Source organism: Desmodus rotundus, chromosome 2 (assembly GCF_022682495.2).
Source record: "Desmodus rotundus isolate HL8 chromosome 2, HLdesRot8A.1, whole genome shotgun sequence".
NCBI lineage: Eukaryota > Metazoa > Chordata > Mammalia > Chiroptera > Phyllostomidae > Desmodus > Desmodus rotundus.
The window spans coordinates 117,801,321-117,945,499 of record NC_071388.1 but is presented as its reverse complement, the minus strand read 5'-3'; the positions used below and the strand labels follow the sequence as shown (position 1 = coordinate 117,945,499).

The following is a 144,179-nucleotide window of genomic DNA, read 5'->3' as shown; positions in this document are numbered from 1 at the left end:
GGTGGAGAAGGGTAGAGAAGAAAGAGAAGAGAAGTAAGTAATGAGGGAAAATGTAAACCAAGTGTTGCCCACCTGGGCAACCCAATACCTGAACATAACTCCAGGACTTTAGATGACAGAGCTGCTCTGGTGACCACTGAAAACCAAGAAACAAATATAAAACCAAACTGCCAAAACAGATAAAGTCAGAGAAAATCCACAAAACAAGTTATGAAAATTCAATAAATCTTGCCTTGTCTTGAGATAAAATTATCTATTTACCCCAGGAAAGACTGGAGCCAACTTCCCTCCTGGGCCATTCAGCCTGGTCCTGAGAAGAGATATCCACTTCTGATTCTGGTTCCTTAAGTCTCTTTGTACTAGCAGCAAAATTACTATCCCATCAGGGGTGCCAAATGTTACCAATATGTTTGGTTTCTTTTCTCCTGATATAAAAGAATTTACACCAGGGACACTGATAAAAAGCAAAGGCAGATTTATCAAGGCTCTACAGAGGATGAGAACACTGACATAGGGCCTTAGCATCTGCACCCCAAACGTGGGGCTTAGGGGTTTTTATGTCTTGGGAACATGGAATTTGCTGGGGTTAACCAGTCAAGGAGGAGGTTAGCAGGCCTTTCCTTCTGGGGGCACACTGATGTCTGGGTATATGTCAGCAAAGCAAAGCATTTTGGGATTGTGCAGCATTTATTTATGGGATGCAGAAAGGGACTTTCCTAACCGGGTATTGAATTTGTCTCTATGATTTGTGGCTTGGATTTATATCTGAAAACCAAACTTAAAAGGAATCGGGCTAGTTTCTGGACCATTGTTTTATAGCCACTTACTGATAACTTCCATAGTTCTGGTAGGGCTTGACTCAATGGAGCAATATTTGGGAACATTTTATTCTGCCTGTTTCACTCCTGCAAGATCCTTCTACTACAGAATCAACCTGTAAGAAGTTTTACCTGAAGCCCAGGGATCCTCTGAGTGAAGTGTGCTGTGTTCAAAGTCAGGTGTTTAACCAGCGAGTCACTTATTCTTTCTGTAGGCCAGGGTAGCAACCAACCATACTCATTTTGGTTCACCTTCACAATTTCTGCCATTTCCAAATATTGTATGAGCATGCTTTTTTGTATCAATGTTTTTTTCAAGTTAATTAACTTTTTTCCTTGACTACATTCATTTTTAAAGTGTTCCTTCTGGAGAGGCAGCATAGTACAGAGGTTAAGAATAGTCTAGAGCCAAATTGCTAGGGTTTCAACACTAATTCCACTGCTTTCTAACTTAATTTAACCCCTCATGCCTCAGTTTTCCCATCTATGAAAGCAAGTGATTATGGTTTTTGTCACAGAGGTTTGTAATTAGGTTATGAGAATCACAGAAATTTCTCTTTGTAAAGTATTTCAAACAGGCCTTCCACAGAGTAAGTGTTATATAAGTGTTTGCTTAACAAACACTGCTAATGTAAATGGAAAAGCAGAATTACTTGCCACAAAAATCCTAAAACAGCCCTGGCTGGTGTGGCTCAGTGGATTGAGTGCTGGCCTGTGAACCAAAGGGTTGCCGGTTTGATTCCCAGTCAGGGTACATGCCTGGGTTTTGGGCCAGGTTTCCAGTAGGGGACATGGGAAAGGCAACCACCCCTTGATATTTCTCTCCCTCTCTTGCTCCCTTCCCTTCTGTAAAAATAAATAAATAAAATCTTTTTTAAATCTTAAAACAAATAAAGTGTTAGGTAAAAACAAAATGGTGTTGTGGACAAAAACAGAGCCGCATAGGAAATCTGACAAGCTGAGGGGAGGCTTACATGGTGGACTTACAAATTCAGAGACTGAAAGTAACCATGTAGAATGGTCTGAAATTAAACTTTCTAACTAAAAGCAGTTCATGGCAGGTAATCATGTCCTAAGGCATCATTTTTCCCTAACATTTTCCCCATTTTTCACCTTAACTGAGCCTTAAAAGACCTGTTGTCTGTTTTGTTTGGGTTTTTTTTTTTACATCCATGATAATATACCTGATAACATACCTCTGGAATATCAAAGTAATTTCCTTTTTTCCAGACCCCTTAAGCCACAACCACTGCACCAGAGCAAAGACCATCAATCCCTTCATTGTTGTTATTATCATGCTAATTGTTGACTGTTAACGATCCTATACCCACAAAAGAAATATGTGTCTATTTGTTTTACTTTTTATCCAATTTTAGAAATTTCCCCACTTTTCTTTCTCCCACTTCCCTAATTTAGCACCAATGATTTCATGTAACCACCTTATGCTTCAATTGTAATATATAAAATAAGTGGTAAAACTGTCATTCTCTGGAGCATTTTCTTCATCAGTTGAGATTTTGCTTCCTGGCAATTATGAGCAGTTTGTTTTAAATAATCTCATAAAAATTCTTACAGGTTTGGATGTTTCTTACATTGACAGAGTTATTAAATTCTAGCTACATATTTACCTGCTAAAATGCGTAGTGTGGTAGCCCTGGTCTCTCTTTAAAAATATAAAACAGAGAGGAGTGAATGAGGCTAAGGAAATCCTAAGGACAGGGCAACACCTAGCTGAGGCCACCTCCTCCAATCAACCCAAAGACCTGGCAGAGAACTGAAACAACCTGTTCACTGTGCTACCACCTGAAATCACCCCTAGGCCCAGTAAGAGTATATGCTTTGGAAAGCTCCAGAAAGTCCATTAATGTGTAAAAAGTTGGAAAAGTAAGAGGTGTCCTGAGCAGCACATATAAATGAAAAATGAAACCAGACCTTCCTGTGCCAATCTATTTATCACAGGCATCCCTGAGTTGAGAGTGAAATATCTTACACTCATAGGTTGGCACTGATGCAGAGAATCTGTTTTCATCTTGAATTGAAGTTTCACTGTACAAGGTGCTGCTGGTAATGTTACAGAGCAGAGGGGGGGTGGTTCACGATAAATTATTACAGAAAGGATTCCGCCTTTCTGTCTCTGGAGGTTCCTTCCCCCACGCCTCCACCTGCTAGGTTCGCAATGCCCGCCGCCAGAGGAAGGACGTCTCTCAATGCCAGAGACTGGTGAAAAGGAAAGGAATTGTTTATTCAAAAGTTACACAAACTTAGAATAATGACCTAATGTCTTCAATAAGATACTAAAGTCCTCTAGAACACCCACAGATGCACAGTCCTTCCCTCTCCCTGTGCCCAGTCCGGGGTACCGTGTCACAGGAAAAGATGTAGAAGTCCGTGATTCAGGCTCCCGGCACCATCAGCTGTGTGGCTGCTGCAATCTCCAGTTAATCCAAAGCCATGTGGCACCTTCTCACGGCCCACCAGCAAGAGTCCTTTCTCCCCTTTTCTTCCCAGCAAAGTCTCTCCTGCTGCCTAAGCCGCGTGGCAAGAAGCAGCACTCCAAAACCTCGTGGTCCTCTCTACTCTCCTTCAGAACCGCGTGGTCCTTTTCCCCACTTCAGAACCTCGTGGGTCTACTCTTTCCTTCAGAGCCGCATGGTCTCCTCCTTTCTCCCCCCAAACCTTGTGGTCCTCCCTACTACTTTGAAGCCGCGTGGTCTCTCCTTTCTCCCCCAAAACCTTGTGGTCCTCCCCATTCACTTCAGAGCCGCGTGGTCTCTTCTCACTCTATGGCTGCCGGGCCTAGGTTTAAATCCCAGCGCCCATCTTCCTTTGCAGCCCCATTTCCGACTCCTCCTACAGTCAGTTACGCCTGCCAGCATCCCCGTATTCTTCCAGCTTTACTGGGCTGCCATAGTAAGTCTGGGCAGGTGTGGCCCCATGGCATGGAGCCAATCATCTCCATGCTCTCACGCAGGCCCTGTAACCAGGGGGAGTTGCTTCCCAGACCCATCTTGGGTGGAAGTCACTCCCATCTCCCTGGCTCAAAGCAGGGCCACAGCTATTTAACATATCCATGAAACCAGTTAAAGGTTATAGATATGTTAAATGACTGGGCCAGGGGTTAGCTGCAAAGCTCTTGCTACCCAAAACAGCTCTGAATGGCCCTGTTCCATGTGTCCCATCCCCCTTGGCTCAGGCCTGTGGGGGTGAGGACATCCTACATACATTTTTCTAATATTTCCTGGACACCCCGAGTCCTGGACCCCATTACAAATCCCTTCTTGGGGCCCTCCTCTTGGCTGCACCCTGCTTCAGTAAGACTGTCACTCACCAAGCTTCCTCTCTGTCTTTCATCTCAGGGTGACTCAGCACTTCCCAATAGGTGATTCTAGGTGACAACCTACAGCCCACTTGAATTCTACTCTCTTTCATAGGCAGCGCTGGCTTAATTTTTATGTATTTATTCATTTTTAACCACCATTGTAACCTGAGACCGGTGGCTAAAGAGGTGTGCAATAGACTTGGGATCTTGGTGCCATGAACCTCCTGTTTTGTGTGGCCAGGTTGCAAGTGCCCCTGTAAAGTGTCTATCTCAGCAGACCTTGGTGGACAAGGTAAGCACCCTGGTCCAGTGTCCCTATATGAGAGGAATAAGGGTAATGTTTAGAAGACAGAGCTCCAGCCCTCCAGGGTGCAGGTACCACAGAGACATCAATACACAGTTCTGCATAATCAGCTCAACAGCAGAACAACAAAAATGGGAAAGGAATATTTTTAAAATATTTCAAATTCCATAGTAAGGAAGGATGTGTGATGAATGGGGAATAGGGTGAAAGCATGAATCTCGGAATGACAAAATGCTCATTTCACTCTTAAACGCTCAAGGCTGAGGTAGGAAACAATATTCTTGCCCTTGGGAGAATTCTTCTAAGTCTCTCAGAAAGAGTGTCTGCTTCTGAGGTTCTCATTGTGGATGAGCACTCAGAGGTTGGATGCAGAAGCGGGCAATGTGAAAGCAGGCCGCCTTAGGTAAGAGTCAGGAATAATTAAGTATGACATGCATTGACCGTGGCCCTCGTAGACCCCCTTCCAACCAAGGAAATCTTTCCCCAGGGTTCTTGGTGGGAGGTCCTGGGTCCCTGAGAGATGCTAGTGACCATCTCCCTCAAGGTTTCAGGTTGGATGCCAGTAACCATCTCCCTAGAAGCTTCAGGCTGGATGCCAGTGGTGGAACCAAAGAGTGGCATTGTACCATATTAGTTATCCTTTGTTGTGTAACAAATTATCCCCAAAGTTAGCTTCAAACAATAAACATTTATTATCTCACAGTTTCTGCAGGGTAGGAACCCAGGAGCAGCTTAGGTAGGGGTCTTGTTTAGGGTCTCTCATGAGGTTGTTTTCAGACATCAGCTAGAGCTGCGGCCTTCCCTGAGGCTCATCTGGGGCTAAAAGGTCCACATGCCATTGGCAGCCTCGGTTCCTCACAGACTGTGGACTGAGGATCTCAGTTGCTCATAGTGCAGGCCTTTCTACAGGGCTGCCTACATGTCTCAATATCTGGCAGCCTGCTCCCACCAGAGCCAATGATGAGAGAGAGAACACAAGATGGAAGCCACGGTCTCATAACCTAATCTTAGCATGACAGTGTAACAGGGTGCAACCAGGGGGATCCCAAATAGGGATTTGTAATGGGGCCCAGAACTCAGGCTGTCCAGGAAATATTTTAAAAATATGGGATGTCCTCACCCCCACAGGTCTGAACTGGGGGATGGGACACATGGAGCAGGGCCATTGAACGTTGTTTTGAATAGCACAGTTTTGCAGATAACCTCTAGAACGGTCGTTTAACATATCTATAACCTTTAACTGGTTTCATAGATATGTTAAATAGCTGTGGCCACGCTTTGAGCCAGGGGGATGGGAGTGACTTCCACCCAGGATGTAACTGGGACGCAACTCCCCCTGGTTACAGCACCTGTGTGAGAGCTTGGAGGTGATTGGCTCCAAGTCATGGGGCCACACCTGCCCGGACTTACTATGGCAGCCCAGTAAAGCTGGAAAAATACGGAAATGCTGGCAGGTGTAACTGATTGTGGGAGGAGTTGGAAATGGGGCTGCAGAGGAAGATTGGTGCTGGGATTTAAAGCCAGGCGCAGCAACCATGCTGAATGGTTGGGACCACACGGCTTTGGCGAGAGTCAGGACCATGCAGCTTTGTAGTGCTCCCTCCCCTTTGCCACATGGCTTAGGAAGCAGGAGAGACCTTGCTGGGAAGGAAAGGGGTGAAAGGACTCTTGCTGGTGGGCCATGAGAAGGTGGTTTTGGATTAACTGAGATCACGGTGGCAACACGGCTGATAGCGCCGGGAACCGAGGGGCTGCCTGAGCCGTGGACTTCTACTTCTTTTCCTGAGATACGGTACCCCAGACTGGGCAGAGGGAGAAGGAAGGACTGGGTGCGTTTGTGGGTATTCTAAAGGACATTTAGTATTTTAATGAAGACATTAAGTTATTACTCTAAGTCTATATAACTTTTTAAATAAATAATTCCTTTCCTTTTCGCCAATCTCTGGCATTGAGAGACGTCTTTCCCTGGCAGCAGGCAAGGTGAACCTAGTACGGTGGTGGGGGAATCCTGGAGCACAGAGGGGGGTTTAGTAATAGTGAATGGTTCACCACCCACCCCTGGTCTGTTCTGTTAACAACAGAGCTGTCACTTCTGCTGATACTATTAGTCCTAAGCCATCTAACAGTGTGAAAAGGAACTACATAAGCATGAAAATACTAGGAGGTGGAGGTTGGGGACAGTCTTGGAGGTGGGTGACCATGGCCACTGACCTTGCCTGGACAGTGTCTGGGGGAATGTCACCACTAGAGTTTGGGAGTATGGAGGAGCCTGTGAGAGGATCAAAAAGGATTATAAAAAGTCCTGGGCTGCCCTGGCTGGTGTGGCTCAGTGGAGTGAGTGCCTACCTGCAAACCAAAGGGTCGCTGGTTCTATTCCCAGTAGGATATATGCCTGGGTTGCAAGCCAGGTCCCTGGTAGGGGGCATGTGAGAGGCAACCACACATTGATGTTTCTCTCCCTCTTTCTCTCTCCATTCCCCTCTCTCTAAAACTAAATGAATAAAATCTTTTAAAAAAAAAGTGCTGGCTGCAGATGGAAAGCCTGGTCCTGAAGGCAAGTACTATGCCTGTGGGATTTGATCAGCTCTCTTCACACTGGGCACCAGCCACATGCACCAGCACACAGCATGGCACCCACAGCATTTTCACAGAGAAAGGTAATGAAAGAGTTCAGAAAGCAGGGCTGCAAGAAAGATGAAACATAAGGGGAGAAAACACAAAGTGAATGTACACTTTTATTTGTTATGTGTCTGTTGTTCGTGTTACAGTTTGCACTCTATTTCAAATAAACCCAGTGTTAGAAAATTTGAATTTCCCAGTTAGAGCTGGAAAGGGCTCTAGAACTTCTGTAATATATCTCCTTTGTCTTATAAATAAGGAACATAAGGCCTGAGTAATTTCTTAGTTTTACAAAAAGATTTCTTGAACTCTATATAAAATAACATTTTATAGAAAAGTTCTCAAAATTCAGGAAGACCCTTTTAAAAGAAGAACATTCTTAAGGATTTCAGGGTTGGTTAGATTATTTTTATTGTGGGTAAATCTAAGGATCAACTTGTATTATAACTATAAAATCAAAACATGATTATAAATGAAATAAAATTACAAATAAAGACAAAAGCAAAGAGCAGCATTGTTACTGAACAGTAATATGGGGTCCAACTGCCCACTACCCAAAGGCAAATTTCCAGAGGCAGAAGTCTGGTGAAAAAGGAAACAGACCATTTATTCAAAAGCTACACAGTTTTGGAAGAATGGCAGGCTTCTGCATCAGAGCCTGTCCCCTTTAAAACCTCTGAAGAAAAATAATCCTGCCACCCTCTGCCATGCCAGACCAATCATAGGCTGCACCAGAGCTCCTCCTCTCATTTAAAAATGCCCTGCTTTGGGATATGCAGTATGATCATCCAGGTGGATCCCCAAGGAAGAGAAAGAGAATGAGTCTCTGCCCTTCCTCCATTTAAATCTTCCAGCCCATAATTCCATGCACTCTGGAAACATCCACCTTCCCAGTCAATCAGGTCCTAGACTGGCAAATCTGCACCTCCCCTTGCCATCATGTTCCAGAAGGAAGTAGGAAGGTTTTTTTCCTCTGTCAATCACACTCGCCCACCTTTGTAGTAGGGAGATCTGTCCTGGTCCACAATAGCTTGTTTTCTATTGCCTCAGGCAAACTCCTCTTATGGCCCCTCCCTTCTCTGGCACCATGCTTATATCAGCATGGGGAAGGGGAGGGCAAAGAGGTACATAGCGGGTTGGCATTCCGTAGCCTCTGTTGGCCTACTCTGTCCTCCCATTCCTTGATTTATGTAAACCGTTCTCGCCTGACCCCAGTGCTGCAATCCCTTCTCCCTGGGAATGGAGCCAGGTTTGTATCAGTTTCACTTTCTCCTTCCTCTGTCCTTGCACTCCTTCCTTCCTCCCCGTTCTCCTCTTTCACTTCTCCTTGTCCTGTTTCTATTTTACAATCTAGAAGAATGAGATTTGAGAATTTCCCCACTTCTCAGTGCCCTAGCATTAAATCCAAAAATCAGAAATTGGGCTTTGACAAAAGGACTGAATCTTGGAAACTGAGACTTCCTGAAAAGTCCGGAAGACATGCCCAGAGTGACTGGACAAGGAAATGGCCACAGACACCCAGGAGCACAACTCAAACATTCAGTGTGGGCTTCCTGGTAAAATCAGCTTTCCTCCTGCTTACTCCTGATACGAAAATGGTTTCAAATGTCCTGCACACTCTTCCTTTAAGCCACATCTGATAGGAGAGATCAAGAGTTAAAGATTTTAGCTTAGTTAATAGGGTTAAGTGATTAATGTGTGTGGAGAGCTATTATTTCAAGAAACTAGAATGCATGACTCCAGGAGGTCAACAAGCAATTCAACCTTTGTGCCCCTGGGGTCTGCAAACCCTGGAAACAGTATCTGAGCCACTGTGTACCAAGAAGGGAATGCCCTGTGATGTAGATAACAAAGTATAGATGAACAGATAAAGAAGTACTAGGAAAATCACTGCTCACTACAACTCTTATGCAATTAACTTTTCTTCCAAACCCCTTGCATAACCTTTCTTCTCCATGAAAATGTCAGCTTGTAATGAGATGTTAAGACCATTAACATGGTCTCATGTTTTTTGAGGGTATATAACCCACTGTCTTCTCAGATCACTGGCCATCTAAATAAAGTACCCAAAAAGATTCAATCTTGTCTCTACTTATTGGTTCTGGTAGTGACAGGCAGCATGGACACTTACTTTTCCAGTTTCCTATTCTAGCAACTCTGGTGGGATATCTTCAGAACTCTCTAGTAAGTCTGGGTGCTTGGCAGGGAGACCCATTGCTGCCTGGACTGGGAGGCCTTGGAGTGCAAATTTGGAAACTCTTTAGCAGCTGCCAAGTGATTTCACTTGGGGACTCTCCTCCAATTCTCAGCACTCCCTACTGCTTTCACTTTCAATTAAGTCACTGCCCCTTCTGGTTCAGGACTGCAGTCCTGGGTTTAAAAATGTGCCTTCTGGTGTCTCGTGGTTTATAGAGCTCTGTCTGGTAAAAAGATGCCTTCTGTTGCATTCTGGTTTCTAGAGCGCTATCTGGTATATTACAGATCTCTGTCTGGTAAAAGGGTATCTCTGTTTTAATTAAGGTGTCTTCTGGTTTACAGAGCTCTGTAAGGGGGGTGGGGAAGCCTCTGTTCTGGGAAACAGCCCTCTGGGGTGCATTCTGGCTGATTTGTCAGCCTATGCTCATGAATTTAAGAAAATGTTTTCTTTTTGTGTTGTAATACTGTTTGGCTTATGTATAATCTGGACTCGGGAGAATGTTGGCCACTGAATGTTGGTGTTTAAACTACTGAACTATACTGCAATTAGAGTTGCTTTGTCAAAGATCAGGGAAATGGGAAAATGGTCTGGAAAAAAGGGAATTTGCCTGTGACAGCAGAAGTTCAGAAGAGAGAAAAGAGGAAGATCAGTATGGTTGCTGTGAGCAAGGTCAGGTTTGCCAGGCCTTTCAAACCCTGGGGGAACCTCCTTATTTGGCTGAGGGAGCCAAAGGAGGTGAGCCTGAACTGATCTCTCCATCCCAACCCCATCAGGGAACCAAATTTAGTGGCGGAAAAGCTCCTATTGGGATACGACAATCATAATGCAAGGCAAAGAGACACTGGAAAAATGAGTGCTCCAAGTGAGGGAAAAGGAGGTCAGAGTCTAATAACTAGGTAAAACTAACAGTGGGGGGGAAATTGTAGACCTTTTTGATTGACACCAGAGTGACATATCCTGCGGTCAATAGAACACTAAGTGAATTGTAACGGGAATTTCTGGAAGCCCTGAAAGTCCATTTTTCTTGAAGCCATTAGAATGTGCTGTGGGAGATAAGGTTTTCCTCTTCTGAGAAGGGATTTGTTGACAGGACCGTACTCTAAAAGAGGCAGACTGGACTCTATATGCAGGTGGAAGCAGTTATACAGACAAAGGAAACAGAAAGGCTGCATATGCAATTGTGACTCTTGAAGGGTTAGTAGAAACCAAGTCCTTACCACCGGGAACCTCTGCTCAGAGAGCTGAACTGACTGCATTGACGAGGGCACTGTAATTGTCACAGGAAAGACAGTGAATGTGTATACTGACTGGAGGTATGCTTTTCTAATTTCGCATGCACATGGTTTGATCTGGAAGGAAAGAGGACTATGAACCATTAAAAAAAGGTGGGGGGTGAAGTAAGCATTTAATGGAGATTTATTTTTTTAGTATATTTTATTATGCTATTACAGTTGTCCAATTTTTTTCTCCCCTTTATCCCCCTGTGCTCTGTACCTCCCTCCCACCAGCTTCCCCTCCACCCCGCCTTAGCTCATGTCCATGGTTCGTATATATAAGTTCTTTGGCTTCTACATTTCCTATACTATTCTTCACCTCTCCCTGTCTATTTTGTATCTACTAATTATGCTTCTTATTCCCTGTACCTTTTCCCCCATTCTCCCCTCTCCCCCTCCCAACTGATAACCCTTCATATGATCTCCATTTCTGTGGTTCTGTTCCTGTTCTAGTTGTTTGCTCATTTGTTTTTGTTGGGTTTTTTTAGGTTCAGATGCTAAGAGTTGTGATTTTGTTGTCATTTTATTGTTCATAGTTTTGATCTTCTTCTTTTTCTTAGATAAGTCTCTTTAACATTTCATATAATAAGGGTTTGGTGATGACGAATTCCTTTAACTTGACCTTATCTGGGAAACACTTTATCTGCCCTTCCATTCTAAATGATAGCTTTGCTGGATAGAGTAATCTTGGATGTAAGTCCTTGCCTTTCATGACTTGGAATACTTCTTTCCAGCCCCTTCTTGCCTGCAAGGTTTTCTTGAGAAATCAGCTGATAGTCTTATGGGAACTCCTTTGCAGGTAACTGCCTCCTTTACTCTTTCTGCTTTTAAGATTCTCTTCTTATCTTTGATCTTGGGTAATGTAATTATGATGTGTCTCAGTGTGATCCTCCTTGGGTCCAAATTGTTTGGGGCCCTCTGAGCTTCCTGGACTTCCTAGAGGTCTATTTCCTTTGCCAGATTAAGGAAGTTCTCCTTCATTATTTGTTCAAATAAGTTTTCAATTTCTTGCTCTTCCTCTTCTCCTCTGGCACCCATATGATTCAGATATTGGAATGTTTAAAGTTGTCCTGGAGGTTCCTAAGCCTCTCCTCATTTTTTAAAATTCTTGTTTCTTCATTTTGTTCTGGTTGGATGTTTATTTCTGCCTTCTGTTTCAAATCATTGATTTGAGTCCCGGTTTCCTTCCCTTCACTGTTGGTCCCCTATATATTTTTCTATATTTCACTTTTCATGGCCTTCACTTTTTCATCTATTTTGTGATCATACTCAACCAATTCTGTGAGCATCCTGATTACCAATGTTTTGAACTCTGCACCTGATAGGTTGGCTATCTCTTCATCACTTAGTTCAATTTTTGGAGTTTTGATCTGTTCTTTCATTTGGGCCGTATTTCTTTGTCTCAGTGCACCTATCACATTATAAGAGGCAGAGCCTTAGGTATTCACCAGGGTTGGGCAACCCATTTGGCTGCGTTGTGACACTGTGTGTGGGGGAGGGTCTGAGAGAGAACAATGCCACTTACTCGGCTCTCCACCGCTTTCAGTCACTTCACCCACTACCCACAAGCAAATTGGGCCCTTCTGGTGCTGATTCCTGGGTGGATGTGTTTGTATATGTTCTAGGACCCTGTGGGTCTCTCCAGTGAACTTTTCTGTGAGGGTGGGAGTTTCTCCTGCTGCCACAACCCCCATAGATTTTTACAGCCAGAGGTTTTAGGGCTTTATTTTCCCTCGTTGGAAACCTGGGTTGTGTGGTCTGCCTTCCTCCCCAGTTGTTCCTCCCACTTTATCCACATGCAAATGTGGGACTGACCCATCCGCCAGCCACCACCTCACCTGCCCAGGACCTCTGGACACCACCATGCCGTGAATCCTCTGCACCCTGGCTTCCCATCTCTGCCCCTCCTACCAGTCTGGATGAATGTTTCTTCTTTAACTCCTTGGTTGTCACACTTCCATACAGTTTGGTTTTCTGGCAGTTCTGGTTGTTTTTTGCTATCACTCAAGCTGAGTACTCAAGCTGTGCCCTTCATGTGGGCTGAGTACACCCTTCTCTTGTAGTTGAGCCTTGTTTGCTGTTGGCAGATCAATGAGAGAGATTTACCCAGTCCAGCTGCAAGGACTGGCTGTGACCACTGATCACCAACCTCTGCCCTTCGTGGAAGAATAGCTGTGCAAGGGCAGGGTGGTGATCCAACGTGGTCTGTAGCTGTCCATTGGGTGCACAGGCTCTGGGGTTTCCTGGTGGTGCAGGCCAAGCGGCCACCCTCTATGAACAATAAAGCAATCTGAGATGACTGCTACTTGTTCTGGAAATTCCCATGTGCAATCAAGCTGTGAATCTAGACTGGCTACTGCTAGTGCCAGGCCTAGGGCCAATAAGCAAGAAGTACATGGGCTGGGGGTCATTGAGGCTGGCTCTTGCTTGTTTGAGAGGATTAAGGAAGTTGTGAAGCAGGAGCCAAGACCCCAGCTATTCACATGAAAAAGCCACTGTTAACAGCTGTAAGTTGGATGGGATGGAGACTCAGGGGATCTCCAGGGAAGGGCAAACTGTTAGTCAGGTTGATGGAGTCTTGGAAATGGCTCCCAGCTCTGTGGCTCAGTGGGGGGAGGGTTCAGGAAAGGGACAATGGTCTCTACCCACCTTTCTGTCTGGCAGAAAGCTGTTACCCAGCTCCCTCCTTGATGCCAGACACTCCCTGTATGCCTCTGGTGCCTTGTAAACTGCTGTCCTGGTGCTGGAGCTCATAGGGAGTGAGTCTGAGTAAGTCTACCTGTGGGTTTTTTAAGTGGAACTGCCTGGGATCCAGCCATTTCTTCCACCTACTCAATCCCCACTGGTTTGTGCAGCCAGAAGTTGTGGGGACTTATCTTCCTGGCACTGGAACCCTGGGCTGGGGTGTCTGGTGTGGGGCTGGGTCTCCTCGCTCCTAAAATATCCCTCCCAAATTTTTATCCACCACATGTGGATGTGAGACGGTGGCTAGGCAGGTATCCCCTTCTTCCTTCACCAATCCATGTGCATCTCTCCTGAAGCTGAGCGCTCAGTTGAAGAGGATGGCCTTCCCAACTAGAGGAGAGGACCGGTCTTTGGTCAAGGGGATACGAGTAGCTGCACTCCCCTGCTAGAACCTCCAAACAAGCTCTCAAGGTCCATTCAAAGTGGAGGTCTTGAGTAGAGTGGTCATGCTGGCCAGCTCAGGGCTAGCAATTTCCCTCTGAGGTCAGCCTACCTCCCTGGAACACAGACACCTGCTAGTGGTAGAACCCATAGGTCCCATCCCCTCCAACCTTAGGGAATCACTCCAGTCCCCTAGCCCTTCCAATGTTCCCCTCCACCTCAAGCCATCTAGCAAAATCTGTGTGACCAGTGAAGACTTTCAGGAAAGACTGAAATAATTTGTCTTCAAGCTGCTTCTGCTTTCAACCCTTTAAGCAACCCTGGCCTAGGACACCAAAGAGCCCAATTACCTTGGAATGAGAGGAGGAAACAATACAGAGAACCACACACAAATTCCTGTCCCAGTAAACTACTCTGTCCCCTTGATCTGGAGACCTTAAGGGAAGCCAGTTACCAGGACCTTTGCATGACAGGTCCCAACACATTTCTTTCAAATATGAGAGACCTAAGACCATAGAATGCTCACTAGGTCAGGGGAATCACATTCAGCATGGGGCTGTGGGAATTTGGAACAGGGAAAGTTGGGAAGGGCTGAAATAGATTCTACCTCAAACAGGCCTTCTTAGGGGTCTCCTCTGTCTTCCCAGCTTCCGTGTTTCATCTTACACATGACCAAGTCTCTCCTCCACATCTTAGTCTGAAAGTGTCTACCAGCTATGCTGCATGCATCAAAAAGCTAAGTGGCATTGACAGTGGGATTGAAGTTAGACACCAATAGAGTCCCCAAAGATATAAAGAGACCCTGTCACCTGACACCTACTCTCAGGCATTGCTCTTAGCACCAACTCAGCCCTCAGCCAGACAGAGCTGAACCATAAACAGAGCCCACAGAGGCAGTTCTGCACCATGGCAAACTGGTGTTTCATTCTGTTCACTACCTTAAAGTAGCATTTTGTAATATTTAAAGTAATCTAGAAACAAACACAGGGATTTTTTTTTAAACTACTCCAAAAGTTAATGCTTAAAAGTTAATGTGTGAGAACATCCAGCCTTTGAAAGGCAGGTGAGACACTATCTCGTGTCAGTAATTCCCACGTCCCCGAGGTGGGGGTCACTCTGCTGCCACAGCTCCGGGGATTGCATTCAGGTTCCCCCTTTCACACACAAAAGGTAGTCTCCAAGTCCTTCCACCCACCAAAGAGCATCCTCTAATATCGTTGGTTGGGAAGGAATTTGTTTAAGCATTTCACCTCTGCTTGGAAGCCTTTAACAATTAAAACTTGCTTGCCACCTTTCAATCCTTAACTTCAAGAAAATAATTCTTGATGAATAAGCAGGAGCATTTTCCAAAGCATTAACACATTTTTGGAATTCATTTCAAAAGTAAGTTAATTTTATAGAGGTCTAAGTAACTAAAGTTTTAGGTAGTGGCTTTGAAATAATTAGGCTTTTGAAATAAATATGGATTTTAGGCAGTAGCAATCACATGACCATTTTTGAACGTAAGTATAACATTCCATACCGTATACAGGCTGCAGGCTTTTACTTTCAGCTAAAGGACTGTAAGGCCCATTTGACAGGAGGATGAACCTACCCAGGAAGCATTAACTAACAGCTCCGTTCTCTCAGACCTCACATCCTTGAGGCCCAGGCAGCCTCTGCTGACACCTGGTGGCACACAGCAAGCTTCGGGACCAGGTTCAGAGCAGATTAACCTCGACTTCACCTGCTACCTGGACTGCTAGTCTGTGTAATGAATATTGATTAGAACGGCAGGAAAGGTGTTATTCTGGAAGAAGAGCTGCTTGACAAGATCTACAGATTAATGGCCAGGCATTAATCAGCAAAAAACCAAAACAAAACAGAAAAACAAAAACAAAACCTGGGCAGGTATCTGGAAAATTAAAATAGCAAAACCTGCCTTTGCAAGATTTTTCTTCCCAAAGATTGTATTCGTTTAAACAGCCACCTCTGTATCCATTCATTTTACCATCCCCACCCTGCTTGTGTTTTAAGCAGGTTATACCCAGAGAATAGTAAAAAGGATGGCGGTATTCTTACAAAAAGGAATTTTAATTGTTCTGCTGTTGTTAATTAACTCAGTCCTAATTAGGAACAATTCCAACCAGAAGAAGAAAGGCGGTATGTATAAGGAACATCTGACAGGTAATATTCTGAGGGTTGGTTGCATCCAAGGACAAGGCCCCTCAGGAAAGTGAGAGGAAGAATTCTTGAAGAATAAAAAAATGAGTCTGGTGGCTCAGTTGGTTGGGTGTTGTCTCTCTCACAAAGTGAAAGTCACTGATTTGATTCCCAGTCAGTCCATGTGTCTGGTTTTCGGACTTGGTCCCCAGTTGATGTTTCTCTCTCACATCAATGTTTCTTTTCCTCTTTTTCTCCCTCCCCTCCTTTGTAAAAATAAGTAAATAAAATCTTTTTAAGAAAATCAGTTTGTCCCTGGGTTGTGCTATTGAACTGACGGGTTGAGAAGAAAGAATCACCGAGCAGCAAGAAATACCTACCTTGTAGAAAAGGTCTGGCTCCCCTGCCCAAAGTTTGATGTGAGAAAACCCTCATTCTATGACTAAACTGTCCCTCTGTGAAATAGCAATGTGACAGTTGTTCCCAAAATAGAATATGTGTGTGCCAGGCACCAAACTCTGTCATCTTACTGAAACCTCGAAGTAATTCTATGAGGTCAGTATGACTATCCCCATGTAACAGAAGAAACTGAGACCTCGAGAGATTAGTGGCTGGCCCAAGGTCACACCTCTAAGCTAGTCACAGTGCCCGAGTCCTTCCAACCCAGAGATGTCTGACTGCAAAGCCAATGCTCTTTACTCCTCATCACATTTGCCTAAAGCAAACACTGAAATATAAATAATTCCAGTACATGCAAAAATGCACCATTTGCCTTTTTCAATTTGTGTGATTTTAAATGTCACCACAAGTTCACTTCTAGGTCACTTTTAAAACAAGCAACTTTGCTTTAAGGCAAGTGGGGAAAAATCCTGCTGTAATTTGTACAGTTGTAGAATCCACTGTTCAGTTTTCTACTCAGCTTTCCAGGGACAGTTCAAACAGAACAAACGACAATTCTAGGACACTACCTTCCCTATTGTGAATAACACCACAGGGTTTTTCCCCACTGGTAAAAAAGCAGAGCAGGAGGCACAGGGTCACCCCAGGCACACAGACGAACTGCAGGGCAGAAAAGAACTGTCAGCTACATGAATACGCAGGTGCAGTGGCAACCAGATTCAGACCAATAAAAACAAACTACTAACAAGATTCTTAATCTGATTTCCTCAATTCCATTTGAAATGCTAACCAATTACTCCAGAGCCCAGTCTACATCAATGCATAAATCTGGATGACTGTTTCAAGTGAAAAAGCTTCTAGAATTTATCTGATCTACATGGATCTACTTTGCTATGAGATGAGCTTCAAGAATCTGTAAACTTTTGCTTCATAATTCAAATACAATCTTAAAGTCATTCATTCAAGAAATATTTATGCTGACCTATTTTTTTAATCTTTTAAAAAATATTTATTTTTAGAGAGAGAGGAAGGGAGGGAGAAAGAGGAGAGAAACATCGATGTGTGAGAGAAACATTGATCAGTTGCCTCTCCCAACCCCCTAATGGGGGACCTGGCCTGCAGCCCAGGCATGTGCCCTGACCAGAATTGAACTGCCAATCTTTCACATTGAAGGGACAATGCCCAAGCAACTAAGCCACACCAATCAGGGCTATGCTGGCCTACTAAGTGCCAGGCACAGTTCTATATACTGGGAACATTCTAATAGTAGAAGACAGACCAGAAAAGGATTTTTGAAAAAATTAGAGTCAGAGGAACAGGGAGTGCTTCACGGGGCAGGCATCTGCTATTTTATATGGGATGAGTAAGGAACTCTTCTTTAATAGCATTTGAGCAGAACCTGATAGAAATGGTGGGACAACTCATAGAAATACTGGGAGAAAAGGAATTCAAGCAGAGGGAAGAGCAAGTGCAAAGGCCCTGAATTGTGAATATGCTTGGCACACACCAGGAAGTGAACAAAGGACAAGGTGGCTATTGCGGAGTGAGGGGAGATGCTAGATGATGTCACAGAGGCAGTAGGGGCTGATCACATAGAACCTGATAACTAAGCCTCATCAGGAAACTGGCTTTTTTCTCTGACGTAAGATTTTAGGCATGACAAGATCTAGAATTGTATTCTAGAAGCATCATGGTTACTGCTGGTAGAGAACTGCAGTGGGATAGGAGTGGGAGCAGGGAGCCCCCTTAAAAAGTGAAGGATAGCAGTACCTTGGACCAGATGGCAGTAATGAATAAAGTTAGACGAGGTTGGATGAAGGATATACTTTGAAGGTGGATCAAACAATTGAATGATGGACTGGATATTGGGGGTAGGAGGAAAAAAAGAAATGAGTCCAAGGTTTTTGGCCTGAACAAATGGATAACTAGAGTTCTTTCCTTTAGTGGAGGAGACTAAGGAAGGACCAGGTTAGGGAAGAAAGCTCAGAAGCTCAGTTTCTAACCTGAGATATCTATTAGTTGATACCTGTCAGCCACTTTAATGAAGATGTGGAGTAGCCAGGTGGATGAACAAGTGTGTGACTCATGGAAGAGATCCGGGCTGGGTATAAAATTGGGAGTATGCAGCATCTAGTTGCTATTTAAAATTGTGAAATGCATGAGATCAAGGGAGTGACGTAATTAGAGAAGGCAGAGGACTGAGTCCTGGGTGCTCCAATGTTTAAAGGAAAAGGAGATGAGGAAGGACCAGCGAAGGAAGTGGAGCACAGGAAGCAAAATGAAAATGTTTGCAAGAAGGAGTGTGTCAATTCGTTCTCTGCATCAAATGTTTGCAATAGGTTAAGTAACTTGAAGACAGATTATCATACTCCTTTGGCAATAGGGGAACCATTAGTGACCTTGATCAGAGCTATTTCAGTAGCGTAATGAAGACAGATGCCCAAATGAAAAGTTCAGAGAAAAATGAGGGGAGAGAAAATGGAAAAAAGAGGGCATGGATAACTCTGTTAAGTACTTTTGCTATAAAAGGAAAATGGAACAACTGTTGTGAGGGGGCAAGGTCAAAAGCGAGACATTTCAGCATGTTTGTGTGCTGGTGGGAAAGGTCTGCTGGAGAGAGGAGATGGGCTGAAGCAGGAGAGGTGCTCATGAGTATTCAAGGGGCAGTGGGATGGATGCTCAAGCAGGCTTAGAAAGGGACACTACTAGTCACCACAACCACAAGGAGACATGGTGGTGAAGCATGAACAAGCTATCTTCTGATGATCTCTATTTTCTCAGTGAAACAGGAAGCAAGGATGGCAGCTCAGAGTGAGGAGAGGAGGTGTTAGGACTGAGGGCCCAGAAGAACCTGGGAGAGTGTAAGGAACTAGGGACATGTGGAGCCGCAGGGTGGTGTTAGGAACTTACCTGAGTATAGTAGTCATGAACTAAAGCTTTGTTACACAGCATGATTGTATCCAGGTGTGGATAAGGCAGAATGTGGAGAAGACAGAGTGGAATTAGACCCAGGGACGTGGGCATGGTAAGGAAGCGAGGGTCTGTACAGAGGAATCATGGAGGACCAGAGAACCTCAATTAGGTTAAAAGAAGGGGTGTGGGGGGGTTCTGCCCACAGAGCTCTCCTGGCCACCATGGATGAGAATAAGTCTACCAATACATGATCTGCTTGGGGAGGAAAGGCTAACTAGTCTCTCAGAGGAGAAAGGTGTATAGACTCTCTCTTAATGGGCTTTTATTGAGTTTAGCTTGCATAGAGATGCATATCAAAGAAAGGAGGTATGGTTTACAGATAACATTTCTGGGATCACAGGGGTCCTTTTGAGTCAGGGTCTGGTAGACAGGGTGATGCCAATTGACTGTGAAACCTTGGTAAACAAACTTATTTTGTACTTAGACTCTTAACATTTAAATTGAGGACATTCTTAGCAAAGCAGGTTTCACAGGACTTTTATGCATTCTTTCTTAGGCCTGATCACCCGACCCCCCACCCCCACCAAGAACCACCCATTCCTGCACAGACCTGCACCACCCTCTGGCATTGTTTCAGGCCTCAATCTGGCAGGGGAAGCAAGGCAGCCAGGAGATTAGGAGACTTTTTACAGAAAGAATGAGGACTCAGTCTATGATAAAGCTGAGGGGTGAGGGTTTTTTGTGCTTGCTCCATAATCCCCTAAATTATTCCCTGATGGACCCCTTGCAACTGTGCCTGTCTGAGGTTGTTCCTTCCTTGAGGAATCTTACCTGTCACTGACTATCCAGCCATCCTCCAGGGACCAAGCAGGGTGACATAAAGGGGGCAGAGGCTGCACCCCTGCCAGGAGGATAAATTCTGTCTCCTTAGTGGCTTATGGTTCCAAGGTCCCCTAGCCGTGGGGCCTTTTTGCCTGTTGGAGGGGTTACAGCTCCTGAAACCAGGCAGGACAGTTCCCAAGAAAGGGGCAGTGAAAAGATGGTAGGACCAATGACCTGTAATTGTGGTGAGGTTGAAGAACTGCTGTTGGGGGCAGCAGCAGGAGAGAAATGGAAAGACAGGGGCAGTGGTTAGAGAATGCGGGGCATGACATTGAGATTATGCTGTGAACTAGGATGTGGTTACTGATCATGACTATGGGTACAGTGTAACTGTGGGAGCAGGGGGCTGAGACAGAATTGATGATAAAAATGTCACAGTCAAGCTGGTCAATAACCCAGAGGCTCCATGGTACTGGAAGGCCTGTCTATACTGAACTAGGACAAGAAGTAGTATTGGAGACAGCAGCAATGAGCCAGGTGCAAGGTCAGGGACACAGGGGTCTGCAGGCATCTGTAAGAAGTTGATGGGGAGGCAAGCGATGTTAGCATGATGACAGAAAGCACAAAGCTGGGTGTTACAGGAGGAGGAAGGGGCAATGACCAGACCAGGAAATTAAATGAGATTCCCGCTGCCTAACAGAATTTAACACTGAAAGGACTGAAAATGACAGCTCTTGATCTTTCTGGCTCTCATTTCCCACCAAATAAGAAGTGGAGGGAAGAAGCTACCAGGATCCTCATCCTTACTTACACTTGCCTTGCTCTTAAAGACTCAGAGCACTCTGGTCACTCCTTTGACTGACCTCAAGAATATCATCATTGGTGGAGGCATTTTCCTCTGTCTTAGACTTGCTAGAAATGAGGCAGAAACCAAACGCGCGAGTATCTAGTCAGCATTCCCCAAAAGATCTGCCTTCACTTATTTCAAATGTTGTAGGACATCATCTGGGAACTGAAATGGGTGTTCTCCACCTTAAAACTCACTGCTTTGGAATGATATTACTTACTGAATACTCAGGTAAAGCGCCAGAAGCACAGAATAGAGTAGGGTCACTTATGTCTAAAAAGGCACATTGTAGGGCATCTCATGACACATATCCTGTATGTTTCTTTTAAATCATTACACATTATATGATTGTCTCACTAACAATCGAAAAATGAGCTTCCACGGGCCATTATCCAAAGTCAATATTAGTATTATAAACCAAAATGCACATTGGGGTTAAGGGAAGTAGTCTCAGTCATTCACTGAATAAATGTATCTCCTTTGATGGAAAGAAATGACAAAAGCTGCACTCACCCTCACCCCATCCTCACCTCCCATTAAGTACTGGACATGCCGAGTGAAAGGTCAAGAGCAGCAATGAGTTTATGCTTTGGGTTCAACATGAGAGATGGTACTTTCCCAGCCCACAGAGACCCAAGACCCACTGTTTTGATGGTACAGATCAAAATACTAACCTAAAACCAATTAAGTGATTATTCCCCTCACTCCAATTACGCTTGCTCATCTAATTAATCATGAGATTTTTTAAGAGTAAAATGAAGGGAAACTGCCAGTCACCAATGGTATATCATGAGTATACCAAGAATATAGATATACCATAGATGTCTCCTACTGACATCATTTAGGTTGTTTATAGTGTTTTTCTGTTATGAATATAACACTGCAGTGAATTCACTTACAAATGCTTCCTTCTGCAGATAAGAGAGTTTCTTTGGGACAGATTCTAAGAAGTGGAAACGCTATGTCAATAGAATATGATCATTTGTTATTTTAATAGATGCCACACCAAATTGCTTGCTTAAGTGACTGTACACAAACTTATAATCCAACTGGCAGTGTAGGCACACATCACTACCAATGCTTATTATCAAATCCTTCACTTTTTACCAACTTTATAAATATAGTACCTAGTTTTTTAAAGTATATTTTATTATGCTATTACAGTTGTCCCAATTTTCCCCCCTTTGCTTCCCTCCACCCAGTACTCCCCGTCCCTCTAGCAATCCCCACCCCCTTAGTTCATGGCCATGGGTCATACGTATAAGTTCTTTGGCGTCTCCATTTCCTATACTATTCTTAACCTCCTCCTGTCTATTTTATACCTACCATTTATGCTTCTTATTCCTTATACATTTCCCCCCATTCTCCCCTCGCCCTCTCCCTGCTAATAACCCCCAAGCGGTCTCCATTTCTGTGATTCTGGTCCTCTTCTAGTTGTTTGCTCAGTTTGTTTTTGTTTTTTAGACTCAGTTGTTGATATTTGTGAATTTGTTGTCATTTTAATGTTCATAGTTTTGATCTTCTCTTTTTCTTTAGCATTTCATATAAGGGCTTGGTGATGATAAACTCCTTTAGCTTTACCTTGTCTGGGAAGCACTTTATCTGCCCTTCCATTCTAAATGATAGCTTTGCTGGATAGAGCAATCTTGGATGTAGGTCCTTGCCTTTCATGACTTGGAATACTTCTTTCCAGCCCCTTCTTGCCTGCAGTTTCTTTTGTGAAATCAGCTGACAGTCTTATAGTAACTCCTTTGTACGTAACTGTCTCCTTTACTCTTTCTGCTTTTAAGATTCTCTCTTTCTCTTTAAACTTTGGTATTTTAATTATGATGTGTCTTGGTGTGGTTCTCTTTGGGTCCAACTTGTTTGGGACTCTCTGCGCTCCTGGACTTGCATGTCTATTTCCTTTGCCAAATCAGGGACGTTTTCTTTCATTACCTTTTCAAATAAGTTTTCAATTTCTCGCTCTTCCTCTTGTCCTTCTGGCATCCCTATGACTTGGATGTTGGTATTATTGAAGATGTCCCACAGTCTTCTTATACTCTCATTTTTTAAAATTCTTGTTTCTTCATTCTGTTCTGGTTCAATGTTTGCTTCTTCCTTATGTTCCAAATCATCGATTTAAACCCTGGCTTCCTTCCCTTCATTGTTGGTTCCCTGTGGATTTTTCTCTATTGCACTTAGTGTAGCCTCCATTTCTTCCCTTATGCTTTTGTCATATTCAATGAGTTCTCTGAGCATCCTTATCAACAGTGTTTTGAACTTTGTATCTGATAGGTTAACTACCTCTATTTTGTTTAGTTCTTTTTCATGGTTTTGTTCTTTCATTTGGGCCATATTTTCTTGTCTCCTCAATTTGGTAGCCTCTCTGTGTTTGTTTCTGTGTATTACGTAAAGCTGCTTTGACTCCCTATCTTAGCACACCTGTTAAGTTTTAAGGGGCAGCATCTTAGTTATTTGCCAGGGTGGGGCAACCCACTTCACTGCTTTGTGGCTGTGTGTGTGTGAGAGAGGTCAGAGAGGGAACAATGTTGCTGCCTGGCTGCTAGAGGCTTGCCCAGCACTCACCCCATTTCTAGTCACTTCACCCACTTTCCATATGCTACTGATGCCCTTCCAGCTGTTGTCCTGGTGGTGGTTCCCAGAGTGGGTAGGTTTGCATACATTCAAGGACCATTCGGACCTTTTAAAGGGACTGTCCTGAGAGACTGGTAGTTTACTCCACTGCCCCAAGACCCACTGGTTTTTACAGCCAGAAGTGATGAGGCTTTATTTTCCCAGCGCTGGAACACTGGGCTGCATGGTCTGGCCAGGCACTGGGATTGCTTGCTCCCAAGGTGTCCATTCAGAGTTTTATACACCATACGAGTGTGGGGACCATCCATTCTGCTAGCTGCCGCTTCTGCCACCTCTCCAGGGCTACGCTGAATCCTCTCCACCCTGGCTCCTTGGCTCTGTCCCTCATACCTGTCTGCATGAATATAGCTTCTTTAAACCCTTATTTGTCAGACAGTTCAATTTTCTGGCAGTTCTGGGTGCTTCTTTGTTTTGAGGTTAGTTATGAACTTTGTGGTTGTTCAAGGAGGCAAACTGTATCTATTTATGCCTCCATCTTGACCAGAAGTCAGTACCTGGTCATTTTAATCTGAATTTCCATGAATAACAAGATACACATCTTTTCACATTTATAAGACATATTTTTAAATGATTTCTTAAGTAAGATGTGTCCATTTTTCTGTTGCATGTTTCCCCTTTTCTCATGGACTTACGATAGTTCTTCATATATTCTGGAAGTGAATCCTTTGCCTTTACTACACCAAAGCTTCTATCTACAAACATGTAATATCTTTATTTAGGTCCTTTATATTCTCTAGTAACATTTTTATATCTTTTATGCACTTTATTTTAGGTTCATTGTCAAGCACTCCTGAAGTCTCTTAACAGTTCTCATAATTTGTCAAGTTGATTCTCTTGCAATCAAGTTTTCAGCAAATAAATGTTTGTCTCCTCCTGTCCTATATGTGTGGTTTTTCTGACTTTCTTTTCTTCTTGTATCCACTACAATCAGACCTGCAGAAAACTTCTGAGTAGTCCTGGTGATAGTGGTCATCCTTATCTTAGTCATATCTAATAGAGTTGTTTAAACATCTCTTCATTAAGTAGTTTTTTGCAGGTAACATTTGTCAAATTGAGGGCATTCTGTTCTAAGTTTTTACTCATTTATGGGGTTGCATATTACCAAATGCATCTATTGAGATAAGCATAATTTCTTCTTTAATCTATATATTTTGTGAATTATGTCAATAGGTTTTCTATAGTTTTAAACTAATCTTTCAATCCTAGCAAAAGCCCTTTATGGTCATAATATATTTCAATTACTGATTTTTACACCTGTTTATAAGTGAAAAAAGCCTATATGTAACTTTCTAATAAGAAAAATACATACCAAAATAAAAATTATATGTACATACTTTTTCATTGTTCATTACAAAGAAAATGTACTGGTAAAGATATGCTTAGTTTTTCTTTAAAAACTTGTGTGTAAACTGAATGTTTGTAAAATGAACAAATGGGAAAATTAAATTTAAAAAAACAAAATGAGCAAATGAAATATGCTTTAACTTGTTCGGCTACCTTAACTTCCAAATTGCTGATTTGATCCTCTGCTTCATCTAACCTACTGTTTATTCCTTCCAGTGTGTTCTTTTTTTGTAATCCTCACTGAAGGACATGCTTATTGATTTTAGACAGAGGGGAATGAGGGAGCAAGAGAGAAACATTGATGTGAGCAACATTAATCAACTGCATTTTGTAGGCACCCTAATTGGGGACTGAACCCACAACCCAGGCATATGGCCTGACCAGGAATTGAGCCCAGGACCTTTAGTTTTACAGGATGACACCCAACTGAGTGAACCACACCAGCCAGGGCTGGAGCATGTTTGTCTCCCCATTTTGGCTGCCTCTCTGTGTTTGTTTCTATGTATTAGATCTGCTATGACTCCCAGTCTTTGTGGGGTAGCCTGATGTAGTAGGTGTCCTATGGAACTTTGTGGCACTGTCTCCTTGATCACCTGTGCTGGGTGCTCCAGGGATGTCCCTGGTGTGGGGTATATGGTCCCTCCCATTGTAATTGAGACTTGATTGCTATTGGCCCATTTGTGTGTAGGGTCAACCCTCAGGCTGGCTGACTGTGAAGATCAACCCTGACCACAGTGTAAGACCTGTTGTATAGGTGCTGACCACTCAGGATGGAATTTGCCTCAGGAGGGTGATACCTGCCAAGGTCTCTCTTTGGATATGCTGCTTGTGAAGCTAACTGGATCCTGCTGTTGTCTGAAGCTGGCCATTGGGTGTGCTTGTTCTGGGGCCTCTAGAATGGGTCTCTGGTACAGATCCCTATCAGTCACTGCCTGTTACTGGCCCTGGGCAATATGTTTGGAGCTACAGAGTGAACCACAGTTTATGCGTGCCTCTGCTGGGCCTGGGTATGCACGGGTATGACCAAGGTGAGCACCAAGGTTTACTTTTACCAGCACTAGACCCAGAGGCAGGTCAGCAAAAGTTTTTAGGAACCCTGCAGTCCACCTCCACCTGCTTCCACCTGCCTGCTGTTTCTTAGGCTCAGTCACTGAAAGAGCCTCCAGCGGTACTCTAAGTTTCGTAGGGTAGGTTCTCAGAGAGAGACAGAGGTTCTCCAGATCTACACAGGTTCAATCATGGTGCCAGTGCCAGGTCTGAGGACACTTAGCAAATGTCCCAGTGTATACCAAGTTAAGCTGCCACCCGCTGCCTGCTCACATACCTTTGGGGTGGGGCGGAGTCTCAGGGATTTGTCAGGATGAGGCCAGCAGAGTTTATTGGGCCCAAAGAGACCAAGATTTGGCTGTATGGAGGGAAGGCTCTGCACTGGTTGAGTGTGTAAGGGAAAAATTTCCCATTCTAGAGCCACACAACTCAGTCTCTCTCAGATTCTGCCAGGAGCCCAATCTCAGCAGGGAGGGGCCAGTGGGAGTCAAGAGAAGGAGAGGTGCCAGTCAGGTCTAGGGAAAGTTGGGGGATGGGGCTTCTGCCCCAGAGCCACATAACTCAGACAGTCCCAGATTCTGCCCAAACCACAGGGTGGAGCCACCAAGAGTCAAGGGGGTGGGGCTGCTGGGAGCTAAGCAAGTAGAACTAGTGGATCTACTGTGAGGGGGAGGTGTCAGTCAGGATCACAAGAAAGGGAGGGGACCATTAGCTCCTATGCCACTAATTCAGTCACTAACAACCCCTGAGTCTCCCCAAACCACTACTCGCTGGCCCAGAACATTGACTCCTTAGCAGGGCAGAAGCTCTGCAAGATGGGTCGACAGGAAGACCAGAAGGTCAGGCAACTGTTTTCCCCCAGGCTGAGGTTGCACAAAAGGGCATGATCCACCCAAGAAAGATGGCATCTGTGGCTCAGTAGAGTAACTCAGCACAGGGGATCTCAGGAGTTTTCCCCTCAACTCTCTACCCAGAGCCACAAAACCCAGTCTCTCCTCACATGACTCTAGTCTGCCCCACCCTCCCTCCACCAGAGCCCAGGGTGAATGGCTGCAAAATTCTGTGTGCTGGCCCATTAAGTGGGCACCTGTGTCTCTAGCAGACTCCTGTCTCTCCCTGGTGGACAGAAACCCTGCTTTTCATAGCCAGGTGTTATGTGGGTGCTTCTTTCAGGTTCTGGTGCATTGTACTGGGGAGGTCAGCTTGGGCTTGAAACCCCACATTTCTCAGGGGGAACTCTTCTCAGCTGAGATATCCCTCTGGAACCTCAGCCACTGCCTATGGGAGCAAGGCCAGACCTTTTCACATTTCACTTCCTATCGGTCTTGATATAGCTTCTTCTGTATATCCTTAGTTATGAGACATCTCTTCAGCTAGTCTTCAGTTGGTTATTCAGGTTCACTGTTCTAAATTTTAGTCATAATTCCATTTTAGTTCTGGGAGGAGGTAAATGTAGCTTCTACCTATTCTGCTGCCATCTTGTATCTCTTTATTCTTTATTAGTTCCTAGAAACCTAGATCATCTGTGCATTCAGTAGTTTAGTGAATGAAACAGCAAATACATGAAATTTCTTTTTAAAATAGGCTCTATCAAATCTTTCAACAAAGAAAGTATCTTCTGATTATGTTAACCATACTTTCAAAGTTGAATTTTTTTAAAAAATGGGTTTTCTTAAGGTAGCCTCTATGACCATGAAACCAATTTGCCCTAATGACAATTTGAAGGGTTCATGAGTAATTCTAGAGCCAACCAACCTCTCTAGGACTTCTGATTAGATGTGTGCTGCTTAGAGGCCTCTTTTAGATCACTACTCTTCAGGTGCTGGCCGGCAGTCGTTCTTAGGAACTGAAAGTATCATTTTGGAAGAATGTGTCTTCCATGACTTAGACTTGTTCTCAATAAAGTCCAAATATCCTGTTGCTTTCTCTCTCTCCAAACAAATTAGTTTGAATCTATTATAGTTTGCTTCATAAGTCAAAAAACAGAGCTCAGATTAAAAAAAAAACCAAACATTTCGGCAATGCTATTTGTGTAGGCTGAAATACTCAAAGAAAAGAAGAAATCCTCTTACATCAGAAAACTTTACTAAAATAAGCACAACTCAATTTCATGTATGGTGGTGTGTATCACCATGAGCGAAAAGATGGCATTGATAAGCATAAGAGATTTATAATCTCTCCTAGCCAAAGATAGTAATAGTGGCTCTAATTAGAAACTATAGAAAAAATACAAAATAAACAGAATCACTTTAGTCTTATACTCTTTTTTAAAGAACCTAACATGCAGGTCACCAAAATAACCCCTAATTTCAGAAAAACACATTATGACTAAAGACCAATATATTTCATGATGATTTTTTGAAAAACCATTTCTTCACTATAAAAAACCAAAATTTTTCTGACAAATAAATGTATTATTTTACAACAACAAAAAAAAAGAAAGAAAAATGAGACCTGCAGAGAGAAAACAGCACAGATTTTTAACTCAAATAGCAGAGCCTGGGATTAATTTTTAAAGTTTATTTCTCAATTTCAAAACTCACTAGTGGAATAAAGAGCTTAATATAGGTATGCAAAAAGGAAGCCCCCATGAGGTTTTCACCAGGATGAAAGGGGATTAGCTTTGTAGTTCTTATAATCTTCTTCACAGAAGAATGCAATTTCAGTTTCATTGGCTGAAAAAAAGAAAAACAGAAAATGGAAAATAATTTTAATGTGAAATTGGATTTTAAACAAGTATGGAAACACACATTACTTTGATTCAGTGCTATAGATGCCTAAAGTGAGAAAGATGAGTTATTTCTTTGGTTTCACATTTCACCAAATCAATAAGAAATATAAATTGAAGTTATAAGAATCTAGAATTCAAATAATTTAATGTAAAAATACACAAAAAATTAAAAACAAGAATTAACTCAATAATCTGGCTTTCAGGAATCCATAAATTTGCTCATTTTTAGTCCTCTTAAGAGTCCTAGAAAATAACAAACCTTTGGTTTTTTTTTTCAAATTTGCTACTCAATTACTGAAGGAGGAGGAAAAACTCTTTTTTCCTCCGAAATTAGCCTGTAGGTATAATAATTTAATACTCAGAGGATCAGTAGAATATTTTACAGATCACTTTACATTCTCCCTCATGACCCATCAAAATATGTGTCTGAAGAAGTTAATTTTTTGCCTGCTTATGATTAATTCATGAGGCTTCAACAATATGCAAAGTGAAAGACAGAAATTGGCTTCTACCACAATACCTTCAAATACCTCTAATTATTCACAGGGGATATGGCACAGCTAAAGGACCCACAAAGGTTCAGAGCAGTCAAAATTCTTTCAACCTAGCAGGTCAAGGACTCTGTCTTCTAAAACAATAAGTCAGCAACATTATTAATTCAGACTGCAGACAAATCTGATGGAAAGCCTTCCAATTATTAAGCATGCAATTCTTTAAGGTGTTGTGCCAACAAGTTCCACATTCGTTTTTTAAATTAAATCAGAAGTTAATACAGTCTGCTTAGCTTTTACAAAAAGAGCAAAAGGGCCTTCAGAATGTATAAAACAGGCAAGATTATTTGTAATGAATACTGATCACTCAATTTACATATCCTGTCAAATCAGACAAGTAAAACTCTTCAAGCCAAATAAACAGGGTAATAAGAAGGGATGCCAAGGATTAACACCTCATTTACAACTCTCATCTCATTATTAGAATTTGCCACAAGAGAAGAAAATAAAAGACTTAGCATGATATTTCATTAAAAATGTTTTTTCTGGTTTTAAGAATGTCATAATTTATGTCTCCCAATTGTAAGTTACCCGTTCTCATTACAGAAACGTTGAAAGGAGAAAATAAAGTCACCCAGAGTCTAGTCCACTATGTGAAGATCAATCTTGATGAAAATCAGATCTCAAACTCTCATCACAGTGAGCCTTGGGGAGCATGGGAAAGAGTACAGCAGAGAGAAACTGGAAATCAATGGGGAGGGGTACATTTAATTAAATTGTACCAAAAAAAAAAAAAAAAAAAGCACTTAAAAGAATGAGTAAGAGGCTCCACACTTAAAATTAGTAAAATGTTGAAAGGAGGCTTCAAAAAATCCAGTATTCAAAGATAAGATATTGAGATCTATCCTGTATTTAACAAAGCTCTCCTGAAGTTTACTTTTTGAAGGGAAGCAAACCCAAAAGTAGACTTATATCATTTGCAAGTGATTCTAATCATCCTTCTAATGGAGAATGAGCAAAAGCACCCTGTTCTTAACCATCACAATGCAAGGTTTTATCTATGACATGCTACTTACATACAGAACTTTACATAGTGCTTTGTTCACACAGCACTTCACTCAATACACACTAACTATAATTAACCACATTCACTTAAGGTAGTTCACATTTGTCTGTACCCCTTTTGAGAAACTGATACATCATACAGCTGTTTAGTACAATTCTAATAGGTTCAGAATAAGCTACAAAAAGGACAGACAAAGCGTATTTGTTTTGACAGTAGGTTCTCGTGAGTCTAATTACCTTATAGATCAATCCATTATTCATATAAAGTTTTTATGCCATCTCTCATAATGCAGGCTCAAAATAAGATCATCTAAGAAAAAGATTTTATTTTCAGATGAATGCATACTTTTTTTCAGGAAAACTAGATTGACAAGTGAATTAAACTCAAATACTTTAGGTTGATAAAAAATTTTATCCTTAATAATTGGAAAACAACACAAATTAAAAGTTATTATGAATTTTCAAAAGTAGACAGAAAAAGGATTTTAAACTTCAGAAATGTGGTCTTCAAACAGAAATATAATATAATGTTTTTAAAAATCTGTATAACTCTGTTGAAAATGAGAGAATAATTTCATGTACTTATACTGCAAATTTAGTTGTCCATTAAAGTAAAAATGAATTACAAAAGACTTTCAAAATTCTACATAATCACCCTTTCTACCATTTTCTCTTAAATTCTTGCTTCCCAAATTCTATGTAAAATGGCTGGGAAAGAACCCTCGGGAAGTCTGCTGTATGCTGCTCCCCCAGGGCACCTGACTTTAAATTAAAAGTGCTGCAGGCAGCAGTGCACTCGGGTGCTCGGTGCCTTGGCGTGTGAATCTGAAATGAACATACAATCAAAAATCCAATAAATAGACTGCCAGTTCATCCCTTTGTCTTACTATCAAATGAAATGAAGTAAGAGCTTCCAAATACGTTTGTGGATCATTTTAATTCTGACTTTCAAGTTTAATGACATGAACACAAGGCAGAACATTCAAACTTTGGCTATGAAATCAACAATTTTATGTTTCCAAACAGGTCACACACACACACCTTCAACAGGAAATAATAATGGCTTTAAATAAAATAATGTATGAAAAACCAATTTTAAATGTAAAATCTCAAGGCAAATTAAATGCAATATACTTAAAACTCAAATAGCACCTCGATAAACTGGTCAACTGATGAGGGTTCACTGCCTACTTTCTAAGACTGAGCCTCGTACTAGTCAGCACCAGAGTACTGTGAGGCACAGCCACTGTTGTCTGAGAAGAGACAGACACATCTACATTAATGCTCAGGGCAGGCTACAATGTGAAAATAATTGCAGATTACTGGCAAAAAAAAGAAAAAATTCAGGAAGAGCTGGGTGTGGTTTCTGCAGCAATTTGAGACCCAAAGGACAAAGTTCACCCTCTCTCCTGCTCCAGGAATATATCCTATCCTTCCAAGTTTCATAAAATCCTAATCTATAAGTCATTCAAAACTGTGCTAGCAGCTGAGTTACATTTATAAGTTGTCACCGAAGGTCAACAATCTAGCAACAAGGTTCCCAACTACTGTGGGGACCTTTTTGTTTCATATTTGCTCCAAGTGTCCATTTCAGATCAGCTGACAGAGAAGATTTCAAACTCCAGTTTGCAGCAAACAAATAGTGAAACAAATCTGACCTTTGACAGGACCCATGCCTGTGGTTTCCACAATGGTGAGGGGAGGGTTAAAAACAAAGAATAATCTATGGGATGCTCACAATGGCCCCTGCTCTGCAATCCCCAACTCCCTGGGCCTACTGCCTCTTTTACCGAGTCCCAGACTATGGCTGTTACGATGTGAACATGAAGAACAGCCACCTTAACATGCTGGAAATACAAATCGAACATGATCCTGATGAAGACATGGGAGGCAAGGCACCCTACAATGTTTGCTGTGTGCAGGAGACAACCAAAAGTGCCAGGCACAACGCAGGGCTCTGGCTGTGGGCAGACAACAGCAATGACACACAAAATGAAACCAAAGCACAAGGGAGTTCTGGAATTATTAGAGGATCTGGCTTGACATGAACTCTTCCCCCAGATCGGCACTTAGGGTATGGCCCGCTATATCTTGCTTTAAAATTTTCCAATAAAACACAACCAGCTTTAGAAGAGTTTCCCTGACACAATTTCTTTTCTAAACCAGAAAGGACTCAAAAGATATAATAGTTGTACAATGTAACGAAACGAAAGATAAAATATCACCAAAAAAACCTTACAGACAAATTTATTGCTTAGGGGAATTAGTCCATAAAATTACAATTGTTAAAAAAACAAGGTAAAATTCTTTAAATTCTAAGTAACAATTCTAGGTAAAGCCTTCTTCCTCCTTCCACAAAGCAAATCTTTTTACTTATGCATCTTAGCACAAAGTCCACAAACAAAAACTTCCTCCGTCTCAGCCAGAATATACAATTGGGATCTGCAATGCAGATAAAAGGCCAGAGTAGGAACTGGAGAATTTCTCTGTGAGAAAAGACATCTTCAAACAAGTTTGTTCCCCTGACTTTTCCCCTCATAGTCTTCCTTTTTCCTTTCATGAATTCTGCAGAAAAGTCATAATGATAAATTTGTTACACTGGCATTATTCCCATGGCAACCGGCAGTGATAGCAGAGTGACAGCTCCACAGCAAGATCAAGCGGTAAAAAGGGAGAGAGTGATGACTTGGAATTTTTCTTTCAAACATCTTAAAAACCCAACCAGACACGGCCCAAGGGAGGGCAAATTCCCTGGGAAAAATCACACACTTCAAGGATCATCTTTACAACTCTACTCCCACTTAGAATTTCCTGTAGCTCCCCAGGGACCTCCTTCCACTGCATAAGTGTGGCTTGTTCTCCCGAGTACACCAACCCTGCTCTAGGGACAGAGAGGATCGTGCAGAACAGAGAACTGTCCGGGCACTGACTGAAGTGGCCCCCACCAGGGCTGCAGGCTTGCCAGGCAGGAGGGCAGAGGAAGCTCTTGTACTGCCCTGAAACTAGTGGAGAACTCATGAAAAGGGTCTGATTCTGATCAAAGGCCTATGGCCTGGAAAGAAGAAAGACAAAAAAGGTGGATTTGACTCTCACCTTTACGGATGATCAAGTACATAAATCTGAAATTAACGACAAAGCAACAACTCAACATTTTAATTTATTCAAAAATTTGCCAACTGCCTTCTCCAAAAAGGTTTTTAAATAAAGTATGTTTGAGGGCCTTTACATGCATTCCTCCAGATGCTTTCATTCTTCTACTCATCCCTCAGACAACCCTCTCAAGTAGGATTAAATTATTTCTGTTTTGTTTCACAGAAATCTAAATTCAGAGAGGCTGAATGGCTTACAGAGAGGTCACAAAGCAAGTAAAATGCACAGCCTTCATTCAAATCAATTTTCTCCAATTTTAGGACTTTATTCTTTACAAGTAATATACTTAATTTATATGTAAACTATACAAAAATTTGATTTATAAGAACAAGTAAGTAATATTGAAGCAGGGTGCAGCCAAGACGAGGGCCCCAAGAAGGGATTTGTAACGGGGTCCAGGACTCGGGGTGTCCAGGAAATATTAGAAAAATGTATGTAGGATGTCCTCACCCCCACAGGCCTGAGCCAGGGGGGATGGGACACATGGAACAGGGCCATTCACAGCTGTTTTGGGTAGCAACAGCTTTGCAGCTAACCCCTGGCAGTCATTTAACATATCTATAACCTTTAACTGGTTTCATAGATATGTTAAATAGCTGTGGCCCTGCTTTGAGCCAGGGAGATGGGAGTGACTTCCACCCAAGATGGGACTGGGAAGCAACTCCCCCTGGTTACAGGGCCTGCGTGAGAGCGTGGAGATGATTGGCTCCATGCCATGGGGCCACATCTGCCCAGACTTACTATGGCAGCCCAGTAAAGCTGGAAGAATACAGGGATGCTGGAGGTGTAGCTGACTGTAGGAGGAGTCAGAAATGGGGCTGCAAAGGAAGATGGGCACTAGGATTTAAACCTAGGCCCGGCAGCCATAGAAGGAAGAGACCATGCGGCTCTAAAGTAAAGAGGAGACCACGCGGCTCCAAAGTCGTAGGGAGGACCACAAGGTTTTGGGGGAGAAAGAAGAGACCACGCGGCTCCAAAGTAAATAGGGAGTAGACCACGCAGCTCTGAAGAAAAGAGGAGAACCACGAGGCTCTGAAGCAAGTAGATAGATAGAGGTCCATGTGGTTCTGAAGTGGGGAAAAGGACCACGCGGTTCTGAAGGAGAGTAGAGAGGACCACGAGGTTTTGGAGTGCTTCTTCTTGCCACGCGGCTTAGGCAGCAGGAGAGACTCTGCCGGGAAGAAAGGGGAGAAAGGACTCTTGCTGGTGGGCCATGAGAAGGTGCCACACGGCTTTGGATTAACTGGAGATCACAGCAGCCACACAGCTGATGGTGCCGGGAGCCTGAACCACGGACTTCTACTTCTTTTCCTGAGTTGCGGTACCCCGGACTGGGCACAGGGAGAGGGAAGGACTGTGCATCTGTGGGTATTCTAAAGGACTTTAGTATCTTATTGAAGACATTAAGCCATTACTCTAAGTCTGTGTAACTTTTAAATAAACAATTCCTTTCCTTTTCACCAGTCTCTGGCATTGAGAGACGTCTTTCCTCTGGCGGCGGGCATTGCGAACCTAGCAGGTGGGCGTGGGGGAAGGAACCTCCAGAGACAGAAAGGGAGAATCCTTTCTGTAATAATTTATCGTGAAGGAACCACCCCCCCCTTGCTCTGTAACAATATGGAGAAGAAAGAAAAAAAAAATCAATGTTTAGCAATGCCACCTCCCAGAGAAACCATTTCTATAATGTTGGTAAATGATCTTTTTTCCATATACACACACAGACCTGTCAATATATACATTTTTAAACAATAAAGGTATCACACAATGTATTCTATTTCCAGTCAATAAATAAAGTTGTACATCAGTGATTCACACACAGGGAAGGTGAGAGAAGACACTGCCACCTCTCTGAAGATACACCACCAGCTCGCAGGAGTCACAGAGCTTGAGGAAGCAGCTTCTGTTGGCTTGGTAACAGACGTGACAGCACTTTAAGTTTGAGACAGTCTTATTGGTCAAACTGAGCAGCAGAAAATTGTAGGTAGTGCACACTCCCAACAGTAGTTTGGAAGAGTATCCATTTCCCAACATTACTGAAGCAGGGTGCAGCCAAGAGGAGGGCCCCAGGAAGGGATTTGTAATGGGGTCCAGGACTTGGGGTGTCCAGGAAATATTAGAAAAATGTGTGTAGGATGTCCTCACCCCCACAGGCCTGAGCCAGGGGGGATGGGACACATGGAACAGGGCCATTCAGAGCTATTTTGGGTAGCAACAGCTTTGCAGCTAACCCCTGGCAGTCATTTAACATATCTATAACCTTTAACTGGTTTCATGGATATATTAAATAGCTGTGGCCACGCTTTGAGCCAGGGGAATGGGAGTGACTTCCATTCCAAGGTGGGACTGGGAAGCAACTCCCCCTGGTTACAGGGCCTGCGTTGAGAGCTTGGAGATGATTGGCTCCATGCCATGGGGCCACACCTGCCCAGACTTACTATGGCAGCCCAGTAAAGCTGGAAGAATACGGGGATGCTGGCAGGTGTAACTGACTGTAGGAGGAGTCAGAAATGGGCTGCAAAGGAAGATGGGCGCTGGGATTTAAACCTAGGCCCGGCAGCCATAAAAAGGGAAGACCACGCAGTTCTGAAGTAAATAGGGGGCCACACGGTTCTGGAGTGAATAGGAGAGAACCACAAGGTTCTGAGGGGAAAGGAAGAGGACCATGCGGTTCTGAAATGGGGAAAAGGACCACACGGTTCTGAAGGAGAGTAGAGAGGACCACGAGGTTTTGGAGTGCTTCTTTTTGCCACTCGGCTTAGGCAGCAGGAGAGACTTTGCAGCCATAGAAAAAGGGGAGAAAGGACTCTTGCTGGTGGGCCATGAGAAGGTGCCACACGGCTTTGGATTAACTGGAGATTGCAGCAGCCACACAGCTGATGGTGCCGGGAGCCTGAACCATGGACTTCTACTTCCTTTCCTGAGACACGGTACCCCAGACTGGGCACAGGGAGAGGGAAGGACTGTGCATCTGTGGGTATTCTAAAGGACTTTAGTATCTTATTGAAGACATTAAGCCATTACTCTAAGTCTGTGTAACTTTTAAATAAACAATTCCTTTCCTTTTCACCAGTCTCTGGCATTGAGAGACGTCTTTCCTCTGGCGGTGGGCATTGCGAACCTAGCAGGTGGGCGTGGGGGAAGGAACCTCCCAAGACAGAAAGGGGGAATCCTTTCTGTAATAATTTATCGTGAACCACCCCCCCCGCCCTGCTCTGTAACATTACCACATTCTTCAAGTCTGCAAATCTTATAATTATTGCTGGTCCAAGGGCAATCAGATAGTAAGTGGCAGATCAGGGGGTGAACACAAGTACTCTGGCTCCAGGCTCTAGTTCTTAACCACTAGACTGGAACACGACAGCACACTGCATACAACAGAACCATCGTGGTGCACATACTCTGTCATAGCTCATTGCTTCTCCTTTGACTCTGTTCATATTGTTTTTAAATATGGTGAAGTCTTCCACTTCTCCCCACTTCATGGCTCTGACTTCAACATTATACTTAGAGAGCTCTTCTCCTCCCCAAGATTATAAAATTATAGGGCTACATTTTTTAAACTTTACATTATAACAGATAATCCATCTAGAATTTATTTTAGAATAAAGACTGAGATAAAAACATTTAATTTTATTTTCCCAAATGCTTTGACAATGAGCCCAACATCATATTCTGGCTAATTTATTCTTTCCCCACTTATGTGAGTTGCCAAAAATTGATCGAACTGTAAAATCTTACTTTTTTTAGTGTGTTTTTTAATTTTCCAGTCTTCTCCATAGATCTATCAATTCCTACATCAATACTAGTCTGCTATGTTCTTTATAGCTCATAAAGCTATAAAGGATCATAATCCTAGGGGCCATGTGCCTCAATAACACAGGTGCCACCTACTATAATAATTACATAATAGCATTTGAAGACATAAATGCTAAAGTAAAAATTGTTTTTTCAGAAGAGAACCAAGATGGCTGCATAGGTAGACACACTGCGCCTCCTTGCACAACCAGAACTGACAGAAAACCGAAGGGCAAGGAAGTCTGACACCAAGGAGATAAAAAATAAACATCCAGACCGGTACGAGGGGCATAGATGGGCAGCCGGGGCAGAGAGGACTCGCATTGCCATGGCGGGACTGAGACTGCCAGAGTGTGGGACGAATTGGGCAGGCAGTCTGACCCCTAGCAGACCCTGCGGCCCTACATTCGCGCACAGATAAACCGAGAGGGCCGGACTCAGAGTGGCAGAGAATGGGGCAGGCAGTGTGGTGGGTAGCACCCCGCAGCCCCACATTCGTGCATAGATAAACCAGGACGAATGGCGGGGAGCAAAGCAGACTGCATAACCCAGGGCTCCAGCGCAAGGAAATAAAGCCTCAAACCTCTGAGTGGAAAAACCTGTGGCATTTGGGACGGCAGCAAGAGAAATTCCAGCCTCACAGGAGAGGTTGTTGGAGAGACCCACAGGGGCCTAGAGTGTGCACAAGCCTACCCACTTGGGAACCAGCACTACAGGGGCCCAATTTGATTGTGGGTAGAGGAGTGAAAGACTGAAATCTGCTGGAGAGTGGAGCTGGCGCCATTGCTCCCTCTCGGCCCCTCCCCCACGTACAGCGTCACAGGGGACAACCAGAGTTACCCCGCCCCTGGTGAACACCTAAGGCTCCGCCCCTTTAAGTAACAAAAGCACCAAGACAAAAAAAAAAAAAAAATGGCCCAAATGACAGAACACTTCAAAGCTTCAGAAATAATTCAACTAAGCAGTGAACAGATAGCCAACCTATCAGATGCACAGTTCAAAACACTGGTTATTAAGACGCTCACAGAATTGGTTGAATTTGGTTGAAAACTAGATGAAAAAATGAAGGCTATGCTAAGAGAGACAAAGGAAAATGTACAGGGAACCAACAGTGATGGGAAGGAAACTGGGACTCAGATCAACGGTGTGGACCAGAAGGAAGAAAGAAACATCCAACCAGAAAAGAATGAAGAAACAAGAACTCAGAAAAATGAGGAAAGGCTTAGGAACCTCCAGGACATCTTGAAACGTTCCAACATCCGAATTATAGGGGTGCCAGAAGGAGAAGAGGAAGAGCAAAAAATTGAAAACTTATTTGAACAAATAATGAAGGAGAACTTTCCCAGTCTGGCAAAGGAAATAGACTTCCAGGAAGTCCGGGAAGCTCAGAGAGTCCTAAAGAAGCTGGACCCAAGGAGGAACACACCAAGGCACATTATAATTACATTCCCCAAGATTACACAGAAGGAGAGAATCTTACAAGCAGCAAGAGAAAAGAACACAGTTACCTACAAAGGAGTTCCGATAAGACTGTCAGCTGATTTCTCCAAAGAGACCTTACAGGCAAGAAGGGGCTGGCAAGAAGTATTCCAAGTCATGAAAGGCAAGGACCTACATCCAAGATTGCTCTATCCAGCAAAGCTTTCATTTAGAATGGAAGGGAAGATAAAGTGCTTCTCAGATAAGGTCAAGTTAAAGGAGTTCATCACCACCAAGCCCTTATTATATGAAATGTTAAAGGGACTTATAAGAAGATAAAAGAAGATAAAAAATAGGAACAGTAAGAATGACAGCAAACTCACAGTTATTAACAACCACACCTAAAACAAAAACAAAAGCAAACTAAGTAAACAACTAGAACAGGAACAGAACCACAGAAATGGAGATCACATGGAGGGTTATCAATAAGGGAGAGGGAGGGGGAGAGAGGGGGGAAGGTATAGAGAATAAATAGCATAAATGATAGGTGGAAAATAGACAGGGGGAGGGTAAGAATAGGGTAGGAAATGTAGAAGCCAAAGAACTTATAAGTATGACCCATGGACATGAACTATAGGGGGGGAATGTGGGAAGGAGGGGGTGGGCAGGTTGGAGTGGAGTGAGGGGGGGGAGAATGGGACAACTGTAGTAGCATAATCAATAAATATATTTTAAAAAATTGTTTTTTCAAATAACAGCAATCAATCTTATGTATAATAATATGGTAATTCTTGTATATTCAAAAATATGGAAAGATACTAATCTAGGAAATACTGTAGACACACAAAGGAAGTCTAAGATTTCATAACATGCTATTTAAAAATCCTATTTAAATTGTAAGATGCATTAGAAACTCACTTCAGCCACATGTATCACTCAAAAGTGAATTCCTGACATTTGTGACTAAAATAACTCAACATCTGTCAAAAAAATGTAAGTCTTCCTCACATGGACCTCACTGAGAGTGCTCCTTAACCGGTGCATGTATATAATTATGAAGTGTGACTCATGCTGTTTCTTTAGAGTCACTGACCACAAAGCTCTGTCAGAGGCACAATGCCTTCACCTGCTCACACCTCTTTTAAAATCTTCACTCCTAGGGCTAGATAATCTTTAGGTGTACATATCAGTAGAATTAGAGTGACCTCTAATGGTCACAAGATATGTAACATAGTATTTCTTTAAACTAGAACTACATGCCTTTTCCAGGTTGAAATGCTAAATCTAGCCATTTTTCAACTCCCCACACTAGGCTCCTCTTTGAAATTCCACGGCTTGGTTGGCCCTGAGTAACTCAGACAACTATCAGAAACCATGCTGCATCTTCTACAAACAACATCTCACTTCATCATTCCACATCAGTTCTACCAGGCCTCTCAAACCATCAATTCAAATGATGCTGATAAGAGTAAGCAGGTTATTGAGTAATAACCTGTCAATCATTTAAAATAACCCTCAGCAGAATTCTGAGCATACCTTCTGAAAAGAACTATTTGCATTTGGAACATTTAGAGAGCAGACAACCACTGCCCTCAGTCAAATGATCTGAATGTACATCATCCTCGTCCCCCTCCTCTGAATAATTACCAGAGAGTGGAAAGGGCACAAAAGGCAGCATTCACTTTGTGGTGAGTTATCCAAATCTAATCAGACAGGCGATCCCACACAGCCTGGCACCTTGCGGGCAGTGCACGGCACTTGTTCTCACCGATTCCAGCTGCTTTCAGAGTGCTGTCTTCTTTCAACAGGAGTCTGTCATCATCTTCCAAATTCATCACAAGTTCATTTGTCTAGAAAGAAAGAAAATCTGCACTTTATCAGTACTTCTATGTGCTTCATATTTGGTAAGATTTCTCAAAGATACAGAATTGTTACTTCAGGTCACAGCAATAATCAAGCCATATTCTACTCCCATCATTGTAAGGACAGAAGTGGACAGATAGTGAGTATCTACAAAGCGCACACACTATGGAAAGCACTAGGGAGACAGTTCTGTAGCACAGAGCTTTGGAGCTCAATCTGGGTTAAAATTCAGGCTCCACCAATGCCCAGATGTATGTTCTCAACAAACTACATAGCCTTAGACTCAGTTTCCTCATCTGTAAAAAAGGGGAAGAATAATACATCTTCTCTATTGCTTTGTGGTGAGGATGAAATGAGATGAAGTATCAGCCACGTAGCAAGAATTCTGGGAGCATATGGCCAAGATGGAGGCAGAGGTAGATCAACCAAAAGAAGGAAAACAATAAATTTAAAAACAAAAAACAACCACAACTGCCAGAAACCAAACTGTATGGAGGTCTGACAACCAAAGGATTAAAGCAGAAACATTCATCCAGGCTGGTAGGAAGGGCAGAGATGGGCAGCTGGGGCGGAGAGGTTGAGTGCCGAGGCGGCGACTGGAGGATAGGGCAGTCCCACATTTGTGTGCAGATAAACCAGGAGGAATGACTGTAGATCAAGACAGACCACGAAACCCAGGGTTCCGGCATGGGGAAATAAAGCCTCAAAACCTCTGGCTGTAAACATCTATGGGGGTTGCAGTAGTGGGAGAAACTCCCAGCCTCACAGGAGAGTTTGTTGGAGAGACCCACAGGGTCCTAGAACGTACACAAGCCCACATACTCAGGAATCAGCAACAAAGGGCCCAATTTGCTTGTGAGAAGGGGGGAAAGTGACTGAAAGCCAGCCAAGAGCCAGGCAAATGGCACTGTTCCCTTTTGGACCCCTCCCCCACATACAGTGCCACAATGTTGCAAGTGGGTTGCCCCGCCCTGGTGAATACCTAAGGCTCCGCCCCTTACAATGTGGCAGGTGCACCAAGAAAAAGAAATATTGCCCAAATGAAAAAACAGGTCAAAGCTCCAGAAAAAATACAATTAAGCAACAAAGAGATAGCCAACCTATCAGATGCACACTTCAAAACACTGGTAATCAGGATGTTCACAGAAATGATTTAGTACAAATACAAAATAGAGGAAAAAGTGAAGGCTATGAAAACTGAAATAAAGGAAAATGTACAGGGAACCAACATTGAAGGGGAGGAAACTGGGACTCAAATCAACATTTGGACCAGAAGGAAGAAATAAACATTCAACCAGAACAGAATGAAGAAACAAGAATTCAAAAAAAACCAAAAAGAGGCTTAGGAACCCTCCAGGACAACTTTAAGTGTTCCAACATCCAAATTATAGGGGTGCCAGAAGGAGAAGAGGAAGAGCAAGAAACTGAAAACTTATTTGAAAACACAAAGGAGTCCCCAGAAGACTATCAGCTGATTTCTCAAAAGAAACTTTATGGGCAAGAAGGGGCTGGAAAGAAGTATTCAAAGTCATGAAAGGCAAGGACCTACATCCAAGATTACTCTATCCAGCAAAGCTATCATTTAGAATGGTAGGGCAGAAAAAGTGCTTCTCAGACAAGGTAAAGCTAAAGGAGTTTATCATCACCAAGATGTTATTATATGAAATGTTAAAGGGACTTATCTAAGAAAAAGAAGAGGATCAAAAATATGAACAGTAAAATGACAACACACAACTATCAAAACTGAACCAAAGAAAAGAAAAATAAAAACTAAGCAAACAACTAGAACAGGAACAGAATCACAGAAATGGAGATCACATGGAGGGTTATAGGTGGGGAGAGGGCTAAGGGGGATGGGAGAAAAGGTACAGAGAATAAGAAGCATAAATGGTAGGTAAAAATAGACAGGGGGAGGTTAAGAATAGTATAGGAAATGGAGAAGCCAAAGAACTTATATGTATGACCCATGGACATGAACTCAGGGGAGGAGGGGAATGCTGGTGGGAAGGGGGGTGCAGGATGGAGGGGAATAAAGGGGAGAAAAGAATGGGACAACTATAATAGCATAATCAATAAACTATATCAAAAAAAAGGAACTCTGTTAGCTCTTAAGTATTTTCTTGTTGCCACTCCTGCTGCAGTTGCCATCATCATCATCATCATTATCATCTCATCCTGACAATATTCCAGGACAAATAAGATAGGTTGAAAAACAGGCCCAGAGTACATGGCTGGTCAGCCATGGAACCAAGGTCTGAGCTCTGATGAGTCTGACTTCTGAGAGAAACAAATTTACCTCAATGGCCAAAAGTCCACATGTCTAAAAACCTTGCCTTAGCTAATAAACACTTGATCCCAAGTCATACTAACTGTCACATTTCTCTGTGTGATTTGGGGTGGGGGTAGATGAGTTTGGTCTCCAATAATATTTACAAATCCAGTTTAAAGTCATAAATATAGGAGAATATTTTGAGTTGACATCTGCCTCTAAAAAGCATACAGAGGTGACCACTAGTTGCACACACAGCACCACTTGTCAGCCAGAATGCAGCTGTGTAGCAACGTATTCTATTTCTAGAATGTGGCTAAGAGGCGGTATTGACAGAAGGCCTCTCAGCAGCCAAAAAAAAAAGCCCAGAAGCCATGATCTACGGGTCACAACCTCCCTCACAAGAGAGCACAGAGGCTTGACCTCCAGAACACACAGATCAAAAGGAAAAAACTTTATTAAAAAGTCATTTTAGAAGAGGTAATACATACTCATGATACAAAATTCTCTAAGTACATATGGATAGAGTGAAAGTAAGTCTCCTCCCAAGCCCTATCCATCGGCTCCGTGGCGCTTCTCTACAGAACTGGTACTAATTCCTGTGAGCCACACAGAGACTACCTTGTATGTGTACATGCAGGCACAGTTGTGCATGTAAATGTCCTCAAGCAAATACTAGCTATCACATGCTGTGTTCTCACACTTTACTTTTTCCTCCTAAATTATAGCTTAAAACCTTTCAAATTCACTGTAAGAGCTGCCTCATAATTTATCAAGACTGCAGTACATTCCATTGAAGGGACACACAGTACATTATATTGAAGGGACACACAGACACACACACAGACTCCCCATTGATGGCATTTAGGTTGTTACCAATCTCTTGTTATCACACACAAACCTGCAACAAATATCCCTGTACATGTATGTACACATTTTATCTGTTAAGATAAATCCTAGAAGTAGAAATGTTGGGTCAGAGAGTACTGGCAACTTTTATTTTGAAAAATTTTATTTTGACAAACTTTAATTTGTTAAGTTACTCTCCAGAGAATTGGTACCAATTTACATTAACACTACCACACCCTTGCTGACACACTGTATTATCAAAACCTTATGATCTTTGCCAACTTAAAACATATAAATTAAGTGTAGTCTTAATTTGTATTTATTTTATTATGGGAAAAGTTTGAATATTTTCTGCTTTTTAATTAACTTGTAGGATAATTTTTAAAAAAGGATTGTAGAATATCATTTATTACTATATATATACATGTATATATATTTAGTACCATTATATACTAAAAAAAATTAGGCCTTTCCTATAAATTAGAAAATTTTCCCTCAGTTTTCCTTTGTTCTTTGATTTTTCTATAGCATTTTTAAATAGAAGTGCTGAATGTTTTTTGAATACATAATGAAATATAATTACTCTATGGTTTATTTTCTTCATACTTAGAAAGACCTTCACTCAAAGATTACTTTTAAAATTTCATGTTTTCTTCAAGTGTTTTAATTGATTTCATTCATTAAATTTTTAATTATGAGAAATTTCGAACACACAATGTAGAGAATAGTACGATCAACCCTCCATGTACCCATCACCCAGCTGGAACAAATTATCCACTCATGTTCCATCTGTTTCATCTCTATCCACATGTATGGGTTTCATTTTCCATTTAAGCCATTAATCCAATGGGTATTTATTTTAGTATAAAAAAAAGGATTTGGATTAAATTTAACCTTTTTCTAGATGTCTACACAGTTGTCCCAATAACGTTTATTAAACCTTCTATAGATTTGAAATGCCATATTTACTCTAAACTAATTTCCCATATATATTTGGGTCCTTTTTTGGACCTTCAATTTTACCCTATGGAACAGTTCATGTGACAGTACCACACTGTTTTAATTATTATAGTTTTATAATATGTCTAATTTATGCTATAGCCACTCATTTCTCTGATTTTCCTGACTATTCTTCATTATTTATATTTTGCATAATACTTTTACAATCATTTTCATATATTTATGTATATATGAATATTCATATACATGAAACTGTTGTTAGGATTTTGTTGGAGTGGTATTAAATTTGTAAATGAATAAAGACCTAATAGCTTCATGTTGCAAAATATCGTAAGCATTTCTATTTAAGTCTTATTTTGGACCCCTCTTCACATGTTGTACTTCTAAAAAAAATTAAATTGAGGTAGAATTTCACATAAATAAAATGTACATATCTTCAGGAGTTCAGTTCAATGAGTCTGGACAACTAAATACCCTTAGGGGCATCTCAAATTTTCTTCTTAAAGATCTCAAGCATTTCATATAAAGTTTATTTCAGGGTTCTTCCCTTCATAAACTTTTTACAAGTATAACTATCTGGTTTTTAAACTCACAAAATATAAGATAGAAATTAGAGTTTTTATTTTGAATCTTTTTAACAGGAATTATTCTGACTTTACCAATAGCCTACAGATTACAATCCATAATATACATACATTTTCTTCATAACCATAAATGATATTATGATAATTATTTGCACTGTATTGATTTATTCGTTCAACAAACAATGAGCTCACAGTCCAAATGGAAGGTTCTGGTAGGACAGTATCCAGACAGCCTTTTTATTGTGGTGATGGGAAGAAATTTCTGTACACACCTGGTAATTGTAATTAAGAAAGTTATTCTAAACTTAGAAACTTGGGGGAATGGGGAAAATTACCTTTGTGAACAAATTCATTAAGATATAGGAGTTATTTGGGAGCCCTTTCCTTTGACTGAAGAAGGAGACTAAAATTATAGCTGGGTTGGAAAACTGATAGGCTGGATTCAGAGATGCTCAAGGCCCTGCAGGTGAAGAATGAAAGATGGGTGATGGGACAAAGGTCTGGGAGCTGGCTAAGGCACAGATAAGGATATGTGGGAGAGGTTACTCTAAAGTTTTAAAACGGTTTCTGTAAAAATATATTGACCCCTTTCTTAATGGAACTTGAAGAGGAAACTTGAAGAATCATCCCCTGATGTCTACTTAACTAAATTTGTTATAGTTTGGATAAAAGTTTATAAATTCTGATTCCAGAAACAGTCTAAGTAACTTAATTTGTTTTGGGAATCCCTTTTTAAATAAATACATTGTTCAGGTGGAAAAATAAGCCCTAATTGTACAACTCTAACCTGCCAGGATAAAACACATTTAAATATATGAAACAACTCTAATATATTTCCAACTACAGGAAGAAAATTTCCTGGTTTTTAAAAAAATGTCATAATATTGATTATTTGAATACATTGAACTAGGTCTTCATTAGGATAAAGGAACAATTTATTTATTAATTATCATTTTTTAGGAAACGAGCAAAATGAACAAGCTTAACAAAGTAAAAATGGAGAATGGCATGACATACCCTACAACCATTTCTTTCCTCTTTCTTTTCTTTTCTCTTTCTCTCTCTCTCTCTCTTTTGTTTTATGATACTTAGCTCACTGTTGTTAGCTTATGTTGGTAAGTTTGTTATGGTACAGTTAACATATTTTATTTTTAAAAATTCTAGATTACTTACAGGGCACATTTTAGATGAGATCATAGTCATGAGGTAGCTTCCTTGAACCTAGATATCCCGGAGGGCCTTTTCAAAGAGCATATTGTTTAGTTTTAACTATATACATATATATATACATACATACATATATATATATATATATATATATATATATGTACACACACACACACACACACACACACACCCCCTCTACAGTAAAACCAAGCTTCCTATTCTCTACAGTTTAGATGAGGCTGTAAACGTTCCTGGCCTGGAGAAGAGAAAATGGATAGAGTCTGTGGCCAGGTACAGTGGAGAGAAGTTCTACCATCCACACAAAGTACAGATTCTAAACCACAGCCCCAGACATATGTGAGCACTAATTTGAAAACATCTGACAATGGATACTGTTAAAATATGCAATACTTCGTGTGTGTGTGTGTGTGTATATCTTATATACATGTGTATGTATAAATATACACATATAAACATAAAGTTATTAGAAAGGACCAGCCCTGCCAATACCTTGATTTTAGCCAGTGAAACTGATTTCAGACTTCTGGCCTCCAGAACTATAAGAAAATAAATGTGTTGTTTCAAATTACAGGAAAAACTTATTTTTTAAGTTACAAATTCATAGTCAACATATATACCCTCATGTTATTTTCTTTACAATCTCTGGTATACACTTATTTGAAAGCTGACGGAGCTTATGGAAGGTAACTATGACCAGAGAAGGGAATGATACTAAGTAAATTCATAAATAAATACTTCATTCAAAAGTTGTTATGGAAACATTCCTATGAATGAGGCACTGTACTAAGTGTTGGTGCTATGAAGAATAAGATTTGTTCACCCATCCTTGAGGAGTTTGTGTAAGAGTAAGATTACTGACTTCCGGCCAAGATGGAGGTGTAGGTAGACACACTGTGCTCCTCACACAACCAAAAGAGGAACAACAAGTTAAAAACAAAAAAACAGCCAGAACTGACAGAAAATCAAAATGTATGGAAGTCGGACAACCAAGCAGATAAAGAAGACACATTCATCCAGACCAGTACGAAGGGCGGAGACAGGCAGCCCGGGCAGAGAGGACTGGTGGAAAGGCAGTGGCTGGAGGACCGGGGCAGGCCAGACAGCAACTGGCAAACCCAGCACGGTGGTGGATTGTGGAGTGAGGCGGGCAAGGCTGCAGCTGGCGGTCAAGGCAGCACCTGGAGGACCCCGGAACAGACCATGCAACCCAGAGTTCCAGCCTGGGGAAATAAAGCGCCAAACCACTGGTTGAAAATACCTGTGGGGGTTGAGGTAGCAGCAGAAGAAACTCCCAGCCTCACAGGAGAGTTCACTGGAGAGAACCATAGGGTCCTAGAATGTACACAGGCCCACCCACCCGGGAATCAGCGCCATAAGGGCCCAATTTGATTGTGGGGAGCAGAGGGAGTGACTCAAAACTAGCAGAGAGTAGAGCAGCGGCCATTGTGCCCTCTCAGACCCCTCCCCCACAGACAGCCCCACACCACAGCAACCAGGGTTACCGTACCCTGGGGAACACTTAAGGCTCCGCCCCTTTATGCAATAGGCGTGCCAAGACAAAAAAAAATGGCTTAAATGAAAGAACACATCAAAGCTCCAGAAATAATACAACTAAGCGACGAAGAGATAGCCAACCTATCAGATGCACAGTTCAAAACACTGGTAATCAAGATGCTCACAAAATTCGTTGAATTTGGTCACAAATTAGATGAAAAAATGAAGGCTATGCTAACAGAAACAAAGGAACATGTACAGGGAACCAATAGTGATGGGAAGGAAACTGGAACTCAAATCAATGTTGTGGACCAGAAGGAAGAAAGAACATCCAACCAGAAAAGAATGAAGAAACAAGAATTCGGAAAAATGAGGAGAGGCTTAGGAACCTCCAGGACATCTTGAAACGTTCCAACATCCGAATTATAGGGGTGCCAGTAGGAGAAGAGGAAGAACAAAAAATTGAAAACTTATTTGAACAAATAATGAAGAACTTCCCCAATCTGGCAAAGGAAATAGACTTCCAGGAAGTCCGGGAAGCTCAGAGAGTCCCAAAGAAGCTGGACCCAAGGAGGAACACACCAAGGCACATCATAATTACATTCCCCAAGATTACACAGAAGGAGAGAATCTTACAAGCAGCAAGAGAAAAGAACACAGTTACCTACAAAGGAGTTCCCATAAGACTGTCAGCTGATTTCTCCAAAGAGACCTTAGAGGCAAGAAGGGGCTGGCAAGAAGTATTCCAAGTCATGAAAGGCAAGGACCTACATCCAAGATTGCTCTATCCAGCAAAGCTTTCATTTAGAATGGAAGGGAAGATAAAGTGCTTCTCAGATAAGGTCAAGTTAAAGGAGTTCATCACCACCAAGCCCTTATTATATGAAAGGTTAAAGGGACTTATCTAAGAAAAAGAACATAAAAAATAGGAACAGTAAGAATGACAGCAAACTCACAGTTATTAACAGCCATACCTAAAACAAAAACAAAAGCAAACTGAGCAAACAACTAGAACAGGAACAGAACCAAAGAAATGGAGATCACCTGGAGGGTTATCAGCAGAGGAGTGGGAGGGGGAGAGAGGGGGGAAAGGTACAGAGAATAAGTAGCATAAATGGTAGGTAGAAAATAGACAGGGGAGGTTAAGAATAGTACAAGAAATGTAGAAGCCAAAGAACTTATATGTATGACCCATGGACATGAACTATAGGCGGGGGGAAAGTAGGAGGGAGGAGGTGTGCAGGACGGAGGGGAGTGAAGGGGGTAAAATGGGACAACTGTAATAGCATAATCAATAAAATATATTTAAAAAATAAAAATAAGAGTAAGATTACTACCATAATTAGGAGTAAATGTAAGGGTCATTCACATTCAAGAAAAAGGATCACTGTAGTCTGCCTGTGTAAGAAGCAAACCTTTGATTGTGACTTCATAAAAAAATTACTCTGAAAAAGTAATGAAACAGAAATGTAAACACACAATACACATATAAATACACAGTTCTCTTTGGGGCAGGTGAGACAACGTTCATTGGGACTGCAGGCCATGCCCTCTGTGGAGTTAGAAGGTTTGCCCCCCAAAGCCACAGTCCTGGGCCTTCTCTTACACAACATGAGAGTCAAGTCAGAAAAAGCAGATTATTTTTATTTGCTTTTGGCTACTTTATTTCTGTATAGGATTAAGAAAATGAAAGAGACTGGTTTGCCAAATAAGTGGCTTCCTTTATATGTCACTAGAATTTACAAAGTTTTAAGCTTATTTTATGTTACATATTTGCTTGATATATTACATGTATCCTTTTTAAAAAAATTAACACTTTTTAAAGGATCTACTAAACAGGGTTATGACTTAGAATTTTCTTTAATGAAAAAGTAAAGCTGCAGAAAGGGTATTTATGAAATAAAAAATGTTATGATGATGAAAATATTTTAGAAGTAAATGTATTCATTTATTCACGAAGTCAACCAAAATTATGCGCTATGTGCCAGACACCATACATATGAAACGTACCTTTGATTTATGTGCTTGATGAATAATCTTTAATTTATCTGAAAGAAAAAAACAATTTGTCTTTTTACAAAGATTATTCTAAAACTTCATTTCAAATTTTTAAAATATATTTTTTGATTATGCTATTACAGTTGTTCCATTCCCCCCCCCACTCCACTCCATCCTGCTCACCCCCTCCCTCCCACATCCCCCCCCTATAGTTCAAGTCCATGGGTCATACTTATAAGTTCTTTGGCTTCTACATTTCCTACACTGTTCTTACCCTCCCCCTGTCTATTTTCCACCTATCATTTATGCTACTTATTCTCTGTACCTTTCCCCCCTCTCTCCCCCTCCCACTCCCCTGTTGATAACCCTCCAGGTGAGCTCCATTTCTGTGGTTCTGTTCCTGTTCTAGTTGTTTGCTTAGTTTGCTTTTATTTTTGTTTTAGGTGTGGTTGTTAATAACTGTGAGTTTGCTGTCATTCTTACTGTTCCTATTTTTTATGTTCTTTTTCTTAGATAAGTCCCTTTAACATTTCATATAATAAGGGCTTGGTGGTGATGAACTCCTTTAACTTGACCTTATCTGAGAAGCACTTTATCTTCCCTTCCATTCTAAATGAAAGCTTTGCTGGATAGAGCAATCTTGGATGTAGGTCCTTGCCTTTCATGACTTGGAATACTTCTTGCCAGCCCCTTCTTGCCTCTAAGGTCTCTTTGGAGAAATCAGCTGACAGTCTTATGGGAACTCCTTTGTAGGTAACTGTGTTCTTTTCTCTTGCTGCTTGTAAGATTCTCTCCTTCTGTGTAATCTTGGGGAATGTAATTATAATATGCCTTGGTGTGTTCCTCCTTGGGTCCAGCTTCTTTGGGACTCTCTGAGCTTCCTGGATTTCCTTTGCCAGATGAGGGAAGTTCTCCTTCATTATTTGTTCAAATAAGTTTTCAATTTTTTGTTCTTCCTCTTCTCCTACTGGCACCCCTATAATTCGGATGTTGGAACGTTTCAAGATGTCCTGGAGGTTCCTAAGCCTCTCCTCATTTTTCCGAATTCTTGTTTCTTCATTCTTTTCTGGTTGGATGTTTCTTTCTTCCTTCTGGTCCACACCGTTGATCTGAGTCCCAGTTTCCTTCCCATCACTATTGGTTCCCTGTACATTTTCCTTTGTCTCTCTTAGCATAGCCTTCATTTTTTCATCTAGTTTTCGACCAAATTCAACCAATTCTGTGAGCGTCTTAATAACCAGTGTTTTGAACTGTGCATCTGATAGGTTGGCTATCTGTTCACTGCTTAGTTGAATTATTTCTGAAGCTTTGAAGTGTTCTGTCATTTGGGCCATTTTTTTTTTTTTTTGTCTTGGTGCTTTTGTTACTTAAAGGGGCGGAGCTTTAGGTGTTCCCAGGGGCGGGGTAATGCTGGTCACTGCGTTCCCAGGGGCGGGGTGATGCTGTACGTCCGGGAGGGGCCAAGAGGGAACAATGGTGCCAGCTCCAGTCTTCACCAGATTTCAATCACTCCCTCTGCTCCCCACAATCAAATTGGGCCCCTCTGGTGCTGGTTCCCGAGTGGGTGGGCTTGTGCACACTCTAGGCCCCTATGGGTCTCTCCAATAATCTCTCCTGTGAGGCTGGAATTTTTCTTGCTGCCGCCCCAAACGCCACAGGTTTTTCCACTCAGAGGTTTGAGGCTTTATTTCCCCATGCTGGAGCCCTGGGTTATGCAGTCTGCTTCGCTCCTCGCCATTCATCCTGGTTTATCTATGCATGAATGTGGGGCCGTGGGGTCTGCTACCAGCCACTCTGCCTGCTCCATTCTCTGCCACTCTGAGTATGGCCCTCTTGGTTTATCTGTGTGCGAATGTAGGACCTCAGGGTCTGCTAGTGGTCTGACTGCCTGTCCCATTCGTCCCACACTCCGGCAGTCTCAGTCCCGCCAGGGGAAGGCAAGTCCTCTCCACCCAGGCTGCCCGTCTCCGCCCCTCCTACCAGTCTGGATGAATGTTTATTTTTTATCTCCTTGGTGTCAGACTTCCTTGCCGTTCGATTTTCTGTCAGTTCTGGTTGTGCGAGGAGGCGCAGTGTGTCTACCTACGCCTCCATCTTGGTTCCCCATTTCAAATTTTTTAAGTGATATGAGAGAACGGTGGCTATGAAATTGAGAAATTAAATCCTTAACTTATGATCAGGTTCTTTTAAAAATCAAGTATATAGTAAAAGAAAAATTCATTTGCATACCATTAAAATTAAAAATCACTGTATACAGACATTTTAAAGCTTTGTTCTTTGACACACACATAACTGTGTGTGTGTCATAACCTGAAGTCAACTAAGCACACTTCCCTTGGAAGAAATTGAACTACATTACTCTATCCTGATTTTTGAAGTCACTAAATGCTAATAATAGCAAACAATGTAAAAATATTGTCTTAACTTAAAAGACATTAACAAAAACAGGTCCAAAATATCTACTCTCTCAAAATAGATATAGTGATGAGGGGCGGGGGGAAGTGGTGGGTCAAATGATCACGATGACAAGTCGTTACCATTCCAAGAATTCAAACACTATCAAAGATCACTGGTAATCTGAAAAAGCTGCTAATACACAAAGAATACAGTATCAGCCCCCTGGTTTTCTACTATTTCACAGGCTTACACCATCTAACCTGCTGTATCCAATCCCTCCTTCACTCCTTAGTCTTTTTATCTTTTTTAAAAATTGAATTTATTGGGGTGACATTGGTACATAAAATCTTACAGGTTTCAAGTGTACAACTCAACCAAACATCATCTGCAGACTGCCTCATGTGTCTACCACCCTAAATGAAGTCTCTTTCCATCCCCATTTCCCCCTACCCCACTTTGCCTACCTCCACCTACCCCACCATCCCCTTTCCTTCTGGATGTCACCACATTGTCATCTGTGTCTTATGTTTTATCTCTGTGTGTAAATGTACCACTGCTTCTTTATCCACTCCTATACTGATGGGCACTTGGGCTCTTTCTAGATCTTGGGTATTGTAAAAAACGCCACTGTGAACACAGGGGTGCACATATTCTTTTGAATTAGCATTTTAGGTCTCTTCAGGAATATTCCCAGAAGTGTAATTGTTGGTCAAAAGGCAGTTCCATTTTTAATTTTTTTGAGGAACCTCCATACTGTTTTCAACAGTGGCTGCATCAGTTTGCATTCTCACCAATAATGCAGTAGGGTTCCCTTTTCTCTACATTTTGCCTTCACTTTTTGTTAATGATGGCCATTCTGACAGGTATGAGGTGATATCTCATTGTGGCTTTAATTTGTATTTTTCTGATGATTAGTGACATTGAGCATCTTTTCCTATGTCTATTGACCATGTGTATGTCCTCTTTAGAGAAGGGTCTATCCAGATCCTTTGCCCATTGTTTAATTGGCTTTTTCTTCTTGGTGTTGAATAGCATAAGTTCTTTATATATTTTGGAAATTAACACCTTATGAGATGTATCACTGGCAAATATGTGCTCCCATACAGCGGGTTCCCTTTTCATTTCATTGATGGTGTCTTTTGCTGTGCAAAAGCTTTTTAGTTTGATGTAGTCCTATTTGTTTATTTTTTTTCCTTTGCTTCTCTTGCCAGAGGAGATATATCTGCAAAAATATTGCTACAAGAAATGTCTGAAATTTTACAGCCTATGTTTTCATCTAGGATTTTATGGTTTCCCAACTTACACTTAAGTATTTCATCCATTTTGAGTGTATTCTTGTGTATGGTATAAATTGGTGTTCTAGTTTATTTTGTTTGCATGTATCTGTCCAATTTTCCCAACTTCATTTATTGAAAAGGCTATCTTTATCCCACTGTATGTTCTTGTCTCCTTTGTCAAATGTTAATCAACCATAAAGACATGGGTTTATTTCTGTACTCTCTAATCTGGTCCATTGATCTATATGCCTGTTCTTGTGCCAATATGAGGCTGTTTTGATTACTATGGCCTTGTAGTATAGTTTGATATCAGGTAGTGTGATACCTCCAACTTTGTTCTTTTTTCTCAAGATTTCTGAGACAATTCAGGGTCTTTTGTGGCTCCATATACATTTTTGGAATATTTGTTCTAGATCTGTGGGGTATGCCATTGGTATCTTAATAGGAATTCTGTTGAATCTGTAGATTGTTTAGGACAGTATGGGTATTTTAATGATGTTAATTTTTTTCTCTCCATAAACAGTATATGCTTCCACTTATTTGTGTCTTCTTCAATTTTTTTCTTCAGTGTCTTATAATTTTCCTAGTATAGATCTCTTAACTCCTTGATTAAATGTATTCCTGGGTATCTTGTATTTTTTGTTGCAATAATAAATGGGGTTATTTCTGAACTCTCTGATAGTTCATTATTGGTCTACAGAAACGGCACTGATTTCTGAATGTTAATTTTGCATCCTGAAATGTTAGGGTTTTCTGTATACAATATCATGTCATCTGCAAATAATGACAGTTTTACTTCCTCCTTTCCAATTTGGATGCCTTTTATTCCATCTTGTTTCATTGTCGTGGCTAGAACTTCCAGCACTATATTAAATAAGAGTGGTAAAAGCAGACATCCCTGTCTTGTTCCTATTCTTAAGGAAAATATTTTTAGTTATTGCCCATCGAGTATGATGTTGGCTGTGGGTTTGTCATATATGGCCTTTATTATCTTGGGGTATGATCCTTCTATTCCCACGTTGCTGAGAGTTTTTATCATAAATGAGTGCTGGATTTTATTAAATGCTTGTGAATTGATATGATCATGTGATTTTTATCCTTTATTTTGTTTATATGATACATCACATTTACTGATTTGCTAATATTGTACTGTGTTCATCCCAGGAATAAATCCCAATTGATCATGGTGTATGATCTTTTTAATGCACTGCTGGATCCAGTCTGCTAATATTCTGTTGAAGATTTTAGCATCTATGTTCACCAGGGATATTGGCCTATAATTTTCTTTCTTTGTAGTGTCTACATCTGAATATGAAATTAGGATAATGCTAGCCTTATAACATGAACTTAGAGTCTTCTCTTGAATTCTTGAAATAGTTTGAGAAGGACAGGCATTAGTTCTTCCTTGAATGTTTGATAAAATTAACCTGTGAAGCCATTCAGTCAAGGACTTTTGTTTGCTAGGAGTTTTTTTATTACTGTTTCAATTTCATTAGTTGTAATTGGTATATTCAGGCTTTCTGATTCTTCCTGATTCAGTTTTGGAAGATCGTGTTTCTAGGAATTTATCCATTTCACCCAGGTTGTCCAACTTGTTGGCATATAATTGTTCATAGTATTTTCTTACAATCCTTTGTATTTCTGTAATGTCAGTTTTTAGTTCTTTTTGTAAAAAAATTATTTTATTAATTATGCTATTACAGTTAGCCCAATTTTCCTCCTCTACCCAGCACCCCTTACTCCTGAAAGCAATCCCCACACCATTGTTCATGTCCATGGGTCATGCATATAAGTTCTTTGGCTACTCCATTTCCTATACTGTACTTGACATCCCCATGGGTATTCTGTAACTACCAATTTGTACTTCTTAATCCCCTCACCTCTTCACCCATTCTCCTCCACACTCCCCTCCCATTTGGAAACATCAGAATGCTCTCTATATCCATGATTCTGTCTCTGTTCTTCTTCTTTGCTTAGTTTGTTTTTTAGATTCAATTGTTGATAAATGTTTTTATTATTCATAATTTTGATCCTTTTCTTTTTCTTAAATAAGTTCCTTTGACATTTCATATAATAATGGTTTGGTGATAATGAACTCCTTCAGCTTTTTGTCTGGGAAACTCTTTATCTGCTCTTCGCCTCTAACTGACAGCTTTGCTGGGTAGAGCAATCTTGGCTGTAGGTCCCTGCTTTTCATGACTTTGAATACTTCTTGCCAGTCCCTTCTAACCTGCAAAATTTCTGTTGATAAATCGGTGGAAGTCTTATGGGAACTCCCCTGTAGGTAATTAACTTCTTTTTTCTTGCTGCTTTTAAGATTCTCTCTTTATATTTAACCTTTTGCATTTTAATTATGATGTGTCTTGGAGTGGGCCTCTTTGCATCCATCTTGTTTGGGATTCTCTGTGCTTCTTGGACTTGCATGTCTATTTCCTTCACCAAATTCAGGAAGTTTTCTTTCATTAGTTTTTCAAATAGATTTCCAATTTCTTGCTCTTTTTCTTCTGCTTCTGGCACCCCAATGATGTGGATATGGATCACTTGAAGTTGTTCCACAGGCTGCTTATACTGTCCTTTTATATATTTTTTTGGATTCTTATTTCTTCTTGTTGTTCTGATTGGTTGTCTTTTGTGTCCTTAGGTTCCCATTGATTTGTTTCTCAGCTTCATCAACTCTACTGTTGTCTCCCTGTAAATTGTTCTTTATTTCAATCAGTGTATCCTTCATTTCTGACTGGATCTTTTTCATGCTGTTGAGGATCTTACTGAGTTCCTTGAGCATCCTTATAAACAGTGTTTTGAACTCTGCATCTTATAGAGTACTTATCTCCATTTTGTTTAGTTCCTTATCTGGAGTTTCGATATGTTTCATTTGGGCCATATTTCTTTGTCTCCTCATTCTGGTAACCTCCCTTTGTTTGCTCCTATGTGTTAGGTAGAGCTGCTATGACCCCCTGTCTGGGCAACATGGCCTAATATAGTAGGTGTCCTATAGTGTCCAGTGGCACAGCCTCTTCCCTATCACCCAAGCTGGATACTCAAGGTGTGCCCTTCGTGTGGGCTGAGTATACCCTCCTCTTGTAGTTGAGGCTTGATTGCTGTTGGCAGATCAATGGGAGGGGTTTACCCAGGCCAGTCAGTTGCAAGGACTGTGACTACTGACCATCAACCTGCACCCTCTGTGGAGGATCAGCTGTGCAGGAGCAGAGTGGTGGTACTCTGACTTGGTCTGTAGCTTCCCACTGGGTGTGCAGGCTCGTGGGTTTCCCAGGTGGTATAGGCCAAGGTCAGTCCCCACCAGTGTTTCACCCAGGGCCATCCTGCCTGAGCTCTAAAGCAATGTGAGGTGGCTGTTAACTTGTGTTGGGCTTGGAGATTCCTAGGTAAAGCCAAACTGTGAATCCAGGCCGGTTACTGATATTGCTGGACCTGGGTCAACTTAGCAAGAACTACAGAGGCTGAGGGGCTCATTGAGGCTCGTGTTTGCTCATTTGAGAGGATTTAGGAAGTTGTAAGGCATGAGCCAAGACCAGCCATTCATATGGATAAGCAGCTTGATTGGGACTGTAAGTTGGGTGGTACAGAGCCTCTGGGGATTTCAGGGTGGGGCAAACAGTGTTAGCCAGGTTTATGGAGTCTCAGATATGGCACCCACCTCCCAGCTCTGTGGCTCTGTGGGGGAAGGGTTCAGAAAAGGGCAATGGCCTCTGCGCGACTTTCTGTCTGGCAGAAAGCTATCCCTCGGCTCTTGCATTGATGCCAGACACTTCAGTTCCTCCCTGTATGCCACTGGTGCCTTTCAACTACAACTCCAGTGCTGACGCTCAGAGGGAGTGAGTCTGAGTAAGTCTGTCTGTTGGTTTTTTAAGAGGAATTGCTTGGTACTCCAGAAGTTTCTTCCACTGACTCAATCCCTGCTGGTTTTGGAGCCAAAAGTTATGGGGACTTATATTCCTATCACTGGAACCATGAGCTTGGGAGCCTGATATGGAGCTCGAACTCCTCACTCAAGAGATACCCCTCCCAAATTTTTATCCATTACATGTGGATGTGGCACCACATGTCTGTGGTCAGCTTTTCCCACATCTGTGCCTCTCCTACCAGCCTGGATGGATGTGGTTTCTTTAACTCTGTAGTTGTCAGACTTCCATTCAGCTTGATTTCTGACAGTTCATAGAATGGTTGTTCTGTGTTTTAGTTGTAATTTTCATGTGGTTGTGCAAGAAGGCGAGCCATGTTTACCAATGCCGCCATCTTGACCAGAAGTTCAGTTCTCTTCTCTCATTTCTGATTTCATTTATTTGGATCCTCTCTCTTTTTTTTCTTGATGAGTCTGCTTAAAGGTTCATCAGTCATGTTTACCTTTTCAAAAAAACAGCTCTTGGTTTCATTAATCGTTTGTATTGTCTTTTTTAGTCTCTGTGTCATTTATTTCCACTCTATTCTTTACTATTTTTTTCCTTCTACTTACTCTGGGGTTTTTTTGTTATTCTTTTTCTAGTACTTTTAGGTGTAGAATTAGATTGTTTATTGGGGATCTTTCTAGCTTCTTGAGGTATGCCTGTAATGCCATAAACATCCCTCTCAGGACTGCTTCTATGGTATCCCATAGATTTGGGGTTGTTGTGTGTTCATTTTAATTTGTTTCCAGGTAACTTTTGATTTCTTCCTTGTTCTCATTGTTAACCAATTCATTATTTAATAACATGCCATTTAGCCTCCATGTGTTGAATGCTTTTCAGAGTTTTTATTGTAGTTGATTTCTAGTTTCATACCATTTGATCAGAGGAGATGTTTGATATTTTCAATTTTCTTGAATTTTTTGAGACTTATTTTGTCTTAACATGTGGTCTATCTTTGAGAATGTTCCATATGCACTTGAGAAGAATGTATATTTTGCTGCTTTAGGATGAAATATGCTGTAAATATCAATTAAACCCATCTAATCCAGCACCTTGCTGATTTTTTCATCTGGAAGGTCTATTCACTGATATCAGTGGGGTGTTAAATATCCTACTACAACTGTATTTCTGTCAATCCCTCCCTTTATGTCCACCAAGATTTTCTTTGTATATTTAGGTGCTCCTCGTTCAATACATATATGTTTACAAGAATTATATCCTCTTGTTGGATCGATCCCTTTAGTATGTAATGATCTTCTTGGTCTCCTGTTATGGTCTTTGTTTTTAAGTGTATTTTGTCTAACATAAGTATTGCTACTCTAGCTTTCTCTTTGTTTTCATTTTCATGGAATATATTTTTTTCCATCCCTTCACTTTCAGTCTATGTATAGCTTTTCTTCTGAGGTGGTCTCTTGTAGACAGTATATATATGTTATATATATATGGGTCATGTGTCTTTACCCATTCAGCTATCCTATGTCTTTTGATTGGAGCATTTAATCCATTTACATTTAAATTTATCATTGATAGGTACTTATTTGTTCCTGTCTATTTTTGTTCTTTCTTCTTCAAGCAGGCCTTTTAACATTTGTTGCATTACCAGTTTGGTGGCAATAAACTCCTTTAATGTGTTTTGTCTGGGGATTTTTTAATTTCTCCTTCACATTTAAATGTTAGCCTTGCTGGGTAAAGTAGTCTTGGTTGTAGGTCCTTGCTTTTTATCACTTTGAATATTCCATGCCCACCCCTTCTGGCTTGAAGTGTTTCTGTTGAGAAATCAGCTGACAGCCTTATGGGAGCTCCACTGTAGGTAGATCTATAAAAGGTCTGAGACTCCCTGAGGTCCACCTCCACCTGTCAGCTACACTGCCTCCCCCAGAGGTTGTCTGGTCAAGAAAGACCTTCCACATGTCATGAGCTCAGCAGAACAGGGTAAACAGGGTCAGGAGGATGGGGCTAGTGAGTCTCCTACTTGGGCCATGTGGTCAGGCACTCAATGAGGGGAAAGTGGCCCCTACTCCAGAGCCAAACCACTAAGTCTCTGCTAGAGTCCAACTCTAGATCCCCCAGGAGTAGCATGCTGCAGGTTCAGGTTGGGTGCAGCCAGCTGTCCCCTCTGCAGGAGCAAGCTGAGTAAGGCATAGCCACTGGGGCTCAGGTGGATAGATCAAGAATCTCCCATTGTGAGTGGTGCCAACTGAGCCTGCAGAAGGGGACCAAGCACTTCTTCCTGAACCCAGACAGTAGCCTCCGAGAGAGGCACATTCCAAATGTTCCAGCTCAGAGCAGCACAGCCTTCCCCCTGAAGAACTGAGCTCAGTTGGGCAGGGCCACCAGGACTTGAGAGGGCTGATCCAAACAATCTCCCACTGGGGATGGTGCCAGCAAGCCTGTAGGAGGGGGCGGGTACTTCCTTCCCTTCCTGAGATAGTGCAAGCTCAGTTTGCAGGGAAAATAAGAGTGTCCCTCCTCCATGATGTAGTCACAAAACTCAGTACTGCCTCTCTGATTCCCAGACAAAATCCTCCCCAGGAGATGCTCTGGAAGTACCCACTCTGTGCAGCACTCTGACCCCCTACACAACTGAACTCAGCATGGCAGGGCCCTGGAGTGGCAACAAGAATCCAACAAGAATTCCAACACTGAAATGAAATGAAAAAGGATCTATTTAAAAAACAGGCCTTGATTTAATTATATTCTAATAATACAGAAGAATAACCAGTTAAGAACTAGTACTCTGAGGTACCCATCATTTTAAATAGTCAAATTTCAATAATCTATTGCAATTCTTAAGGCAAGGTCAGCCTAATCCTATGTATTATTAAGAAGTAAAGAAAAATCTAATCTAAGTAAAATATGTACATTAGTAATGTAAATATGCCACAGTTGCTAAAAATTAGCTTATGATATATACAAGAAAATAAACAAATGTGGTTTTTGGACTACCTATTATTCTGAGTTACCTATTATACTCTTTTTCTCAATATAGATAGATAGCAGTTTACTACTGGAGACAAGTTAAGAGAACCCAATAGTAGTTTGTTGTTGTTGTTTAATAAAAGGACCTTGCTTAAAGCCTGTAACAATCAACCTGCAAAACTGGGGTTTGGCCTTACTAAATATTCATCATGTTCTATATATTTTGTTAACGAGCCTTTAAATTAGAAATATTTACAATAGCCAAGTGCTGGAAGCAGCCCAGGTGCCCATCAGTAAATGAGTGGATCAAAAAACTGTGATACATTTACACAATGGAATATGACGCAGCAGAAAGAAAGAAGGAGCTCCTACCCTTCATGACAGCATGGATGGAACTGGAGAGTATTATGCTAAGTGAAGTAAGCCAGGCAGTGAAAGACAAATACTATATGATCTGACCTATAAGTGGAACCTAATCAACAAAACAAACAAACAAGCAAAATAGAACCAGAGACCCTGAAAGAAAGAACAAACTGTCAGTAGTCAGAGGGGAGGGGGGAGGGAGATAACAGGGGAAAGAAAGGGAAGGGTCGTCAAGGAACATGTATAAGGACCCATGGACAAACCAAAGGGGAATAGGATTGAGGGTGGGGCAGGGGAAAGTGGTGGTGGGAAAATGAAGAAAACTGTATTCTAACAACAATAAAAAATATAAAATAAAATAATAATAAAAAAGAAATATTTTTTGCTCTACTGTTCTGCAACCACAATAATAAGGCCACATTTTTAGCAGAAGATAAATGCTTTTAATGGAAATTTTCACCAGATTTTTCTCTCCAACAGAAATTGGTAAGACTTGGGATGAGGGTAAGAAAGGAGAAATGACAAGCTAGCACAATGTGTTGCATTAATGTCCATTCTTTGTTAAAAACTCTTTCACTTGTTTTTACTTCTTCAAAATCTTCATTATTAACAGAAACAATATCTGTGGGTATTGTTTCCTCAATGCAAACCCCTTAAGGAAAGTAACTTCATGAAAATAAAAATAGTATTTTATATTTGCGAGTATTTAACATGCTCGCATGTATACTGTTTAATCTCATACAGCCTTATTAAACAAACAGGATTAGCAGCCCCACACTGTACAACTGACATGCCTAGACAATAAGGATTTAAAAATAAAACATCCCTTGTCTGTAGGAACACAGAGTCTGGTAAAGGTAAATCAGTAATAGATGTAGATGCCAGTTAAATGGGAGGAATACATTTATAAATAAATGAAGGGCTCTGAGAAATCTCAGACATAGATCTCTATGGCCAGCCCTTCATCCAAGGGCATGGAGAGAGCAACTAACAAACTGAAATTCACCTCTGTGCCCTTTCCACTCCCCACCACCCAAAGTGTTCTATTCCCACTGGGCATGTAACAGTACTGGAAGACAATGACGGGGGGAGAAAATAACACTTCAACCTTTCTTATTGAACACAAAGCAGCAGACTGTTGAAGAGCCAAACTCAGACAGAATCACTTGAAGTCTGTCTAAACCCTAATACTTCTTTAATTTCTTCACAGATAAATGTATCCATGTTTTTCTGTCAATTTCTCTTAATAATATAGGAATACCAGGACAAAAGGATGTTAATAAGGTAAAAGGCACATCATCTAGAATAATGATTAGCAGTCAGATGTTCTGATACTTTCATTATCTAAAACGTATTTTTCAAAAGAATTTATGTGAAATACAAGTTTGAATATCCATATAGACCATACAAAAAAGAGAGCCATATATAATTATTCTAATGAAATGGCATCTGTAGATTGATTAAAGCTTAAGGTATTACGCTTTGAAAGGCATGAAAGCCAGAACTGAGAAATTTTATATTTACTTAATCATGCTTTTTATTCCTCTTATTTAATATTTAGTATGTAAATCCTTTATGTCCAATAAATCAAAGTACTTTCCACTCAGTGCCTTCAACCTCTTCTTGGCTATCCTTTATGACCTCACATTAGTCTCTGGATATTAAAATGCATATGCACGGGAAGACTGTGATTTCAAAGAATTTTAGGTCATAAGTTGCTCTACCAAAAGGGAACAGAATTAAAAGCTACTCCAAAAAATGATTTAAGGCAATAAAATATTTATACTGTAAAATGTCTACACCAATTAACAGAAATATTTATTGGGTATATCATAATTCTCAAGAGAAGTCTCAAAGTTTGGTGAGTATCACTATGCTGAAGGTTAATAATTAACTGTACCATCTTTATAACAAATAGTGAAACCCAGCTTACTGCCTTATTACTACATTTTAAAATCAACAATTGCAACATAAAAATTACTATATAACATGCTCAAGTTACTAGCATTTAAAATCTTAAATCTTATTTTTAAATCTCTTCTTTTAATTCATAGTCTTTAGTCATTTCTCTTTTTTTGATTACCTGGCAAAGAAATTCATTTTTGACAGCTTTCCAAACATGCTATTCCTCACAAATAGGCAACTTCCCTACACGATTACAATTTACTTTAACAACATACTACTAGAGTCCCTGTATTTCTAAATAAACTTCCATATTGGTTTTTATTTACAGATAATAAATTCATTTTTGAAAACCAAATTTAAATTCAAATCAACACAAAACTAATGTGACTTTATATTAACATATATTTTAAAAGAATAAGAAAAATTTGTTACCATATTTATAATTTCTGAATGGTGGTGGCAGGCTGGTCCTTAAAGGAACATCTATAAGAAAAAGATTACTTTTTTACAAAATATTCAAATAGACATTCAGAGTATATGCACAGTCTTTTGGTTCTGTTGTCCTATACCTCCCGTCTAAGCTACTTTGAAAAACCTGATGGGCCACAAAATGAACCTGACATGCCACAAAATGAACCTGACATGCCAGCAAAGTCCAAGGTCATCTAAAACAATGGAACCACTGATCCAGTGCTGAGCTGTTACTAGCTGAACTTCTTAGTTCAGTAACACTACTAAATGAATTGGCATTTTATTAAATACAATCTCATCTATGTACATTTGAAATATATAGTACACATGTATGAGATATTATTTGCTGTCTAGTTGATGTTCATTTAGCATAGAAATCTGGGAACCCCTTGAGAATCTTTGGCTAGTAGTGAAAACCAATGATCTAGAACGCAGGTGACAAACAAAAAGCCTGCAGGCAGAATCTGGCCTGGCACTCTGTTTCTACCCGGCGGCAGCACCGAGCTCTTGCTTAACTGCTAAGGAGTAGTTACATTTATACAGTCCTAAAATTACATTTGGCCCTTTGAAGGCAACCACGAGACTGTGTGGCCCCCACTGAAAATGAGTTTGAGATCCCTGATCTAGAACAATCCATTACTCTTAGCAAAATTCAGATAACCTAACTTGGCAAAGAAGACATAACCAGAGTAAATATTTTTTTTAAACAGTGTTCCAAATATCAAGATTAGTTTTAACAACATCTGATGCTATGATCCCTACAGAGGGCAATTTGGTAATATACATTAAAATAACATGTGCATCAATTTCACTTGGAGAATTTATCATATAGCCTGCACATTCTTCTGTGTGTGTGTGCATGTGCATGTGTGAAATGACATACATAGAAATGTACTAACTTTAGCATTGTTTAAAATAACAAGTGCTTAGGAAAATCCAAATGTCCTTCAATGGGGATACTTGTTAAATAAATTATATGAAACATTTTTCAACTGTAAAACAACCAAAAAAAGGAGGAAGAAGCCCTGTTAATATGATAAGATCTTCAAGATATGTTGAGAGCAAAGAAGACATAAGGTTGAGCATTATTTTTACTAAGCTAACTTTTGAAAAGGAGGAAAAATAAAAATATAACTTCGCCCTTCTTATGCTTTTATGAGAGGGAGCATGCTGTACTGGTCAGATAGATAACAGAAGTGGGAAGGAGACTTTTCACTGTATTCCCCTTTATATTTTGATCTTAAAACCACATGAATGTTATCTATTAAAGAAACTTTAAAAACCCACACATCTAAATTTGGAAATATGTTTTTTAAAGTACATTTGCTTTTCAGAGATCAAACACATACTGAAATTAAAATACAATATATTCATTTATAGTATAAGCATTTAAAGTACCTACTACCAGATATTTCAGTGACAAGGTCAATAAGAGGTTACCAAAACAAGTCCCCACTCTTGAGAGCACATACTCCTGTGTAAATCTTGTAACGAAGGTATGTTCACAGTCAGGGTTATGTCTTAAGAATGCGATTCTCACCTGGTACACATTAGAATAACCCAGACCACCACTGGTAGATCAGACTTGCAGCAGACTGGCTCCAAGAATAAATGTTTAAACATAAAAGCTTCCTGAGATGATTCTTAGACAAACTAATTTACACAAGGCCAGCCAGATGACATCAGTGAATGAAGCAGGTAAAACAGAAGGTGGCTGTGAGAGCTGACAGCATGCACCTGTGGAGCCTGCAAAAAGAAATACCTACTAAGAAGGGCTTCTGGTGGCTAACTGGTCTCAAATTTAAAAGCAGAGCCTAGCAGCCATTTCTATACAGGGGCCTCTCACACAAACTGCACTTCAGGAAGAAGTCTGCATTGAACTGCCTACTTCCCACAACTACCTGCCTACACTGTGTTCCTGCCATCTGAGCCAGCCCTTACAAAGAAGTTCTTGGAATTGTATTTTAACCAATAGGACTGAGGCTTTCCCCATCCAATCAGAGCATCTCCACCAATCAATCAGAGCAGCTCCATTTTGACCAGCCAGGACAGTGCCTTTGGAACCAAACTGTGAGATTTTGGACTCCTTATTTGCACAAAGATGAACCAATCAGGGACCAGGGGTCCTCTGTCTATGTAAACCAGCTCCCCTCTGGCTCAAGGAGTACATTTTCCCTTTCCACTGAAGACTAAATACTGCATTTCCTTGGCTGGAACCAAAACACCAGAAATGAAACACCAAAGATGAAAACACCAAAGACGTCTCGCCAGACCACGACAGAGCACAGCAGAGCAGGCAGACTGGAGTAGACTAGCAAAGAGCAGGCGGGCACAGCATGGCCCAGGGCAGTGCAGAGCACAGTGAACAGGAGCAAGTGGAGCACACGGGAGCAGAGGAGAGCTGCATCTCCTGAGCACCACCTCACAGCTGTGCTGCTTCATAATTGAGCTATAACACTATTGAGCTATTCCACAGCCATGCTGCTCTCACAGCCGTGCTGTAACACAATGAAGCTGTCTGTACTGAATAATTTCCTTCTTCACCGTACCCCAAATTGGGGATTCCTATTGGTGCTGAATTGATGCCAACAAACATTGGTGGACATATTTTATTAAAGATGGGGGCTGCCATTCAGTTCTAACTGGCTGCCTAAAGATTTAAATGGAAACGTTCAAAGGCTGGGGGTTTAGGTGAAATTTTTCTGACTTTTAAATCACTATAGGCCAAGAATCCTCTAAGTCTGATTCTCCTGCTCAAGCCCCATTTGGCCTATCAGAGTACAGAAGCTTCATTTTATCCTTTTGGTTTCCCATTCACTTATGAAGTATGGGCCAAAGATGTATTAAACTTCAAAAAGGAGAATTAAATCTCCTTATTTGCCATATAAATGGCAATAAGTTTATCTCCTGGAAAGACAATGAAAGCCCCTGAACGGGTGAAGTACAGAATAGCTGCTCCACAAAACCATTATCATTTAGACGTGTCTAAAATCGAAGGAATCAGATCACTGTGTTATGTTCCATCTAGACTTCTGGGAGAAGAGATATGACAGAGCCCCTTTTCTCTTTCATCTACTAGATTTCCACTTGGGTGTCACCTCCACAGAGGCCTTCCCTGACAGCCCAGCTAAAAGACAGGTCCCCTTTCATATTGTTTCTCTCAGAACAATTTTTACAATTTTAGTTTTGTCTGTTTACTTATTTTGGTCTTTTTTCCCTACTAACTCATAAATTTCTTGAGATTAAGACAATAAAGCCTGTCTTTCCCAAACCTAGGACAGTGGTTGACGTATAATAGGTTAATAAATACAGGTTACATGATGGCAGAGACCACAGCCTACTTTCTTTATTGAGTTGCTAATACCTAAAAGAGTACCTGGGACATGACAGGTGCTCAAAAATATTCATGAATGAATACATGTAATTTAATCCCTTCAATCAGTAATTAAGAACACAGACACCCCAAGAAGGCAATTGGTCAGCCCACAGTGTCAAGAGCTAAGACAAGAATCCAGCCCTCCCAGCACCCATTCTGCTGCACTGAGAAGGGCAGAACTAAAGCAGTCTTCTTCTGCAATAGCTGCAAGAAAGATAAGACATTATGGTAAGATAGGAGCTGTAATGGAAAGAGAAATAAAAGTGCTTGAGGAGGAAGAGAAAAAGACCAAAGAGTTCCTTCTGGAAAAAGTCATTTCCCATTTTGTGCTACTACAAATAAGGCTATGAGTACTCATACAGGGACATGCACTTCCACTCCACCTAGAAGTGGGATGTCTGAATTGTATGGGAGGTAGATGTGTAACTTTAAGATACTGCCAAATCATCTTCCAAAGTGGTACCTTTTTAACATTCCCACTATCAGTATATCATTTCCAGTTCTTTCTAGGATCTAGACAAAAACTTAGTGTTTAACTAATAAAACTCTTTAATTTTAGCCATTTTAGAGGTGGTGGTGTGTGCTCATTGTGGTTCTAATTTGCATTTCACTCAAGATTAATAATGAGTATCACTGCATGTGCATATTTGCCATCATGTATGTATCTTCTTTGGTGAACTTTCTGTTCACATCTTTTGCCCATTTTTTAATTGGGTTGTAAGTCTTACTTGAGTTGCAAGAATTCGGTTTAACTATTATTATTCTAGAAACAAGTCCCTTGTTGGATATATGTTTCACAAATATTGTCTCCAAGTTTGTGGTTTGCCTTTTCATTTTCTTAATAGTATACTTTGAAAAGCAAGTTTTTATTTTAATAAAGCCTGAATAATTTTTTTCAGTTTGTGATCATCGTTCTGTATTTAAGAAATTTTTACCAAAATCAAAGTCTCTAAGATTTTTTCCCGTTTTCCTTCTGAATTTTTATAGTCCCAGCTTCTACACTTAGTTCTTACCAATTCCAAGATGTTTTTGTATATGGTAGGAGGTAAGTGTTGCGGTTCATCTATTTGCATATAGATATCCAGAATGTTTTTTGGAAAGATCACCTCTTCCCTAGAGAATGTCCTGCTCAAAAATCAATTGAACATATATGTGTAGGTCTATTTCTGGACTATTTTTTTTTCAATGATATATACGTCATCTATGTAACAATGCTGCATGCACTACTGTCTGAACTAATAGAGCTTTATATTAGTAAGTCATGAAATCAGATAGTGTCATTCCTCCAACTTCTTTTCTTCTTGTTTTGAGTTATTTTGACTATAGGCCATTTTTACTTATAAATTTCTGAATAAGTTAGAATAACTTTATTTCTAGAGTTTAGAATATGTTTGACATTATTGGAATGGGGGAAAAAAGCCTGCTGAGATTCTGATTGAGATTGGAATTAGACATCATTTTGAGGAGATGTGACATCTTAACCATATTGATTTTTCTGATCCATAAATATAGTATATCATTTATATCATAAATTATATAGTATATCATAAGTAACATTTACTTAGGTCTTTTTAACTTTCAGTGATGTTTTAGAGTTTTCAGTGCAAAAGTTTTAAGCCCCTGTCAAATGTATATGTTTTTTATATTTTGGAAGCTATACATTTTTCAGTTTCTAACTGCATATTACTAGTAACACAATTGATTTTTGCATGTTGACTTTATATTCTACAACATTGCTTTTATTATTTCTAGTAGTGTCTTTTTAGATTCTGTAGGGTTTTCTACACAGATTATCATGTCAACAGTGAATAATGACAATTTTACTTCTTCCTTTCTAATATGGATGCCTTTTTTTTTTTTTCTTGCCCACAAGAACTGCTTAGAGGCAATTAAGGTTGTCTGTTTCTTCTTTAGTGAGCTTTGGTAGTCTGGTTCTTTCAGTGAATGTATCCACTTACCTAGGAAAACATATTTATGGCATAAAGGTGTTCAAAATATTCCTTTATTACTCTTTTATTATCTGTAGAGAATTTGTAGTGATATCACAACTTTCATTCCTGATACTGATAACTTGTATCTTCTCTTTCTCTCTCATTTAAAGCTGTTATTAGGTGCCCACATATTTAGGATCATTAAGTCTTCTTTTCTTCTTTAAGATTTTGTTTATTTATTTTTAGAGGGAAGGGAAGGGAGGGAGAAAGAGAAGGACAGAAACATCAGTGTGTGGTTGCCTCTCACCTGGCCCCTACTGGGGACCTGGCCTGCAATCCAGGCATGTGCCCTGACTGGGAATCAAACTGGAGACTCTTTGGTTCACATCCCATTATCAATCCTCCACCAGCCAGGGCAAATCCTCTTTTCTAATTGACACTTCATCATCATAAAGTGATAGTAATTATCCTTACTAATATTCTTTATTCTGAAATCTACTTTATCTGATATTAACATAGTTACTCCAGCTTTCCTTACATAAGTAATTAACATGGTATAATATATTCATACTTTTACCTTCAATTGATTTTTATCTTTATACTTAAAGTGTAGACTTCCAGCCAAGATGGAGGCATAGGTAGATACACTTTGCTTCCTTGCACAACCCGAACATGGACAACAACAAATTTAAAAACAAAAAACAACCACAACTACCAGAAAATTGAACTATATGGAAGTCCGACAACCAAGGAGTTAAAGCAGAAACATTTATCCAGACCAGTAGGAGGGGCGGAGATGGGAGGAGAGGAAGCACAGCAAGGAGACAGACCAGGTGGGTGAGGCAGCAGCTGGAGGGCTGGGTGTTCCCATATTCGCACAGGAGGAACAACTGGGGAGCAAGACAAACTGTGCAACCCAGAATTCTAGCACAGGAAACTAAAGCCTCAAAACCTTTGACTATAAAAATCTGTGGGAGTTGTGCAGGTAGGAGAAACTCTCAATACCACAGAAGAGTTCTTTGGGGGGACCCATAGGGTCCTAAAATGTACATATAGTCACTCACCTGGGGAATCAGCACCAAAATGGCTCAATTTGCTTGTGGGTAGCAGGGGAAGTGACTGAGAGTGGAGTGAGGGCCAAGCAAGTGGCATTGTTCCCTCTCTGACCCCTCCCCTACATGCAGCACTACAACGCAACAAAGTGGGTTGCCTCAACTTGACAAATACCTAAGATTCCACCCCTTACAATGTAACAGGCACACCAAGACAAAGAAATATGGCCCAAGTGAAGGAACAGATCAAAATGCCAGAAAAAGAAGTAAGCAATGAGGAAAAAGCCAACCTATCAGATGCAGAGTTCAAAACACTGGTAATCAGAATGCTCACAGAAATGATTGAGTACAGATGCAAAATAGAGTAAAGGCTATGCACAGTGAAATACAGAAAAATATACAGAGAACCAACAGTGAAGGGAATCAAACTGGGATTCAACAATTTGGAAAAGAAGGAAGAAATAAACATTCAACCAGAACTGAATGAAGAAACAAGAATTTTAAAAAATGAGGAGATGCTTAGGAACCTCCAGGACAACTTTAAATGTTTCAACATCCAAATCATAGGGGTACCAGAAGGAGAGGAAGAGCAAGAAATTGAAACTTATTTTAAAACATAATGGATAATTCCCTAATCTGGCAAAGGTAATAGATTTCCACAAAGTCCAGGAAGCTTAGAGAGTCCCAAAGAAGTTGGACCCAAGGAAGCACACACTAAGGGACATCATAATTACATTACCCAAGATTAAACAGAAGGAGAGAATCTTAAAAGCAGCAAGAGAAAAGGACAGTTACCTACAAAGGAGTTCCCAAAAGACTTTCAGCTGATTTCTCAAAAGAAACTTTATGGGCAAAAAGGGGCTGGAAAGAAGTATTCCAAGTCATGAGAGACAAGGACCTACATCCAAAATTACTCTATCAGCAAAGCTATCATTTAGAATGGAAGGGCAGATAAAGTGCTTCTCAGATAAGGTCAAATTAAAAGAATTCATCATCACCAAGTCCTTATTATATGAAATGTTAAAGGGACTTATCTAAGAAAAAGAAGATCAAAACTATGAACAGTAAAATGACAACAATAAAATGACAATAAACTCACAACTATCAACAGCTGAATCTAAAAAACAAAAACAAACTAAGCAAACAACTAGAAAAGGAACAGAATCACAGAAATGGAGACCACATAGTGGGTTATCAGCAGGGAGGGGGCAGGGGGAGAATGGGAGGAAAAGGTACAGAGAATAAGTAGCATAAATGGTAGGTAGAAAATAGACAGGGGAGGGTAAGAATAGTATAGGAAATGTAGAAGCCAAAGAACTTATATGTACAACCTGTAGGCATGAACTGAGGGGGCAGTAATATTCGTAGGAGGGGGAGTGCAGGGCAGAGGTGGATAATGAGGAGAAAGAAATTGGGACAATTGTAATAGTATAATCAATAAAATACATTTAAAAACAAAGTGTACTTCTTGTAGGCAACATATAATTTGGACTTCTTGTTATTATCTGCCTTTTAATTGTGGTGTTTAGACCATTTACATCTAATGGGATTATTGATGTGATTAGGTTAAAACTACCACTTTGCTATTTGTTTTTCAAAACTACCACTTTATTTCCTCTTCTACCTTCTTTTTGACTATGTGACAGTTTATTATGATTGTATTTTATTCCTTTTGTTGACTTATAAGGTCCTTTAAGGTTTGTAATGAACATCTTTAATTTACCAATCTACCTCTGAATGACACTGTACTACTTCATATTACAGTCAAAAATCTTAGAACAGTATACTTCCATTTCTCCCCTCCCAGCCTTTGTGCTGTTGCTGTCATACATATTCCATAAACCACACAACACATTGTTTTTCTTTAAATGACCACATATGTTTTTAAAAATATTTTTAAGATAAGAAAAAACATTTTATATTTACCCATGTTTACCATTTTTAGTACCCTGTGTACATCCAGATTTCCATCTGGTATCCTTTTCCTTCTGTTGGAAGAAGTTCCTTTAGCATTTCTTATAATTCAGATCTCCTGGTGATGGGCTCTTTCTGCTCTTGTATATCTGAAAAGTTTTTATTATGCCTTCATTTCTGAAAGATGGAAATAGAATCCTGGGTGACCTTTTTCCAGTACTTTAAAGATGTTGCTCTACTATCTTCTGTCATGCATTGATTCCAATGAACAATCTGTATCATGTTCATCTTTGTTCCTCTTTATGTAATAGGGTCTTTTTCCTCTGGTCGTGTTAAGATTTTTCTCTTATTACCAGTTGTAAGCAATTTTATTAGGATATGCTTCATTGTAGCTTTCTTCATACTTCTTTTACTTGGGATTTGTTAACTGCTGGGGTATGTGGGGTTACAGTTTTCACCACATTTTTTAAATTTTCAACCATTATTTCTTCAAATAGATCTTCTGTTCCCGTGCCCTCTCCTCAAGGCCTCCAATTCCATGTATACTGTAAATTGCCCCACCTCCCTACAGCTCTATTTATTTGTTTTAGTCTTTTCTCTCTGTGCTTTATTTCAGATATTTTGTGGCTATGTTTTCAAGTTTACTAATCTCCCTTCTGTCCATATTATCTACATGTTAATGCTTTCCAGTATATATCCATACCAGATCTTCTACTTTTCATCTCTCGTTCAATCTGGTGTATTTTTTTTATATCTTCCATCTTTAACACACTGAATTTTCCCTCTACCTTCTTGATCATTTGCAATGTAGTTATAAAACCTGTTTCTTTTTCCATTTTTACTGAAATGGGGACTCTGTTATAGATGTCCCCATTTTCCCCACCTTTGCCTGCCTCCACCCAGCCCCTGCCAACCCCCCCCTTCCCTCTGGCCATCATTGCACTGTTGTCTGTGTCTATGGGTTATGCATATATGTTCTTTGGCAATCCCTTTACCTTTTTCATCAGTCCCCCCTACCTCCTCCATTTTCCTCTCTGACAGCTATTAGTCTGTTCCATGCATCCATGCCTTTGTTTCTATTCTGTTCATCAGATTATTCTGTTCATTATATTCCACAAGTAAGTCAGATCATACGGCATTTGTCTTTCTCTGACTGGCCTATTTCACTTAGCATAATACTCTCTGGGTTTATCCACACTGTTTCAAAGGGTAAGATTTCCTTCTTTTTATGGCCCTGTGGTATTCCATTGTGTAAATGTACCACTGGTTTTTTTATCTATTCATCTACTGATAGGTACTTGGACTCTTTCCAGATCTTGGCTATTGTAAATAACCTTATCTTTGAACATAGGGGTACATATATTCTTTTGAATTGGAGTTTTGGAATTCTTCGAATACATTCCCAGAAGTGAGACTGCTGGGTCAACAGCAGTTGCATTTTTAATTTTGGGGGGAAACTCTATAGTGTTTTCCACAGTGACTGCACCACACTTCATTCCCACCAACAAAGAGTGCACTAGGGTTGCCTTTTCTCCACATCCTCACCAGTACTTGTTGCCAATTTATTGATGGTACCCATTCTGTCAAATGCGAGGTGGTATCTCATTGTGGTTTAAATTTGTTTCTATCTGATGATTAGTAACATTGAGCATTTTTTCATATGTCTATTGGCTATCTGGAGGGAAAACTCCCAAGCTCATTTTATGAGGCCAGTATTATCCTAATTCCAAAGTGAGATAAAGACACTACAAAGAAAAAAATTATAGACCAATATCCCTGATGAAAATAAACGCTAAAATCCTCAACAAAGTATTGGCAAACCAAAGCCAGCAATACATTAAAAATATCATATACCATTATCAAACGGGATTTATTCTGGAGATGCAAGGCTGGTACAATATCCACAAATCAATAAACATGATACACCACATAAACAAAATGAAGAATAAAAACCATATGATCATATCAATAGATGTAGAAAATTCATTTGTCATTTTTCACAGAAGACATGATATTGTACATAGAAAACCCTAAACACTCCACCAAAAACCTACTGGAACTAATAAATGAATTCAGCAAAGTAGCAGGATACAAAATTAATATTCAGAAATTGGTGGCATTTTTATATACCAATAATGAACTATCAGAAAGGGAAACTAAGAAAACAATCCCAGGAAGAACCAAGATGGCGGCGTAGGTAGACACACTGCACCTCCTCGCACAACCAGAACTGACAGAAAATCGAACGGCAAGGAAGTCCGACACCAAGGAAATAAAAAATAAACATTCATCCAGACCAGTAAGAGGGGTGGAGAGGACTCGCCTGGCCATGGCGGGACTGAGACTGGCGCAGTGTGGGACGAACGGGGCAGGCAGTCTGACCACTAGCAGACCCCACGGCCCCACATTCGCGCGCAGATAAACCGGACAAACAGCAGGGAGCTAAGCAGACCTCGCAACCCAGGGCTCCAGCTCAGGGAAATAAAGCCTCAAACCTCTGATTGAAAACGCCCGTGGGGGTTGGAGCGGCAGCAGGAGAGACTCCCAGCCTCACAGGAGAGGTCGTTGGAGAGACCCACAGGGGCCTAGGGCATGCACAAGCCCACCCACTTGGGAACCAGCACCAGAGGGGCCCAGTTTGATTGTGGGTAGCGGAGTGAAAGATTGAGGTCCAGTGGAGAGTGAAGCGGGCGCCATTGCTCCCTCTCGGCCCCTCCCCCACATACAGCATCACAGACCAGCGACCAGCCTTACCCGCCCCGGGGAACACCTAAGGCTCTGCCCCTTAAAGTAACAGACGCGCCAAGACAAAAAAAAATTTTTTTTTAAAAATGGCCCAAATGACAGAACACTTCAAAGCTCCAGAAAAAAAACAACTAAGCGACGAAGAGATAGCCAACCTATCAGATGCACAGTTCAAAACACTGGTTATCAACACGCTCACAGAATTGGTTGAATCTGTTCGAAAACCAGATGAAAAAATGAAGGCTATGCTAAGAGAAACAAAGGAAAATGTACAGGGAACCAATAGTGATGGGAAGGAAACTGGGACTCAAATCAACAGTGTGGGCCAGAAGGAAGAAAGAAACATCCAACCAGAAAAGAATGAAGAAACAAGAACTCGGAAAAATGAGGAGAGGCTTAGGAACCTCCAGGACATCTTGAAACGTTCCAACGTCCGAATTATAGGGGTGCCAGAAGGAGAAGAGGAAGAACAAAAAATTGAAAACTTATTTGAACAAATAATGAAGGAGAACTTCCCTAATCTGGCAAAGGAAATAGACTTCCGGGAAGCCCAGGAAGCTCAGAGAGTCCCAAAGAAGCTGGACCCAAGGAGGAACACACCAAGGCACATCATAATTACATTACCCAAGATTAAACGCAAGGACCTACATCTAAGATTACTGTATCCAGCAAAGCTATCATTTAGAATGGAAGGGAAGATAAAGTGCTTCTCAGATAAGGTCAAGTTAAAGAAGTTCATCATCACCAAGCCCTTATTATATGAAATGTTAAAGGGAGTTACCTAAGAAAAAGAAGATCAAAAATAGGAACAGTAAAAATGACAGCAAACTCACAGTTATTAATGACCACACCTAAAACAAAAACAAGAGCAAACTAGGCAAACAACTAGAACAGGAACAGAACCATAGAGATGGAGATCACATGGAGGGTTGTCAATAGGGGAGTGGGAGGGGTAGAGGGGGGGAAGTTACAGAGAATAAGTAGCATAGATGATAGGTGGAAAATAGACAGGGGAAGGGTAAAAATAGTGTAGGAAATGTAGAAGCCAAAGAACTTATAAGTATGACCCATGGACATGAACTATAGGGGGGGAATGTGGGAGGTAGGGGGTGGGCATGTTGGAGTGGAGTGGGGGGGGAATGGGACAACTATAATAGCATAATCAATAAATATATTTTTAAAAAAGTGGTTTGCAAAGTTTCGTGCTGGAGATTTCTGGCTGGGTGATGCTCCACGATTGGGTAGAACAGTTGAAGTTGATAGAGTTGATAGCATCAAATCAAGATATTGACAATAATAAACATTAATAACACGTGGGAGATAGCCAACATACTCAAAATATATAAATCAATAAGCTTATTGGTAAAAATGAAAAACTTCTCTTTTATTTTATGGAAAAAGCCATATGGTCTTTTTGGCCAACTATTTACATGACCAACATAAGGACACATAAATATGTAAATATTAAGAAACCTAAAGAGAGAAAGTAAAAGCAATACAATAATAGTAGGAATCTTTAACACTCCATTCAGAGCAATGGATTGATGACCCAGACAGAAAATCTACAAGGAAACATCTGCCTTATAGTCCAGATTGACTTAATAGATATATAAACAACATTCCATCTAAGAGCAACAGAATATACATTCTTCTCAAAGGCACATGGAACATTCTCCAGGACAGAAAAATGTTAGGCCACAAAACAAGTCTCAATAAATTCAAGATGACTATAATCAAATAAAGTATCTTTTCCAACCACAATGGTATGAAACCACAAATCACTTACAAGAAGAAAACTTTAAAAATCACAAAAACATGGATATTAAACAGCATGATGCTGAACAACCAATGAGTCACTGAAGAAATCAAAATGGAAATAATAAAATACCTAGAGACAAATGAAAACAGAGATATATAGCATGCCAAAATCTATGAGGTACAGTATAAGAGGGAAACTCACAGTAATATGGTTAACTGCAAGAAATAAGAAAAGTCTCATATAAATAATCTACCTTGAAGAACAAGCAAAGCCCAAAGTTAGAAGAAAATAATAAAGATCAGAGTGAAAATAAATAGAGACTAAAAAGGCAACAGAAAAGATCAATAAAACTAAGAGCTGGTTCTATGAAAAAAACAAAATTGACAAACCTTTACCTAGATTAACCAAGAAAAAAAGGGGACAGGTCTCAAATAAAATCAGAAATGAAAGAGAAGTTACAACTGACACCACAGAAGTACAAGGGATTATAAGATACTACTATGAACAATTATATGCCAATAAATTCGACAACTGAGAAGAAATGGATAAATTCCTAAAAACATACAATCTTCTAGGATTAAAGAAGCAGAAAACTAAATAGACTTATTACTAGTAAGATGATTGAATTAGTAATCCAAAATCTCACAACAAATCAAAGTCCAGGACCAGAGAGCTTCACTGGTGAATTCTTCCAAACATTCAAAGACTAATCCCCATCCACTTCCAACTCTTCCTAAATAATTGAAGAGGAAAGTGTTAGTACACAGTCTCTGAGGGCAGGGAGAGGGGCTGCAGAAAGCAACCTCCACTCTTTCCTGGGTCCAGTTAATGGGACAGACAGCAATCATGTCATGGAACAGTCTCTCCTCCACAGAAAGAATGCTACCAAACAATTTTAAGGGACCAGCATTACCGTTATAGAAGAACCAAACAAAAACATCTCTCTCTCTTTCTCTTTCTCTCTCTCTCTCTCTCTCTCTCTCTCTCTCTCTCACACACACACACACACACACACACACACACACACACACACACACACACTTACAGGCCAATATTCTTGATGAACACAGATGCAAAAATCATCAACAAAAATATTAGCAAATGAACTCACCAGTATATTAAAAGGAACATAAGACCACATGGGATCTCGAAAGGGATTTATTTCGAGAATGCAAGGATGGTTCAATATCAGCAAATCAACCAATGTGATATAAGACATTAACAAAATGAAGGATAAAAACCATATGATCATCTCAGTAGAAGCAGAAAGACTATTTGATACAATTCAACACCCATTTAAGATAAAACTGTCAACAAAGTACAGAGGAAACATACCTCAACATAATAAAGGCCACATTATGACAAAAACCACAGCTAACATTATACTCAATGGTGAAAATGTGAGTTTAATTTTCTAAGATCAAAAACAAGACAAGGATGTCTACTCTCACCACTTATCTTCAACATAGAATTGGAAGTCCTAGCTATAGCAATTAGGCAAGAAAAAGAAAAGTCACCCAAATCAGTAAGAAATAAGTAAAATTTTCTCTGGAAAACCCTAAAGACTCCACCCAAAATCTGCTAGAACTAACAGACAAATTCAGTAAAGTCTCAGAATACATAAATTTGTGGTGTTTCTGTATACCAATAACAAACTATCAGAAAGAAAAATTAAGAAAACAAACCCAATTATAATTACATCAAAAAGAATACCTAGGAATAAATTTACCAATGAGATGAAAGATCTGTAAAATGAAAACTAAAAGATAATGAAGAAAGAAACTGATGACACAAATAAATGGAATGCTCATGAATTAAAAGAATTAATACTGTTAAAATGTCCATACTACCCAAAGTAATCTACAGATTCAATGCAATCCCTATCAAAATTCCAAAGGATTATTTCACAGAACTAGAACAAAAAGTTCTAGAATTTGTATAGAACTACAAAAGATCCCAAATAGCCAAAGAAATCTTAAGAAAGAACAAAGCTGGAGGTATCATACTCCTAACTTCAAACTATTCTACAAAGCTATATAATAATCAAAATAGTATGACATTAAAACAAAAACAGACACGCAGGCCAATGAAACAGAAGTGAGCCCAGAAATCAACCCAAATATATATGGACAATTAACAAATGACAAAGGAACGAAGAATATACAATGGAAAAAGGACAGTCTCTGCAGTAAATGGTGTTGGGAAAAGAGGACAGCCACTTGCAAAAATAAATAAATAACTAAAACTACACTACTATCTTAAATTACAAACAAAAATTAACTCAAAATGGATTAAAGACTTGAATGTAAGACCTAAAACCCTAAAATTCCTTGAAGAAAACATAGGTAGAAAGCTCTTTGAAATTGGTCTTAGTGATGTTTTGTGGATCTGGCTCCAAAACCAAGGTCAACAAAAGCAAAAGTAAAACAAATGGAACTACATGAAACTAAAAGGTTTCTGCAGCACAATGGAACCTATTATCAAAACAAAAAGGCAACCTACTCAATAAAAGAAGATATTACAAATCATATATCCAATAAAGGGTTAAAATCTAAAGTATAGGCCTGGCTGGTGTGGCTCAGTAGACTGATTGCCAGACTATGAACCAAAGGGTCACTGGTTTGATTCCCAGACAGGGCACATGCCTGGGTTGCAGCACAGATCCCAAGTAGGGAGCGTGTGAGAGGCAACCACACATTGATGTTTCTCTCCCTCTCTTTCTCCCTCCCTTCCCCTCTCTAAAAAAACAAATAAAAAAAAATAAAAAATAAAATAAAAAATAAAAAAACAAATAAAATCTTTAAAAAAATAATAAAAATCTAAAATATATAAAGAACTCATACAACTCAACAACAAAAGAAAACAAACTATTTTTTATAGAACATATAAAGAAAAAAATTATTTTTTATAATTTAAAAAATGAGCAGAGGATCCAGATGGATATTTTTCCAATAAAGACCTACAGATGGCCAATGGGCACATGAAAAGATGTTCAATACCACTAATTATTAGGGAAATGCAAATCAAAAATATGACCTCACATCTATTATTATAGAATAGCTATTATCAAAAAGACAAGAAATAACAAGTGTTAGAGAGGATGTGGAGAAAGGGGAACCCTTGCCTACTCTTGATGGGGTTGTAAATTGGTACAGCCACTATGGAAAATAGTATGGAGATTCCTCAAAAAATTAAGAACATAAAATTAAGACCATATGATTCAGCTATTCTACTTCTGGGTATTTATCCAAAGAATATGAAAACACTAATTAAAAAAGATATATGCATGCCTCTGTCCACTGCAGCACTATTTATAATACAATAGCCAAGATATGGAAAAAACCTAAGTGTTCATTGATGGATAAATGAATAAAGAAAACGTGGTACATGTATACAATGGAATATTACTCAACCATGAAAAGAATAAAATATTTCCATTTACAACAATGCAGATGGACCTTGAAGTGAAATATAAGTCAAAAAGAGAAAGACAGATACTATGATTTCACTCACATGTAGAATCTTTTTTTTAAAAAAAGAGTACAGTATGAAAAGGGAGACAAAAAGAGTAACTTTACAGTATAGAAACCTAATACTATTTTGGTCATGTGATCAAGGTCAACATCAACAATCATAAACCATGTAGAAAGTGTGTTCTCTTTCCACACCATGTAGAAAGAGAACATGTTGATGTGAAGAGATATGATGTAATAAAAGTGATACTTTATCTTTGTTACCTTCCTCTCAAAAGTCCATAACCCAGGCAAATCAGCAGGGAAATTCCAATAAATGGGCATCCTACAATAGGCCAGGCTAGTACTCAAAACTTTCAACGTTGTCAGAGAAAGTCTAAAAAATTATCACAGCCCAGAGCAGCAGAGGGAGACGTGACAACTAAATGTAATGCGGTATCTAGAAGTGATCCTAAAACAGAAAAAAGACATTAGATAAAAACTAAGGAAACCTGAATAAACTATGGACTTCAGTTAATAATGCACCAATATTGGTCTATTATTTGCAACAAATGCAGCATAAGATGTTAATAATAGAAAAAACTGGAGAAAAGCATCAGATATGAAGAATTATATAAAATAATAAAAAGATATAAAGAAAAATGTTCTAACTATTCTAGTATTCACCCAATAGAACATGCCACTTTACCAAGTAACTTATTGTCAGGAGTATATAAAGAAGCAGTTACGAACTGGAAAGTTGGACAAAATCTCCACAACTTGCTTTTTATAGGTGAAATGATTTAACATTCAGAAGATCTGAAGTATGACAAAGTATTAAAATGCTTCCAAATGAAAGAATTGAAATGTTTTATATTATCTACATAATTAGTTTGTATACTATTCTGAATCTAGAAAATTACTCAACTGTATAAAGTAATATCTATGTTTCCTCTCTGATCAGATTATCTGATTAACATCCCTTCCCTATGTTTTAATGGCATGATGTTGTAGTACAGTCCTTCTCAATGGAGAATGAGTCAACTTTAACCAAAGTTTCTTGGCTGAGGGAGAAATACAATTATGGCAAGCAACAAGTTTAAGCCACAGATGGCAAAGAGTGACTATAAGAAAACAGAAAGGCAAGAAGGATTTGTGCCTGTGGGAAAAATTCACTATGCACAATGTCAAACCATCCTTCTAGCTTTCAGTGTTCAAAATACTAGAGCAAGATGAACTAAATCAAAGACCCCTTTGACACTGAGTGAACCCATTTATTCCAAGGATCCTACTTAAGCAAGTGAGGCAGGAGAGAAGAATAAAAGAATGTAGTGTTTAAGAGCACATGTGTAGTTAAACTGCCTGGTTGAACTTCATGCCGCTTTGCCTTTATTAGCCACGTATCTCAGGCAAGTTTCTTAACTTCTCCATTCCTAAGTTTCTTCACCTATAAAATGGGCAATAACATTCCTAAATTAGAGGGATGCTGTGAGGTACAAGTGAGATAATCTAGTTAAAGTTCTTAGCACACTGCCTGATACATAGTAATTTCACAATTATTATTACTTCAAAATTTTCCTTTTATGACACAATTCATAAAAGATATACAGGGTCTGGCAGAAGTAATTCCTGCTTGAGTGTGGTTGGTAGGGTAATAAAATGGGTGTAATAATTTATAGTTTTAATTTGAACATTTCACTTAAACTGTCATATAGTGTACTTCAGTGTGATATTGTTACCGTATTGTTTGGACTATAAGATGCACTGGACCATAAGAACACACCTAGGTTTTAGAGGAGGAAAATAGGAAAAAAGACTCTGAAGCAAAAAATGTGGTAAAATATTTAATAACATCCTTTAATGCAGAAATCCTTTTCTGCTTTGACATCTTTCCATGATTACGGCAGATTCAGCAGGAGACTACGGTACGCTATTATATCTTTCTACAACAAAATACAGTAATGACAGAACTATCAGCACTGTGCCCTTCATAGTGATGGGGGCGCTGTAGCTGAGAACATCAGTGGATGAAGCAGTGTTATGGGGGGATCCGCTGATGATGCTGTTATGGGGGAGATCTGCTGCTGGAGGGCCACAGGTTGTGCAGCACTCTTGTATGGGAAAGCAGTTTTACACAACCTGTGTGGCTCTGCAGCTGTTGCCAAATTACAGCTCCCATCATCCCAACCTGTCCAAGCATGATGGGAGTTGTAGTTTTACAGCAGCTGCAGGGCCACATTGACAGGTGACCCTGCAGTGGAATTTGCCTATGTTAATGTTAATGGGGGACACACCAGTCACACAATGGAGGCACGTAAGGGAGCCGCAGGCTTTCTTCTCCTAACATGCCTGCACCGCCTGTACCCTCCTCCTTAGCACTATAGTGTGTGTACCAGGGACTCTGCTCCTGCCTCCCTTGCTTCGCACCACTGGGACAGCCCCTCCTCCCAGCCAGGGCCCACAGCATCGCCCCACTCCTGCTGCAACGGGCTTCCTGCAGTGGTGACCCTGCTCCTGCATCCTGTGATCCTGCTCCACCATCTTCCCCCTCCCCCAGCCAGCAAATCAGGTAAGCTACATTCGGACTTTAAGACACACCTCCATTTTCCTCCCAAATTTGGGGGGAAAGGTGTGTCTTATGTGACCCTGTCCAGGTGGCTCAGTTGCTTGGAGCATTATTACCAAAAAACAGTTGCGGGTTTGATCCCCGGTTGGGGAACATGTGGGAGGCAAAAGATCAATGTTTCTCTCACATCAATGTTTGTCTCTCTTTCTCTCCTTTCCTCTCTCTCTAAAATCAGTAAACATATCCTTGGATGAGGATTTTAAAAAAAAGATAAATATGTGGTCCACCAACCTTTCAGAGCTCTACAGGCTTGGGCACAAATTCCACAACTCACAAACATCTGTACCACAAAAGTTTACCTCTCGATCAGTGGAACAGATTTCCCACGTGCACAATCAAAAGAAGTAGTGGTTAAACTGTTACACAGGTCAAAGATGTGGGTAGGTAGAGCTGAGCCTCTAGCTGTGATCCATTCCACTGCTCTAATGGGCAGGCCTTCCACAGCAGCTGGGAAGAACAGAACACAGTGCCCTGGGAAGAATGTATCTTCCCCTGCCACTGTCAACAGCTTGGTGATTACATTTTATGTTTGAGGAATTCAAGAAGAACCTATTCTGCCCTGTACCAAGGACATCACAGATTTTAAAATTAAAAAATGTAGGAATTTGTTTTTATTTCAAAACCTGAACATGCTTTTTTGGTGATACCTTTTCAATATCAGGATACACTGTAGTTGGCAATATCTTAGTACCAAGTCTGAATCTCCCTCTAACAATTAAGAACACAGCAACAAAAATACACATTCTAATAAGCCTAGAGTTACTTTAAGGAATAATTATGTCCTTACAAACCTTTTACAGTCACCACCAAGCAGACAGACTAGTCTGTCTTCTCTATGGGTCTATATAACTCTCCTACTCTTTATTAGGTAATACTGAACAGGACAACTACCCAAAATTAGACAGGAAAAAAAGTGAAGGAGAAGACTTTAGAAAATTTACAAAAACAGTTAAGAAGTAAAATGTGAAGAATTCACAACATTCAAAAAAGTTAGCTATGTTACACATTTACATTGCACATATATAAGTCAAGATCTTGGTTTCCCAATACCATTCCCTAGTAATGGGATCAGAGCCCCTCAGAGAAATGGCCAATACCCGGTGTCAGGACAGAAAGAACAGGACAAGTCTGGAATGTCTTATTGTACCAAAAAGTAAGGAAGTACTCAAAGAATAATGGGGTCATGTTAAAAGGACATGGAGCCAGATTTAAGGGGCTACCATATGCCAAAATGGGAATAATTAGAGCATCAAAATAAATAATGATAATGAAGAATTATAATCCTTTCAATCCAGTAAGAATCCATGAGTCCACAGTGATATAAACAATTAAGTAAATGAAATGGGGTGGGGTGGGGTAGAAAGCTCTTCCTTACTACACAAAAACGACTAATGTGGGTAAGAGGAATGATGGAATAAGAAAAATCACCATTTTCCAATAATCAAAATAATAATTGATTCAGGCAAGAATCATCAAAGAATGCTAGTGTATGAAATTTTAAGAAGTATCAGGATATTCACATAGATAGTCTCAGAAGACACCCCTACAACTTACTTTTCAATTACAATTAAAAGTTACAGAGGAGAGACCTGGCAGACACTGCCTTAACCAATCAAGTTACCACGGCCAGTGATGAGTCTAGTAGACAGCAGGGCCTCCTGGTGAAGTCAGCATCACTTCCACGATTTCTTTGCCAAGAGGCATAACCTAAATCTATAGAATAATTGGCTGGTACTATTCAAAATTGCCAAAATGATGAAATATAAGACTCTAGATTAAAGAAATTAATTTCAGGTTAAAGAGATTGAATGTAACATGACCTTAGAAAGACTTTACTGGGACAATTAAAATCTCACTAAGATCTGTAAATCATATAACAGCATTTTTTCAATGTTAGGTTCCTGGTTTTCATCATTGTTCTGTCGTTATGCAAGAGAATCCCTTGTTTTCAGGTAATATGCACTGATATATTTAGAAGTACAAGAGAATGTGCCAGCAATGTAGGTGGTTCAGGATGAACAAATGGCTGGGGTAAGGAGAGTAAGAGATGAAAAAAGGGGGAAGAAAACAAATGTAACAAAATGTTCACATTTGGAAATCTGTGTAAAGGGGATCCAGGAATTCTTTGTCCTCTTTCTACATTTCTGTGTCTGAAATTACGCCAAACTAAAAAATAAATAAACAAGTTGGATATAAAGGGATACCTCTGTCAAAACTCAGGAAACAACACACTAAGATCTGTACATGTATAAATAACACTTGAATTAAAATAATAAAAGCTTATTCTAGATGTTTTATCAAATGTTGATGATTGGAACACTTCAACAATTAAAAACATCAGTTAGAAACCCATCAAGAACCGATCCAAACAAAGACTAACTTCATGTTTACTGTTTTGGAGCTTTGCAATGGTAAACCAGCACCAGTCAGCCTGGCCATTGTTTCTATGAGCACAGTGACCAACAGCTCCCACAATTTCCTGGCTGTGGAAACACTTTCCCGCCACACTCCCCAGGAGGCCCTCTGTGTGCTCAGCCAGGTAATGCCATTAGCTATACTATACTCCCTTATTAATCAGCCTCCAAATGTATAAGCCTGTTACAAGCAAACTAGGCCTTGAATTTTTTTTTAATTTAAAAAGAAAGAAAGAAGCCAACTCTGGTGGTATACTCCCTGACAAGGGCTCACTTTGCTAAATGAGCCCTGGGGCGATGCCTCTGCTCCTATTCAGAGGCCATAACTGGAGCCAGCCAAGGCAGCACCTGGCTTACAACCTCAATTAATGCCTTTCAAAATATTTTTTTAAAGATTACTGTCAGTGTAATACTAACAAAACACTAGCGGAACACTAACAGAACAAAATGACCACGATGTCTCATACCTTGTTTTAGAAATACTATAAATTCCTTTACAGTTTGGTCCAAATTAACTCCATGATATACCACAGGTTTGAAATTTCGATGCTCAAATGAACGAATGAGGCGAACTGTGATGGTCACTTCTTTGGAAGCCATGTGAAGAAATTCCTGTGGCAAGGGATACAAGAATAGTTTAAATAACACCAGCTTACAGTTCTGGGCTGCCTTTCGCTCTCTGTGACACCCAGCCCATCTCTCCCATAATGTTTGGCAGAGTCCCCAAACCCAAACCAGATTCTGGAATACCCACAAGAGTCCCAGGTTACTCCCTCCTATCCACTGTGACCTGGACAGCTTTGTCACAAAGCTATTCTGATTGGCAGAAAGCTGACAGGGCACAGAAGATGAACACAAGTGTCATGTGTGAGGGGCAATTCATGCATAGGGACCAGCGGGGGTTGCCACAGAAAGAGATGTGGCATACACACAGCTGTTCTGGCATTGCTATGCTGGTGGTCTCCTCACCTGGCCCTGAGAAGATGTATGTTTCAGAGTCAACTATCAACAGTCGCATTTAATCTCAAATGTGCCTGATTTCAGTGTTGATTTAATTATATGACATAATATTAACAATCTTTTATACTGTTGTTTAATGTGAGTATGTTTATTTCATCCTAAAACTATGTTCTAGGGCTATGTGTCAGGTGTTAATGTTATCTCATGATTCTATCACCAAACCATAAATTATTGAACTCATTTTAAGGATAAGGAAACAGACTCAGAGTGATTGTACAAACTGCCCAAAGTCATAGAGCCGATAAACAAAAAAAGGTCAGGACTCAAGCATTAATTTAATTCCAAAGTCCATGTTGTCTCTAATATACTGCCAGGAAATTATCCTAAATTATTTCCTCCAAAAATATCTGCAAAGTTGCCAATGCTTTAAAGATACTAATGTAGTATATTTCTATCTAGTAGTTACTACTTCACACTTTCAACCTTACATACAATTTTCAGCCATACTATACACATGATAAGAAAAAATACCTTTAATACTAAAAAATGTAAGATGTCCAGTCTTACTAGTAATCAGAGGAATTCAAAATAACAGTGAGATATGTCACTCATCAAACTGACAAAAAGTCTGACAACACCTAGTGTTGGCAAGGGTGTAGAACAATGAGAATTTAGTCAGTGAAGGCGGGCATCCAAATGCATGCTACTTTAGGAAGCAATACTGAGTAAAGCTAAAGATACACATACCTTTTGACCTGGCAATTTCATTCATAGGTAGGTACCCCACAGAATCTCTCACCTTTGTGTACCAGGAGAACTGTAAAAGAATATTCATAGTAACATTATTTGTTAATTGCAAAAACTTGAAACAAATGTCATCAAGAGGAGAACAGATAAGTAAATTATGGATAATCAAAGCAATTAAAATGAATGGACTAGAGCTACATACATCAGCATAGGTGAATCTTAAAAATATTATGGTGAATGAAAAAATACTAGTCAAAGAATCAGAGTATACTACCATTTACACAAGGTTCAAAAATACAGCTTTTATCATGTTTAAAAGGAGACAAGTAGTTGTCATCCCTAAGGAAAAGGAAGGATTAAACAATTAGAGATCACATGCCCTTTGATTATGTTGGTAGCATTTTATGTCTTGAGTAGGACATTAGTTACATGGATAGAAGAGTACATTTTATGTTTTTTAGTGTATTTGGGATACTTTATAATAGATAGCAACAAGCCACACTAATTTGGCCTAGAAAGTCTCTCTGAATCATAGAATGCTTATACAAATATTTTACTAGGTTTGAGAAAATATATAGCATAATGGAAATCAAAGTTCAAGCTGTTTTAATACATAAAATAATTTGTAATTATAATTAGCATACTGTTTATAATTAAATGAATGGTTCCTAGAACTGGAAATATTTCCCTCTAAAATAAGGTAAGGATTTACCTTATAATCTCATTTAGTGGTAGAGTTTAAATTAACAAATCTTTTAAAAATCCCAATGCTATTGGTTATTATATTTGGTTTGAAATGTTCCCCAAAATTCTAATCCTAGAATCTACCACATAATAGCAGTTCAGCAAACACCTACAAAATTACAACTTAAAATAGACTAAAGTACTTAATAAAGAATATCTCTTGAGAAAGGGATATTATAAAGGACTTCTGTATTTCAGAAGCAGTGTCAACAGGTTTGTTAAAATTATGACCATTTCTTCCCCCTATTACCTAAGCTCCCAAAATAATAAAGATGCCCTCCAAAACACACCCACACAGGTTGGGAAAGCCCAGAACACAGTCCCAGCCCCCAGAGGTTAGAGCTAGACAGATGCAGCTTAAATCAACTCTACCTCTTGGCCGTGACACACTGGGGATCTCACATAGTAGGATCTCAGTAAAAAGTAGCTGCTATTATTGTTACTCTACCTGGGATAAAATAGGTTTGGGCATAAAGACATCTCATAGAGGCAGCAGATAAAGATACTAGATTCCCAGGTACAATGAAACAAATCATGTAAAGGATCTAACCAAGGAAGCCAGGCATTATGAAACTACTTTGTAATTGTAGGTTTGTTTTTTTTCACTTACTAAAAAGCAGTCCAAATTTATACTTAAATAGTTGAGGCTTTCAATTTAAAGCTCCAAATTTACATTAATGTTTAATTTTGGTGAACACTATACTGTCATCTTCATCAGAAATTTGTTGTAATATGGGATCCAAAGATGGCAGCTGAGTAGACGGAAGCTGAGTCCACTTGCTCCTACCCCCAACCCAGATTTTCAGCTGATCTTCCAACAACCAACCTGAACAATCAACGGAATCTTAGCAGATATGAAGTTTTGAATCAAGGAACACAGAAGATGCTTCATACACCTGGTAATGGGATTTTATAAGTGGAAGGGGAAATACTCTGTGCATGGCTCCTACTGCAGTTGAGAGACCAGACAGAAATGGCAGCTCTGAAGCTCCCTCCCCTCTTGGAGCAAGGGCTTTAGTTCCACACAGGGATTACCAACCCCAATCGGAGGTAACCTGGGGGAATCCCACTAAGTCTGTGAGACCCAGGCTACATACACACACAGCACCCCCATAGCTGAGGTGCCAATCTGGAGAGCTCCAGATAGGGCAGAGACTACTAAAGCAACCAGGTGGCCACACCTGGGTATGTCAGAGACACCTGCAGGCTGCAGCCAGCCGCAACTTTGAGAGACATCTCACTCCTTGGGGAGGTTGTATGTGCAGAGATTCAGACATTGACTCAGTACACAGTGCAGGTACAGCATAGAAACTTTTTAAAAGTAACTGAAAAGTGGCCAGGCAACCCGGGCACAGCTACCCTGCCAGCAGAGACCAGATTGAAATTGCAGCAGTGGAGCTCCCTCCCCTTGGAACTGCAGGGCCCTAAGGATACCTGCAGCACTAGAGAGGGAAGGGGAGGCTGTGGGCTCTGGCAGCGGGAGGTAGTAAGGTTCTCCATCATACCTGTGAAAATCAGAGATCATAATTCAGTGCAAAGTGTTCCTATGGTTTGGGCACCAAGCTGAAGAGCTCACTATACAAGTTCAGACTAAGAGAGGAACCTAATGGAATGGGAAAATTATTTTTTGACCCATTCTGGACTTTTCTCAGGTGCTCCAAGCCACACTGGATCTCCAGATCCTTTCCCAGTGAATCCAGCTAGGCAGGGAGATCAGAAATTTGCAGGAGAGGTTTGCTGACTCCACCCAGCTTGGCTTGCAAGCACACTGGGGGCTCTTCAGAACAGATTGTTCTGGACTATGTCTCCTGCAAAGTCTGGGAGTTAAACCAGCAGGAGTTGAGCACCTGGGATAATTGACAGTGAGGCAAACCACCCTGCAGAATACAATCTTCTGGGAAAGGAAAGCTGTGCCCATCTGCCTCCAGCAGGGTTGCAGACACCACTTCAAACAGGGAAACTGAAGAAGAGTCCTGACAGGTCCAAAATATCCCCTCCGGCACATTTCTGCAGGAGGAAAAAAGAAAAACTCCAGATGGGGCCATTCTGAACTTTTCTCAGCCATGCCAAGCCACACTGGTTCTTTAGGTCCTATCCCACTGAAACCAGCTGGGCAGAGAGATCAGAAATTGTGCAACAAGGGGTTTTCTGGGCCCCATCCATCTCCCCTCACTGAGTGCCCTACAGACTACAATTCCAACAAAGGGGAAACCTGCTAGCCCTATTTCAACAGTGAGCTGAAAGCTGGTCTCAGCTTTCAGACCCTCATCAAAAGGCTCTAGAGAGAAACCAGGCAACCACAGAAGGGCAGAGAGACTTAAAGAGGGAGGCTGACCCCAAACATCTTGAGCTCTTATACAGAGCTGCCATCAGCTCCAAGCAGGAAAGAACTGACCCTTTTACACAGATTGGCCCCTCACATGAAACGGACAGCTAACTCTTTAGAAACTATTCACCACTACTGGAAATAATCTGGGACAGACCAAGACATGTGGTGCAGGACAGGGAACATATCCACCACCATCTTGCCTAAAATCTAACAGCTCCTCCCAAGGGAGATTCAGGGGGCCCATCATCCTGATTGTACCAGAAGCCCTCTCAGAAACAGATAGGTCAGTGGCTAGACTAAGACTAATGGCAGGACTGCAGATAAAGGCAAGTGGAAGCAGTACCTGTGGGCCTTATGCTGGAAAAAAGCCAGCAGTGCAAAGCAGCAAGGTCCATCCTAGTTGAACCAAGCCTGAAGGAGACACCCACAGACTGTGGATTGCCTGTAGCTTTGAACAGGCTACCTAGAGCTAGACAGGGACAACATCTGACATTGGCTTACACCAGCTTTAGAAAACACCAGAGTCATATCCAGAAGGAGAACCCAGCAGGCAAGCACTAAATTCTGCTGAGACAAATTCCACTTCATTGTTTTCCACTATTTACATTATTTTTTCTTTCACACACCTTTTTAACATTTTTCTTTTCCTTCAAATTTGTTCCTATTTTTCACTATTTTTTATTTCAAATCTCATTTTACTCTCCCCTTTTCTTATTCCATTTCTTTCTTCTGTCCCTTTCTTACTTTTCATTTTTTTCCCTTTCTTCAAACCTTTGTGGCAATTCCTTGTTTCTATTCTTACTCTTACTATTTCTCCTATCTCATCCTCTCACAATTATTTTTCTTTACTCACCTCATAGTCTTTTTTTTTATTTCTTATAATATTCTTATTCTCTTTCCACATTTATTAATCTTTGCTCATTTGCCATTGATACTGCTGTTGTTGTTGGGGGTATTTTTGCTAGTGTGGGTTTTGTTTATTGTGTTGTTTTGTTTTGTTCTATCAGCACATGTACAACAGCATACAAGATGTGGTGATGGTTGAGACTCTCAGCAAGCCAACCAGAGGCGAGAACCCACCAACTAATGGGCCAACAACAATCAAAACCCAAATACAACAGGAGAGCCCACATAAACTTCATAAAGGATCATCCAGCTCAGGAGGTGAAGAAAACTGCACCACTAAATGCCACAGGACTCCTACCACATAAGACCACCCCATGAAGACAGGGAGTCAAAGAAGATCAACCTAATATGCAGAAACAAACAAAAAGAGTCAGCTAAAATGAGGAGAGAAAGAAACAACCCCCAACCAAAAGGAAAAGAGGAATCCCCAGAAGAAGAGCTGAATGAATTTGAGGCAAGCAATTTATCAGACATAGAGTTCAAAGCAATGGTTGTAAGGATGCCCAAGAAACATAGTGAAAACTACAAGGAACTTAATGGGAACTAAATTAGCATGAAAAAGGACATAGAAACTATGAATAAGAAGCAGGTGGAAATGAATACAGTATCTGAAAATGAAGAATACCCTAGAAGAAATTAAAAGCAGACTATGAAGGACTGAATCAACGAGTTGGAAGACAAGGTAGAAAAAAACACCCAGGCAGAGCAACAAAATTAAAAAAAGACTTAAAAAGAACCAAGTTAGTTTAAGGGAGCTTTGGGAACATGAAGCACAACAATATTCACATAATGGGGATACCAGAAGGAAAAGAAAGGAAGCAAGGGACAGAAAATCTGTTTAACGAAATAATGACAGAAAACATCCCTAACTTGGTGAAGGAAAAAGTAATACAAGTTCAGGAAGCACAGACAGATCCAATCATGATAAACCAAAGAGGCCCAATCCAAGATCCATCACAATTAAAATGGTAACATTTGAATACAAAGAGAGAATCTTAAAGGCAGCAAGGGGGAAACAGCTAGTAACATACAAGGGAGCTCTAGTAAGGCTATCAGCTGATTTCTAAACAGGCACAAGCAAGAAAGGATGGGCATGAAATATTCCAAATAATGAAAAGCAAGGACCTGCAACCAAGACTACTGCATCCAGCAAGGCTTTCTTTTAAAATGGAAGGTGTGAAGAAGGCAGGGGATAGGTGGGAGTGGAGTCCACTTCCCCCTGTGCATGGGTGGAACACCTAGCTGATCTTCTGAGAAACAGAGTGAACAGCCAACGGTATCCCAGCATATATGAAGGTTGGAGGCCAAAACTGTTGAGGACATTGAAAAGTCAGACAATAAGAAGAGTGCTTCAGGACAATAAGGTCCCTGGGACCAGCAGGGGGACCAGGGTGGCTGCAGCCTGAGGCCCAGCAACTGCCGGGTCTACTGCAGGATTCTCGGGAGAGAGCCAGGTCAACAGCTCCCTCCCCTGACAAACAAGGAGGTTTTGGCAGCACCAGGATAGACCTGGATGCTTGAAGTCACTGAGGGGAATAAGGATGAAGTGGCAAACACACAGGGGTAGTGTGCACCTGCTGAGACTGTGCACACTGGCTGGGAACAGTTGGGCCGTCATGGACCCTGACCCAGATAGTCCCCAGACTGGTTGGAGAATCGGGCTGTGTAAGAGGCCAGGCACTTGTTTGGAACAGCAGGCTTATATAAGAGGAATTTTTGAAAAAGAAAAAAAGAGGCACTCAGTGGCTTTTTAGGTAATTCTCCCACAGTACCCACCCCCACCACCCCTGGCCCAAGCAGCCTCCACAGCCTCAGCTGTGGGCGCACCTCTGCTGCCAGGATTGCGGCTGCACCGCTAAACCCCCAGACACAGCGATGGAGGGCACCCAACCCCACCTGCGACCCCAGTGGTGCAGGACAACCCAGCTGCCCCCCACCCCTCCAGGGCTGTAACCGCAGCAGTGGAAGCCAGCACACACCTGACACCCTCCCCTGATTGCCCTGAGACTGCGCTCCTGCCCCAGCAGTGGAGGCCAACTACTCATTCCAGCAGAACACACCGGACCCCACTGCCCCAGCTGCCACTGCAGAAGCAATAGCCGTGGAGGCCATGCACTCCTACCCAAAGCCCCAAGGACAATGTGCGCCTGACCCCGCCGCCCAGCAGCTGCCATCCTGCCCCAGCAGTGGAGGCCCAGAGATCACACCCAGAGCCCCGGGTGTAGCAGCAGCCAGGGCAGCCACTGCAGTGCCCCTCCCGGGCCCCACAGGCTTGCTAAGAAGAAGGCAGAGATACCGCACAGAGGAGAGCAGCAGGGCTCAGAGTCAGCAATCCCCAGAAAGACTTAACTCAGTGGGGAAGCCAAACTACCCTGAAGAGACTTTGAGAGTACCTAGCATCTAGGACAGCAAAGAGCGAGAAGGTGGCATGTGAGTTGCCCCTAATTGGTGCACCTCAATCAAGGACGGCACAACTGATGGACTGAAAGTGTAGGCCAGTCGCAGAAGGGCACTGAGGGCCAAGCAACGAATTGAAGAACTGGGCTGGAGGCTGGGCAACTACAAAGAGTGCAGTTCAGACCTGGCCCCCATCCAAGAAAAACCACAGGAAGGGAGAAAAATGAAACCAATCCCCCTCAGCCTGCTGCAGCCAGGAAGACCAGCAGAACTGGCTTGGCTTGTATAAAGTCAGCAGGAGGCTGCTGCTTCTTTTTTTTTTTAATTCCCACAAGTGGGACAGTAAAACCTGGAGATCTGAAAGGACCAGAGTTAGACTCAAAGAGGGGTCTAACACGGGATGACAAAGTGACATGTCTCACTGTCACTTTGAGACAGTGAGACAAATTTCATTTTGCTATTCCAGAGAACTTGCAAGTTATTCTATATATGGTTTTTTTTCATCTTTTATTTTATTAGTATTTTTTTATTACTCTTCTTTCTGTTTAGTCTTCTTTACTTGGTTTGTTAAATTGCATTGTTTGACTGGTTTTCCTTGTTCTCTCTATCATAGTATATTTTTAATTTTCCTTCTTTCTCTTCACTTGTGTTCCAATAGCACACTACTCTAGGTTGTGTACTTCCCACTCTTGTTATTCAAATCACATAGATTCTGTCATATGATTGTTGCTCCATTACTATTGTAAATAATTGCTGTTCCATACAATTGTAAATACTACACAGCACCCCTCCCAGACCTTAGCTCACTTCACTGTTTCTGGAACTTTATTATTGTTGTGGTTAACTCTATTCTCTCACATACTACACCTACTTTCTATCCTTTACTCTCACTATATCTCATAATCTGACCTTCCACAAGCTCACTGCTTTCTAGATCCAACTCAGGATCCTTCCTCACACAACAAGAGTCTTATCTTTTTTCCACCCTTTCTAAAAAGTGGCTAGTTGGGTGAAATATCACGGTTAACACTATACATATCCAAAGGGCTTCCTATCTCTTCTCTTCAGGTCAATACTTTAAATACTACACAACACACTCCTGCTGTCTTAATCCATTTGGCCTTCCCCCTCCAATTAATCACATAAAACAGTAGGTGGGAGCTGTGAACACCAGTACACCTGCTGGAAGAGGAAACCCACCAACAAAGGAAACCACCAACAGATAACAACGGAAGGAGGCGAATGAGGGACTGGAAGCCACACTAACCACCACCCTTGACCAATCTGGAAATATAAGTAAATGGTGGAGAAATTACCCAGAACAACCAACTGAACAAGAGTGAGAGAGAAGCCTCAAAACCTTGTACACACAGAAGAATTAGCTTCAACACAAGCTGTCCACACCCGCACAACAGAATACAAGACATGGTGGATGGAGGCACCCTCAGTTAACCAGCTGGAGGGAAGGACCCACCAAAGAAAGACTCAACAACAATCAAAACCCAAAGACATACAGAAAGCCAACATAAATGACAGCCCAAGACCAGCAAGCTCAGATCAAGGAGACTGCACTACTGAATCTCACAGGTCTCCTACCATAGAACTTCACACTATAAACCCAGGGAGTCAGAACAAATCAACTTAAGAAGCAGAGGATAACAAGAAGAGTCTCACAAACAATGGGAAGACAAAGACACAATCCCCAAATGAAAGGAAAGGGGAAAGTCTCAGAAACAATGCTACATGAAATAGAGGCAAGTCAACTATCAGATACTGAGTTCAAAGCAATGGTTATCAGGAAGCTCACTGAGCTCACAGAGAATTACTAAAAACCACAGGGAAACTACAATGAACTCACTGCAAACTATATCAACATGAAAAAAGGAACTAGAAACTATCAACAAGGGCCAAGAGGAAATGAATAATACAATTTCTGAACTGAGGAACACATCAAAAGGAATCAAAAGCAGGCTAGATGAAGCAGAGGATCAAATCAGCGAACTGGAGGGCAAGGTAGAAAAAAATACCCAGAAAGAGCAAGAAAAGGAAAAGAGACTGAGAAAGAATGAAGACTGGTTAAGGGAAATTCAGGACAACATGAAACATAATAATATCATTATACAAGGGATACCAGTAGGAGAAGAGGACCAAGGAATATAAAATGTGTTTGAAAAAGTAATGATGGAAAAATTCCGTAATATGATGAGGGAAAAAGTCACACAAATGCAGGAAACAGAGAATCCCAATCAAGAGGAACCCAAAGAGGCCCACTTCAAGACACATCACAATTAAAATGGCAAAATTCCAGGACAAAGAGAGAATCTTTAAGGCAGCAAGGGAGAAACAGGAAGTAACATACAGGGGAGCCCCAATAAGAGTAGCAGCTGACTTCTCAATGGAAACACTCCAGGACAGAAGAAATATTCCAAGTAATGAAAAGCAAAGGCCTGCAACCAATATTACTTTATCCAGCAAGGCTCTCAATTAAAATGGAAGGCCAAATAAGGACTTTCCCAGACAAAACAAGGCTGAAAGAATACACCTCCTCCAAACCAGCTCTGTAAGAGATGCTAAAGGGTCTGCATTAAGAACAGGAAGAAAAACAGTGAGAGAGAAAGGAACACAGGTACCAAAAAATGGCAATGAGTAAGTACCTATCAATAATAACCTTAAATGTAAATGGATTAAATGTTCCAATCAAAAGACATAGAATAGCTGAATGGATAAGAAATCACGACCCACACATATGCTGCCTACAAGAGAGCCAACTCAGAACAGAAGACCTACACAGACTGAAAGTGAAGGGCTGGAAACAAATATTCCAAGCAAATGGACAGCAAAAAAAAAGCCAGGATAGCAATACTCTTATCAGACAAAATAGACTTCAAAAAAGAGCCATAAAGAGAGACCCAGAAGATCACTTCATAATACTCAAAGGAAGAATCCACCAAGAAGACATAAACATTGTAAATATATACGTGCCCAGGATAGGAGCACCCAAATACATAAAAGAAATTCTTGGAAGACTTCAAGAAAGATATTGACAGCAACACAATTATAGTAGGGGACTTTAACACCCCACTGTCAAAGATGGACAGATCTTCCCAACAAAATATCAACAAAGATATTGTGACATTGAAAAATGCCTTAGATCAAATGGACTTAACTGATATATATATAGAGAGAGCTTTTCATCCAAAAAAAGCAAAATACACATTCTTTTCAAGTGTACATGGAACTTTTTCAAAGATACACCACATGATAGGACACAAAACAATCCTCAACAAATTCAAGAAAATTGAAATCATATCAAGCATTTTCTCTGACCACAAAGGACTGAAACTAGAAACCAACCTCAAGGAAAAAACTCAGTAACACTCAAACTCATGGAGATTGAATAGCACGCCATTAAACAATGAATGGATGAAGAATGAGATTAAGGAAGAAATCAAAAAGTTTCTGGAAACGAATGAAAATGAACTCACAACAATCCAAAGCTAATGGGACACAACGAAGGCAGTCCTGACAGGGAAGTTCATAGCAATACAGGCCTACCTTAAAAAGATAGAAACATTTCAAACAAACAACCTAACCCTACGCCTACCAGAACTCGAGGAACAACAACAAAGACAGCACAGAGCAAGTAGAAGGAGGAAATAACCAAGATCAGAGCAGAATTAAACAACATTGAGACCAAAAGCACAATTCTAAGGATCAATGAATCCAGGAGCTGGTTCTTCGAAAAGACAAACAAAATTGACAAGCCTTTAAGGAGACTCATCAAGAAAAAAAGAGAGAGGATCCTAATAAACACAATTAGAAATGAAAGAGGAGAGATTACAACTGATGCCACAGAAATACAAAGGATTGTAAGAAATTACTATGAAGAACTATATGCCAAGAAATTTGAAAATCTTGGTGAAATGGACAAATTTCTAGAAAAATATAACCTTCCAAAACTCAGTGAAGAAGAAGCAGAAAGCCTGAACAGACCAATAACAGCTGATGAAATTGAAACAGTAATCAAAAAGCTTCCAACACACAAAAGCCCTGGACCAGATGGTTTCACAGAATTTTACAAAGCATTTAAGGAAGAGCTAACCCCTGTCCTTCACAGATTATTCCAAAAAAGCCAAGAAGATGGAAGACTCTCAAACTCTTTTTATGAAGCCAGCATCATCCTAATCCCAAAACCAGATAAACACATAACAAAGAAAGAAAACTCAGGCCAATTCTCACTGATGAACACAGCCGCTAAAATCCTCAACAAAATATTGGCAAACCGCATCCAGCAATACATTAAAAAGATCATACACCATGATCAAGTAAGATTCATCCCAGGGATGCAAGGATGGTACCATATTCGCAAATCAATAAACATAATACATCATATAAACAAAAGCAAAGACCAAAATCACATGATCATATCAATAGATGTGGAAAAAGCATTTGATAAGGTACAGCACCCATTTATGATAAAAACACTGAGCAAAGTGGGAATAGAGGGCGCATTCCTCAACATAATAAAGGTCATATATGAGAGACCTACAGCCAACATCATACTCAATGGACAAAAACTTAGAGCTTTCCCACTAAGATCAGGAACAAGACAAGGATGCCCTCTCTCACTACTCCTATTCAACATAGTATCGGAAGTCCTAGCCACAGCAATCAGACAAAAAAAAGAAATAAAAGGCATCCAAATTGGAAAGGAGGAAGCAAAACTGTCACTGTTTGCAGATGACATGATAGTGTACATAGAAAATCTTATAGACTCCACCAAAAAAAACATTCCACCTAATAAGTGAATTTGGCAAAACAGCAGGATACAAAGTCAATACTCAGAAATTGCAGGCATTTGTGTACACCAACTATGAAATATCAGAAGCAGAAGTTAGGGAAAAAATCCCATTTGATATAGCAACAAGAAAAATAAAGTACCTAGGAATAAACCTAACCAAGGAAGTAAAAGGCCTGTACTCAGAAAACTACACAACACTGAAGAAAGAAATTAAGGAAGACACAAACAAATGGAAGCATGTACCATGTTCATGGACTGGAAGAATTAACATCATCAAAACGTCCATACTACCCAAAGCAATTTATAGATTCAATGCAATCCCTATTAAAGTACCAATGGTATTTCACAGATATAGAAAAAAAGATTTCAGAAATTTATATGGAACCATAAACGACCCCGAATAGCTGCAGATATTTTGAGAAAGAAGAACAAAGTAGGAGGGATCACAATACCTGTTATCAAACTGTATTACAAGGCCACTATAATCAAGGCCACTGATATATCACATAAACAACATGAAAGACAAAAATGACATGAACATACGAATAAATGCAGAAAAAGAATTTGATAAAATCCAGCACCCATTTATGATAAAAAAAAAAACCACTCTGTAAAGTGGAACTAGAGGGAGCATACCTCAACATAATAAATGCCATATACAAGAAACCTACTGACAACATCATACTCAATGGGCAAATAAGTGTTTCATTTGAATCAGGAATGACACAAGGGTGACTGCTTTCACCACTCTTATTCAACGTAGTCCTCTAAGTCCTAGACACAGCAATTAAACAAGAAATAAAAAGCATCAAAATTGGAAAGGAGAAAGTAAAACTGTATAATTCACAGATGACATGATAGTGTACATAAAAAACCCTATAGGCTCTACCAGAAAAACTACTTGATATGTAATAAGTGAATTTGGCAGAGTAGCAGAATACAATACAATGGAATACAATTCAGAAATTGATGGTAGTTTTGTACACCAACAATGAACCATCAGAAAAAGAAACTAAGAAAACAATCTTATTTACTATTGCAACAAAAAAATAAAAATAAAGTACCTAGGAATAAATTTAACCAAGGAGGTAAAAGAACTGTACTTGGAGAACTATACAACACTAAAAAAATTAAGGAAGATACAAATAAATAGAAGCATATGCCGGGTGCATAGACTGGAAGAATTAACATTATTAAAATGTCCATACTACCCAAAGAAATCCACAGATTCATCTCAATTCTTATTAAAATACCAATGGCATATTTCACAGATCTAAAACAAACACTCCAAAAATTTACATGGAACCAAAAAAGACCCCAAATAGCCTCAGCAATCTTGAGAAAGAAAAACAAAGTTGGAGGGATCACAATACATAATATCAAACTATACTACGAAGCCCTGTAATCAAAACAGTCTGATACTGGCATAACAACAGACACATCAATGGAACAGAATACAGAGCCCAGAAATAAACCCACGCCTTTATGGTCAATTAATATTTGACAAAGCGGCACAAGGATACAATGGAGTAAAGACAGTCTCTTCAATAAATGGTGTTGGGAGAACTGGACTGGTACATGCAAAAGGAAAAAAAGAAAAGAAAAAAGAAACTAGATCACCAACTTATACCACACACTAAAATAAACTCAAAATGGGTAAAAAAACCAAATATAATTTGTGACAGCATAAAAATCCTAGTGGAAAACATAGGCAGTAAAATTTCAGATATTTCATGTATCAATATTTTTGCCAATATATCTGCTAGACCAAGGGAAATAATGGAAAAAATAAACAAATGGGACTACATCAAATTAAAAGGCTTCTGCACAGCTATAAAAAAAAAAACAAAAAAAAAACAATCAGCCAAATGAAAAGGGAACCCCCTGAATGGCATAACATATTTGCCAATGATACATTAGGTAAGAGTTTAATCTCCAAAATATATAAAGAATTCATACAACTCCACACCAGGAAGACATACAATTTAATTTTAAAAATTGGGCAAAGGACCTGAATAGACACTTCTTCATCAAAAAGAAATACAGATGGTCAGTAGACATATGAAAAAATGTTCAACATTACTAGCCATCAGAGAAATGTAAAAACCACAATGAGACATCAGCTCACACCTGCCAAAATGGCTATTACTATTAAATTAACAAAAAACGAGTGCTGACGAGGGTGTAGAGAAAAGGCAACCCTAGTGCACTGTTAGTGGGAATGCAGACTGCTGCGGCCACTGTGGAAAACAGTATGGCATTTCCTCAAAAAATTAAAAATGGAACTGCCTTTTCACCCAGTGATTCCGTAGCTGGGAGTATACCCTAAGAATCCTGAAACACCAATTCAAAAGAATTTATGCACCCAATGTTCATAGCAGCACTATTTACAGTAGCCAAGATTTGGAAACAGCCTAAGTGCCCATCAGTAGATGAGTGAATTAAAAAACTGTGGTATATTTACATAATGGTATATACTATGCAGCAGGGGGGAAAAAAAAAGAATTCCTACCTTTTGTGACTCCATGGACGGAACTGAAGACTATTATGCTAAGTGAAATAAGCCAGTCAGTGAATGACAAATACCATATGATCTCACTTAAAAGAGAAATCTAAAGAAAAAGTAAACTAATGAGCAAAATAGAACCAGAGGCCCAGAATCATGGAACAGACGGACAGCTCCCAGAAGGGAGGAGGGACGGGGGACTGACTGAAAGAATGGTGCGGTGGGTGGAGGGGAGTGAAGGGAAAATCGGAACAACTGCAATAGCATAAACAGTAAAACATTAAAAACATAAAAATTAAAAAACAGAAATGTTTTAATATATACTCAATAACTAAATAATAGTAGATATTACCAGAAGAAAAGAAAGCATTATCTAATTTTCCTTAAGGACTATGGGAAGTGCACTTACTTGTTTTACTGAAATTGGCTTTCCAAGATGAGAAATGAGAAAAATAATCCAATATTTTATGCCTTTCTTATACAGGCTGTGTTTCAAGGTTACCAAATAGCTGGTGAAGGAAAAGTTCTTTGTTACAGATCTGCAGCTAAAAAGCACCAAAAGAATAACAGTATTTAAAAATCATGATTTCCATACCTATGAGAATGGCTATAATTAAGCTGTTTCCCTGTATACTTGTATTTGTACTTTTCTGATGTGCTATGCATCAACAAAAACTTATTTGTAAAACTAAGCTCTTTCTATTTCTTTTAAAAAGAGGTAACTGAACAAAAGAAAATAATACAGAACTTAGCAAATACTGTAAAGGACAGTGAAGGTCAGAAACTTGTTTATACAACTGATATTCACTGAAGGATACCAAAAAACATTCAGAAGTCAGAGGTACCAGAAGCAGGTCACCTTCGCAGAACAAGCCTAAACTTGTCTAAGATGGCACAAAGGCCTGCATACGCAGCCCCTCCCCGCCTCTCTGATGGTTGTGTTACCACCACAATCTCCCTTTTGAGTATCACTCCAGCAGCAATGACAGCCTGTAGTTTCCCACACACACCAGGCTGTTTCCAGGCCTCTGCCCCATCTATCTACCCCCAGCTTTTCTCCAAACTCCCTCTGCCCCTCATCTCTTCACTTGACCACACAGGCATCCTTCAAAACTCAGCCTAGGACCATCTGCTTCAGGACACCTTTGCTCCTCCTTGCCCTCACCCCGACCCTTGTCCCAATCAGCTTGAAGGCCCCCGTCTGCCCACAGCACCTGATCATGCCATAGTAAAGCCACCCCTTGAAGGAGGATAGCTTGGAAGTTCCTTGAGGGGGAGAGAGTTGTATGGTTTATTTTTATACACCCAGCAACACATGTGGCATGAGGCCCAGCTAAGCCCCCATCAAGGCCTGGAGAATTAAAGAGCAGCTGAAAACGAATTCCTCCCTTTCCTAAGGACACATTGACATATCTGTCCTGCACTATAGGATCAAGAAGCTTTAACAGAGCCCGTGAAATGTTTCGGAGGGAAGAGGGCGGGTACGTATTGTTCTAGAATATAAAAATTAACATTTAACTAAATACCTACACACATGACATTTTTATAGCAACTCAACTCTACTCATAATTAGATATATTAGATTTACTTTAGGATATGGGTACATTTTATATGATTTAGGGTAGGAATTTGAAAAGTAACAGTGCCTAGGGCTTAAGACGGTCTTTAAACTTCCCTACCTAAAAAATGTGTTCAGGCTGGTACCTTACCCAGCTGGTTTGGGGTGATGAAGGAAGAGTCATATCCAAAGCAAGGCAAAACTTAAAAACAAAGAAACAAACAAAACCATGAATGAACCCCCTTATATGGAGTTCCTAGGTCCCTAACAGGTAACTACTGCATTATCAGGGGCAAGAAGGGCCATGGCCCAGCACCGTCCCCTCCTGGACCAGAATCCCCTGGTCATTACAGGCCAGCAGGAGCTGGTGTTTGTGGCCTAGGCTCCAACAGCATGAAGAGGGAAGGTGGAAACTCGGCATGGGATAGTCAGGGAAAGCCAAGACAAGTGCCATGCCAGATTGCCCAGCAGTCCAGCTGCTGCCATTCCCAAGCTGGCTCTTCTCCCCACAGCAAAGTTCAAGCTGAGGAGCTGGCTGTAAACCAGCTGAGGCATACTCTGGAGGTGAAAAACAAAAAACATGCATACTCACAAAATACTGGATTGCTGACTTTAGATTGACCTCTATCAGCTAAAAAAAGAAAAACAAAAGGCCCACCAATTCTGGTTATTCTCAGAGGATATACTTTATATAAAGTGGTCCCCAACACTGAACTAATGAATACTGACTATGGCTTCTGGGGAAATACAGGCCTAGGTTCTCACCACACTGTCAACATAACCTTGCTTTACGTATGTTTCTGATTAAAGGCCTCTTATTTAACACATATTGTTGGTTCATTAACTCAGAGTGTTATAAGTCAAGCCTTAACAAAGCTTACCTAATACACATTTTCTTCGTTAAGGTACATATACACAGCCTTCTCGGACTTAGAAACACTAGACAGCACGTCAGCACTTCAGCACAGTGCTTGGGGCCATTTTAAAGCAGCACCAAAAAAAAAAAAAAAGCACAAAAACACAAAAAAGCATGACACTAAAAAGAGCACAATCCAGACACTTGTTTAGTGAGAGAGCTGGAAGAAGGCAGCGTCACCTTGTTTGACCTCAGATGGAAAAGTAAACTTCATTGACTCATGTTTTTCACCCCTCTGCACATGTCCGGAAATGACTGAATAAGTGCCCTAAATGTTACTTTTGGGATTACAAATAAATGTTAGTGAGTAGGTGAATTCATACAGAATCTGCAAATAATGAGGACTGACTATATTACCAAAAAGAAAAAAAAAAGTATGTGTGCCTTCTAGTACTTTTTAAGAAAGTATGCTCTTGACCTTTTTGTAAGAGAATAGAATCTAAAGTGAGCCAAATAGCAGCTTTAAGTATAGAAAAGCACTCAACAGTTGGGCAGTTAACATGAGGAAGATTTTATACCCACCCCCCAACCCAGCAGAAGCTTGCAGGGCTGCCCTTCCTTCCCGCACGAGGTAGGTTTCCAAGAAGTGGTGTTATATGACTTGATTTTGAAGTCCCCTTAGAGTGAAGCATTTTAACTAAAATATTTGGTGAAGTCATATATCTACTCCATAAATTTAAGGATATCAAATTTGCTTTAAAGTTTGTCTTACCAATATGAATAAAGTACAACTTTAAAAAAAGTAATTTTCTAACCACATACAAAAACATACAAATATATATATATAAAACTCACACTAAATGCTTAATTTTCCTCTAGGTTTAGAAACTAATTACAGGGCAGATTTCATTCACCTTTCTTTTGAAACAATTCAGTAAAAAGAAGCTAAAAAATAAAGTGTATTGTTCTTTTATGTGAGGAAACGAAACCGGGGCAAGATGATCAGATATCAAAGTAGGAAAAAGAAGAGTTCCGCTGCAACGAAAATCACTGGACATGCAAATGATTCTGAAACTGCACCTTAATAATTTTGAGTAAATTATCCTATGTACTACAAAATAACACCCAAATATGTCATTTTACCAGAAATAAAAAATAATAAAAAGATGTTTAAGGCCAGAGGAAGAGAAGGAAAAAAATCTACATGCCATTTAACGAGCACCTAGCAGACTGCTAAGTAAGTGAATGATAAATGTCCCCCTTTTAAAGAGAACTTAACTTTGTCAAATAACTTTTTTATATAAAATTTCAATTTAATTGCAGTTCTTAAGAACGACAAATTATAACCAAGTCACCTTTAAGACTACAAATAACTAAAAGTGCAATGTTTCTTTCATTTTAATCTATTCTGGCCTACTTTGAAGGCATAATTGTTTTTAAAAGCACATACATGGAATTAAGAAATATTTTAAAAATCTATCTCAGCAACAATAAAATACCAAAAGCTGGTCATTACCAAAAAATGAAAAGTTAACAGAAAATTGCTTTAAGTTTTTTCAAAAGCATAATTTTAAAAATATGAAACTAAGTATATATTTGTAGCCTAGGACCATGTGAAGATAAAATAAACACTTGAAAACCTCTTGGCCTTTTCTTCCCCAAAACGTTTAGTTGTATAATTCAATTCAAAGCATTATTATATTCGAAAATTTCATTTATTCGTCTTTCACTAACACAAACTTCCTGAGAAAGACATTTTCAATGTATTAACTTATGAATGCTTTTAAAGTCTTTAACCTCAACCATTTTTGGGTTAAAAAATAAAGCTTTCCCTGTCAGCTGATTTCTCAAAAGAAATGTTGCAGTCTAGAAGAGACTGCCAAGAAATATTCAAAGTCATGAAAAGCGGGGACCTATAGTCAAGATTGCTCTACCCAGCAAAGATATCATTTAGAACTGAAGGGCAGATAAAGCACTTCCCAGACAAGAAAACTAAAGGAGTTCATCATCACCAAACCATTATTTATTATGTGAAGTGTTAAAGGGTCTTTTTAATAAAAAGAGTAAGATCAAAACTATGAACAATAAAATGGCAATAAATACATATCTATCAACAACTGAATCTAAAAAGCAAATTAAGCAAATAAGAACAGAGACAGAATCACGGATATGGAGAGCATTTTGATGTTGCCAGATGGGAGGGAGTTTGGGGGAATAGGTGAAGAGGCAAGGGGATTAGGGAGAACAAATAGGTAGTTACAGAATAGCCATGGGGATGTAATGTACAGTATAGGAAATGGAGTAGCCAAAGAACTTATTCGTAGAACCCACGGACACGAACAATGGTGTGAGGACTGCCTGAGGGACTGGGGGGTGCTGAGTGGAGGACAAAGGAGGAAAAATTGGGACAACTGTAATAACATAATCAATAAAACATAACTTAAAAAAGTAAAACAAAGCCTTCCACTTTAGGTGTTTAGATAGCACAGATGCAAAATAAATATTAGCTACATTTGACAAGTCACAAATGCTTCTCTATGCTGTAACTACGGATAATGACATTAGCAGTGGCATTTCCTGAAGGGTCATAAACAATTGTCATAAACCACTGATTGCTGTTCACCTTGAGTATACCACCCAATGACAAATCAATACCTACAGTTCCACAGACCTGCCTTTTTGACCTCCTATTTGGGACAAAAACACAAAATTGTAATTTGTTTTCTCTGCTCAAGGGAGGTAAGATCTCAGAGTACTGTTTTGGACAGTTGAGTAATCCAAAGGCATAGAGACAACCATTTAGAAAGAGTATTTCACACACTTTTCTTCTTAAACAAGGTATATTGGATATAAATTCTTTTTTCTTGATTCACAATCATCAGTGGGAACGTTAATCCTTGTCCAGTGTGTTGGAAGACAATTCACAGGTCTCTCACACTTCTGCATATCTCATTAGCAGAGGTGCTGTCTTCTTTAGTTCTGAACTAACTTTTCAAGGATGTGTGTATAGCAAATAGCATAGGAAGACGGAGATATTATCTCCCTCCAGAGTACAGGGAAGACTTGTTTACTGTCCAGTGTAATAAAAACAATGTCTCTCTGGGTTAAGGTTGAGGGGGTTTTCTTGATTATCGAAACTCAGGGGTTTTCTTGATTATCGAAACTGCAGCTGTGGACTGACGGGCAGGAAGAGATGACCCAAACATGGAGTTCATGCTGTTGGCTGGGCTGTAACACAGTCCTTTGTTTCTGACCCAGGAGTCCCATGTCCTCTACAGTATCCAGGACACTCACTGACAAGCTGGCTTGTCAGCTAACAGGTAGAATAAAATCTCACACTCTTCACAGTTCTTGTTGACAAGGATGGGATGCTGGCAGGGACATGGCTTTCTGGTACAGAAAAGACGATGGTCCCATGGACTCAGGGGAATAAGAATATTCCCTGGCACCTGGCAGCAAATGTTCTTGTCCAAGTGGTGGCTGTGAGGGAGTAAGTTTATTAACCTTTAGAGGATGTGCAGCAAAAGGTAGGATTGAAACAAGCTGTCTAGCGGTGTTTGAGTGGTTGTTCACTCTCCTCAATGAGGCAGCAAGCTCCACGGCCCCAGGTGGCAGGCACTGTGTCTGTGGCTGTTGAGTAAAGGAGTCCCATAGCTGAAACAAATGTCAGCAATGAGGTTCTAGGAGAGCTTTGAGTAACCGAAAAGTTGAGTTGAGCCATGAATAGCCATGAGGGAGTGAGTAAGTGTGCCTTGCTTACTGGTACAGAGCTGCACTCCCCCTCCATACCCCCTGATACCTCCAGTCACCCTCTAAGAAAGCTTTAAGGAAAATGATTAAGAACATGCAGCCAAGGTCTCCCTGTCCCCAAGAAAGATTGAAGGCCTTATATACTCAAGTATGTTGGGGAACTTCAGGGAGAGAAAGGATTCAAATTTTTATGGTTCTGTGGGTGCAGGCACCCAAATCACCACCCTACCTGGCCCAGTGTGGGGACAGGGTACTCAGATTCTGCTAATGGGTTTTGGACAGGATTCACAGTGGGGAAGGGAAACTAACATGACCTAGTGGACGGGGTCCTTCAGGCCAATTCAGTGAATTGTTGTTTCTACATCTGAATGTATAAATGACTTGTTATATATACTTGTACTTCCCTGTCCATACTGCCAGGGGGAATTCTCCCCCATTGGGAAGAGTCGCAGGTCCAGTAGGTGGGTCAGGATTTCGTGGAATTGACCCTACCATCTGATGTCCATAGAGTTTTCAATATGAAGGTCTATCCACAAAAAGTTCAGCCATTGTTAATATAATGAGAATTGTTTGCATGACATTGATGTAACCTGGCAGCCAAGGAGAGTAGACTGGAATGCGCATGTGTGAACAATGATGACTTCACTGTCCTAGTCAGTGGGGGCAGTAGATGCCATTGAGTGAGCATGTGTACTGTGTGTCCATTGCATTCAAAATGAATGAGCAAGTAAAGCCACAAATCTGTATCAAATTTTGTGTTAAGCTTAAATATTCCTCTGCAGAAACTGTTCAGATGATTCAGAAGGCTTTCGAGAAAGATGCAATGAGAGATTGGCAGCTGCATCGCAATAACACGCCTGCTTGCACGCCACGCCTCATGCAGAATTCTTGGCAAAACATCAAATCATCCAGGTGACTCAGCCCCCTAAAGCCCAGATTTGGTGCCCTGTGACTTCTGGCTTTTCCCAAAACTAAAATCACCTTTGAAAAGAAATTTCAGACTGTCAATGACGTTCAGGAAAATACGACGGGGCGGCTGATGGTGATTCCAACAAAGAATTTTGCAGAGTGTTTTGAACAGTGGAAGAGAGGCTGGGAGAACTGTGTGAGGTCCCAAGATGCCTACTTTGAAGGGGACTGAGGTGTCATTATCCTATGTACAATGTTTCTCGTATCTTATACCTTCTTCAATAAAATGTCTTATTTTTCTTAGTACTTGGCTGGATACTTTCTGGACAGACCTCATATATAAAAGACATTCTGTTCATTGGCAAGTCAGAAACCTCTGTCTCAATAGTCCCTGGCTATACTGTTATCACACTTCCACCAGCAGAATCCAGAAGTCTACTAGCCAAGTAAAGTTTCTTGGGATTGTGTGGGTTGATTCACAATGCCCAATCTCTTTAGCCATCAAGGAACAGCTAACTGGCTCCTCAGCATCCCATCACCAAAAAGGCAGCCTAGCACATTGTTGGACTCTGGGTATTGGAGGCAGTGTGGCTCTGTGGCATGTCAGTGTGGCCAGGCTGACTGCAGCATAGACTTAGCCGATATAATTAAAGTCCATAATCAACTGACCTTAAATTACTCAAAAGGGAGATTTTCGTGAGTGGGCCTGACTCCATCAGTGAGAAGCCCTTTGGGAGGACTTAGGCCTTTCCTGAGTGCAGAGATTCCAAACTGTAGTGGGGGCTACATATAGTTGCTTTCCCTTCCTCCAGATCCCCCCTCCTGACCACTGCCTGGGACCACAGTCTTCAGCTGGCATCTGTGGGATCCAGCTGCTTCTCAGCAGCCCTTCCTGTCTGCCTGCCTCTGGACTTCTGGGTTGCTCAGCTAGTCCCCATGATGCAATAAGCCAACAACATGTATGGTATGTGTGTTGTGTTTTCTATTTTGCCCCTACTGGTCCTGCTTCTCCAGTTGAACCCTGGTTGATACAGCCCCCCTTGGACATTCTACTTGGTCCTTTATACTGGCTACACCACAAGGCAGTACCCCAAGTTGTGCCAAAATCAATTGCCTGAATGGAGGAATGTCCAGCAAGCTGTGGCACGTTATCTACCTTCGGGCCCCACAACCTTAAAGACCCCTTTAAGGAGTCCCCATGGGTAAGTTGTACCCATGGAGGTACAACTCTCCATAGCTGATGATTTTGCCGACTGGAGCCTCTAGCAAAGGTAGGCAGCCTCTACCTGGAGGCACCCCTTGAGATCTTGGAGTCCTCACCTCCCTGGATGCCTGTAATTTTTTTTGTGGAAGCCAGTATTAACTCTCCTTCTCCCCAAACACTGTTATTTGCATCTTAGACCTGCAGGTATTTCATAAACACGATAAGCAAGCTGACAGGTAACCAATTACAGACCAATGGTGGCAATCTTACCAAAACTGCCCTTGGTTACCCAGGGAAGCTTCCTGGAGGACTAATTGACTCCTTACCTTAAGTGCATCCCAGGGGCAGTTTTACCTCTGAGTTATCCAATTACAAAAGGTGGTATAAAAATTTGTCCCCAACTTTAACTAAGTGAGCAGTAACCCCAGCTTGCCCTGCAGGGCATTCAGGTTTGTGGTCAGCTCACTGGCCAGGGTTGTTAAGGAAGACAGAATTGCTCCAGACTTCCTCCTTGTGCCCCACAGCAGAGTCTGTGCAATGGCTAGTACATGTTCCTGTCCCTGGATTGATGCTTCAAACCAAGTGGGAAAGCCAATAGAGAAACTAAGAGAAAGGCACCGGGTTTTTCTAAGGCCAGTGATGGTTTCTGAGGTTTGTTCAGAGGGCTGGGATAAAAACCTGGGGACATGGTTCAGGTCAATAGTGCAGCTTAGCCTGGTCCTGCTGCTTGCAGTCTTGTTGAGAGTCTAGACTAACAAAACCGATTTAGTCCCAGCCCTTTCAGTCATATTAACTAGAGTGACAGAGATGCACACTCATAGGAATATGCACCAGCATATGGTGTAGACACGAGGACTGGCTCTTAATGGGAGAGCATTTTTCCTTGCATCTCTGAGTTTCTACACATCTTATGAGCAGAGGCCCTGTCGGCCTTTTTTCTGGACTGTCTTTTCTAGTATGTCTGTCTAGCCTACAGCCTCGCATGACAGTGCCTCCCCCAGCAGTGGGCCAGTATGCTGACCTTCTAGAATAATAAAGACAGAGCTGTCTACACATGCCTGATCCAGTTCTTACCTCCTGTTGTTCTCTTTTCAGTCCATTTTAGATGAAACTTTGCACCCAGACCTCAGTCGAAACAACATGAGGTCAAATCCACCGAACAAGTTTCTGTCCTCGTCTTCGTATACTTTGATGTCAATGAAAGATGACCTCACTCAACTCCCCAGAAGCACTAGACATAGTTGAACAACTTGCTCATGCTTCTGTGGCTCTGTGACACCACACTCTCCACCTGTCTCTTACTGCCTTGCTCTTTTTCTAGGCTTTTTCTATGTTAGTGCTCCTCCAGTTCAGTACTATACTCATCCTCTTCTCTCCCTACACAGTCCCCTCAGAGGAACACTTCCATCTCCTCTCCACCATGGTTTTCATTGCCATCTGTATACTGACTGCTGACCACTCTCTAAAATACATTTCTAGCCCTCTGTTCAAAACTCATGCATTAAGTTGGCTACTTGATTCTCTATTTAAATTTCACCAGGTATTTAACATATACCAAACTGCACTTGGCCGTATACATCTGCTCTCAGTCCCCAACCCAGATTCCCCAATCTCAGTAATTATACAACCATCTACTGAGTTACTCAAGCAATGAGCAAAGGACTCACCTTTCCCTTACTCCAGGGTGTCAAACTCATTTTCACCGGGCGCCACATCAGCCTCACGGTTGTCTTCAAAGGGCTGAATGTAATTTTAGGACTGTATAAACGTAACTACTCCTTAACTAGGGGCAAGGAGATGGGTGCTGCCTTCGGGTAGAAACAAGGTGCCTGGCTGGATAAAACAAAATGGAGGGCCAGATTCGCCCCATGGGCCTTGTATTTGCCACCTGTGCCTTACTCTCTAGCTAATCCACCAGCAAATCTTAGCAGCTTTCTCCAAAATGTATCTTGAATTTCCCATTGCACCCCATCTTTATTACTGCCACTCTATTCTCTGTCTTGTTCTCAGAATAATGGAAAGGTTCCCGATTAATTGGTTTTACCATTACCAGTCTGGCCCGTTCAATCCATGTGGCACATACCAGCAAGAGTGGTCTTCTAAAAATGTAAGTCGAAGTATCTCTCCCCTGCTTAAAATTCTTCAAAGGCTCCCCATGGTCCCTAGAGTAAAGTGCAACCTCCTTATCATGGCCAGTAAGTCTCTGCATGATTTGGTCCCAGACTCTGTCTCCCCCTAAGTCACCACCTAGCAGTTACACTGGTCCTCTTGCAGTTCTTTCAATGCTGGAAATATCCTCGATTTTTCTAAAGCTGGGTCCTCCTGTTCTCAATGTAAATGTCACCTCCTCGGGAGGACCTTTCCTGACTGACTGAGTCCCATTTACCACTCCCTTGCAGTAATGCATGAGGGGAAGGACTGTGTTTTAATAACCATTTGCTTACCTCTGGTTTTTAAAAGAATGCTGCTATAGGTTGAAGATGCCTCCCACCCCACCACCAAAGATATGTTGAAGTCCCTAATCTCCGACCAGTACCTCAGAATGGAGCCTCATTTAGAAATACGGTTGTTGAAGGTATAATCAGTTCAGGCGAGGTCACACTGGGTTAGCATGGGCCCCAAATCCAGTATGACTGCTGTTCTTGGAAGATGGCCGTGTGAAGGCAGACACCCAGGGAAAACATCATGTGAAGATGGAAGACTGAAGTGATGCATCTACAAGCCAAGGAATGCCTCGGGCCACCAGCAGCTAGGAGAGAGGCTGGGAACAGAGCACCCCCTCACAGCCCTCAGAAGAAATCAACTCTGACACCCTGATTTTGGACTTCTAGCTTCTGGAACTATAAGACAATAAATTTCTCTTGTTTTGAGCTACTAAGTTTGTGGTACTTTATTACAGCAACCCTAGGAAACTAACACAAATGCCAAATTGGAAAGACATATATAGAAGTGAGAGGCATTCTTACAGGGGGAGGGAAGGGCGTGAGGACGTGAATGGCAGTTTTAATATATTTCCTGAGAAGTAAACTAAAAGTCCTAGACTTCTATATAAAACAAACATAAGAGTATGTGAAAGGTAGAGAGAAGGTATCAGACATCTGGGGACCTCAAAACCCAGGAAAAGACACAATGGCGAGGTCCCTGGATTTTCATATATCTCAGACACGGAGCTGAAGATGTTGGCAACCAGTAAACACCAAGAGGTGCAAAAAAACCCTAAACAAAAGCCTGTTCTTCCTAGCCACAAAACCAGGAAAGGGGCAGCCTAGCAAGACAGAAAACTTTTAGACAATAAGCACTCTACTCCAGTGAGGAAATCACAGAAAAAAACTGCAACCCCATCCATAGTAGCAAACATGAAGCTAGAGCCTAGATTCCTTCCCTGACTTTAATAAGGAGATCCCTCAACTCACCTACCCTCAGGGTGATGTTAGAGATGGCAGAGTAGGGAGCTGGGCAATAATGAGCCTGACTCTGGAATACCAGTGTCAGTGGAGACCACCCGGGAGCTTACCCTTCCACCTCCACAGAAAGTAAAAGCAAGATCCCTCCCCTTCCACAGTGATGTCAAGAGTTTAGCTAAGTTACTCTATTGTATTGCTTTTGGATGTATGGATGTACCTGGACATCCATTTTGCTTGGCCAAGTGACCTACAGTGACCTTAAATGACACTTGCCCCCCTCATACAAGTACATACCCTAGATAGCAGCCAGCAGAGTCACCAGCAGATACAAGTTCCTATATGATTTCCCTAACAACCTTTGTGATCAACAGTTTCCCCTCCCACAGCCTTCCCTTGTGCATCCCTTAGATAAGACCTCCATGGGACTTACCAGAACCCTGAACTTTTGGTTTGAACTGACCAATCAAGCCTTAGCCTGAGAACCCCAAAGCAAAGCACAGACCCTAATAAAAGCACATACCCCAGGTCCTGCCATTCTCTCTGCCTGCATCCTGCCTTGACCACCCCATGTGGCCCCACAAGGAGTACCAGGTATCTCCTCCAGAACCTGTGAATAATAAACTTCTCTATTTCAATTTCTCTTGCAAGTTTTGGTTGAGATACAGTAGCATCAGGAGGACTGGCAGTGAGTCAGAACTTTCACAACCACCCATCCATAATTAGGCCATGCCTATCTCCACCCCAGTGTCTGTGAAAGACAGGTGGGGAGCAGTAATGAGATACTCTTACCCCTCCCAAACAGAAGCTTATCCTGTGGAGGCCTACTGGGAAGTGAAAACCCCACCCCACCTCAGGCGTCAACAGGATGAAATCAAGAACCTGAACTTCTGGTCTCACCTATAGGAACAAGTAAGCAGTACCAACTCTCTGTCAGAGAAGTGTCAGAAAAAAGTCACTAAAACAGAGGTGTTAGATAAGATCCAAAGTCTCAGAATATAACTCCCAAAATGTCCACATTAACTGAAAATCACTCAGCATATCAAGAACCAGAAAGAACTCAACGTGAATGAAAAAGGCAATCAAGTGATGCCAACACCAAGATGACAGAATGTTAGAACAATATGACAAAGGTTTTTACTCCAACACCATATGAATCAATGAACAATTATAAATATACGTCAAACAAATGAAAAATTAAAAGGCCTCACAAAAGAAATGGAAGCTATAGGTCTCCAGTTCAATTCCCAGTCAGGGCACATGCCACTGGGTCCCCATGGGAGCACACAAGAGGCAACCACACATTGACGTTTCTCTCCCTCTCTTTCTCTCTCCCTTCCCCTCTCTCTCTATAAGTAAATAAAATCTTTGAAAAAGAAAAAAAAGAAATGGAAGTTATAAAGAAGATGGCAGTTAAAAAGAAGAAATGGAAGTTATAAAATTTCCAAATGGAAATTTCAGAACTAAGAAACACAATATCTAAAATTTAAAAACTCGGTGAATGGAGGGAACACATGGAAGAATTGGTAAACTGGAAGATAAAACAACAGAAATTACCCAACCTGAACAGCAGAAAAAAAATAGACTTAAAAAAAATGAACAGAGCCTTAGAGCCTGTGAGACTATAATAGTCCAAAAAGGGCAGGGTTAAAAAAGTAATCGCTAAAAATTTTCCAAACCTGGCAAAGGATATAATTCGACAGACTCAAGAAGTTAAGTGAACCCCAAACAGAGCAAACCTAAAGAAATCTACTCCAAAACATATCATAATCAAACTTTTGAATGTTAAAAGAAAAAAAAATGTTGAAAGCAGCAAGAAAATACACATTACCTAGAGGGAAATAACAAATTCAAACAACAGTGGGTTTTTCATCATAAATCATGGAAGTCAAAGAAAGTGGCAGAATATTTTTCAAGTGTTGAAAGAAAAGAACCATCAACCCGTATACTATATCCAGTGAAAATGTTCTTCAGAAATGAGGAGAAAATCAAAGCATTTTCAGATAAAGAAAAACTAACAGAATTTGTTAGCAGCACACCTACCCTAAAAGAATGGATAAAAGATATCTAAACAGCAAAAAAATAAAAGAAGAAATCTTGGACCAACAGGGTCAATCCACCAACAAAATACAGCAATCCTAATGTGTATAAAAACAACAAAGCTGTTAAATATGTGAAGAAAAAAATTGATAGAACAGAGAGAGGAAATATGTAAATCCATAATTATGGTTAGAGATTTTAACATCCCTTTCTCAGCAATTGGTAGAATAACTAGAGAGAAAAGCAACAGGGATATAGACTAAAATCATCAATCAACAGGATGATTGATCTACATTTATAGAACATTCCATTAACAACAGTAGAATACACATTCTTTTTAAGTGCCCACAAAATATACACCAATAAGACCATATCCTGGACCATAGAAAAACATGTAACAAACTTAAAGAAGTGAAATTATACAGAGTGTATCTTTTGACCTCAATGGAATCAAAATAGAAATCAAAAACAGAAAGATATTAGGAAAATCTCTAAACACTTGGAAACTAGGCAAGAAAATGTTATATAATCCCGAATGAAAATAAAAATACACCATGAAATTTGGAGGACACAAAGGACTAAAAGAGAAGCCTGTAACATTAATGCACATTAAATAAGCAAAAACTCTCAAATCAATAACCTAAGTTCCCACATCAAGAACTTAGGAAAGGGCCATACTACCCAAAGCAATTTATAGACTCAATGCAATCCTTATTAGAGTACCCATGACATATTTCACAGATATAGAACAAACATTTCAGAAATTCATATGGAACCATAAACGACCCCGAATAGCTGCAGCAATTTTGAGAAAGAAGAACAAAGCAGGAGGGATCACAATACCTGATATCAAACTGTATTACAAGGCCACGGTAATCAAAACAGCCTGGTACTGGCATAAAAACAGGCACATAGACCAATGGAACAGGACAGAGAGCCCAGAAATAAACTCAAGTCTATACGGTCAATTAATATTTGACAAAGGAGGCAGGAGCATAAAATGGAGCAAAAACAGCCTCTTCAACAGATGGTGTTGGGAGATCTGGACAGCTACGTGCAAAAAAATGAAACTTGATCACCAACTTACGCCATACACGAAAATAAACTCAAGATGGATAAAAGACTTAAATATAAGTTGTAACACCATAAAAGTCCTTGAGAAAAACATTGGCAGGAAAATCTCAGACATTCCACGCAGCAACATCCTCACAGACACATCCCCTAAAGCAAGGGACATAAAGGAAAGAATAAACAAATGGGACCTCATCAAAATAAAAAGCTTCTGCATGGCTAAAGAAAACAGCACCAAATTACAAAGAGAACCAACAGTATGGGAAAACATATTTGCTAATGATACCTCAGACAAGGGCCTGATCTCCAAAATATAGAAAGAACTCACACGACTCCACTCCAGGAAGACAAACAACCCAATTAAAAAATGGGCAAAGGACTTGAACAGACACTTCTCCAAGGAAGACATACAGAGGGCCCAGAGACATATGAAAAGATGCTCAGCATCACTAGCCATCAGAGAGATGCAAATTAAAACCACAATGAGGTACCATCTCACACCAGTCAGAGTGGCCAACATAAACAAATCCACAAACAAATGTTGGAGAGGATGCGGAGAAAAGGGAACCCTAGTGCACTGTTGGTGGGAATGCAGACTGGTGAGGCCACTGTGGAAAACAATATGGAATTTCCTCAGAAAACTAAAAATGGAACTGCCCTTTGACCCAGCAATTCCGCTGCTGGGATTATACCCTAAGAATCCTGAAACACCAATCCAAAAGAACCTGTGCTCCCCAATGTTCATAGCAGCACAATTTACAATAGCCAAGTACTGGAAGCAACCTAAGTGCCCATCAGCAAACGAGTGGATCCAAAAACTATGGTATATTTACACAATGGAATTCTATGCAGCAGAGAGAAAGAAGGAGCTTATACCCTTTGCAACAGCATGGATGGAACTGGAGAGCATTATGCTAAGTGAAATAAGCCAGGCGGTGAGGGACAAATACCATATGATCTCACCTTTAACTGGAACATAATCAATAGAAGAAAAAAGGAAACAAAATATAACCAGAGACATTGAAGTTAAGAACAATCTAACAATAGCTGAGGGGGTGGGGGGAACAGTGGGAAGAGGGGATTACAGGAACTACTATAAAGGACACATGGACAAAACCAAGGGGGAGGGTGGAGGTGGGGGAGGGAGGTGGGTTCAGCTGGGGTGGGGTGGAGGGATGGGGAGAAAAGGCATACAACTGTAATTGAATAACAATAAAAATTAAAAAAAAAAAAAGAACTTAGGAAAGAAAAAAAAAAAACAAACCAGCAACAAAACCCAAAGCAAGCAAAAGAAAAAATAATAAAAACAGAAATCAATAAAATTTAACAGAACGACAACAGAGAAAAAAATAATGAAAAAAGGGCTTGCTCTCTGGAGAGATTATTAAAAATTAACAATCTTGCACAAGCCTGGCAAAGTACAAAAGAGAGAAAACAGAAGTGACCAATATCAGAAATAAAAGAGGATGTCATCACAGACTCTGCATATATCATGAGGATAACAGGGAATGCTATGAACAAATTTATGCATGCAATTTCACAACTTAGATAAAATGGACCAATGTCTTGAAAAACACAAACTACCACCAATTACCCAATTATGAGATAGAAAATAGGTATAGTTATATAACTATTAAGAATAGTGAATACATAATTTTAAAACTCCCAGAAAAAGAAATCTCCAGGCCCAGAAGGCTTCAGTGAAGAATTTTACAAAGCATTTAAAGAATTAACATCAGTTCTAAACAATCTATTCCAGAAAAAAGAGAAGCAAACATTTCCTGTCTCATTTTATGAAGTAGTATTTCCATAACAAACCAGACATTACAAAAAAAAAATACAATAACTACAGTCCTGACTGGCATGGCTCAGTTGGTTGGGTATCATCACACAAAGCAAAAGGTCATCGGTTCTATTTCTGGTCAGGGCACATGTCTGGATTGAGGGCCTAGTCCCTAGTTGAGATGCATGTGAGAGGCAACCAATTGATGTTTCTCACTGACGTCGATGTTTCTCTCCCTTTCTCTCTCCCTCCCATCTCCTCTGTCTAAAATCAGTAAATAAAAAAAATTAAAATTAAAAAAGTACAAACATCCCTTATGAATATAGACATCAGCATCCTTAAATTATTAGCACATACAATTTAGCAATATATACAAAGAATTATATACTATGACCAAGTGGGTTTTTTCCAGGTACACAAGGCTAGTTAATACACATATTTGAAAAGAAATCCATGTAATCTACCATTTTAATAGGCTAAAAAAGAAAAATCACATAATCATATCAATCAATGCAAAAAAAGCATCTGATAAATTTCAACATTCATTCACAATAAGAACTCTTAGAAAAATAGGAATAGAGGAGAACTTCCTCAACTTGTTAAAGGATATCTACAAAAAAACCCCCTATAGTTGGGTGGCTCAGTTGGTTGGAGTGTCATCCCACACACCAAAAGGTTGTGGGTTTGACTCCCAGTCAGGGCATATACCTAGGCTACAGGTTCAGTCCCAAGTTGGGACATGTACAGAAGGCTATTGATTGATGTTTCTCTCTCACATCAGTGTTTGTCTCTCTCGCTCTCTCAAATCAATACAAACATATCCTTAGGCGAGGATTACAAAAAAAAAAAAAAAACTACAGCTAACATTTTACTTAACGGTGAAAGACTGAATGCCTTCTTTCTAGGATCAGGACAAGGCAAGTATAGCCTCTCTCATCACTTCTATTCAACAAAGTGCTGGAAGGTCTAGCCAGTGCAATAAGGCAAGAAAAGGAAATAAAGGCACACAAAATCAGAAAGAAAACTGTATCTATTTACAGATCATTATCTACACAGAAAATCCCAAGGAATCTACCAAAAAAAGATCTTCTGGAGTAGGTGAGTTCAGCAAAATTATAGAACATATAAATACACACAAAAACCAGTTTACTTCTATATCCTAACAATGAACACATGGACACAATTAAAAATACAATACCATTTGCAATCACTTAAATATTTATTTAGGTGTAAATGCACAGGACTTACAGGCTGAAAACTATAAGCAGAAGAAAAAAATGAAAGATCAAAATAAATGGAGAAATATACTGTGCACATAAATTGGAAGACTCAATATAGTAAAAAAATACCAATTTTCCCCAAATCGATATACAAACTTACCGCAATCCCTATCAAAATCACAGCAAGATCTTTTGTAGGCATAGACAAGATTATTCTAAAATTTATACGGAAATGTGAAGAAACTAGAATAGCTAAAATAATTGTGAAAAAGAAAAATAAAGTAGGAGAAATCAATTTACACAATTTCAAGACATAATATAACTACAGTAATCAGGACTGTGTAGTATCAGTGGAGGAATAGATGCATAGACCAATAAAAAAGAGAGAACCCAGAGAAAGACCACATAAATATGTTCAACAGATAACTTTGCAACAAATGGGTGCTGAGTAATTTGACATCCAGCACAATGAAAAAGAGCCTCAACCTAAATCTTACAACTTATGCACAAATTAACTCAAAATAGATTATGTTAATTATAAGCCACAAAACTGTAAAACTTTTACCAAAAAAAGAGAGAGAGAGAAAAGGAGAAAATCTTCATGATTTTCATGATCAAGACAAGGCAAAGAGTTATTCATCTGACACCAAAAGTATAATCCATAAAGGAAAAGCTGATAAGGAGAACTTCATGAAAGCTAAAAACTGATGCTCTGTGAAAGTGTTAAGAGAATGAAAAGACAAACTAAAAACTGGGAGAAAATATTTGCAAACCACATATCCAACAAAGGACTAGTATCTAGAATATATAAAGAAATCTTAAAACTCAACATTAAAAAAACAAATCATCTGCAGAGACACAGAGAGACACTGCACAGAGACATCTACAGATGGCAAAAAAGCACACGAAAGGATGTTCAACACCATTAGCCATTAGGAAATGGAAATTAAACCATAACATAGTACCTCACATCTGTCAAAATGCTTAAAGTAAAAAACAGTGATAATACCAAATGCTGGTGAGGATGTGGAGAAACTGGATCTCTCATTCACTGCTAAAAAGAATATAAAATGGTACAGCCACAATGACAGTTTCTTACAAAACCAAACATAGCCATGTGGCCCAGAACTGCACTCTTGGTTATTTATCCCAGAAAAATGAAAATGTATATTCATGAGAGATCCAGGAAGGCGGAGGGGTAAGTGAAAACTACACTAACCTCCTCCCACAACCAATATGGAATTACAATTAAATTGTAGAGAAAGCATCTTGAATAAGCAACTAAACAATAGCTGGAGAGAAGCCTTATAACCAAGGACAGACATAAGAAACCATTCTCCATGAGACCGGTAGGGAGTGCAGAGGAGGCAGATGAGGGTTGGCTGGGCTTCCGCGGTCAACAGCTGAAGTTCTGGAGGGATATTTCAGCAGCAAGAGTGTTCCCCCGGAGTAGTGTGGGGTCTAAACCCCAATTTGGGACCCCCAGCCTACAACACCAGAGCCAGAAAGGAACCCAGATAACACCTAGTTGTGAAAAGCAGCAGGGTTTCTGTCTCCCAGGGAGAGTCTGCTGGAGATGCTAAGAGCCTCTTAAAAAGAGTCAACACACAAAATTTAATTTGTAACCACTTACCCTGGGCTCCAGCAGAAGGAGGGCAGAGTGGACTAGAGATGCTTGAGGAGAATCTGGGGTTGATGTCTCTGGAGAGAGAAATGACGGAATAGCCAAAAAGAACCCTGTGCTGAGTCATTACCCATAATATAGAATCCATCTTTCTCAAGCAGAGGGCTCCTCTCCAAGTGGCATCAGCCTGAAGAGAAGCAAGCGCCCCACCCAAAGGAATTACTCTGCCCCACCCAGTGGTGCTTAAACTGGGCTGCTGATTACAGCTTAAGGCTATATCATTGATTAGTTTAACAAACTAAGGCAGAAAATACAGAGGCAGCCAAAAAGGGAAGACAAAGAAACAGATACCACATGAAAGAACAAGAACAAGGGAATGCTCCAGAAAAAGAACTAGATGAAATGGAGGCAAGCAATTTATCAGATACAGCATTTACAGTAATAATTGTAGGGATACTTAATATCATGAAAAAAGACATAGAAACCATAAAAAAGGACCAGTCAGAAATAAAGAAAGCAATATCTAAAATAAGTAATACACTGGAAGGAATAAAGAGTAGGTTAGATGAAGCAGAGGGCTGAATCAGTGATTTGGAAGACAAGATAGAAAAAAAAAAAAACACCCAGGCAGAGCAGCAAAAAGAAAAAAGAATTTTAAAAAATGAGGAGAGCTTAAGAACTATTTTGGAAAACATGAAGCTTAACAACATCCACATCATGGGAATACCAGGAGATGAGAGTAAACAAGGGATCAGAACCTATTTCAGCCATGGCTGGTGTGGCTCAGTGGATTGAGTGCCAGCCTGGGAACTAAAGGGTCGTCGGTTCAATTCCTGGTCAGGGCACATGCCTGGGTTGTGGGCCAGGTCGCCAGTAGGGGATGCATGAGAGGCAACCACACATTGATGTTTCTCTCCCTCCCTTCCCCTCTCTCTAAAAATAAACAATAAAAAAACCTCAAAAAAAGAACCTATTTGAAGAAACAGTGACCAAAAACTTCCTAATCTGGTGAAAGAAGAAGACACACAAGTCCAGGAAACTCAGAGAGTCCCATACAAGTTGGACCCAAAGAGGCTTACACGGAGACACACCACAATTAAAATGACAAGGCTTAAAGACAAGGAGAAAATCCTAAAGCCATAAGAGAAAAGCAAGTAGTTATCTACAAGGCAGCAGCAATTGGACTGTCATCTAATTTCACAACAGCAACATTTCAGGCCAGAAGGGAGAGGCATGAAATATTCAAGGTGATGAAAAGCAAGGACCTACAACCAAGGCTACCTTGCCCAGCAAGGCTATCATTGAAAATTGAAGGAGAAATGGAGAAATAAAGGGCTTCCCAAACAAGAAAAAGCTAATGGAGTTTTTTAACACCAAATCAGTACTGCAACAAATGTTAAAGGGCTTGCTTGAAGAAGAAGAAAAAAGGAGAAAGCAGAGGAGGGGGAGGGGGAGGAAGAGAGAGAGAAAAGAAACAGGAAAATAGTCTAACAACAAAATGGCACTAAATACATATCTATCAATAATCACTTTAAATGTAAATGGCTTAAATGTTACAACCAAAATACATAGGGTAGCTGAATGGGTAAGAAAACAAGACCCATATATACACGGCCTCCAAGAGAACCATCTCAGATCAAAAGATACACACAGACTAAAAGTAAAGGGATGGAGAAAGATATTTCAGGTAAATGGAATGGGAAAAAAAATCTGGGATAGCAGTAAGAGACAAAGAAGGACACGACATAATGATAAAGGGAACAATCAAACAAGAGGATATAACCCTAGTAAACATTTATGAACCCAAAATAGCACCTAAATATGAGATGCAAATGATGATGGACATAAAGGGAGGGATAAACAGAAATATAGTCATAGTCAGGGATTTTAATACCCCATTGACTTCAGTAGATAGCTCTTCCAGACAGAAATCAACAAGGAGACAGCAGCCTTAAAAAAAAAACACTAGATCAAATGAATTTAATTGATATCATCAGGGCACTTCATCCCAAAGCAGCAGAATATACATACTTTTCAAGTGCACGTGGAACATCTTATAGATAGACTACATGTTAGGACACAAAACAAGTCTCAATAAATTTAAGAAGCCTGAAATCATATCAAGCATCTTCTCTGCCAAAAAGGCTATGAAACTAGAAATCAATCCCAAGAAGAACAATGAAAAACATGCAAAGACGTGCAAGCTAAATAACATGTTATTGAACAATGAATGGATTGACGACATCAAAGAAGAAATCAAAAGATACCTTGAAACAAATGAAAATGAGGACATAACAATCCAAACTCTGTGGAACTCTGGGAAAGCAATCCTAAGAGAGAAATTCATAGCATTACAGGCTATCTCAAAAAAAAAAAAAAAAAAAAAAGAAAGAAAGAAAGAAAAAGCTCAAATAAGCAATCTAACTTCACACTTAAAGGAACTTGAAAAAGAATAACAAAGCCCAAAGTGAGTAGAAGTAAACAATAATGATCAGAGCAGAAATAAATGAAATAGTCTGAAAAATGATACAGAAGATCAAGGAATCCAAGAGCCAGTTCTTTGAAAAGATTAACAAGATTGACAAACCTTTAATCAAACTCATCAAGAAAAAAAGAGAAAGGACCCAAATAAATAAAATCAGAAATAAAAGAGGAGAAGAAACAACCAACACCAAAGAAATACAAAGCATCGTAAGAAAATATTATGAGCAACTATATAAAAACAAACTAGACAACCTGGATGAAATGGAATAATTCCTAGAAACATACAATCTTCCAAAACTAAATCAGGAAGAATCAGAGAATCTGCATAGACAGATTGCACCTAGTGAATTTGAAGCAGTAATCAAAAAACCCTCAACAAACCAAAACCCTGAACCAGAACACCTCACGGGTGAATTTTACCATACATTTTGAGAAAAACTAATATCTCTCTTTCTCAAACTATTTCATAAAATTCAAAAGGAGATAAGCCTCTCACACTCATTTTACAAGGCCAGCATTATCCTAACTCCAAAACCAGATAAAGAAACTACAAAGAGTGAAAATATAGGCCAATATCTCTGATGATCATAGTCACTAAAATTCTCAACAAAATATTACCAAACCAAATATAGCAATACATCAAAAAGATCATACACCATGATCAGTGGGATTTACTCCAGGAATGCAAGCAAGGTTGGTACAATATGCACAAACAATAAATATGATTCACCACATAAACAAAATGAAGGATAAAAACCACCTGCTCATATCAATACAGGCATTTGATAAAAAAGCATTTGATAAAACCCAGCACCCATTTATGATAAAAATTCTCAACAAAGTAGGATTAGAGGGAACATACCTAAACATAATAAAGGCCATATATGACAAACCCACTGCTAGCATCCTACTCAACAGGCAAAAACTACTAGCATTCCCCTCAAGATTAGGAACAAGACAGGGATGTCCACTTTCATCTCCCTTACTCAACATAGTACTGGAAGTCCTAGCCACATCAATCAGACAAGAATAAGAAATAAAAAGCATCAAAATTGGAAAGGAAGAAGTAAAACTGCCATTATTTGCAGATGACATGATACTGTACACAGAAAACCCCAAAGATTTCACTAAGAAACTACTAGAACTGATAAATGAATTCAGCAAAGTAGCAGGAAACACAATTAACATCCAGAAATTAGTTGCATTTTTATATGCCAATAATGAATTAACAGAAAGGGAAATTTAGAAAACAAACCCATTCACAATTGCTACAAAAAGAATAAAATACCTAGGAAAAAACCTAACCAAAGATGTAAAAGACCTGTACTTGGAAAATTATAAGACACTGAAGAAAGAAACAGAAGACAGAAATAAGTAGGAGGACATATCATGCTCATGGATAGGAAGAATTAACATCATTAAAATGTCCATGCTACCCAAAGCAATCTATAGACTCAATGCAATTCCTATTAAGATTCCAATGATTATTTCACAGAACTAGAACAAATATTTCAAAAATTTACATGGAACCACAAAAGGCCCCTCACAGCAACAGCAATCCTGAGAAAGAACAAAGTTGGAGGAATCGTGCTACCTAATATAGTAATCAAAACAGCATGTTACTGGCATAGAAATAGACACATAGATCAATGGAACAGAATAGAAAGCCCAGAAATAAACTCACAGCTTTAGAGTCAATTAATACTTGACAGAGGAAGCAAGCACATACAATGGGCTAAAGATAGTTTATCAATAAATGGTGTTGGAAAAATTGGACAGATATGTGCAGAAAAATGAAACTAGACCACCTCCTGACATCATACAAGAATAAACTCAAAATGGACCAAAGACTTAAATGTTATACCTGAAACCATAAAAATCATAGAAAACATCATTTTCTTAGAAGAAGCAAAACATGTTTGCTTTTTCTTAGAAGCAAAATCTCGGACATTGCTCATAGCATTATTTTATCAGATATATCTCCCCAGGCAAGGGAAACAAAACAAAAAATTAACAAATGGGACTACATCAAACTAAAAAGTTTTTGCACAGTAAAGGAAATAATTTAACAAAATAAAAAGATAACCCACAGAATGGGAGAACATATTTGCCAATACATCTGGTAAGGGTTAATATACAAAATTTATAAAGAACTTATAAAATTCAACTCGAAAAAACCAAACCACCCAATTAAAAAACAGGCAAAAGACCTGAACAGACATTTCTCCAAAGAGGACAAAATGGATGGCCAATAGACATATGAAAAAATGCTCAACATCACTAATCATCAAACAAATGCTAGTTAAAACCACCATGAGATATCATATCACACCCATGAGAATGGCTATCATCAATAAATCAACCAACAACACAAATGCTGGTGAGGATATGGAGAAAGAGGAACCCTTCTGCACTGTTTGTGGGAATGCAAACTAGAGCAGCCACTGTGGAAAACTGTACAGAGATACCCCAAAAAATTAAAAATGGATCTGCCTTTTGACTCAGCTATAGGAGACCGTTCTTTGTGGCGGGGGCCCAGCTCCCACTCAGAAAGGCCAGTGGGAAGCGAGGTCCAGCACACAGGACCACACGCACGGATAGGTTCTCCTGTGGGGAATCAGGCCCTCATTGTACCTAGGCCACTTTAAGACTTGTTTTTTGCTAAAAACTCCCTCACCCTGAATTGAGGCAGCAAACGTTTACTGCATATCTTTAAAGTAACTTCCTAAAATCTATGCTGAACCTTCCAAGGATCAGTGTAACCAGCTTAACCACTTTTCCCTTTACATTTGCAAATATCCTTCCTCTTTTATGTAATTAGCAACAACCTCACCTTTGTTTTCTGTCACCATCTAACTGATCCTGTGCATAGTAAATGAGGATCATCCTCAATGTAATGTGCCCAGAAAAGCAATAAAAGCGTGTCAAGGGAAGAGTCATGGCGCTCTCCTCTTGTGAGAGTGGCCGCGTAGTCCCTTTTTCTCCACAGGATTTCTGTAGTCCGTGTGTATTTGTCTATTGCTGCCATGACATAGGATCCTGCTGGCCAGGATCCGCATCACTCAGTAATCACACTTTGGGAATATATCCAAAGAAACCCAGAACACTAATTCCAAAGAACATAAGCACCCCTATGTTCATAGCAGTGTTATTTACAATCACCAAGATGTGGAAGCAACCAAAGGACATTTACACAATGGACATTTACTACTCGGCCACTAAAAAGGAGAAAATTTCACCCTTTGTGACAATATGGATTGAGCTGGAGAACATTATGCTGAGTGAAATAAGCCAGTCAGAGAGACAAATACCATATGATTTCACTCATACGAGGAACCTAATGAACAAACTGAACTAACAGGGAAAATGGGGACAGACTCATAGATGGAGAGCAGGATGACAGCTAGGGGCAGGGGTACGGTAGGGGGTGGAGGGATAGAGTACAAAGGAAAAAGGACTCATGGACATGAACAATAGTGTGGTGACTACTGGGGGGAGTGGGGTACAAGGGGACTAAATGGATACAAAAAAGTATAATGCAGATTAAATCTTTAAAAATGTATGTATACATTAAAATCTTTACATAAGTGACTAGCAGCAGCTTTACTGGTAATAGCCAAAAAGTGAAAACAATATGGATGTCCTTCAACAGGTAAATGATAAACAAACTAGTTCATAATATGATGGTATACTACTACTCGGCGATAAAAATGAACAAACTACTGGTATATACAACAACCTGGACAAATCATCAGAGATTTGTGCTGAGTGAAAAAGTGAATCCCAAAGGTTGCAAACAACCATCTCACTCACATAACATTGTTGAAATGACAAAATTATAGATAGAGAGAACTAATTCCTGGTTACGAAGAGCTAAAGAGGGCCCTGGCCAGGTGGCTAAATTGGTTGGAGCGTCATCCCGTACAACAAAAGGCTGTGGATTCGATCCCTTGTCAGGGCACATACCTAGGTTGTGGGTTTGACCTTCTGTTGGGGTACATATGGGAGGCAACTGATGGATGTTTTTCTCTCTCTCCCTACATCACTCTTGAAAATCAATAAATCAATGAACATACCCTCAAGTGAGGATAAAAAAAAAAGAGCTAAGGAGGGGTAAAGGCAGGAGGGAAGTGGTTGTGGCAATCACAGAGTAGTATCAGGAATCACTGATGAAAATGTTTTGTATCTTAAATATACCAAAGTCAAAGTACTGATGCTGGTAGGCATTAGAGTTTTGTAAAATGTTACCATTGAGAGAAAATGGGTAAAGGATACAAAGAATCTCTGTTATTTAACAACTGCATGCGAGTCTACAATTATCTCAAAATAAAAATTAGGGTTTTTTTATGGCATTATCTCAAAATAACATTTTTTTAAATGGCATTTGTCTCCATGGGAAATATCAGCTAAAGCATTTGTCAAACGATTTTAATATTTCTAATTTTCTTGTTGACAGGCACTAGGAAATTCACCTCTAAAAACTAATTCCAAAGCATTTACCAAGTGCCTGTCATGTGTACCTAGGAACAAAGGAAACAGGCAAAGACAATGTAGATTCAGAGAGAGCTTATACTTTCTGATGAAGATAAAGAAGAACTGCAGTACTAAATTCAAGATAACATATTTCACTATTCCTGCCCCAAATAATAAGTATTTCCATATAAAACAAGCAGCACCTGACCAGTATATGACAAATTTATGTTTAAGTAATTCTAAAGAAAGTGTTTTCTTCTGTACTCCCAGCCAGTATAAAACTCTTCCCCAACAAAACCTCCTGCTTCCAAGCCCTGGTCTCTATGTCTCACCTCAGCCAAACCACCACCCTATCATCTTGTCTGGGCAGAAACAGGTGAGGGGAACGGAGATCATACACATGTGTGTCACACATACACACGCTCACTCTTCTCTTACACCCACCTTGCTGTAATTCCTCTGAATATGAACACCTGAAGAGGGGAATGGCAAAGCAGAGGGACTAGTTATGGCTTCCACTCACTATAGTTATGCTATCAGAAAAGGAAAAGACACAAAAAAGAAGAGGAGGGAGGGACAAAGGAGAGAAAAGTTATGCTTCAGTCTTATCCTACCCCCTCAGCTTTTACCTCCCTTAGGTTTCATGAAACCAAGACTGCCAAATCTGCCCCCTCTCCCCACTCCTTTCCCAGAAGCATTTCCCAAGTACCTCCCTCCCTTTATAACACTCTAGTCCCCTCCTAGGTTTCCTGGGAGTCACATTCCAAGAAACTGGAAAATAAATACCAAATGAATAGAATTCATCATTTGTTAATACTGTAACCCCTGCCTTCTAGTAAAGCTTTGCTATAACTGTAGTACGTTTTTTAATGATAGGTTACTTTTAGAAATGAGAGGTTTAGTTTAAAACAAGAAACCTAGTATTAAATTACTATTCACACCCACTGGGCAAGAACTGCTTTCACTACCGGTAATGTACCTTGCCTGACTGACTTTACATTGAGACCCAGCAAGTGAAGCCACTGAGCAGTGAAAACTGCTATCCCAAGAATGTGAGGGCAAGCTATCATTATGACAATAGCCTCTCTACTAATTGGGACATGTTGATTAGGCTGCATGGCTCCTGAGTTCCTTATCTTCCCTTAACATCTCAGGAGTTCTGTTTCCAAGGCTGGGAGATCTCCACAGAGATTACATGGTAATTCTGGTGCAAGACTCCCTGCACCAGAATTAATGGATTGGGTTGGCCAAAAAGTCCGTTTAGTTTTTTCCATAAAATAAAAGACGTATTTTCCATTTTCACCAATAACTTTATTAATTTGAATATTTTGAGTACATTGGCTGTCTCCTGCTATTGGCTTCTAGTGTGTAGAGGCCAGGGATGCTGCTAAACATTTTCCAATGCAGAAGACAGCCCGACAGCAAAGAATTATTTGGCCAAAATGTCAATAGTGTCATGAAACTTCACAAACTGCTTGACATGTTTGATCAGTCACAGCACCTTCTCCATACACTACACTATCTTTTTTTGCACTTCAGTTGCTTTTTTACCTTTCTTGAATAAAGCATAATATACTGAAAATGTTGCATATCTTCTTCCACCTTCAATATTAAAATGGCTGCACAAAAATTCACCAATTTTGATAAGTTTTTTTTAGTGCATGTTGATATGACAGCTGTCACAATGCAATCTAACAAAATTGTTTCAAATGAAGTTAGAGACAACTAAGCACTACTAGAGCCATGGTAGTGGAAAAAAGTAACAAACTTTTTGGCCAACTTAATACTTCAGCCCATAGTTTCATATTCAGTTCTAATCAAATTAGTTGGTTTTCAAGTCGTGTCTAATCAGAAGGAATACATTTCACACATAGAAAAGCACTTCTTTCATTCAATTACCATGAGTTGAATGCCTAAGAAGTGCCAGGCACTTGGAGATTGGTATTGACCAATACACAGTGATCCCCATCCTCCCTGGCTTATGTAGAGGGGGCTCGGACAGAAGAATAAATTAAAATAAAAATAATTGTAAATAAAACAATTACAAAGTGTGACAGTTGCTAACATGGCTATAAACAGAGCTGAGGCACTTGCACTTTCTCCAGATACAAAGAGCAATTTCCTTTCTAACACAATCAAAATACAGAATTAAAAATTCATATAATTTATTGGCCCCAAAGGTACTCTAAAATTTATTTTTAAAAATTAAATCCCAGCCCTGGTCAGGTGGCTCAGCTGGTTGGAGTATCAACCCATACACCAAAAGGTTGTGGGTTCAATTCACAGTATGACACATACCTGGGTTGAGGGTTTGATCCATACAGGAGGCAACCAATCAATGTTTCTCTCTCCCTCTCTTTCTCTCTCCCCTTCTCTCCCTCTCCTTTCCTCTCTCTAAAATCAATAAACATATCCTCAGGTGAGGATTAAAAAAAAATTAAATCCCAGATGCTGGCTTGTTACCATTTTTATGTTAAAAGCTGAATGCCATTCCAATCCCTAGAATAGAAGTGGTAAGTGAAGGGCTTAAGGCAGCATTTCCATAGGTGGAGTCAACGTCTCAGTGACCCACTTCCAAAAATGGGTCACTGAGAAGTGGGGGAAGGAAGCAGGAAGTAGGCCAAAGAGCATACCTTAGGGTATTTCAAAACTTGGCCTAGAGTGGGACACTCCTAATCCTTGTCAAGATCACTCAGTACCTTGGTCCCTGGGATCCACAATCCTTATATAGTTCCATACCTCAGTTGCTTTAAGCAACTTTTGTAGACTCACCTGGGCACAAAACCACCTTGTGGAAATTTTTTTTTAGAAAGTGAGATAGATTCCAAACAAGCAACCGACAAATCAACCCCACTTAAATTGGAGACTGCCAAGATAAAACATTAATCTTGCTTTCTACAATGTTTAAATCCAGTCAAAACTCAATCATACCGACAAATCTTTAAGTGTTTAAGGAACTTTTATTTTATTTTTTAAGATTTTATTTATTTTTAGAGAGAGGAGAAGGAAGGGAGAGAGGTAGAGAAACACTGATGTTTGAGAGAAACCTCAATTGGTTGCCTCTCACAAGCCCCCAACCAGGGAACTGGCCCGCAACCCAGGCACGTGCCCTGACCGGCAGTAGAACCCAGGACCTTTCTGGTTTGTGGGAGGATGCCTAACTCACCGAGCCACACCAGCCAGGGCTTTAATGAACATTTTTAAAATTACATTTTTATATGTAACTAATCTTTTCAAATATGCCAAACACAATAAGCTAATATTAAACCCTACTGACTGGCAGATACAGTTAACTACAAATTTGATCCACACAGGCAATAATCTGAATTTCCATCATGGAAGCTGCAAGCACTAATGATGGGGCAAAAATGAATCCAGGCTTTATCTGGGCCTCAGAGGGAAAAAACAGGTCTGAACTGTCATTTTGGAAGAAAATTACATTTCTTCCAATTCAAATGTAATTTCTGCAAATTTAACTCCAACACTTTTCTTAATTTGCTTGACTTTGCTTCCTCAAACAAAATTATTCATAGACTGAAGACTAGATTTGTTCCATGCTACTGTACCTCCACTTCTTCCCATTTTATAAAACCTGACCTACATTAATTAAGTTAGTAAATTACTTCTGAAAGCCTCCACCTGGTCCTTCTCTCTAAACACCTACAGTTGTAAACAGGGAAAGATTTGTAGTCTGGTCCTCTTATCACAAATTAAGGATTAAAAGGGAATGATCTCTCTTTTTAATGATCTACAGAGAATTTTCCACCAATTCCCTCTCTTCACCCACTCCTTTGTAACCACCAGGAAATTCTCCCTTTAGTCTCTTAGCCCTCACCCTCAAACTCTCCCATCCACCTGAGCTGCTGCTCCTTGCTGTTCCCATGGAGAACACCTGCCCCCCTCAGTCTCATCATTCTAATGACGTCCCATCTCACTCAAAATAAAAATCTTAGTCCCTACAAGGGTCAAGCTCTGCATCATTTAATCAGCCTGCCATCTCCTTAACTTTTCAACCTCATCTCTTTTCACTCCTTCCCTCACTCCGTGCTCGCACCTTTACACTAATTTTCTGCCTGAAATGCTCCTTCCTCTCTTTGAGGGTCTTTCTCAAATGTTGCCTTCCCTTAACGCTCCACCCACCCCTCCCACGTAAAACTATAAACTTCCAACTTCCTATCCTCTAACCAACTTTCCATTTCACTTATTTCATTAACTATTATTCCCAGTATAGGTTCTAGGAATGCAAGAATTTACCTGTTTTGTTCACTGCTGTATCCCCGACGCCGAGAACACTGCGAGTTACCTGACAAGAGTGGAGTAAATATTTGTGAGTGAATCAAAGTGTTATTCACAGTGGGATGTTTGCTGGGCACCAGGCCCCAGCCAAGTTTGTTAAAGTCGGGGTGCGGAAGACACCGTCCCGACTTTAAGGCACCAGATGGAGAACAGGGCTGCAAACTAAGGCCACGGGCAAACGTGCCAAATGCTTACAGGACGAGGCCCTGGCTTCGCCTTTCGGGAAACCAGTTCAGCTTCCCATCATCGCGCAATTCTCTGGGCAGCTCCTCTAGATTCCTGAGATAAGCGGGGACTCTCTTGCACTCCCCAATCCTGAGAGGTTACACATCCAGCGGTGCAACTTCCGGCCTCTTCAGGCCCGCCGGGCACAGGGCTTAAACAAACTTAAAAGTCTCTGCTCTTCAGCCTCCACCCCCTCTCCTTTGCCCTGGGGGCCACTCCCCACAACGGGCTGGGACAGAAGCCCGCGCAGACCGCAGCGCTTTCTCCACCACCTACACCCTACTTCCGCTGTCCACAACTGCTCCCGGAGTCCCGTCGGCTTTTGTGTGCGCGTGCGCGAGCCCACCCACGTGGGTTCGGATGAGGCCGGCCTCTCCGCGGAGCGTGGCCTCGCCCTAGCGTAGAACTGGCTTCTGATTGGCTGTCCATCCCCCACGGAGCCAAGTTGGAGAGGCCTGCGACTGCGCCTGCAAAGGCGCCGCCAGTCGAGTCTTGAGCTACATCATTCCGCTCTTCGCCGCCTCCGCCAGCTCTCTGTAATCCCGCCAGCATGTCTCAGGTATAACGCGTGCCCAGCTTGGCTACGAAAGTGCAGCGGGGCGGGAAGCCGATGTCGGGACTCTCCCGCAGCAGAACCCTGAAAGGTCTCTCTCTTCCCGGCTCCGCTGTTGCTCCTGGACCCATGCCCAGCTCTGTGGACTAAGCCTTGTGAGCGGAACTTTACGGTTTGGGGATCTCAACACCGCTATCCAAACTGTAACTGCTGAGAAGTTGCTCATCGAGTAGACTTCGCGGTGAAGCAGTGAGGGTCCGAGGTAGAAAGATTAAACGTAGAGGGTTGCATGGATTGAAGGAGCAAGAGGACCGAGGTCCCCCACCAGGAAGGACTGGACGGGAGTAGGGGCGCTATGCAGAATGGGGAAGCAAGGAGGCGGTGGCTGAGAGCTTGGAGGTCAGGAGAAATAGGGGCCCAGTATCCGGCTTGCGAGAAGGGGAGAGTGCGCCGAGGAAAGAGGTGACCCAGAGGCTTTTCCCTTCCTTGAATGTAGACGCTTTTCCGAGACCGAGCTGTGTGGGGCGACCTTTGTCTCCTCTTCACCTCACTCTAGCCCGGTACTGGGACAGAGGTTAGCGCTGGATTTCCCAAACCCAGGGGAAGGGGCCCAGCAAGACTCAGGCCGCTGACCCTGCTGTACTCATAACTTGCCGCCTTCTCAGCTGTTTCAAGCACCTGTGCCACCCCTATCCACAGATAGGACTTCACTGGGACCCTAGCCATTCCCCAGTGTGACCTGGTAGTGGCCAGGCAGTAGGCCGCGCTGCTTTTCCTGCCCGGTGCACTCTCACTACAGGCAGTCTTAGCCTGTCTCCTTCACCACTGTATTTCCAGTACCTGACACCTGGTATAGTGAGAGCTCCCTTTACATAGTTGTTATTGAAATAAGTGAACCTATGTGCTTCCCATCTTTGTTTTGCTGAATCTTTGTAGCTGACCTGTTGTGTAGATATGGGGAGCACTGATTTTCCTCACCTGCGTTACAGGAGTGCTGCCATTGCAACTCCTGCATCCCCATTACTGAGCTCTATTCTGGCCTCACCCCTCTCTGGCGTTTAGGCTGAGTTTGACAAAGCTGCTGAGGAGGTTAAGCACCTTAAGACCAAGCCAGCAGATGATGAGATGCTGTTCATCTACAGCCACTACAAACAAGCAACTGTGGGTGACGTAAATACAGGTATGCCGAGATGAGTTTGAGTTTGGGAGGGCCACTGTTCATCGAAGCTAACTCAGCAGCCTTGATTGGTTTTGGAACTCTTAATCTGTGGGAACCTCATTCAAAACCACCAAGGTCCTACTCTTTGGGTGGGGCATGGTAATTTTTCATGATGTTCCAGGGATTTAAGCTGGGAGAGGGTCCCCAGAGACATGTTCCTGGTTTACTGACCCTGTACTATTCTTGTTTCTTGATAGCTCAGATAGCAGAATTCAAATCATAGTTTTGAAAGGACTTTACTGACTGTCAGGAGCTTTTCCCATCTACTTGGGAGGAAGCAAAGGCCCCCAGTTTGGAAGACCCACAAACTCTCAGCTCAGTAGTAGCTTTGTTGAAACATACTGCTTGCACCCTAGATAGGCAAGATCAAAGTCTCAGAGCACTTGGCAGTGGGGCCTAGCCTAAATCAGGAGTAAAGGAGCAGTTGGCTTCCTGGGCCAGGTCAGAGCATTTGGGCTGAAACATTCCCTGTTGAAAAATCTTGGTACAGATTTTGAGGCCATAGTTTGAATATACCATATTCTATAATACTGCCCTTTCTGCCTTGGCCAATTTTCACTCCGCCTCCAAGGTCCCTGAAACTCGAGTGTATACTGAGGCAACAGCATAGTTCAGTCCATGCAGGGACTCAGAGGTGGTGGCCATGGCACCACAAAAGGTCACCCCTACCCCTTTCTGTTCAAGAGGATGAGCATGGTCCCCAATTCCACTGCAGTTGGGGTGGAGCAGGTGGGCTGGCTATGAGCCAGCTGGATACATGAGAGGGTACCCAGAGGTAACGATCTGGGCAAAGTCAAATCAAACTTGGGTTCACAGGAGGAGCTGAGTTGAGAAAGTTCTTATGGTAAGGGTGAGTCTTACAGTGGGTTTAAAATCTCTGTATCCTCCTGGGAACGGGAAGGAGAGATGAAGAGAGGGTGGCTGGGGGGGCTGAGATAGTCTTCAACGAAGCAGTATTTTTTACAGAGACTGGCCCTGCTGTGCTTTTATAGGAGGATAGGTAGACTGGCTTAGGAATCTATCACTTCTTGATCGGGGGGTATCGGCACACTCTAGGACTTCACGGGCCAATTCAGTAGCTGCTAGCCACACGTCGTTACCTAAATTTAAACTAAAATGGTTTTTTAAGAAAATAAAGTCAAAAGTTCTGTCTTCACTCGCACAAACTACCATTCCCGGAGCTCAGTTGCGTAAGAGATAAATAGCCCTTGCGTTGGATAATGCAAATGTACAACGTTTCCATCATTGCAGAAGGGCTGTTGGGATGTGCTGCTCTAGGATTTGCTTGATGACTGCAGGTTCGGTTTCTCCCAGGTAGCCTGGGAATGCATCCCTAAAAGCACTTAGGAAGATGTGATGTTCTGCTGACAGTGGTACAGGCTGTGAGCACTATGACTGTTCCTCGGTCTCTGTTCTCAGCATGGCTGGAAATGAGGTCAACAGGGAAGGAGTGCATGTGTTTCCCAAGTGCAACTGGTAACAAGTGTGTAAGCATAAAATCATGGGATAACTTAAAACTTGCTGTCAGGAAAAAAACTCCCCAAAATCAACAAGAAATAGACTAACACTTTGGTAGAAAAATGAGCAAGGATACGAACATACAGTTCACAGAAAAAGACACCCAGAAAACTGAAAAAAAAAACAATGCACGAGACAGAGAAATGAAGTGGGAGGGAAACTTTATACCATTCCCCTTTGTAGCATTTGGGTTTTAAGCCATGTGCATGGATGTAGTGCTTCTTTTTTGTTTGTTTGGGTTTTGTTTTTTTGTTTTTTTGTTTTTTGCTTTGTTTTAATTAAAGTATAATACAGTTTTTTTAAGGAGAAGTATTGGAATTACTTAACTTAGACAAGGACTCTCTAGTAATGTGAACAGTTTTCCTCTTACTTTCTCTGGATTTTAACTTTGGATTTGTGTATGCTGTTCTAGGCCTGTTTTACTTCATAACAGAGTGTGAAAGGGATAGGTGTAATGAAAGATGGCTTTCGTGGCAAGAGAGTTGAAAAAGTTTTCCATTAGAACTTGAAGGAGATATAATGTCTTTCCTTTCTTCTTGAAGAACGGCCTGGGATGTTGGACCTTAAAGGCAAAGCCAAGTGGGATGCCTGGAATGAGCTGAAAGGTAATTGTTCTAATCAGTTTCCCTCATTTGTGAAGCCCAGTAATGAAATACTCTTGATTATGGAGTGCAGGGGGTGAGGAGAGAAAACAAAGAGGATGAGGCACATGCCAGAAACCAGCTTGACCTGTGTCACAATGGAAGAAAACTGGGCCACCTACTTTTTCTCCTGATATCATTAATGCCTTTTCCAAAAGTGCCATCTCCAAGCATTTGTACCATCTGGAGAGGAGGGACAGGGACCAGGCCACAGAGAAACTGATTGGAAGGCTATCTGGATAGTTGGCAAGGACTTTATATATATTCAAAATAAGAAGTGGATTTCTGCTCATACCTTCCTCTCTCCCACAAGGCCAGGCAGTGACCCCATCACCCAAGCAGCCCTCCCCAGTTCCCTTTCAACCAGAAAGGCACAAAAAAAAGAAAGGAATGAGCTAATGCATGGCAAGCTTCTGGCACTCATAGGCTCAGTGAATGGAGCTATTATATGCTAAGCAACAGCAGCCAAGAAGTGTCTCAGCTCCAACTTAATCACGTGCCACCTGCAGCAGCAAGCCCTGAAAGTTGGCACTAAAGTGCCTGCAAGCTTTTGTGTTCTTGCTAGCTAGTTTCTGAATAAGCTCTCTGTCTTCCTGCAAATGAGAAACCCTTGAATTCAAAAAAGACCAGAATACGATAAAAAAACACTCCTAGGATTTACAAGTAACTGGAACAGGAATGCCTGTCTGACTCTCCATTTTCTTTGGGCATTTCCATACCACCCTCAAGCCCCATGCACTCTAGTGCTTCAGGTGCGCCCCGTTTCCCAGCAAGTATCTCTTCTTCACTATGGAATCCAGGAAGCTAGGTGTTACTGTCTCTGAAGGATATAGTCAGTGTCTCTTATGCAACAGCAGGAAAGCAAAAATTTGCCTCATTCCCCTCCAAGAGCCAGCTGCTTTTGCTCAGAGTTCTCAAAACTTTTCTTGTAGCTTCTTTCTGGGGAGAAGAGAGTGCCTCACTTTGCTGTTTCACTGCCAGCTTAAGAACCCAACGGAGAAATGGCCAACCATGAGAGTCGTCAGGACTGGCAAAGCCACCGTGGCTCCCTACCTTGGGCTTTCTTGCCTGTCTGGAGGGCCCAACCTTTCTCCCGAGGCTCAGGCTAACCACTCACAATGGCCAGCAGACCATTGGCAAGCCTCAGGACAGCCACATACATTGGTTCAGTGCTTTACGGAGCATTCACTGTGGGCCAGGTTTCTCAAGTAGTTTAAATCAAATCCTGGCCAAGTCTCTGAGGTGTAGGTAGTAGGAGTCCCTCTCTACTAAGGAGTCCCCAGTGAGAAACTGAGCCTCAGAGCATTAAAGCAGGGCTGTCTGGGGCTCTAAGGCTGCTGATTTTCTGCCATGCTGCCCCTCTGACAAACAGTCTGTTGGTTCCTTACAGGGACTTCCAAGGAAGACGCCATGAAAGCTTACATCGACAAAGTAGGGGAGCTGAAGAAGAAGTATGGGATCTAGGTATGGCTGGCAGCCATGCATTTCATCTAAACTATGGTCATCCCTTGTTTTTCTAATGATGCCAATGGAGTAAAATAACAAATCAGCCCTCTTCGTGAACACTGTCCAGACTACGGCTCTAACAGATTAAGGAGCTGAAACGTTACTGACCTTGCTGAGTAGTTTTTGTCTCTAGGTCAATTAAAACTGCATTTAATATTTTAAGTCTTTGGTCATCTGGTTTCTTGAAATAATTTACTCTGTCCCAATGTCACTTGCTCACTTTCTTTTTCTGAAGATTTTGTCTGGAAGTGTTTGAGCCCTTGTCCTGTGCCAGGAGTGTGAGGCTGGCGATCTCACCTGATCTAGGCCTGGAGTACGATCACCTCCTGTGGGGAGGAAAAGGGTTACAGGAGGGGCCTTTTCTACTTCCTTCTCCCTCCCAATTCTAACTGCACCCATCGGGCGGGCTGGCAGAGCCTTCAGTCTGCAGGTACTTAAGCACTCTGTCAGAAACATTGCTGGCCTCGTGCTCTGAGGAAGGCAGGGCTGACAATTTGAGGTTTGTCTCGGGTCCAACCAGTCCACAGTTCCAGAGCAAGGACAAAGGAGTGAAGTCTGCATCTGCCACGGGGCATTCTCGGAGGCCCAGGGGAAGCTTGGCCACAGATAGCTGGGCAGGCAAAAATGAGCAGGGGAAGGGAGATCAGGACCCAGGAGGGACAAGGGGTTAGGCTGCAGAGAAGAAGGACTGGAGCTTGACCCTGGATTCTGTAGGTTGTTGAAAAGTGAAAAAGAAAAAAGATAGCTGTCAGACCCTCCTTGCCAGATGCTCCCCTTCAGTCTCTTCCAGTCCTGCAAGGGAAATAATAGTGTTCCCATTTTGCAGGTAAGGGTATTGAGGCTGAAAAGAATTAGGGAGAAGCTCTCTGAAGCCAGGCAGCTGTCAGTTCCCTCCAAAGCCTGTGCCCTGTCCTAGACATAGTTCAGCCTCACCCCAGAACAGTGAGGTCTGAGGGTTAGAGTGACTTGCCCAAGATCACTCAGCTGGTGAATACTCATAAACTAAGAACCAGGATTCATGTGCAGATCACCCCAGTTCAGGAACCTATTCCCTTCCAAGGCCTCTCAGGCATGACCAACGCTGTAGTGGGAGAAACAGCAAGGAGGGCTACTGGAATGACCGTAGTATGACACGCCTGTGTTAAATGGGCCTAGATAGTGCAAAGTACAGAATTTGACCAGAGGGTGGAAGTCAGCATTAGATGAGGTTATGTGAGGAGCTTCTGGCATAGAATGGATGCCTGTGTGCGGTACTTTACCAGGAGTTTTTCTCCCACCAACTTTCAGACCAACTCCTGTCTCTGACAACATCCCTTGTAATATCTATAGGAGTAAAGGACGGAGTCCAGGAGCAAATTATCACTCCTTTGGTAACGCGAGAGGGTGTGGATTGGACAAGCACCTGCCCAGCATTCTGCCCTATTTCTAGCTTGTGAGAGGCAGCCAAGGCCTGGCAGACGTGCTCAGGCGCTGTTTCACTGCCTCCCTGCAGGACAGAATCAGAGAAGAAGGAAGCCCTGATAAAGACAGTGCACTCTGGTGCTCAACAGTGACTCTGTGCTAAGATTGTATTATGATGACCCAATAGTCCTCTTGTGGACGTGGATGGGAGAGAACCACTGTGGGAGTGAAAAGGCTTAGATCCAAGCCCATCTGCCCACCTCTGGTGTGGCCTCTAATTAATGGCCGTCATTTGCTGAGACCCTGAAGGGCCAGGCATCCCCCTCTGTTTCTTTGCTTTGGTTCTCAAATTTGATCCTGTAGTGCCTTGAGGTGGCACTACCCCTCATTGCTCTATAGTAGGGATTACTGTGCTCATTAATCAAATGAGGAAATTAAGGTTCCTGCGATGTGAGTGGATCCATACTCAGGGCTCTCTGGTCAGAAAGGCCCTGCTCACCCCCTCCATCACGTTCCCTCTGGTGATCACTGGCTGCCACTCAGCTCTGTACCTCCCCTGTCAGATAACAAGGGTGACCCCTATTTCACTGGGCTAGCATAAGACACTATGAAATCCCTCGCCTGCTGAGCAGCTACTTCCTGAAGAGTGGCTTGGAAAAGCAGGTCACATCTCCAAGGCTGGAGTGGTGTCCAGATGAGCTGTACTTTTTAAGTGCCTGAGGTGATTCTGAGGCTCAGTTTGGGAGGAGCCTCCCCACTCACTGTAAAGCAGTAGTACCAGTTTCTCAGGAAGTGATGGTGGTGTGGTGTTCTAAGATTAGCCCTGAGCAGCCTCAGGGGCTGGGTCTGCTCCAATGGCTTTTGCAGATGCCCAGGTAGCCTAGGGGTGTTTCACAGGGTGTTACTTAGGAACAAATGAGGTGATGGGGAGAGCAGGGTGGAGCACACTCTTCCTCTCTTTGAGATGCCCACAACATCCCTGTGGTACTTTTTATGGCCAATCTGGCTTTGGTGACTGACTTACCTTTGAATCCCACTTCAGCCTCTCAGGTGCTAAATCTTCTTGGAGTCACACTTCATGTGGAAAATGGACTGATAAGATGGGTTAGCTTAGCACATTACCTAGCAAACAGCCACTGGAGGTCTTTCTTAGCATGCATCCTCACTCTCAGTACTTCCCTCCCCACTGTCCCACTGTCTGCACAGGTCCTGCCCTGGGGCCACATAGTGCTGCTCCTCACCTTAGCAGTGCTCCCATAATTTGGGGGTCATCCATGCAAGTAAGCGTGGGTTTTCCTAGGATGTTCTCCCCATACCAAACAGTGCTGTAGATCAGAAACCAGACAGCCTGTGGGACATGGAAAGGCCACTGATTGCAAGCCAGAGGCCCTGGCCACTGCCCAAGTTACAGAGACATGGGGCAAGTTATATCACCTCTGTAAGCCTTAGCTTCTTCATCAGTAAAATAGGGTTGAACAGAAGGTCTTGTGCCCAGTGCAGACAGGAAGGAAAGCCACAGGATGGGGAAGAGGAGGTCCTAGGTGTGGTTGCCTTGATGAAGTCAGGCTGGGAAGTTGTACAGGGGTGGTTTAAGCAGCCAGATGATTAAACATATTTAAAATTAAATTACAGGTGTTTGGAGTTGAGAACACCCAGCAGAGGCAGGCTGTAGTGAAGCTGTGTCTTTGTGACCTGGGTCAGGGAAAGACGCCTCTGCCCTTGGCAGCTCCCAGGGAAGAGAAGTCAGAACTTTCTTCCCTTATTTATTTGCATGATTGCACACAACCTATCTTTTGAAAGAACTTGGGGTACCTAAGAACAGTCCAAAAAGCAAGCAAAGCCACTTCAGTACAGATAACTTGGGTGCCATCCTTGCCCTGAAAGGGCTATAAAGCACAAACCACAGTGCAGCAGGAGTGCCCTGGAGTGCCCTGGAGTGCCCCCTCCACACTAGCCCCTGCTTTATGACAGCCTCCCTGCCTCGGATACAGCTTAATCCTTGGAAAACCAGGAATTGGTGGACCTACCGCTTTTTCTCATGTTTTATGATTTTTGATAAGTATCTTTGCTAAGTAATGAATGAACGTGAGTCTCCACTGCAAAGACAGCCCCCATAAAGTCTTTCTAGGGCTCAGATGGCAAATACAAGGCCTGTGGGCTGAATCTGTCCCTCCACTTTGTTTTATCTGGCCTAGCACCTTGTTTCTACCTGGCGGCAGTGCCAAGCTCTCACTTAACTGTTAAGGAGTAGTTACATTAATATAGTCCTAAAATTATATTCAGCCCTTTGAAGGCAACCAGAAGGCTGATGTGGCCCCCCCGGTGAAAATGAGTTTGACACCCCTGTTCTAAAGAAATTGGTGACATGTCAAACATAGCACAGGACTCTGCACTCCGTGGGAAGGAAGTAATCTCAATTAGCCTAAGGGTGTGACCAAAATATCCTGCTGTAGTGGGTTGAATTGTGTCCTCCAAACAGATATATGTTCAAGTCCTAAGGCCTCACACACACCATATCTGTGGATGTGACCTTATTTGGAAATAAGATCTTTGCAGATATAATTAACAAATATCTCAAAATAAGATCGTTCTGAATTTAGGATGTACCCCAATCCAATGACCGGTGTCCTTATAAGAAATAGAAGGGGTAGGTTTGAGACACAGAGACACACAGAGAAAAAGGCCAGGTGAAGATGAAGGCCGGCATTGGACTTGGCAGCTATAGGCCAAGAACAGCTAAGGTCTACCAGCAGCAGCAGAAGCTAAACAGAGGCATGGAGTGGATTCTCCCTCAGAGTCCCCAGAAGGAATCAACCCTGGTGGTACCTTGAATCTGGATTTCTGGCACCCACAATTGTGGGAGAGTAAACTTTGTTGTTTTAAGTTACCCAGTTGATGTGATTCACTATGGCAGTGCTAGGAAATGAATATGTCTGGTGACCCTGTGGCTGCATATGGGCTACTCTCTTCCACCAGTAGCCTGTCATTAAAAGAAAGACTCTGAAAGTCTCTGTCAAGTACATGTGACACCATTGCCTAGAGGGCTCTGCTGAGAATACTTGATTAGGTTCATCTCTGTTAGAGACCAGGGTCATAAAGTTATAGGATTTGGCACAGTTTAGGTTGAAAGCATAAACAAACTAGAGCCTGGTTTGGTGCCAATGTATCCAAACTGAGAAATCAACTACCAGCTCTAGGGCATCAGCATACAGTAGAAGATGTGAACAAGAAAGGAAAAAGGAAAGGAGAGGGGAGAAGAGGGGAGGGGAGGAGAGGAAGGAAAAGAAGGAAGGAAGGGAGGAGGGAAGGAAGGAAGAGGAAGGAAGGAAGAAAGAAAGAAGGAAAGAAAAGAGGGAAGGGAAGGGAAGGGGTTGTAAATCGGAAGGGGGGTGCAGGGGCAGATTACCTGGGCCCTTAACATAATTTTGTGTAAGCATGGCCATGAGGGACATTGTCAATTCATCAAGCAATATGCTGAGATGGAAAGAACATGGGCTTTGCAGAGAGATTTGAATTTGAATCACAGTGTGGCCACTTTTATTCTTTGTGACCTTGAGCGAGTTTCTTATTTTCTCTGAGCCTCAGATATTTTGTCTATAATAGGGATAATCTCTATGTTGTGAAATTGAGTGAGGATTTAATAAATGTCTAAATCACAAAAGAAAAATGAATACATAATAGCTACTACTATAATAGCTACTAGTAATCAACAAAAGAGTTCGAATGAATAAAGAATGGATTAATCTTTTTAGGGCTTTAAGATTTAAAAGGTTTTGGTGAGGTATCCCAGACTTCCCTAACTTTAAGTTATATATCTTTTATCCCTCTGTGCCTGAAATAGCATCCCTTCTTTTAAAGAATGATTTCTCCTCTCCTATTCTTGGGGAATCAGCCCATCAGAACTAAAGTGTACAGGAAAGACTATTTTTCCTAAGGATCCCAGCATGAAAATTTTAGGGAAGGCTTCCAGTCAAGATGGTGGTATAGGTAAACACAGTACTCAAATCTTCCCACAACCACGTCAAAATTACACTTAAACTAACGGACCATCATTCATAATTGCCTGAAATCAAACTGAACAAAAGTCCTGCAACTAAGGATTTAAAGAAAAAGCCACATCAAGACTGGTAGTAGGAGTGGAGATGTAGAACAGGCTGGTCTCACACCCATATGTGACAGATAAAAATTGGGATGGGTATCTTAGCATTGGAGGTCCTCCCCTAGAAGTGAGGGGTCTCAGCCCCACAACAGGCTCCCCAGCCGAGGGTTCCAGTGGCAGGAAGAGAAGTCCCCATTAACTTCTGGATGTAAAAACCAGCAAGGATTTTGGTTCAGTGAGACAAAGGGCTTCTAGAGTCCTAGGCAGTTCCTCTTAAAGGGCCCATGCACAGACTTACTCTGACTCACTCCCTCTGAGTTCCATCACTGGGGCAGCAGCTCAAAGGCACTAGGGACATATAAGGAGAAATTGAAGTATCTGGCATTAGGGTGAGAGCTGGAAGGGGCAGTGTTTTCCCAAAAAGAAGTATGACAGAGGCCATTGTTCTTTTTCTGAGTTCTACCTGCACAGACCTGGCAGGTGGGTGCCATACCTGAGTCTCCATCAACCTGGCTCATACTGTTCCTCCTGCCCTGGTGATTCCCCGAGACTCTGCCCTGCCAACTGTGGGCCCTCCCAAGCTGTTTCAAGTGGCTTTTCCAAACGAATGGCCTGTCTTGACTCATGCTTCAGAGTTTCCTAAAATCTCTCACAAAGGCAGCTTCTGGCCTCAGCCTGATGTGTGCCTCTTGCTAAGTGGCCCCAGTCCCAGTGATGGGAGAACTCAGGAGTCGGAAAATTTTAGTTTTAGGTAATAGTCAATAAGCCTAGTAGTTAAGCATGTAGAAAGCTATTGTTTCAGGAACTGAAGGTATGGCCCACCACGTCTCGAGGAGATCATTTGCAATTTGACTTCTGTGCTCCAGAAGTGACCATAAGTAATCAAGATGGTATCTGAACCATTGCGTTCCAGGGAGAGACATCCTGCCGCCCAGGACACAGATAAAGAAAATCACCCAGGACACAGGACACAGGACCCAGATAGAAAATCACCAGTCAGTGGATGAAAGGATGTTAGGGGAATTGCTGGACTGCAGCTTTTATCTGATTAACTTCTTTCCTGAATTCCAAGTCCCTTACCTACACTTTTATCCCCTTGAATTCCAAATCCCTTACCTACACCTTGGCCTCCTTATAAAAAAGGCTGGCTTGAAAGGAAATGTAAGACAGTCTGGTAGGGTGCATAACCTGCCATATTCTCGGATCACTGACCGTCTGAAAAAGCACCATGAAGATTCAATCCCTGTCTTTGCTTATTGGTTCCGGTAGTGACAAGCAGCATAAACACCAGCTTTTCCAGTTTCACCAGTACTAGTAGCAGCAGGTCTTGGTTCACAGCTTGGCCTCTCCTAGGCACCAGCAAGCCCAGGACAAGTAGCAGCCATGTGCAGATTACTTTGTAGCTTAAGTGAGTGGCCCTGGGCAAAACAAGGCAGTGGCTGATCTTGGCCTGCACTTCTTAGGAGGCCCCAGAACCAGGGCACCCAGTAGAGAGCTTCAAACCATGTTGAAGCACCATCCAACCACCTTCACAAGCGACACGAGAGCAGATTCAGTGCACACCACAGCTCCACTGAAGTAAATCCTGCTCCATGGGGTTGGCTCCTGCACAGTTGATCCTCCATGGTAGTCGCAGCCAGTTCTGGCAGCCAATCACCCTGGGGGTAAATCCCTCCCATTGCTGTGCCAAACCAATCAGGTTTCAACTACAACAGAACAGTGTACACAGGCCACATGGAGGGGGAGAGCACCTGCGATGCCCAGCTCAGGGTGAACAGGGATGTTGTGCCACTGGACCCTATATGACACCTACTACATTAGGCCATTTTATCAAAACTGGGAGATGTAGCAGGTCTACCTAATACATGGAAATAAACATAGGGAGACTGCCAAAGTGAGGAGACAAAAAAATCATGTTCCAAATGAAAGAACAGAACAAAGCTTTAGAAAAAGAATTAAACAAAATTGAGAAAAGCAAGCTGCTAGATGCAGAGCTCATAACACTGGTTATAAGGATGCTCAATTAACGTAGGGGAGGAGCAGATGAACTTAGAAAAGAACATCAACAGCATAAGAAAGGACATGAAAATCATGAAAAGAACCAGTCAGAAATGAAAGATATGCTAACTGAAATGAAGAATAATTTACAGTGAGTAAACAGTAGAGTAGATAAAGCTGAGAATCAAAACAGCAATTTGAAATACAAGGAAGTAAAAATACCCAATTGGAACAGCAAAAAGATCAAAAAAAAAAAAGAATAGTGCGAGGAGCCTCTGGGACAACTTCAAGCATAAAAACATTTGCAATATTTGCAGGTGAAGAGAAAGAACAAGAAATGAAAATCTATTTAAAAAAACAATGATGGAAACCTTCCCTAACCTGGTGAAGGAAATAGACACAAAAGACCAGTGTTGGGAACCGCCCTGCCTGGTTTCAGAGGCTGTAACCCCTCATGGTTAAGGCTGAGTCAGAGTTGGGACCATAAGCCACTAAGGAGACAAAGCTTGTCTCCCTGGCAGGTGTACCACCTTTGCCCACTTCACCCTGCTTGGCCCTGAGCTTGGCCAGTTAGCCAATGACGGGTAAGAATCCTCAAGGGAGGATCAACCTAAGACAGGCTCTGGTCACGGAAGAGGCCCGCCCGCAGGGAAGGACTCGGGGGGCTGTGGAAAAAGGGGGTGATGGACCCTCGCCCCTCGGCTTTGAAATAGCCTGAGTCCTCATTCTGTCTGCAAGAAGTCTCCTAATCTCTTGGCTGCCTTACTTCCCTTGCCTGACTTAAGCCTGAAGC

The 144,179-nt window shown here is 40.9% G+C and overlaps 2 protein-coding genes across 8 annotated transcripts; one reads left to right on the top strand and one right to left on the bottom strand.

The window, feature by feature from the left end:
• Nucleotides 1–28,169: 28,169 nt before the first annotated feature.
• C2H2orf76 (chromosome 2 C2orf76 homolog) lies at nt 28,170–130,772 on the bottom strand. Of its 7 annotated transcripts, none has more exons than XM_045203066.3 (9): nt 130,422–130,770; nt 130,185–130,233; nt 126,375–126,463; nt 85,875–85,944; nt 84,635–84,779; nt 62,860–62,910; nt 49,677–49,714; nt 40,228–40,309; nt 28,170–28,483 (listed from the first exon to the last, which is right to left on the bottom strand). In XM_045203066.3, exons 4-9 carry the CDS (start codon nt 85,893–85,895, stop codon nt 28,407–28,409), a joined length of 414 nt encoding a protein of 137 aa, XP_045059001.2. In that variant the 5' UTR covers nt 85,896–85,944; nt 126,375–126,463; nt 130,185–130,233; nt 130,422–130,770; the 3' UTR covers nt 28,170–28,406. The 7 variants fall into 7 exon arrangements, with proteins under 7 accessions (XP_045059001.2, XP_045059003.2, XP_045059000.2 ...); XM_045203068.3 differs by lacking the exon at nt 126,375–126,463 and adding an exon at nt 118,983–119,050; XM_045203065.3 differs by lacking the exon at nt 126,375–126,463 and adding an exon at nt 99,967–100,102.
• Nucleotides 130,773–130,852: 80 nt separating this feature from the next.
• On the top strand, nt 130,853–136,050 carry DBI (diazepam binding inhibitor, acyl-CoA binding protein). Its single transcript, XM_024569676.4, has 4 exons — nt 130,853–131,010; nt 132,067–132,184; nt 134,284–134,346; nt 135,773–136,050. The coding sequence occupies exons 1-4, from the start codon at nt 131,002–131,004 to the stop codon at nt 135,844–135,846; spliced, it is 264 nt and encodes an 87-aa protein (XP_024425444.1). The 5' UTR covers nt 130,853–131,001; the 3' UTR covers nt 135,847–136,050.
• Nucleotides 136,051–144,179: the final 8,129 nt, after the last annotated feature.

Coding starts and splice junctions, on each gene's coding strand:
- C2H2orf76 (XM_045203066.3), bottom strand. CDS start 85,895: ATGAAATTGCCAGGTCAAAAG. Junction 49,715..62,859: donor ATTCAGAAATTATAAATATG/GTAACAAATTTT, acceptor TTTTTCTTTCAG/ATAAATTAAAGATTATTCAT. Junction 28,484..40,227: donor TCTGAAAGCAGCTGGAATCG/GTGAGAACAAGT, acceptor TCTTTTTTTCAG/CCAATGAAACTGAAATTGCA.
- DBI (XM_024569676.4), top strand. Junction 132,185..134,283: donor TGTGGGTGACGTAAATACAG/GTATGCCGAGAT, acceptor TTCTTCTTGAAG/AACGGCCTGGGATGTTGGAC. Junction 134,347..135,772: donor TGCCTGGAATGAGCTGAAAG/GTAATTGTTCTA, acceptor GGTTCCTTACAG/GGACTTCCAAGGAAGACGCC.